This window comes from Diabrotica undecimpunctata, chromosome 7, assembly GCF_040954645.1.
Source record: "Diabrotica undecimpunctata isolate CICGRU chromosome 7, icDiaUnde3, whole genome shotgun sequence".
Taxonomy (NCBI): domain Eukaryota; kingdom Metazoa; phylum Arthropoda; class Insecta; order Coleoptera; family Chrysomelidae; genus Diabrotica; species Diabrotica undecimpunctata.
Genome location: NC_092809.1, coordinates 81157702 through 81301880, shown reverse-complemented (window position 1 = coordinate 81301880; position 144179 = coordinate 81157702). Strand labels below are relative to the sequence as shown.

Below are 144179 nucleotides of genomic sequence, written 5' to 3'. Positions count from 1 at the left end.
AACCATATTTTAAGTCGAGGGTAGTCATAAATCGGGTTTCCTTTGCTGCATGCAAAATATCTTCAATACGTGGCAGAGGGTACTTATCTGCACGTGTTATTGCGTTTAAGCGTCGATAGTCTACTGTTAATCTGATACCTCCATCTCTCTTAGGCACAAGTACCACGGGTGAAGCATATGGGGACTCACACTCTTCGATTATGCCTTGAGCCAAAAGTTTATCTAGTTCCTGACGCAGTAATTGCCTTTTGGGCTCTGACATACGGTAAGGTGGAACAGATATTGGTACATCATCAACCAATACAATGGAGTGTTCAGCATATGGAGTAGGGTCTATATTATATACGAATAAATCAGAATTTTCCTTAACAATGTTGTTAAGATTGGATCTTTCTTCTAAGGATAGAGAAATTCCTTCATCTACTCGTAGTTCTAAATGAGCAAGAGTAACGCTATTGACCTGGCAAGGAGAGCTGACCTGAGCTGGATCTGGAGCAAATGAGTAGGGGATATTAGGGACATCACCATAAAACCATGAGTCATTAGGAATGTCTAGAATGATGTTAGCTTTTCTTAAGAAGTCTGCCCCCAGTAAGGTACGACTATTTGTGTGTGTGGGCACAGAAATTAAGGAAATGCTATGAGAGCGGTTTTGTAAGATAACAACTAAATCAAAGACCAAAACAGTAGTAGAAGTAGTCCTACCATCCGCTAGGGTCATGTCTACACTTTTTGTGGAAAAGGGTACCTCATCCTTCAAGAGGATATCTCTTAGCTGAGAGCCAGCAATACTGCACTGTGCTCCCGAATCAAGATAACAATGACCTACATGACCTTCAATAGTGACCTGAACAATGGGTTTAGTTGATAGGTTTGTGGCAAACTGTTGGTCGACATTAACTGTTTCAGCAAGCATAAATTCAGATACTGCTGAGGATTTACTGGATGATTTGCATTTTGGACAATTACTCTTAATGAATCCAGGAGTCTTACATCCATAACACGAAATCTGATTCGAAGTGGAAAAGGTTGGTTTAGGGCTAGTACCAGAAGTTACTAGAGGAGGATTAGGTTTGGGCTCAACCGAAGATTTTCGAGAATCTGCTTCCCTGGTTCTGACTGCGGCCAATTTTCGACATTCATCCTTCACGTGACCTGGATTTTTGCAAAAGCTACACCGTACCCGTTTTGATTCGTTTTCGTTTTTAATGTTTATTTCCGGATTTTCATACGATTCTTCAATTTGCCTCGCTTCTTTTAAGAGTTCGCTAAATGTATTGATCTTATCACGTGCTACTTTTTCACGTATTTTCCTATGCAACAAACCGTATACCATATCTAATTGAGTGGCTTCGGTTAATGTATCTGCCGGTAACTGAGCTATTATCGCGCGCGCTTTGCATACAAAAATGTCACACGGAGTTCACAAATGTCACAAAAAATTATTAAATTAATGGCGCTGGCCCACGTGTTTACCGTATTTTTAACACCTTGAAACCACGTGGCGGCGAAACCGTCTAGCAGCATGGGTATACCCTTTAATGCGTTCGCGTCAGATACGTGGGTGCACTCTTTATAGATCTCGACCGCATCTATAAAAGCTTTTACATCAGCCCCCTTTGATCCATCGAAGCGAGAAGCGCATTTTGCTAAACTACCTGAGTCCGAAATAGGCCTTGCTATTGTATTTAATAAGGCTTGAAACTGTTCGCTTGTTAAATTTACCGAAGACATTTCTGCTGATGTTGATTCGCTTGAACTAAAAACCGTCGTCGACCTAAGCGAATAACTGTGTTTATCGTTTGTTGCCGTGATTGCAAGTTTAACACAAAAATAGTAATAAAATTAAAGGCTTACAGTTTCTGTTGCTTATTTCTTGTAAATACCCTTGAATGGAAGCTTGATATTCCCACAGGATGTTTCTGAATGGCCTAGTGGAAGATTGATATTCCCACAGGATGTTTTGAATGGTCTGTAGTGGAAGATTGATATTCCCACACGATGTTTTTGGATGGTCTGTGCGGAGTTTCCACAGCAGTCACATACACAGTAGATTTATTGTTGTGAAGCACTAAACTAAGTGAAAATGTCCACTAATCACCTTACAATGGCGGGAGCAAAAACACTTTTTTTCTGTTCACAATGAAACTTTACGATTTTCACAGTACGAACTACACTTTAAACTATTTTGCCCAAGTTGGGTGCCAGTTGTGATGTGGGTATTAGTTAAAATAGTTAGGTAATGACTGTGAATATTGATTTACACGATTTTATTAAAAGGAAAACCATGTATTACAATTTAACCTACATCTTACAACAACAAAACATATATATGTCTCTTGTCACCGTTCACTCTCGGTGGACACTGTTATGTTAACTTCGGTGGTATTCAGCCATGGAACGGTGTGGCTGTTACAATATATATATATATATATATATATATATATATATATATATATATATATATATATATATATATATATATATATTATGTATATTACGGTATACCACAAGGTTACTACACCCGTCTCGATTTTTCGAGTCACGCTAAACAGGATTTCGGGTCCGTGCAAAACATTATACCGAGCAATAAGAAATATACACTTAAAAACTTGTATGTCGAGACCGTCAGGCAAATAAGTTGACCGTTAACCTCTATATTGATTTAAGTATACTTACTGATTTACAAAAATATAAACCAAAATCAAGTTCTGCCGAATGCTGATTGTACACTACTTCACTACTTGAAGTAGAAGCTACTGCTTTACTTTCAGTATGGGGTTTTGGCTCTTGCTCCTGCCACTATTAAAACACAAGAAATATAATTGATAAGTATCCCTGGTTGGTGAAAATGGCACAATATCCAAAAATATAAGTATAAAGTATAAGTAATTAGAAAGTAAAACGCCATAAATTTAATATTTACTAAAAATATCATTTTGTAAAGTATTTTTATTATCAAAATCAATTTTAATAATAATACTGCCATAAGGAGATATTTTTCGCAGTGTAAAAGCGTTCAGAAAGTTAAATAAAACAATAATTACATATATATATATATATATATATATATATATATATAATAATTACAGGATATATGAGTTGCCGACTAAACTTACCTTGCTTGCTAATTCAGGATTTAATCTTGGCTTTTTTATAACAAATTTATCCATGATTAATAGTAAACCACACAAAGTTTCACTAACTAATGTAAAGTCACCAATGTCACAAATTTTGAAAACACACAAGTTCAATTAAGTCTACTATAACGTATAACTATATTACACTTCTGCACCTGCACTAATATTTTTTTAGGCAAATGTAAAGAACATAAAATTAAATGAGAATTACGTGATTCCCCGAAGTTTTTCATTCAATAAACAAAGGCATGCGTTACACTTCTTTATTGATGTGTAATTATTCGGCTAGCAATGTTGCCAAAACTTATAATTTAAGCGTACTTTATGAAAATAATATAAAAGTACACAATAATAATTATTACATATTTAAGGTGATAATTTAATTATTAAATTAGCGTTTTGGATTTTTTGTATTGTGTGTTGAATACAAGTTATATTTTCCTACTATTCTTTATATATTTTTTACTTTATATGCCCTGGGGGGGGGGGGGTTTAACCCCCAAAACCCCCCCCCCTTGGTGCGCCACAGGTTGGTTGTAAAGAGGTATACCTTTTATGGTTTGTAGAACAGTAATGTTTCCATTGCTCTTTCCATCTAAGTTGCTGATTTTTTTTTGAAAATCGTAGTAACATCTGATGTATTAAGCATATATTTCAACGTAGAGCCAGTTGTTACACTCATTTTAGCCAAATGATATACATATTCATTATATTTGAGACCAATATGTGCTTTGACCCAAATAAATTTTATGTTGACTCCAGTCGATGATAAATGATACAATCGATCTTTTATTTCAAATATGTAGGGGTTGCTAAATTTTGAGGGCAATTCAATGTTTTTTATGCTCTGCAAAACTGAAAGGCAATCTGACAGAATTGAAATATGTCTATTGCAGGTGTTTTTAACATATTTTCGAGCTTCAAGTATAGCTATTGATTCCGCTGAAAAGATTGAAAAATCATATGGTAGTTTATACTTGAATTCTACGTTTGTAGCAGGTAAAAAGTATGCGCATCCAGTCCCTTCTGTTGTTTTTGATGCGTCCGTGTATATTTCTGTGGCTTCCCTATAATCCCGCAGTAGAGATCTTAGAAGATCGCTACTCATAACGGTGTTCTCACTATAAGTGGGTATCATAACCTGAGTTCTGCGGAATAAAGAAAAGTAGTCTAAGCTTCTGTCAACCGTGTCCAATTTCTTGAAAAAATAGGATTATTCTGTAATGCCATGCATAAAGGCGGAGAAGGTTTTTTCTCCCAATATTTGTTTGTAAGATCTGACTCGTTAAGTTGACGGACGCTTGAAAATAACTGGGAGTTAGTTAATAGAATTTTAAGAAGGCTTTTTTTACTTAAAAAGTTTCTTCTATTTTCCAGGAGTAGCTCAGCGGCTTCAACATATAAGGGTTGTATAGGGGTTGATCTCATAGCACCCAAACATACCCTCATAATAGAATATTGTTCTGAAACTATTTTCTTGTGGCATTTTAAAGTAATTACTATTTAAATGGGAATAAGCCACAATTAAAGGTTAAAGTACGTTTATTGACGTTTCAATTTCCACTTCGGAAATCGTTCTCAAAATACAAACATTATTACTCATAATAGAATGAGAATTTTGAAACGTGTCGATTTTTCTTAAATGGTTCTTGGAGGCGGAACCATAAAGAGTAGCACCGTAATCTAGAATAGATCGTATTTAAGCGCGATAAAACAATAAGGATGTTTCTACATCGCAACCCCATCACGTTTTAGTTGCCATTCTGAGGAAATTGCTGCGTTTGTTACATCTATCAAGCATGTACTCTATGTGTCTCCAAGTTAACTTCTTATCCAAAATAAGGCCGAGATAGGCACTCCCAGAATCACGAAATTTCGTTTATAATTTTTCTACCGACAAATTTAATGACTGGCTATTTCTATACACTAATTTAGATCCACTTTCCGCTAAGTTTGACGAATTTGTATGCACAGTGCAACTTCTTAAACCTGACATTATTTGTATTGCCGAATCCTGGCTTAAACCCACAATTCCTGACTCCTCTGTTAATATAAATGGATATACAATATATCGTAAAGACAGAGAAAATCGTGTGGGTGGCGGTGTATGCATTTACTTATCTAATACTATTACCACAACTTTCAAAATTAACATTAAGCTAATAGATATTACTGGAATAGATGCAATTCACTTATCTATTACTAAAAATTCTTTTTGCCTCAATTTAGTATGTATATATCGTCCACCTACTACACTACTTGCACACGATAATGTTTTCTTCACAAAACTTGAAGAACTATCATCTCTTGATAATCTTATCATTACTGGAGATTTTAACTTCCCAGAGATTACCTGGCCAATAACTTCATTATCTGACGCCGAAAACGCTCATAATTTATTTAAAAGCTTTGTAGTAGATTCAAACCTGATACAACTAATTACAGAACCCACTAGATTTAGAAATAATAACCAACCTTCTACTTTAGATCTAGTGCTTATTAATGACGAACAGCTGATTTCATCTCTCGACGTCAGTTCTCCTATAGGAAAGTCAGATCATGCAGTTATAACGGCTCACATTCAGTTCAATCAAATATTACCCCGCAAAAATAATATTGTAACATATGCTACTACCAACTTTTCTGAAGTGGACATTGAACTCTCTCAAATCGACTGGCATTTATTTTTTGCAAACTTAAACGACTCCTCATTAATGTGGACTGCATTTCTCGATAAAGTCCACAATATAATTTCTACAAATACCACTTTCCGTAAGAGTTATAAAAACAACCTTAAACCCTGGATAAATCGAACAACAATTAAACAAATTAACCACAAACGACATCTATGGCGAAAATTTAAACACCGGGCTTCTTAGTGATTTCCAAAGCCACCGCAGATTTTCAAATAACTTAAAAACATCTCTAAAAACCCTAAGACAAAATTTTGAAGCAAATGTTATCGAATGCGGCAACATTAAAAAAGTCTACAAATACATATGTTCCTCTATGACATCTAAAGTTTCCATTCCTCTACTTCAAAAATCCAACCAGACTTTATGCTCTTCTGACAAAGAATCTTCTGAAACTCTCTCTTTAGCATTTTCACAGGTTTTTACTAAAGAATCGAATGATGGTTATCTACCTGCTATTAACTGTAATCGTGTCGGCGCATCCTTACAGCAAGTTGAATTCACAGTGGATCATGTCAAACAACACTTAATTAAACTTCGCACAGCCGCTTCACCCGGTTTAGATGGTTTAACACCAAAACTGTTAAAAAGGTGCGCAGACACGCTTGCAATACCCTTAACGTTAATTATGCAAACTTCTTTCATCTAGAACTCCTTACCCCCTAGTTGGAAATTAGCTTCCGTTACTCCTATTTTTAAAAAAGGCAACAAACTCGATCCCAACAATTATCGTCCTATTAGCTTGCTGCCAGTAGTTGCCAAAGTTATGGAAGCCATTATCTCCGAGGAGATGACCAAATTCCTTCTCCAGGAACATGTTATTCCAACACAACAACATGGATTTGTCTCTGGTCGCTCTACTCTAACCAATCTCTTACATTGTGTTAACGACTGGACGTCATCCCTTAACACTTCGCAGCCGGTCGACGTTGTTTATCTAGATTTCTCTAAAGCCTTTGACCGTGTACCTAAGCGCAGACTTCTACATAAGCTAGAACATTTCGGAGTTCGCGGTACTTTACTTCGTTGGATAGATGATTTTCTGACAGATCGATATTACAAAGTTAGAGTTGGCGAATCTTTCTCACAGGACAGGTTAGTGGAAAGTGGAGTGCCTCAGGGTTCCGTCCTTGGACCTCTGCTGTTTACGGTTTACACCAGCGATGTTCCTTATTATGTCTCAAGTAAAACATCGTTCTACGCTGATGGGTTCCATGGGCTGCAAAGAACAACTTATCATCGACTCTGTCATTCTAATCAAGCATATAGCAAAAAACGGAATCTCTTTACTGCTTTCATCGACTACAAGAAAGCGTTTGATTCAGTGCCACATGAATGGCTTATAGATATATTAAAAATATATAAAGTCGATGACAACATAGTGACCTTTTTAAAACATATAATGTCAGATTGGAAGACAAAAATTCACCTCAAAATACCTGGTGAAAACAATATCGAAACTGAAAATATTGCAATCAACCGGGGCCTATTTCAAGGAGATTCGTTGAGCCCACTGTGGTTTTGTCTAGCGATGAACCCCCTATCCCAGATACTGAACTCAACTGACACAGGTTTTAGCATCAAAAATAACACCACTGTTGTTGCAAAGCTTAATCATCTATTGTATATGGATGATTTAAAACTACTAGCTTCCACTCGAAGCCACCTGGATCAGATGCTAAAAACAGTAGAAAATTTCTCTAATGATATTAGTATGAACTTCGGTCTTGACAAGTGCCGTGTCTTAAATATAACCAAAGGAAAGGTTCAGCCCGGCGGATTCGATATGCAAAACGGGCAGAACATCGAGGCCATGGGTGAAAATGATATGTATAGATACCTCGGAATAAAGCAAGCGCGGACTTTTGACCATAAGCAAATGAAAACTGAGATAACTACTGAGTTTATACGAAGGGTAAAACAGCTGCTTCGTTCACACCTTAACAGTAAAAATTTGTTTAAAGCACTAAACACCTACGCATGTTCCGCGCTTTGCTACTCATTTGGTATTGTTAAGTGGACAAAAACCGATATAGAAAATCTTCAGCGAAAAGTACGAACACACCTCACAAAGGCACAAAAACACCATCCTCGAAGTGCAGTAGAAAGAACGACATTACCGCGGTATTTAGGAGAACGAAGACTTATGGATATAAGTGAGCAACTAGAAAAACAAATTACTAATTTAAGAACTTATTTTCAGGTGCAGGCTGAGACATCTACTCTACATCGCGCGATTTGCGCAGTAGATGATACAACACCGATCAAACTGAGGGAACCAGAAATGCGAATAAACCATCTTACTAAGGACGAAAAAATGCGCACCTGGATGGGTAAACCTTTGCACGGGCGACATCCCAATGAGGTCAGTCAAGACCATGTCGACAATATAGCGTCGAACTATTGGCTGACATCAGGAAAGATGTTCCCTGAAACAAAAGGTTCACTACTGGCCATTCAGGATCAGGTTATACCAACCAAAAATTACCTAAAATATATCGTCAAAGACCCTCAGGTCAAAAATGACAAATGCCGATATGGGTGTCAAGCTCAGGAAACCATCCAACATCTTACCGGGGGCTGTCAGGCATTTGCTGCAACTGAATATAAGGAACGGCACGACTCAGTAGGAAAGATCATTCATCAAGAGATAGCTATCAAACTGGGACTTCTTCAAACAAACCATCTTCCATATTATCAATACGTTCCTGAGAGTATACTTGAGAATGACAACTACAAGCTATACTGGGACCGCACTGTGCTCACAGATCAAACAGTGGCACATAATAGACCGGATCTCATACTTGTTAATAAACTAAAGAGACAAACAACATTAATTGATGTGGCGATACCCAACAACAATAATCTTCGTGTTAAACAGAACGAAAAAATCGCCAAATACAGGGATCTGGAAATTCAAATACGAAGACAGTGGAGAATGGAAAGTACCCAGACAATACCTATTATTCTCTCTACTACTGGAGTCATTCCAAAGAACCTCCTAGAAAACATAAAAAAGCTAGGTCTGAATGAACATCTCTACAAGACCATCCAGAAAGCTGTACTACTCTCAACGTCCAGATGTGTACGAAAATTTCTGGGAGATACTCCAGCATACCAAGTCACCTAGGGCTCGATAACACGGAAAGAGTCCCACCAGAGCTCAATCCTTTTGATACCGTAGGTATCTGGGATGAGTGAATTTTCCCCTTAGAGGGAGTGTGAGCAGTATGGCTAAATCTGAAAATAAAAATAATAACCTGTGGGAGTTTTTTGTCAGTTCTTCTATCAGGCGCGGCCCTCTGCGAATGGGGGATGCTCTCTGGGTATTCTTAGAACCGATACCCAGAGGGTAGCAGGGATACCTGCCGTGGAATAAAAACTGACACCTGGCAGTAGGTATAAAATGCACACCCATGAAAATGGAGTTTAATAATTTATGTTTAGGGTCGCTGCCTGGGGATCGCCAGGGCACGTCTGGAGCCGGCGCTGGACGTGACAGCATGCGGGACGTCGGTGGCAGGGTGTTGAGGAGGCGGGCCCCTGTCATACAATCAGCTACAGCCCAACAACAAGAAGAACCACAAATGAGCCAAACAACAACACGAGCTCCACCCGCTGAAGGTGCTGCGCTGGAACATCAGCCGGCGCTCACTCAAGCGGGACGACCGAGGCAGCGCATGAAATGGACTGTGTCTATTAATGAAAACATTTTGCGTTTCTATTACAAGGTGACGAACCTCGGTCGAGAAACGATCGGCAATCGACAACAACTGTATGCCGAATTTTGCAGGGAGTACCCAGAGATTCAAGTATCTGAACAGCGAATAGCAGATCAATACCGGGTAATTATAAGAAATAATCTTATCCCAGAGGCTAGACGCGATACCATCAGAAGCGAAGTCGAACGGGAGATTCATAACCAAGAGCTAGTTGTGGATCAAGTCCATAATCAAATCCCTAATGAGCAGATTTCTGAGCCCATCATACAAGAAACTCAACCTGTTAATACGCAGCAGGACAACAACGAGTTGCACGATAGCCTGGTAAGAGAAATGGCACGTGCCGTACAAGAGTTTAATGGTACAAACCCACTTAGCAGACCACCGCTACCAAAAATAAACTCTTGTAAGAAACTAGGTGCGCTGTTACAAATTATGAACACCAAAGTCCTATCCAATTATATCGTGGAAGCCCATACATTAGAATATTTGCATATGCTGATTTATTGTGCAGCAACAGCAATTGCTAATGTTATGGGCATTAAGATCAGAACACGACGGGGAACTAATATCGGAAGGACTGAAAACAGAATTGCACCCTGGGAAAAAAGACTGCTGAGTAAAATTGAATTATTGCGCAGAGATATTGGACAAATTACAGAATACATCCGAGGAGTAAGAAGTCGAAAAGTAATTAAAAGAACTGAAGAAATAATTCTGAACACTCCAAGACACTCACAACATGATCCAGAAAACAACACAGCTCAACACTGCCTGGACACATTAAAACAAAAACTCTCCGTTTATTCAGGTCGCCTAAGGAGATACAAAGTTAGTAACAACCGTAAATGCGACAATATACTTTTTGAGAATGCAGACAAGGCTTTCTATAGAAAACTAAATTCCACCGTAGAAAATGTAAATAAATCCTACCCAAGCCAAGAAGAAATTCATGAGTTTTGGGGAAACCAACTTTCGACGCCAGCTACTCATAACAACAATGCTGGATGGATTGAACAAACGACGAACAACTGTCAACACTACAGTAATATTCCTTATGAACCTTTCTCCACTGAAGAAGTCTCGAACATTATCAAAGAGCTTCATAACTGGAAATCTCCTGGACCAGACGGAGTTCAAAACTTCTGGCTAAAGAAGTTTTGGAGTGTTCATGAGCTTTTAACAGCATTTATTAATAATATTATTTCTAATTCACAGGAAATGCCAGAATTTCTTACTCAGGGAACCACTTATCTAATACCGAAGGATCAAAGTAACACCCAAGATCCAGCAAAGTACCGCCCAATTACTTGTCTTCCAACTTTGTACAAATTGGTCACATCCTGTGTGGCCCGGCGTATCTACCAACATTGTGCTCTGAACAATATCATAGAGCCTCAACAGAAAGGATGCGCTAAGGGGTCCATGGGCTGCAAGGAACAACTTATTATCGACTCAGTCATTTCTAACCAGGCATACACCAAAAAAAGAAACCTTTTTACTGCCTTCATTGACTACAAGAAGGCTTTTGATTCAGTGCCGCATGAATGGCTTATAGATATATTGAAAATATATAAAGTCGATGATAATCTCGTGACCTTTTTGAAGCATATAATGGCAGAGTGGAAGACTAAAATTCACCTTCAAATACCGGGTGAAATTAATATCGAAACTGAAGATATCCCTATTAACCGGGGGCTTTTCCAGGGGGACTCGTTGAGTCCACTTTGGTTTTGCCTAGCAATGAACCCACTATCTCAGCTGCTGAACTCTACTGACTCAGGTTTTAGCATCAAAAATAACAACACTGTTGTAGCGAAGCTTAATCATCTGTTGTATATGGATGATTTAAAATTAATGGCTTCCACTCGAAACCACCTAGATGAGATGCTAAAAACTGTAGAAAATTTCTCAAATGATATCAGTATGAATTTTGGACTAAACAAGTGCCGTATACTAAACATAGTCAGAGGAAAGGTTCAGCCCGGAGGTTTCGATATGCAAGATGGCCAAAACATCGAGGCAATGGGTGAAAATGATATGTACAAATATCTCGGAGTAAAACAAGCGCGGAAAATTGACCATAAACAAATGAAAACTGAACTAACTTCGGAGTTCGTGCGAAGAGTAAGACAACTAAATCGGTCATACCTTAACAGTAAAAATTTGTTTAAGGCATTAAATACGTACGCCTGTTCCGCGCTGAGCTACTCATTTGGTATTATAAAGTGGTCAAAAACGGATATAGAGGGTCTTCAGCGGAAAGTAAGAACACTTCTCACAAAGGCGCAAAAACATCATCCACGTAGTGCAGTAGAGAGAACAACATTACCGCGGTATCAAGGGGGAAGAGGACTTATGGATATAGGTGAGCAATTGGATAAACAAATTGCTAATTTAAGAACTTATTTTCAGGTACAGGCTGAGACATCTACTTTACATCGAGCAATTTGCGCAGTAGATGATACGACACCGCTTAAACTGGGGGAACAAGAAATGCGCATAAACCACCTGTCTAAGCAAGACAAAATGCGCGCCTGGATGAGTAAACCTCTGCATGGGCGACATCTTAATGAGATCAGCCAAGAATATGTCGACAATACAGCGTCGAACTATTGGTTGACATCAGGAAGGATGTTTCCCGAGACTGAGGGTTTCCTACTTGCCATTCAGGATCAGGTTATTCCAACTAAAAATTATCTGAAATATATTATTAAAGATCCTCAAGTCCAAAATGACAAATGCCGATATGGATGCCAAGCCCAAGAAACCATCCAACATCTTACCGGTGGCTGCCAGGCATTTGTCGGTACTGATTATAAAGAACGTCATGACACAGTAGGAAAGATTATCCACCAAGAACTAGCTGACAAACTGGGACTTATCCAAACCGACCATCTTCCTTATTATCAATACGTCCCTGATAGAATGCTTGAAAATGACAACTACAAGCTGTACTGGGACCGCACTGTGCTTACAGACCAACCAGTGGCCCATAATAGACCCGATCTCATACTAGTTAATAAAATTACTAGGCAAACAACACTTATTGATGTGGCGATACCCAACACCAATAATTTACGTGTTAAATACAACGAAAAGATCGCCAAGTACAGAGATCTAGAAATACAAATCAGGAGACAATGGAGAATGGAAAGTACCCAGACGATACCTATTATTCTTTCTACCACTGGAGTCATCCCGAAGAGCCTCCTAGAAAACATAAAAAAGCTGGGTCTAAATGAACATTATTATGCACAAATGAACAAGATTATGAAGAAAGCTGTGTTACTTTCGACGTCCAGATGCGTACGAAAATTTTTGAGAGATACACCGACATACCAAGTCACCTAGGACTCGATAACATGGAAAGAGTCCCACCAGAGTGTGAGCCGTATGGCTAAATCTGGATAATAATAATAATAATAACCTGTGGGAGTTTTTTTGTCAGTTCTTCTATCAGGCGCGGCCCCCTGCGAATGGGAGATGCTCTCTGGGTATTCTTAGAACCGATACCTAGAGGGTAGCAGGGATACCTGCCGTGGAACAAAAACTGGCACCTGGCAGTAGGTATAAAATGCACACCCATGAAAATGGAGTTAAATAGTTTGAGTTTAGGGTCGCTGCCTGGGGATCGCCAGGGCACGTCTGGAGCCGGCGCTGGACGTGACAGCATGCGGGACGTCGGTGGCAGGGTGCTGAGGAGGCGGGCCCCTGTCATACAATCAGCTACAGCCCAACAACAACAAGAACAACCACAAGCGAGCCAAACAATATTAAGAGCTCGACTCGCTGAAGGTGCTGCGCTGGAACATCAGCCGGCGCTCACCCAAGCGGGACGACCGAGGCAGCGCATGAAATGGACTGCGTCCATAAATGAAAATATTTTGCGCTTCTATTATCAGGTGACAAAATCTTTATGCCGAATTTTGCAGGGAGTACCCAGAAATTCAAGTAACTGAACAACGAGTTGCTGATCAATACCGTGTAATTATAAGAAACAATCTTATCCCAGAGACTAGACGCAATACCATCAGAAGCGAAGTCGAACGGGAGATTAATCACCAAGAGGTAAATGTGAATCAAGTCCCTAATGAAATACATGAGCAGATTCCTGAGCTTGCCATACAAGAAACTCAACCTGATAATACACTACAGGACAACAACGAGTTACGCGATACTCTGGTAAGCGAAATGGCACGTGCTGTACAAGAGTTTAATGGAACAAATCCACTTAGCAGACCACCGCTACCAAAAATAAACTCTTCTAAAAAACTAGGTGCTCTGTTACAAATTATGAATAGCGAAGTCCTACCCAATTACGTCGTAGAAGCTCATACACTGGAATATTTGCACATGCTTATTTACTGTGCAGCAACAGCAACAGCTAGTGTAATGGGAATTAAGATCAGAACACGAAGGGGTACCAATGCCGGAAGGACAGATAACAGAGTTGCACCGTGGGAGAAACGACTTTTAAACAAGATTGAATTATTGCGTAGGGACATTGGTCAAATGACAGAATACATACGGGGAACAACAAGTAGAAAAGTCATTAAAAAAGTTGATAAAATAATGCTAAGCACTGCAAGACACTCGCAATATGATCCAGAAAACAACATAGCCCAACAGTGCCTGGATACATTAAAACAAAAACTCTCCGTTTATTCAGGACGACTAAGGAGGTACAAAGTTAGTAACAGCCGGAAATGTGACAATGCGCTTTTTGAGCATGCCGAGAAGGCGTTCTATCGGAAACTCAATTCCACTGTCGAAAGTGCCAATAAAGCATATCCAAGTCAAGAAGAAATTCAGGAGTTTTGGGGAAATCAACTTTCCACACCAGCTGCTCTTAACACCAATGCTGGATAGAAGATACGGCGCACAGCTGTCAACACTACCGTACAACTGTCTATGAACCCTTTACCACAGAAGAAGTCTCAAATATCATCAAAGAGCTTCATAACTGGAAATCTCCTGGACCAGACGGAGTTCAAAACTTCTGGCTTAAGAAGTTCTGGAGTGCTCATGAGTGCTTGTCAACACTAATTAATCGTGTTATTTCTAATCCGCAGGAAATACCATCATTTCTAACTCAGGGAACAACTTATTTAATACCGAAGGATCAAAATAATACCCAAGATCCAGCCAAGTACCGGCCAATTACGTGTCTTCCAACTCTGTACAAATTGGTCACATCCTGTGTAGCCCAGCGTATCTACCAACACTGTGCACTAAACAATATCATAGAACCTCAACAGAAAGGATGCGCTAAGGGTTCCATGGGTTGCAAAGAACAACTTATTATCGACTCAGTCATTTCTAACCAGGCATACACCAAAAAAAGGAACCTCTTCACTGCCTTTATTGACTATAAGAAAGCCTTTGACTCAGTGCCGCATGTATGGCTGGTAGATATATTAAGAATATATAAAGTCGATGATAATATAGTGGCCTTTTTAAGACATATACTGACAGATTGGAAGACTAAAATTCACCTCCAAATACCTGGTGAAAGCAATATCGAAACGGAAAATATCGCAATTAACCGAGGCTTATTTCAAGGAGACTCGCTGAGTCCATTGTGGTTCTGTCTAGCGATGAACCCATTATCCCAGCTATTGAACTCCACTGACTCAGGTTTTAGTATTAAAAACAACAATACTGTAGTGGCGAAGCTTAATCATCTGTTGTATATGGATGATTTGAAACTAATGGCTTCCACTCGAAATCACTTAGATCAAATGCTAAAAACTGTAGAAACTTTTTCAAATGATATCAGTATGCACTTTGGGTTAGACAAATGTCGTGTACTAAATATAGTCAAGGGTAAGGTTCAGCCCGGAGGATTCGATATGCAAAATGGCCAAAACATCGAGGCTATGGGCGAAAATGACATGTATAAATATCTAGAAGTAAAGCAAGCGCGGAAAATTGACCATAAACAAATGAAAATCGAATTAACATCAGAGTTCATACGGAGAGTAAAACAGCTACTCCGCTCACATCTTAATGGTAAAAATTTGTTTAAGGCATTAAACACCTACGCATTTTCCGCGCTTAGCTACTCATTTGGGATTATTAGGTGGACTAAAACGGATATAGAAACCCTTCAGCGAAAAGTACGAACACACCTCACAAAGGCACAAAAACACCATCCTCGAAGTGCAGTAGAAAGAACGACATTACCGCGGTATTTGGGAGGACGAGGACTTATTGATATAAGCGAGCAATTAGAAAAACAGATTACTAATTTACGAACTTATTTTCAGGTGCAGGCGGAGACATCTACTCTTCATCGCGCGATTTGTGCAGTAGATGACACAACACCGATTAAACTGAGGGAACAAGAAATGCGCATAAACCATCTTACTAAGAACGAAAAAATGCGCGTCTGGATGGGTAAACCTCTCCACCGGCGACATCCGAATGAAGTCAGTCAAGACTATGTCGACAATCTAGCGTCGAACTATTGGCTGACATCAGGAAAGATGTTCCCTGAAACAGAAGGTTCATTACTCGCCATTCAGGGCGCCTGTGTACTCTTGCAATGTACACATGATTTATTAGATTCAGAACAGTTGTGTTCTTCGGTTTTTACAGATCCACATAAAATACAATGTTCTTGGCTGCTTTTGAACTGTTTTGATATGTGTCCGAATTTCAAACATCTATAGCATTGTGTGACCCTGCCTATAAACTTTTCCACATTAAAATAAACAAAATTAACGAATATATGGCTGGGTAATATGTTACCTTCAAAGCTGACTACAATGGTCTTCTTAGGTACATACTCAGCTTTACCATCTTTTTCAATTTTCCTGTGCATTCGTCTGATGTCTACAACCCTTGAGTTTGAATTTATGTTTTGTTTTAAATAATCAGCGTCGTAACTTGTGTCAACGTCTCGAATCAGATCCTTGACTTCTAAAAGGTGATTAGGTATGAAAGCTTTTGACGTGACAACGTCTTAAATTAGGTTGTGGCTCGGAGTCATTCAAGAAAAAGTGTAACGCCCGCTCAAGTCTGTTACAGTGAGTCACCGAACGAGAGAGAAGCCCGCCGGACCGGCGAATGCCTTGCGTCTCTCTCCCACTCAAACATGATCGGTCCGCTGCGCGCGGCACTAGAGAATTAGGCGCGTTGAATCGGTGCGTACTTGGCGTTGGAAAACCGAGAAAGCGTCATAATACAAGTTCACACGTGTGGTTAAAGTATCGTCAGCTGTGTCTGTAGTGAAAATGTGGAGTGCTTAGATTCGTCATTTACAACAACTACAACAATAAAGGTAAATAATTGTACACTAATATTTCATTATCGTAAACTATGATTGATTGATTAATTGTTAGATTGACACAAAAGTTGAGAAACTGAGTTTATAGGTTATGCCATACTATTGACAAATGTTGATAGTGTTAAGTAAATTATTAGTTTAAATCACTCTGCAATCAATCGTAATTCAGTCGATTGAGAAGAAACAGCGCGTATTGCTAGTCAAACATTTAAAATAACAAATTATAGCTTCTAACCTGTGAAAACAGGGCGACCAAACAAACGAACTAAACCGACCAATCACCACGCGCGGAGTTAGAATTTAACTGTGTTTAGCAAGAATTTCAAATTCCAATTTTAGTAAATGTTTTAATTTTCAACTTTACCATTTACAATTACAAATTTTAATTAATTTCAAATTTATTTAGCAAAAATTTGAACCTTCGATCTGAATAAGTGTTTTGATTTTCAAATTGATTCTTTAAAATTAAAAATATTAAAATATATATAATCAGAAGTGAACGTCACATAACATTATCTGTACTTATTATTATTTAATATGTAGGCAAATACATGTGACCATACTTGGTAGACACAATTGGAAATAGTAATTTTTTATAACTGAAAAAAATAAATATATAAAATACTGGTAGCAAACAATAACTTCAATGATCGATATCTCCGCAACTAATTGATATATCGAAAAAATTTTCAAATAAATTATAGTTCAAATTTGTGCAATTCTTATTTTCATTCAATTTCTTGTTCCTATTGTGCAATTTAATAATATTCATATCAATAAATATTCTACCGAGAAAAAGACGTTGTCACGTAAAATCTTCGCCCGTAAAACCGACTTTACAGGCAACCGATTTTTTTTTTAAATTATTTAGAAGTTTAATTCTTTTAAATTTTTATTTGTGACCAACTTATTAGCTTCTGCTATTGAATTTAATATTACTTTAACGCGATTTCTACCTATTCCCTTAATTTCCTGAATGTTTTGTACGTTTAGATTTTTGTGTAAAATATGTCACATCCTACAAACATAGGATGCAAACGACCCAGACTTTGCTGATTAGTTTTTTTAACATATACGCAATAATTATTTAACGAGTACTTATCTGGATTTATTGAGTCAAATAGTTTTGGTTCGTCCTCCTTAGCACCTATTGTTTCCATTTCCATGACGGCAGCAGTACTTTCTATATTGGAAAAACTATCACTTTCACAAATAATTCCACTTTCACCATCTGGCGTCTTATTTTTTACGCTCCCCATGGGGGAGCGGAGTTTTTAAAATCTAACTTATTTAAATTGTTTTGATAAATTTAGTAACACGAAAAAGCAAAAACTTGAACAGTAATTAATACCAAATCGATAAGCCGGTTATTGTTGTTTGACTTCTCTCTTCGAAGGTTCAAACGAAACTGATGGCAAGTTTTATACTTATTTAAAATTTGTAGCTTCTCATAACACAAATTATTATTTCGTAAAAGTAACTTTATATTTGTAACAATTATATACATATTTTACTAAAATAAGTACGGCAACACTGTGACGCAGTGCCTTGAGGAAAATATATTTGGTTAGGTTTAGAGTTGGGCGGATGGCATAACTAACTGGATGGCATAATCGCATGATTTTAAAAATCGGATTCTCTGTATCCGAATGATATACATAATCGGATTAACATTCGAATGATGATCATTCGTATTATACCGAGAGTGAAGGAGAACCTTAGACAAGGAAAGAGAGGAGATTAGGAGATAATCAGTCACAGGTTCCGAGCTGGCGATTGTGGTGACAAGCATGCGAATGCTCATTTGAACCCGAATGTCCATTTAGTTTTATTGTAAAGAAAACGATTTAGAGATTTGTTAGGTTAGGCGCTGTGGTTACGTTGTTAGATTTGAACCGAATACCATACCCCCAAAGTTATAGATTATACCGAAAACCGATTATCATTCGAATTCCGATTCAATAACCGAATGATCAGGTTATTTCAAATAATCGGATTACCGATTATTTTTCATTCGAATGCGCCCATCGGCCATCACTATATAGGTTAGAGCCATGGTACAATGAATACACAAGGTATGATACATAATGTTCCAAAATCGGTTCGCTTTCGCGCATGACGTAGTCAAGATCGCTTATTCCCGCAACATTTGAATGTAGTTGTATAGGAAAGACTTTTAATTTTAAGTTTTTTTATATAATTTGGCTAATTTAATTATAGTAATTATAAAGAGATGATAAAATTATGTTATTATAATATTTATCCTTTATAAAACATAGATATCCTTTATAAGACAAGTTTTAATTATCTTTTATTACACGTAGGTACAGGTTAATTAACTTATAGGTACTCCAGAGTTCGATATTTCAGATGTTTAAAAAGATACAGAAAAGTGGTAATGGAGGTATACAAAATTTGTACGTATATATACCTACTGAACTAAACACAAAATCAAAATAAATAATAACAAAGTCAACTTTATTTGTTTATTTATATCGAATGAGCTAGCTGGCCATCGAATATGAGTGTAATGAGGGCACACAATATTGCACAACATTTAAAATGACATTTTTGTAATATTTACACATAAAATTATCTTGGTATTTTTTATAATAATGATAACATTGTATATTTTAACAATGATAACATGATTTAACAAAGAAAAATATGTTATTTTGGAAGATGCTAAATTGATTTCCTCCGAAACAGTTCTTATTGCAAATTGCATAGCAGGCTGAGGCTAGTTTCTTACTTAACAAATCGATATGAAAAAACCATTTAAGGTTTCATGACTAATAATTAATAAAAATAAAGATTTAGACTTACGTCGTTGACCTAGAAGTAGTAAGAAGCTGCTCAACATACTTTTTGGACTCTCTGTGTTCGCCTTCTTGTACGCGTTTCTTTTGGTTGGTTAAAAGGGTAGCCGATGTTGATTTAGGCAAATAAAGACTAGGTACTGCCTCAGGTTTGAGTTTTAGACCCTTTTTAGAAACGTAATTTAAAAGTTCCTGTTGTAGATTTCTTTGGTAATCTTCAGTTTTAAAATGTGTATAACAAATTCTTGCAGTATTACAATTAAAATTATCCTATCTACAACAAGATATAATCCACAGTTTTCTGGTCACGCTATCTTTAGGAAATGTATGAAACTTAAAGATTTTATCTTCATTGTCACTATTGCAACAAGCAATTGCACAGCGTACTTTGAAAAAGGTACAAAACCAGATATACAATGGCAAATAAAAACTTTCAGTTTTACAAAAAAATACTATACAGTATAAATAAATAGTAACTAAACACCATTTGTATAAAGACACATATATAAGCATATATCTAAATTATTTTTCTATTATAAAATAGATGACTCAGTCAGTATTGAGATACTTTAAAATATATTTATTATCTTATACCTTACAATTTGCAATAGTCACCATTAATAACCGATAATATTGTTGAACTTTTGTTTTTGTACAAGCTTTCTGTCTTGCCGGTGTAAAGTCGTCTGAAGTCGATATTTATTGTGTTTTGCGTTTGAACTAATTTGTGTCTTATTTTCATATTATTATATTGTTTGATAAGTAAATTTTGCATATAATAATCGGTAGGTTATAGTAATGTTGTGATGTGGGTATTAGTTAAAATAGTTAGGTAATGACTGTGAATATTGATTTACACGATTTTATTAAAAGGAAAACCATGTATTACAATTTAACCTACATCTTACAACAACAAAACATATATATCTCTTGTCACCGTTCACTCTCGGTGGACACTGTCATGGTAACTTCGGTGGTATTTAGCCACGGAGCGGTGTGGCTGTTACATCCTCCCCCTTTGCACCACCCTGGCGACTCGCGGGTGGGGCAACAGAGTCTAAGCAGGAATAGAGCTCTACAGGACAGCAATGACAACGTTTTGGTCGGGGTTGTCTACGTCTGGCAATAGGGTCAGGTTCAGGTTCAGCTTCAATTTGAGCAAGGTCATCTCCAACAGGGGGGCCCATTTCGCTATCGTCTAACCCAAGGGTCAAAGACTCTGGGCAGGAGACCAGTGGAGCAGGAGGGTCGGCTTCTGAGGATTTCACTGGACGACCTCTTCTACGGAGAGGTTGAACTGGAGCAGGGCACGGATCTTCTGGATCGGCATGGAAAGGCGTCAAGGCTGAGACATGATATTTTCCAGCAGGAACATCCGGAGTGTCGATGTGTGAAACTTCATAGGTTGTAGGGGACAGCATTTTGGTCACCTTGTAGGGTCCGTCACGACGCGGCGCGAACTTCGAAGTTATGGACTTAGACGCGTCACTTAGTGTATGCGAATCGACTAGCACAATATCACCTACTTCGAACGAAACCGAGCGGCGGTGGCAGTCTTTATACTTCTTACGTCTATCTTGGGATTGTTCATGTGTCTCGCGGGCTTCACTAAGAGCTTTACTCAAAGTTATTAGATAGGGCGTGATTTGTGGCACGAAGTTGTCCTTGGCTATGATGCTTCGAAAATCACGATTTGCATCATCAGGAGTTCGTAACTCGCGACCAAACGTGAGGTACGCGGGAGTGAAACCGGTTGAGTCGCACTTCACAGTGTTCATCGCGAACCGTATAGCGGGTAACTTTTCAGACCAAGACGAATGGTCATTATTTGTTAGAATAGCTAACTGAGTTTTAATGTCTCTATTTTTTCGTTCGACGGGGTTAGCTTCCGGGTGGTATACAGGTATAAGGTTCTGTTGGTACCCAAAACAATGCGCCACTTGTTGCATTACCGCACTCACGAACTGAGTACCGTTGTCACTGACGACTCGACGAGGGATTCCGTATCGTAATATTATGTTGTCTATGAAACACTTGGCGCAGGCAGCGGCAGTAGCAGATTCTAACGGGAATAATTCTACCCAACGACTAGCAGTGTCTTCCACTACCAGAATCCATGTATAACCTTGAGGAGAGAGGGGCAAAGGCCCAAATAAATCAATAGATAGCACTTCAAACCTCTGGGACTGAACAGGGGTTTGTAGGAGACCAGCGGGTTTGAGGTTAGAGACTTTATAGCGTTGGCAGTCAAGACATTTACTTACATGGTCAGAGATAATTTTCTTCATTCCAGACCAATAGTAGCGTTTTATTATTCTTTGATAAGTCTTCTCCACTCCATAATGACCAGCAGTAGCGGAATCATGGTACTCATGCAGTATGTGAGGAATACGTGTACTAGCCGCTACCAATTGGGGCTCTTCTTCATCTACTTCAGGAGTATAACGGTATAATATCCCATTGTTCATGATATATCCTCTTTCTGCCCACCTCTTGAAATCTACGCTTGTGTCAGAAGAGGGATCTTCTAAACATCTAATAATCTTGGCAACATCTGGATCATTAAGCTGCTCTTCTCGAACATCAGCAACACTAAGAGTTGGAAAATCTACTCTTACTAGATGAACTTCAGCTATGATGGGAACTTCTGTCATGGGAGGCCTTGATAGAGTATCTGCGATTACATTTTTTCTTCCTGTGATATATTCTATTTTTAGGTCATATGGCATGAGCTCTAAAGCCCATCGAGCTAACCGTCCAGTAGGGGACTTTAAGGTCATTAGCCATTTTAAGGCTTGGTGATCACTTTGCACTATTGTAGTAGCGCCTTCTAAGTATCCTCGAAATTTCTTCACTGCCCAAACCACAGCGAGAGCTTCTCGTTCTGTAGTGCTATAGTTTTGTTCAGCAGGAGTCAGAAGTCTCGAAGCATACTCTACAGGTCGTTCGTTCTCTTTCTCCCCCTGGAGAAGACATGCCCCCAAAGCATAATTGCTAGCATCTGTACGAAGTATATAAGGTAAATTGCAGTCAGCTTGTCGTAGGATTGGGGCGGAACACAATAATTGTTTCAGACATTCAAAGGCCTCTTGTTGTTCTGCTCCCCAGGTCCATTTCACATTTTTCTTGGTTAAATTCGACAAAGGTTTAGCAACATGGGAGAAATTTTCGATGAATCTACGGAACCATGAGCATGTTTGCAGGAATTTTAGCAGTTGAGTAACATTTAGGGGTGGTGTCATGTTTAATATGGCAGATAATTTATTTTCACTTGGCCGGATACCCAAAGGTGAAAGGATGTGTCCGAGATATAGGACTTCCTCACAGGCGAATGAACATTTCGCTCTATTTAGACATAATTTAAATAGGCGCATCCGGTTGAATACTTGTTTCAAATCGTCTATGTGATCAGAGAAGGATGGGGATAATATTATCAGATCATCTAAATAAGCTAGGATATTCAGATTTTGAAGACCAGCACGAAATTTATCAATCATCCTTTGGAAACTAGCGGGAACGTTACACATACCAAAGGGCATGCGTGTGTAACGAAAGGTGCCAAATGGACACACGAAGGCTGTTTTGTCACGATCAGCTGTTCGTACAGAGATTTGATGATAACCATTTTTTAAGTCGAGGGTAGTCATAAATCGGGTTTCCTTTGCTGCATGCAAAATATCTTTAATACGTGGCAGAGGATACTTATCTGCACGTGTTATTGCGTTTAAGCGTCGATAGTCTACTGTTAATCTGATACCTCCATCTCTCTTAGGTACAAGTACCACGGGTGAAGCATATGGGGACTCACACTCTTCGATTATGCCTTGAGCCAAAAGTTTATCTAACTCCTGACGCAGTAATTGCCTTTTGGGCTCTGACATACGGTAAGGTGGAACAGATATTGGTACATCATCAACCAATACAATGGAGTGTTCAGCATATGGAGTAGGGTCTATATTATATACGAATAAATCAGAATTTTCCTTAACAATGTTGTTAAGATTGGATCTTTCTTCTAAGGATAGAGAAATTCCTTCATCTACTCGTAGTTCTAAATGAGCAAGAGTAACGCTATTGACCTGGCAAGGAGAGCTGACCTGAGCTGGATCTGGAGCAAATGAGTAGGGGATATTAGGGACATCACCATAAAACCATGAGTCATTAGGAATGTCTAGAATGATGTTAGCTTTTCTTAAGAAGTCTGCCCCCAGTAAGGTACGACTATTTGTGTGTGTGGGCACAGAAATTAAGGAAATGCTATGAGAGCGGTTTTGTAAGATAACAACTAAATCAAAGACCAAAACAGTACTAGAAGTAGTCCTACCATCCGCTAGGGTCATGTCTACACTTTTTGTGGAAAAGGGTACCTCATCCTTCAAGAGGATATCTCTTAGCTGAGAGCCAGCAATACTGCACTGTGCTCCCGAATCAAGATAACAATGACCTACATGACCTTCAATAGTGACCTGAACAATGGGTTTAGTTGATAGGTTTGTGGCAAAATGTTGGTCGACATTAACTGTTTCAGCAAGCATAAATTCAGATACTGCTGAGGATTTACTGGATGATTTGCATTTTGGACAATTACTCTTAATGAATCCAGGAGTCTTACATCCATAACACGAAATCTGATTCGAAGTGGAAAAGGTTGGTTTAGTGCTAGTACGAGAAGTTTCTAAAGGTGGATTAGGTTTGGGCTCAACCGAAGATTTTCGAGAATCTGCTTCCCTGGTTCTGACTGCGGCCAATTTTCGACATTCATCCTTCACGTGACCTGGATTTTTGCAAAAGCTACACCGTACCCGTTTTGATTCGTTTTCGTTTTTAATGTTTATTTCCGGATTTTCATACGATTCTTCAGTTTGCCTCGATTCTTTTAAGAGTTCGCTAAATGTATTGATCTTATCACGTGCTACTTTTTCACGTATTCTCCTATGCAACAAACCGTATACCATATCTAATTGAGTGGCTTCGGTTAATGTATCTGCCGGTAACTGAGCTATTATCGCGCGCGCTTTGCATACAAAAATGTCACACGGAGTTTTAGCATCTTGTTCCGTCGAAAACAGTTCCAGATATACTCTGTAGGCTGGTTTTTGAGGTCCAAAAGTTGATCGTAATAAATTAATGGCGCTGGCCCACGTGTTTACCGTATTTTTAACACCTTGAAACCACATGGCGGCGAAACCGTCTAGAAGCATGGGTATACCCTTTAATGCGTTCGCGTCAGATACGTGGGTGCACTCTTTATAGATCTCGACCGCATCTATAAAAGCTTTTACATCAGCCCCCTTTGATCCATCGAAGCGAGAAGCGCATTTTGCTAAACTACCTGAGTCCGAAATAGGCCTTGCTATTGTATTTAATAAGGCTTGAAACTGTTCGCTTGTTAAATTTACCGAAGACATTTCTGCTGATGTTGATTCGCTTGAACTAAAAACCGTCGTCGACCTAAGCGAATAACTGTGTTTATCGTTTGTTGCCGTGATTGCAAGTTTAACACAAAAATAGTAATAAAATTAAAGGCTTACAGTTTCTGTTGCTTATTTCTTGTAAATACCCTTGAATGGAAGCTTGATATTCCCACAGGATGTTTCTGAATGGCCTAGTGGAAGATTGATATTCCCACAGGATGTTTTGAATGGTCTGTAGTGGAAGATTGATATTCCCACACGATGTTTTTGGATGGTCTGTGCGGAGTTTCCACAGCAGTCACATACACAGTAGATTTATTGTTGTGAAGCACTAAACTAAGTGAAAATGTCTACTAATCACCTTACAATGGCGGGAGCAAAAACACTTTTTCCTGTTCACAATGAAACTTTACGATTTTCACAGTACGAACTACACTTTAAACTATTTTGCCCAAGTTGGGTGCCAGTTGTGATGTGGGTATTAGTTAAAATAGTTAGGTAATGACTGTGAATATTGATTTACACGATTTTATTAAAAGGAAAACCATGTATTACAATTTAACCTACATCTTACAACAACAAAACATATATATCTCTTGTCACCGTTCACTCTCGGTGGACACTGTCATGGTAACTTCGGTGGTATTTAGCCACGGAGCGGTGTGGCTGTTACAATGTGTATATTTTTTATTTTACTAAATTTCATTATAACTCATCTAAAATACCATATTGAATTGTAAAACAGATTTTTCTCTATTGTACTATATTTTGTTTTTATTTCAGTAAAACTGCTTGGAAGTGAGTGACAGTGAATCAGAATAAGCAAATCTACTACTATTTACCTATTCACAGTATTTCCTCTGCAGAAAATTTTTAAATTTCAAGGGATTTGCATACAAAAAGAGTACTTATATTATTAGTATATGTATGAAAACAAAAATAAATATTTCGCCTGAATCTCTAGGAGAAGTAAAGGTTTTACGCTACTTTTTTTATTCAATTATAACCAAAACATTTAAAAAAAAATTAGATCACTTTTTAACCATAATTTCAAAATTAATGTGTACGTTAAGCTGCAATAATGGGTTCGAGGTGGTTCAGGCGATCTTAGCTACGTCACACTCCTGGACCAGCTGTCAAATGTCATGCGCAATATCATACCTTGTGTATTCATTGTACCATGGGTTAGAGCCATGGCACGATAAATAAAGATGTTTATTTATACGTCCATGTCCATGGTTAGAGCACGTTAGAGTGTACTAAATTGCGTATTGCCCTTGTACTATGTAATTAAAAAATCAGATAATTAACAAGATGTCTGTTGTAATTGAAACAACTTTAGGAGATATTACAGTTGATCTGTACCTGAATGATAGACCCAGAGCTTGCCTGAATTTTCTGAAGCTATGCAAGTTAAAGTATTACAATTATAATTTATTCCATACAATAAGTCGAGGATTTATAGCTCAATCTGGTGATCCCACTGGGTCTAGAACTGGTGGATCCTCTTTGTATGGATTACTTGATGGCCCAAATAAAAGGTAAACAATATAAACTTTGTCATTATTCCATTCTTTTATATCAAGTACAGGCATGTTTCTTTTGGGGGTTATAGCCTGTGGTCTGGTATGCTTTCTTTATGTTGCTTCATCTCCAACTGTAGTAGACATCATCAAAGGTGATGCCCAAAGGTTGTAACCTGTTGTGTCTTACTCATGTGAGCATGAAGATACAGAAGATTACCAATGTTGCTGCCTAGGTAAGGTAAGCTACAGTTGCAGATGAATCATTTCAGGAGGAGAGATACAATTCCATACCACAACATATAAATGTCAAGAACAATGTACAATTTATAGTTATTTTCATAATAGTACTTCATACCTTTTTATTCTATTTTAAAGTGAAGTGCTTATTTAAATGAGACTACAAACTGAGGTACTTGATGAATTAATTATTACTCAAGGGTTATGACAATACATATTCTCATTTAAAGGAAAAGTTGTGTTAGTGCTCAATTTCAATCAATATATTAGTCTATGACATAAACAAATAACTAATTATAATTAGATTAGTAGTTTTTAGCACCAGAATACTGCCTCACTATTCTTCATTCAGAATACTGACTCTATCATTTGTAGAAGATTTAGAGTATGAAAATTGTTCATATTTTTCAACTTTAATAGATGAAAAACTTGTAAAAGATCAGACAGTAAAGGAATCACTTGGAAGATAGTAATTATAGGAAAAAAATTCCTTAACATAGACTGTTATCAGAACATTCTGTGGTTAACTGGACTTAATCTTTGGCAGAATAACACTGAAGGACATTGTATACTTTTTATACAATAAACAAATGCCATTAGATATCATTAAAACCATCAAAGATATATACAAGGACTATACAGAGGAAATAGGCACAGCCTTTTTTTTTTAAGTGAGAATCTTCTTAGGAGATCTGGAAAGAAGACCCAGATATTTTTGGATTCTTCCGAACTACAATTTTGGAATGTTGCTAAGGTTAGTTCAATCGCCTACCGAAGAAACTCACTCCCTCTTCAAACAGCACACCTGGAACTTTCCTCGGCGAATGTAACTTTGGTGCACTACTGCATTCCCAGATTACACAGTGATGAATTATAGTCTTCAGTATAGAGACAATGCCATACTAACAGGAGGAAATAAGGACGACTCAAAAATTGGTCCAATAAGTTAAACATAATAGCAAAGAAGATATGGTCTTTTCCGTACATAAAACAAAAGAAATAATCAACATTGAACAGATTATAGAAATCAACTATTTAGGCATCTCACTATTCAGTTACAATGATCTAGGAGCAGAGGTAAAAAAACAAATGCAGAAAGCCAACATATCAGTAAAAGAGAAATTTAAAAACCTGATCCTATTATTTTAACAAAAAACAACAATTTTGTATGTTATACCTAATACTTCTTATTTATTTAAACCCTTTAATTTTAAATTTTGGTACAACAAAAAAAATCTACAATCACAGTAGGTGTTATTACTACTGTTTACTATTTATTCCCACAAAATTATGTAGAAACTTATATACATAATTGAGTGTAAAATACAAAATATTATGGTTGTTAACTTATATGCAGATCTTTGTTTTTACGTTTTACCTTTGTTTTCTCTCCTTTATATGTTTAATCCTATTTACCATGGCCAAGTTCTCCTGTGTATGTTATATATTATAATGTCCTGATGGGCCCCTGGACATGAAGCGAGTGACCCATATTAATTGTATGTGTTTATGGATATATATGTGTATGTATATATATTTTTTCCCTTCTTTTTATTAATTGTTTTACTGATTTTCCAACTTTTAAATATATCTATTTTAGTCTATTCGATTGCAAATAATTCAAAAGCTTTTTACTGCGCCTAATGAGATTAAAAGATCATGTAACTGGCTGTATGGGAAACTGCCAAAGCCATATAAAAAACTTATATGCAGTGCTCTAGAATAACATTTAAGAATGATTAGCTAAAATCTGTTTTTATTTCTGGCACCATATGGACCCATTATGATGCCAGACTGCAATCACACTAAGAAAAAGATATATGTATACATATAGTTAATTGATCTATGAGAATGTCACAGCATTTCGAGATGCTTTTTTGGCAACTAAAAAGAAAAGTGATCAAGATAGCTTTATTATAACACACACATACATATACATACATAATTCCACACAGTAGTCACCCAAAATGATCAGCTGGAAACAGAAAAGAAAAAAAAATTACAAGAAGATTATTCGTAAGGAAATTGTGTGAGGGTGAAGATGTTCAGATATGTGCGCGGTCTTTTTTGACTTTTCGACAAGCTTTCTGAAGTGTTTAGAATCGCATTATTGTAGTAGCAATGTTTGTCGAAGTTACCTTTCGTCTGATTTGAATATAGAAAAGTTAGCAAATATGTACAACGTTCAAGCCAATGAGAACTTAAAAGTAACAAATTCTTACTCTTACCACATTTTTGTACATAAGTTTAATTTGGGCTTTGGTTCACCTGATGTATGAAGAAAAATAAAGCAAACAAGCAATCCTCAGCAAACTGCATCTTTAAAAGCTACCCAAGCTACTCACAAAAAAGAGCTAAAGTTTTTTTTTGCATTACTAAAAGTAGAAGAAAAGTAAACTCCTACACTATCATTTGATGGCGAGAAACATTTGCCCAGTCCCAAAATTCCAGATCAGGACACTTACCATCAACGCCAACTTTACCTCTTAAATTTTTCTATTGTTTTTGGTAGTTATCAGTGCAAAATGACTCCAAATAATTGCTTTAGCTTTGTATGGACTGAAAGTACCTAACCAAAAGGTTCAAATAAGGTAGCGTTATGTGTATTTCATTATCTGCAAAACTAGTAGAAGAAGTTTATTGATTCAAAAATAGGGAAAGCCCTAATACATACAAAATTAATCAATTTATAACATTCATATATGATAAAAATAACAATTACACTTAAAATATAGTATCTACGCTTATTAAAAAATATAAAACAATAATATATAACATAAAACATGACAACAAAACAACTACCTAACTATTGGTGCTTTTAATATGGTCCATTAATTTGCTTTTAAACATTTGTATAGATGAATGTATAGATGATTAACTGTTTGAGGAAGCTTATTAAAAAGATCAAAACCCTTAAACAACAAAGAGTTTCTTGAAGCCATCCTTTTTGTTTTCACAATGTGTAAATTGCACTTACCTCGAGTAGGGTAATTGTGAATATCACAATTCCGTGTAATAAACTCACAACAGTAAGCAGGGGCCAAATTATTTAAAATTTTATAAATGAACAACATTGTAAGGTAAAAGACCCTTTTGTTGAACTAAAACCCACTGCAGCATGCTAAGCATTGTTGCTATAGGTGTATATCTGTTTCCACCAATAATGATTCTCATTCCACGATTTTGTAATTTTTGCAACTGGGCCGATTGATTTAAATTGAAGAGAAAAATAACTGACGAGCAAAAATCGAAGTGAGGTTGAATAATCGCATTAAAAACTGTAATTTTAGTTGCAGTTGACAAATTTTTAGATATTCTTGAAAAAAAAGTATAATTTTTTAGAAATCTTTTTTAATAGGTAATTAAAATGGTCATTAAAAGGCAATAAATTATCCAATTGAAAACCAAGGTACTTAATTGTTGTAATGATTTCTATTTTGTCATTGTCAATTTGAAGATTAATAGTATTAATATCGATATTTGAGTATTTGTATTTAGTTGTTATTATCATAGCCTTTGTCTTTAACACATTTAACTTTAGTTTGTTGATCTTTAAATATTTATTAACAGACTGCAATGCTGAGTTCATTTTAGATACAGCATTTTCTAAGTTTGAATCAAAACATGCAAGTAGGGTGTCATCTGCATACAAATTAAAGAAATCACATTTAACAAACAAGTTTATATCATTTAAATACAATATAAACAAAAGGGGTCCTAAGACACTACCTTGAGGTACTCCAATATTAACACTAATTGCAGAAGAAGTAATATCATCAATCCTCACTTGTTGCTTTCTATTCAATAATTAATCTTTAAACCATTCAAGAACATTTCCTCCAATACCATAGCCTGCTAATTTAGTGAGAAGTATATTACGATCAATAGTTTCAAACACTCTTTTTAAATCAAGGAATACTCCTACATAATTATTATTGTCCAATTCAGACCTGAATTTACAAAGTGAAAGTTGCAGTGCAGTTTCACTTGAATACTTTTTACGAAAACCTGACTGAGTATTCATTAAGATTTCATTTTTATCAATGTGATCCATGACTTGATCATATACTACCAATTCTAAAAATTTCTCAATGGGCGGAAGTATATTTATAGGTCTAAATTCATCCGCCTTAATAGTATTATTAACTTTTGGTATTGGAACAACTGTACTGATTTTTAATAAATCTGCAATTTTTGATGATCTAAGAGAAGTATTTATAAAATTTAAGATAACGTGATCACAAGTTACAAAAAACTCTTTTAATATTTTGGAGTTTAGTATTTCATTAATGTTACTTCTATTATCTAACGACTTAACCATGACTGCCAAGTCGCTCAGTGACAGTAACCGAAATTCATGTATACTAGGATACAAATTCTGATTATCATAACTCCATAATTCTTCAGAATCGATAGTTTCAACAATTTGCTGAATACTAGAGACGAAATACTCACCAAACTGACGCACCATTCCAACTTTGTCACTCAAAATGCATAACTGATTCTGAACCTTAAATTCAATGCGATAAGGGAATTTTTGACAATTATTGTTAATTAGTGTTTTTAGCGTTTTCCACATAAGTCTAGAGTTATTTTTATACCTATCGATTTTATCAAAATAATATTGTTCTTTTTTTGCTTTTAACATATTAACTACTACATTTCTTGCTCTTTTAAAATCCTCCCATTTGGCATTTCTATCATTTATGTTAGCAGTTTTAAAAGCTTTGTATAATTTGTCCCTAATTTTAATTTTACTATTAGCTTCGTTATCAAACCATGGTATGTTACTTTTAATCTGAAATGTTTGAATAGGTGCTATTTTATTTATGACAGACTGACTGTTTGATAAAATTTCATTGTAAATAGTATTGACATCAGTACAATCTAAATCCCAATCACAAGAAAGTAAATTCATTTGGATTTGATATATTTTTTCCTCGTTCAGACATCTGTAACGTTTACTAGATACATTAAAATTTTGAAAGCTATTACTAAAACTGACCGATATTATTGAATGATCACTCAACTTGGGAGTTGAATGAACAAAACAACTAACCAGATCATTATTAACAAGAACATAATCAATTAAGGTTTCAGTAGAAGCTAGTACTTAAAAAATCCAAATTAAAATCACCAATTAAAATACAATTGACATTACTTTTAAATAATTCATCAAAAATATGTTCTAAGTTATCTAAAAATACTGCATCAGAACTAGAAGGTAATTGATACATGCCACTCAAAACAATCTTGTAAGAACCAATATCTACTTTAATAAATTTACACCAAAAATTATCTTCCTTAACAAAAGTTTTAGCGGCAGTACACTTAAGGTTATCCTGAACATATAGTACAACACCCCCTGTAGATCGTTTAGATGAATTGCAGCATATCACCTTATACCCACACAAAGCAATTTCAGAATCTTCAATTTCACTTGTAACTCGAGCTTCGCTAACCACTATTATTTTAGGACGATAACACAGCAGACTTAACTTGATTTGATCCATTTTGTTTAACAAGCTCTGTGCATTTAAATATAAAACATCAATATTAAATAATATACTAGGGCTACTTACTAGTTTTTTTGAGATAACATTACGTCTTTTTTCACTATTGTAGGCTTATTATTAATGAATTTGATTGTTTTAGAATTATCACCTTTCTTAACCATATCATCTAATTGTAATTTGATTTTCTTGAAATACTCTTGCTGGGCTTTTGTTTGATCAAGGGAAATTCTGACATCGGGCACTTTAATTAATCTTTTATTTTTGACAACAGTTTTAGCATCTTCAGCTGTATTGAATACTACTTTAATGGGTCTCGTTCTGTTAGCAAATTTTGCCAATCTAAATAGTTTAATATTATTTTTGTTAATATTAAAATCAGTCAAAATATTTAGTACCGCTTGTTTGTCCTCTGCATTACGATCCAATTGATTATTTTTAACAGATTCATTAACATTAAATATAATTATATTGGAAGCCCTATTCTGCCTCTCCAGCATTTCGGAAATAATATCCTCCATATCTGATGCAACAGATGCGACATTTTCCTTATGTAGAATTTTATTTATACTTTCCTTAAGCACACTGACTTCTTTTAACAGAGCTGGTACCTTCTGAAATCCCACTTCACACTGTTCACAGAAAAACTTTAGTTTACGTTTCGTTTTCAACTGCATGCATTTAACTTCAGATGCTGTTAGATTACCACATTCCATACAAAGCACAGTTCTGCATCCATCACAAGCAAAAACTTGATTTAAATCAAGTTGGTTTTTACACTCGGCGCATGTATCCATTTTATTTATTAAAATATAGAACAAATATAGAAAACTTCCTGGACTATAATCACAATCTCGGAACCACGTAGCCTTATCAGCACATTAAGTTTTTATTGTCACTATTTAATTTTATTCATCAACTTTTTGTAGTAAAGAAAGGATTCAACATCAAAGTTATTCAATTATACAGCTAGTTACACTTAAAATTTTCTAGAAATTTACTTATACACAATTTCAATTTTAACTTGCCAAAAAATTAGAAATTGTTGACCAGTTTAAACCATAAAACAACACACATTTATGGAGCACATCAATTTACCATACAATTAGAATACAGTTTTTTTGAACAACTCGCAAACTTGGATACATCGCAAGTTAAGAAGGTTACTTGTTGCAGATGGGTGCGGCGGCCAAAATAAAAATAAAACTATGATTGCTTTACTACGCAGATGGCTGCTATTCGCTCCTAAGAATGTTGAAGACAGAATTAGATATTTCTAGTACGGAGGCCATTCTTTTATACCATTAGACCGTTTATTCAGTCTTTGATATTCTTAGATATTTTGATTGGAAACAAGAGGCAGTAGATAATTTTAAACCTGTTTCTCAATGGCACTTTAAATTTTAGGCCTCAGCACATGAGGCCGAAATTTAAAGTCCAAGCAGAACAGTTTTATTACCACTCCATTGGTAATTTCAAATCCATTATGAAAGGGAAAGAAAATGTTTTAAGTATTAATCCTTCGAAAGTGGCCAGGGACAGTACCCTAGTAAACAACAAAAAGTTGGCAATCTAATCCATGCTTAAAGTTTTACTTCAATTTTTTTTGCTTCTCGTGAAGGATGTAGGGAAGTTGGTGCAAACATGGAAGAAGATTTATGTGGCATAACTGAAGAAGCGCCAGAATTATATGTCTAAAATGTTTTTAATTATTATTATTATTTAGAATGTAGTGAAACCATCATACAATATATTGTTTTACTCACTTCTTAACTACTTATTTGTTATTACTGCCAAATTAAAGCAAAGTGAATAAAATCCATAAACTGAGATGCAAAATGTAAAAATCCAACTTTTGGAAGCAAAACAAATAAAATCCATTTTTAAAATAATAATTGAGCCCCTTAGAACTTTTTTGAGAACTCAAGATTTCTGCACAATAATTTACTTAAACACATAACATATTTGATATATTTTAAAAATAAAATATCTAAATATGAATCGACCACTGTTTTTTGTCCTTTTATCAAAAGTTACATCTTGGACTTAACGTGTTTTGCTTTTAAGCACCTCATATACTATATTTTTGTTTGTTTTTATACTTAAAACCTCTACTAATAAGTCATCTAAATAATAATCAACTTGATATAGCAACCACTTAACTCATTCCTTAATTAATTCCTTATGGTTTTCAATATATTGAAATCTCTACCTAATGACCACTCCACATAACTATGACTATTACCTGTTGTTTTATAATGTTAATGTTATCCTCTAATTAGTGACCACCTCTTAACGGCAACCAATTCTAGCATTCCCTCTAAGTGGTAATTAGTGAAGGTTCAACTAAAATTCTTACAATAGTTATAATTTTTATAACTATTTGATAGCTAGGGTCAGTTTTACACTTAGTATTTAATAAGTTCACCAATTTTTTATGTACAAAAAATGATTCATAATTTTTTCCAGTATAAAAATATTCTATGTGTGTGCTAAATATTTTTAGCGCCTTTCATTTGATTCTTTTTTACAGATATTTTGAAGCTGAAAATGAACCAAGAATTAAACATACTAAGATAGGACTTATTTCTTTTGTTGGAAATGAAGAGCACATGATTGGATCGCAGTTTTTTTTCACTCTAGGTGAAGACTTAATATATCTTGATCAGAAACATTGTGTATTTGGAGAAGTAGTTGACGGAATGAGTGTTTTAGAAGAAATCAATGAAGTTATTTGTGATAATGATGATTGCCCTTATCAAGATGTAAGGATTACTCACACAGTTATTTTAAGTGATCCTTTCCCAGACCCAAAGAGACTTATAGTACCATCCAGATCACCATCACCTACTACTGAACTTCTTCAAGGTGGTAGAATAGCTCCTGATGAAAAGATTGATGAAACAGAAGGCAAGACAGCTCAAGAAATTGCTGAAGAGCAAGCAGAAAGAGAGGCTAAATCTAGAGCTACAATCTTAGAAATGGTAGGTGATTTACCAGATGCAGACATGGCTCCTCCAGAAAATGTATTATTTGTGTGTAAACTAAATCCTGTAACTACTGATGATGATCTAGAAATAATATTTAATAGATTTGGTAAAATTGTTTCTTGTGAAGTTATCAGAGATAGAAAAACTGGAGATTCTTTGCAGTATGCATTTATCGAATTTGCAGAAAGGAAATCATGTGAAGATGCATATTTTAAAATGGATAATATCCTTATTGATGATAGAAGGATACATGTAGATTTTAGCCAGAGTGTATCGAAAATTAAGTGGCTTGGTAAAGGAAGAGGGGTAGCTCATTTTGATGACAACGGAAGGACTACAAACCAATCTCATAATGATATAGGAAGAGGTAATAAAGTTTTTTTCAGCTAAAGTTTCTTTAGAACATTATTATGCTACAATTGTTATAAAATCATCCGAACAGCAATATACAAATAGTAAAGTATATTTGGCACAAAATTACGCTAGAAAATCTCTGTCCCCTAGAGTAAGATACTAAAATAATGGCAACAATATTAGAAGCGAAAGTTGAATTATTACGGTGAATACTGACATATGTACTATATGTACCTATTTAAAAAATTAAATTTCAATTAATATTAAGCAGAGCCGTTCCTAGGATATCTGCCGCCCGGGTTCGAGAATAATTTGGCAGCCCTCCCCAAACCCAACCTTCCCCGAAGTGTTATAAGTATTTGTAAATCAAAAAGTTAAAATAATTTTACGTTAAAAAAACAAAATTAGTACAAGTGTGCAGAGTTTATTTAATATAATATAATTTTACAACTTATTTTTAATGTTCTATATTAAAGGAATTAATACATAAATATAAATACAGGCCAGAATGTGAATATATCTAATAATAATGTATACGGTAAACTTTGCTTTTTTAAACTTTCTTTAATGCAAATGTTTTAAACATGTCAGACACATCTATTTTTTGTGAAATGTCCTTTTCAATAGTAATGGTGGATAAGTCTGAAAGCCTTTTTTGCCCCATTATGAATCATAGATAATTTTTTATTTTAAGTTTTGAAAAGCTTCTGTCCCCACTAGCTAATGTCACAGGTAATCTTTAGGAAATTATATGGCAATTACTAATTCAAAGGGTATTAAGTACAAAATTGTCAATTTCATCATATTAATCCTCACCTACAAAGTCTTTTTTATTTTTTACTAAGAGCTTTACATTTTGCAGGCCAATTGATTTATCCATTAGAGTAGAGTAGAGTAAATTTTTATTTGCATAAATTTTTAAACAACATTGAGCAAATAATGTCACATTATTAATCACAGATTAAAAAAATATATTAATATAGGCCAGGCACTCCGCCACAGTGTAGGGCTCAATGTTAACTAGGTGTTAAACAACCTTTCTTTTAAAATCACTATAGTGTGTTTCGTGTTGAATGTTAGATGGTAGACTATTGTAAAATTTTACACACACATACAAAGGACTTCTCTCTGTTAGAGACAATCTGTGAAGTGGGAAATTCAAATTAGGGCTTCTTGTATTATATTGGGAAGCAGGTGATAAAACAAAATAAAATTTTTAAAAAGATTTTAAAATTTCCAATCTTTTGGAATATTATTAATAATTATATATATATATATATATATATATATATATATATATATATATATATATATATATATATATACATATGTCCAAAAGTTTGGAATATTGGAATATTTCATCTTTTTATTGATTTTTATATATAAAATCTTCTGAATAGTTAAACATCATTTTGTTTCAATTCTCAACAATACTAAATAAATCTCAAAATCAGATAAACGATATGCGAAAAAAATATTTATTTTCTTGGAGTGAAAAACTTACAATGTAAAACTTACATTTAAAAATAAATTAGTACCTATAGAAAACAATAATTTTTAATAAAATTAATAATAATAGATATTTCCTCCATTGGCCTGTATGCAAGCCTGTAGGCGATTTGGCATACTGCCGATTAACTGGTCGAGCTGGGCTTGCGGAATTCTATCCCATTCTTCACGAGCAGTATCTTTAAGTTCTCGAAGTGTAATAGAGGGATTGTTTCGCTTCTTGATGCGTGTTTTGAGAATGTCCCAAGCATATTCAATAATGTTCATGTCGGGGGAATTCGAGGGCCACTGTAATGTAGATATTCCTTCTTCTTCAAGAAAATTTTGTACTGCTGATGTTCGATGAGGAGGTGCGTTGCCATGCATAAACACAAATTCATCACCTACTGCTCCTCGGAATAGACGTACGACAGGATTTAAAACTTCCTTGATGTATACAGCACCAGTGACTCTTCTCTTCAGAACCAGCAGTGACGTCCGTGTACCACTCATAATACCACCCCAAACCATAATACTGCCACCTTCAAATGGGACACGCGGTTTAGCTGTTTCTAGTGGGGCTTGTCGTCCTGGGGCCCTCCAAACCAGTGTTCTTCGCGAATCGGATACCAAGTCAATTTTTGACTCATCAGAGAACATCACGTTATTCCAGTTAGGATCATGATGCACCATTTCTCTAGCCCATTGCAACCTTACTATTTTGTGTTGGTAGGTTAGTTGAGGAACACGTAGCGGTCTTATACGATATAAATTTACCACATTTAGTCTGCGTCGACTACAGAGACATTCGAACAATAGCGAGTCTCTATTGGGGCCAAACAGCTAAAGTAAAAGTAGGATCTACATTGACCAATAAAATTGAGATCAAGAAAGGTGTACGACAGGGCTGTATCTTGTCTCCCATTATCTTTAATATATACTCAGAAGAAGTATTTAAGACAGCGCTGGAGGAAAGCACAGAAGGCATAAAGATAAATGGAGAAATAATTAATAACATAAGGTATGCTGATGACACTGTGATTCTAGCAAGTAGCATGAAGGAACTGAGTTGCCTAATGAGTAAGATACAAAAAACAAGTGCACAATACGGACTCAGACTAAATATCACAAAAACCAAATGGATGTTAGTAAGCAAAACCCAACAACCACCACAGCAACTGATATTAGACAATGAAAGAATTGAACACGTGGATTCGTACATCTACTTGGGAACAACAGTTAACTCAAATTGGGATCAAGCAAAGGAAATACGTATAAGAGTAGAAAAGGCAAGAGCATCGTTCACTAGCATGAAGCAAATTTTCACCTCTAAAAGCCTCACCCTACCTCTCAAAATTCGACTTCTGAAATGTTATGTATTCCCGGTTTTGTTATATGGAATGGAGGCGTGGACAATGACCGCAACAATGATGAAAAAAGTAGAGGCCTTCGAAATGTGGGCTTACCGACGTATATTACGTATATCCTGGACTGAGCACGTGACCAACGAAGAGGTACTACGCCGGATAGGTAAAGAGAGAGAGGTAGGAATAAGTATAAAGAAAAGAAAGTTGGAATACTTGGGTCACGTTATGAGACATAATAAATATAGAGTACTACAACTGATCATTCAAGGGAAAATAGACAGCAGAAGGGGTCCAGGGAGGAGAAGACACTCGTGGCTCCAAAACTTGCGGCAATGGTTCGGATTGTCATCTGCTGAACTATTCAGATCTGCCGTAAACAAAGTCAGAATAGCCATGTTGATTGCCAACGTTCGGAACGGACAAGGCACATGAAGAAGAAGAAGTCTGCGTGTTATTGTTTGCCGTGAAATATTCAGTCCTTGAAGCCTAGAAATTTCTCTGGATATACCACTTGTAGATTCCAGACGATTTCTACGAGCTATAAGTGTTATTTGCCGGTCTTGTGCTGCTGTTGTACATCGATTTCTACCACTTCTGGGACGATCCTTGACGTCATTTGTATCTTGGAATTTTTTTTTAATTTTCGATACAGCACTCTGAGTAACATCAGCAATATTCACGATATAGCTTTGACTAAAGTCCTGTTGTAACAAAGCAATTACTCTGGATCTGTCAAAATGAGGTATCACGTTTTTAAGCATTTTTAAAAGGCTCAATTCAAATTTAAACAAAGACTGAAATAATGTGTAAATACGCTAATCAGTTGAATGTGACCAAAATCATACAAAAACGATTCAAATTTTTTATCATTTTCATTTAAAAAACCCTCTAGAATGAATATCAACAACAGTTTTAAAACCACCATAGGCGTAGATATATTATTTGTACATATTCCAAACTTTTGGACATGTGTGTATATATGTATATATATATATATATATATATATATATATATATATATATATATATATATATATATATATATATATATGTATATATATACAGATTGAACGAATTTAAAACGGAACATACGAAATCAATGTATTTCGGCTCAACTCCGCTCTAGGTGGTTGGCCAACAAAAGGTTGTCAAATAATTATATTATAAAAATCTAATACTTCAGCGGGCTGCTGGTTTCTGAATTCATTCAAGAACAAGTCAAAACTCCACCCAAATAGGTTGCCTAGAATCACTGTGAAAACTAGACTAAACAAGTAGTTATTATGCTGTCAAACCACCTATGGCTTCCTTATAGTCCAAGAGATAGAGCCGAAATTTTGAACTGATCAGTAATATGACATTTCTCTATTGGAATATATTCATTGTAACTGGGTTAAGACTTTGCCTTACAGGCGGACGCCCCTCGTGGTACAGGGGGTGGCTATACAGTGATGAAGTAATTTTTTTTCGGAAAAATTAACGATCGATAATATGGCTGAAAATTTGCCCAGAGTATAACCAAGAGAGACCAAGAGAGATCTTGGTATAACTAGACGAAATCCTAAAGGCGCGAGAGTGGAAGTTGCAATTTTTTGGGGAAAAATTAACGATAAGTAATATGTCCGCCATTTTCATGGCTCATTATTTAGCCCCTAAAAACTCTAAATCCAAAAGGGCGGACAGCTGGGTTGGTACAGAGAGCCATAAAACGGGGTCAAATGTACCACTTGACTGCGCATTTTAGGTCTCGGTAACAATTTTCAAACTGATTTTATTATGATATTTTTATACCGATTGATTTGAAAATTTGTATGCTCACTTCTGTTACTATTCTGAAAAGCGTCAAGTAGAGTTTTCCTCAAAATTTTCCAAAAAAATTTCCGTAAATGAAAATTTTCGTAATTTTTTGAGGTAAAATCTAATTTGTAGAATCCTTTCGATTTTCTGTAAGTTATACCATGATTTTTTTCCAAAAATTTTCAAACGATTTTTCCAATAAGAAAAAAAATTTAGAAAAACTTTAAAAATTTGGTCATTTTTCTCACTCTCATTGATGTCATCACATTCATCATCTTCATCACTTTCACTTTCAATAATATCACATTCATTATCTGCTTCATTTTCAATCACTACTTCTCGAACTGATTCTGGTATCTGAGGTCCACTAAACCATTTGAATTTATATGTTTCATCTTCAAGCTCCCAACCATGTTCTTCAACAATCAATTCTGTTGGTACTTTTTTATGAGCATTTGTCCAAATATTTGAAATATAATGAGCTCGCAGTAGATGTTGGTGTAATTCATCTTGACATAGTGGTAAGCTTGAAGCATCGAAATTTTTTAGTTTATTTTTAAAGGCTCGTTCACATCATGCAACTTATACTGCCGGTTAAATAGTGAAAATCTTACATCGTTTACTTTTCTTTTTGGAATTGTTCTCGTCAATCCTGTTCCATATAAGTGACATATGAACGTTTCTAAGGTTTCAAAAACTTCATTACAATGTCAGTTTCACCAAGTTGGATAAAAGCATCTTGATACTTATTACATTTAGCGCATGCGTCTAGAATTACTGATCTAAATGAAACGCGCATCATTATTATTTTAATATTTTAAAATAATAATGCAAAATTAATGTCCAATCAGAATTTCTAAAATTATAATTAACTAATGAAAAAAAAATTCAATCAATTTGAAAGTTAAAAAAAATATTGAAAATATCTACAAAGTAAATTTCAAAACTTAAAAAATTGACTTAAATGTTAAAGGAATTCTACAAATTGAATTTTACCTATTGATAAATAGAAATAATATATTTTGTATTTGATTATTAATGTAATAATAAATCCAATTTTTCTTATATCTGAACAACCATTATTTATGCAATATAAATTTAAAACCTTTTTATTGTAATAAAAAATAAGTAAAAATACTATTTGTTATACCGAAAATATTCAATAGTTAACATTATAAAATAACTTTAATTTAATAAAATTACTTAACCGGTTTCATAATTAATTTTTATCAATCATTAGATAATTTCAATTGATTATTATATTGAAAATATTTTTTTTTCCTTCTAATATCAAACATTTATTAAATTAAAAATTAATTCGTAAAATATTTATATTTAAGAAAAAAATGTGATTTGTAAAGTAAATATGACTTTAGTTTGAAAAAAAAAAACATTATAATATCATTTTAAAACTACAAAATATTCTATAAAAGATTCAGACGATGACGTAGAGTTTTATCAAATGTTTTAGAAACATTGTTTTATTACTGATCATGTAACAAAAATTGTGTTAGGGGAGTCTGGGTGACTCTATCCAGTGTAGCAAAAGGGTGGACTCTAAAATGCACCTTGATACACCAATGAACTAATATGTGGAATAACGGAAGATAGAAGGGATTAGATAGAAATAAATTATGTAAAAGAAATAAAGGAAAAAGGTAAATATGAATTTTAAAATATAACAGAATGAAGTGTTGGCTAGCGACTATGCAGGAGAATGACCACTTGACACTCAAAGTAGGATTCGGCCAATTTGCATGCCCTACAGAGACCGTAAGATATAAGAACTAATGACAAGAAAACCACCAAGAAATAAACAGATGAAAAGAAAAGTTGCTCTAATGAATGCTTGGGCGCCAGGAAGTTAAATGTTTTCTTCCGAGATATCTTGGATTGCTAAAATATGAAAGATAGGTACTAATTGAAATATTAAATTTTAACCACAACTTTAATAATTACCAAACTTAGGTACAAACTATTTTAAATGCTTATATACTAAACCACCACCTCTTATGTACAGTTAACTATAGCTATATTTACAGTAAAATCCCTGAATATAATTATAAAACAATTTACCCCTGATATACCCCTTAAAATTTCAAATTGTGACAAAGGTTATATCCAATAATAATGTATAAATAATAAATATAAATATATACTACTCACTAATAGTTTAGTTTTCGTTCAAAAATTGCTTAGGTTTTTAAGTAAAAATTCTCCGGATATGTGTGCACACGATAACCTAACAAAGAGAAATTCAAGGGAGAGTTACAACCTCATCCCTTGGTAGACAATAAATAATTAAATTAAGTTACAATGATTAATGTTTTTAAAAAAAATTGAAGATATTTATTATTAAGGATAGTTTTTTTTTATTAAAAGTAGAACCAAAAGTTAAAACCTTGAAGAGGACATAGCAAAAGTTATTTAAAGTAATTGAATGATAAACAAAAATAAAAGTAAGTTCTTCATGCCGGTTTCCGTAGGTTTCCCTCGAAGATGATCCGGTGGAGAACTAGACTCAGGTGGTAAAAGGTACACCAAACCTGGATTCCCTGTATCAGGTACTCTTAGACAAATAAGTCACTTAAAATCCTTCTTAAATTTCCCATAAATTAACTTGGAACTTCTTCCCCTTATCCTTATTAAGTACAACCCCAAAACTAAAAAAAAATTTCTTCCCTTGACTTGTTACTGGATTCTTGGAGTAGGCGGCTAGGGTGATCCAACTGAAAATATCCTCGTACAAAACAACAAAATAACTCAAATGGTTTCTTCTAAAATAAACAGCTCTTCACAATAAAAATAAACTTAAACTAAATTCGGGAAAAAGTGGCACTCTCCCAGCCGCAACTACTCTGATCGAATCGATCCTCTTTCGATCACCTCCAGTTAACAAGTCATTCTACAAGTTGTCGGTTGGATGTACTTTCAGAATTTTACCACTGGGGGCGCAGTTTAATGCCAACCTCAGAAAATAAAATTTACTGGGAGTTATTTAAATATTTAGTTTAAGAATATTTCAATATGAATTTAATTTAGAATTAAATTAAAAGATTCCAGTCACAAAAAGAAGGTAAACGATTATTTAAGTAACGGACTCGTTACAATCAGTTCAAAATTTCGGCTCTATCTCTCCGACTATTAGGCAAGCTCCTCTTTCGTTTATCTAAGACTAAGCAGTCAGATGAATATTTTGAGCGGTGTTGCCAATCTCATTCCTCTAGATGTTTTTCAAATAAGGTATTAACCATAAAATATTTACAGGAAAGAAAGGAAATAACTACAAACCATTAAGTTTATTTTTGTTATTAGTCTGTTGTAGTAGATTGGTAAATACAATGAAAAATATAGGCAAATATCCGATTTATTTAAAGATACGAAGAAGATATAACCAAATAACTCTCAAAAAGATCCGCAAATCGGATTAATACACGGCGATTGGCAACATTGACTTTGGGCGGTGCTATAGAATATGGTGCGTCCTAAAAGGAGACAGATAGTTGAACGATATTTTATACAATGTCTATCACCGGGTATGGATTTATTTTTGTCCAAGTTTTATATTGGTCCACTATTTCAAATGCAGTTCAAACAGACATATATTAAATTGCATGTTCCGTTTTAAATTCGTTCAATCTGTATATATATATATATATATACATATATATATATATATATATATATATATATATATATATATATATATATATATATATATATATATATATATATATATATTGTAAAGACTACGACAGTCAATTTATATTTCTAAAGTATTCAACTAGTGAATTCAGAGGTTTAATCGGTCATTCAGGTTGGCAAATAAAAAAAGAAGTCAACTACTTCATAAGTTTATCGAAGACGTTTCACTTTATATTTCTAAAGCTTCATCAGTTCTCTAAAATATAACAGATGACATAGAGTTTATAAGAAATACAGATGTTAATAGTTCATAACTTACAACTCAATATGTAGTGTATTATCGATGTTATTATATATCTACTGTAAACTTTACTCATTATTTAAAACTAACTTAACAAAAAAAAAAAAAACACAAAATCTGCAAAAAATAATAACACAATCATCCCATATTTCCAAGTTTCATTAAAACATAAATTAAAAATAATATATCAAATATTTCCGCCATCCAAATCCACCCGTCCAACTAATCATGCAATGACCCCTGTAGAAGTTCATAATCGTCTCAAAACTTGGAATTTGGTGACATGGCCCTTAAAAAAATTTTCGGTATCGCGTCACGCTAATTATGAATGTTTTGGGAAAAACACTTTTTTAAAAACTGAACTTCACAATTAAAACTTTTATTTCGACTTACAAAGATTTTAGTAACAACAATAATAATTTAAATCAGACTATATTTTAAATCAGACTTTTAATTAATCAGACTGAAAAATATTGATTTTAACATGGTGTTTTTATAATTTATTAATTGCTGATCTTGCTGTTCAATACGTCGCAATTTAGTCCAGAATGTTCAAGCGGTAGCCCCGTGTTGGAATCCACGTGGTGGAACTTACTGGATGGTAGCGGTCATTGTACTGTAACTACTCCATCCCCTGAAGAAGTTTTGTGAGGGACGAACAGAACTGTTGAGTTGGCCTCTTCTGGAGTTTCGTCGCTAGAGTTGGGTTTTTTGTTGTTTGTTTTATACCTGTAACATATATAGAGGCAGATTATTGTAATAAAGATATATAAAGGAGTCATCCAAAAATGGTTATGGCTATGGTTCCATAATTTCGGGTTAATTGTCTCTAGATGTTCCTCTTCCTTAGAGAGTTCATGCAGTTTGTCTAAGGGGATGTGATCTATCCTTAATGGTTTGAATTTAATCGCTGGTTGAATATCTATGGTCCTTATTTTGGGAAGCATTAGCGGTTGCTCTGGGATGGTTGTCCTTGAATTTATATAACTCTGGATTGGGGTTTTGAATTCGCATCTGGGCGGAAGATTGATGAGATAAGTTCCTTTTAGGCCCAAAATTTTTGTTGTAGAACATCGAGTTGTAATTTTGGTTGATTCGGGGAATATTCCTATATAGTGGGCGTCTGATAATCTTTGAATGATGACATCTCGAGTTTGGACGGGGGTGTATTGGCAAGAAGCTTCTTGGGTGCTCAACTGCAGGATTTGTTTGATACAGTCATCAGTTTTCGTTGCTTCTAGCATTGTTTCCTCTTGGCAAAGATATCTTGTGTCGATTCGGGCACATGGTTCTTCCAAATATTGAAAGGATTTTTCGTTTATGAGGAGATATGGTTCCGGAGGAATGATTGTAGTAGAATTTGCGGTAGGTATAGGAAATAAATGATAATAAGTAAAGGAATCAGGGTGTAGGACAGGAAAATGAAGGATAAATATAATAGTACGGTTTGAATAATAGGCATCTACTTTGATGATGTCGTAGTACTTTAGGATGTCCTCTTCTTCGATGTACACAAGTTGGTCTGCCTTGTGGTGTTCTAGCATTTTATTGATGATCCATTTTATTTCGTCTTTCTTGATCACACTGTTATGGAGAGTGTTTACACGAGAAAAGGTAATGGCTTCTTCTAAGTCATTAAGTAACTGAAGTATAATTTGAAGGGTCAAATTTAATTGGTCCAGAACATTCCTTGCTTGCAAATAATGATTGAAGTCAAAAATGAATGTATTGAGATTCGTGCTGATATTATTTACTTCTTCTGCTATTATTTCTTGGTTATGTGTTAGTAATGTGATAGTTTCGTTGAACTCTTTTATAATCTTCTTGTTCAAGCTAATGTGACGATTAAGATGATTTATAAGATTTTCCTGATTCGTCTGTAAGGTTTCTATAGCATTGTTGTATTTTTCTGCGTCATCTTGATCTAGATTTCCAGAAATTGCTTTGATAATGCTTCCTATTCCATTAATTAACCCTCTTTCTGTTCTGCTATAGGGGTAAATTGTTGAGAATTTTTCTTGAGCTGATTTTAATTGATATCTAAGAGCTTGGTCGAAATTTTGTAAACTGCTAAAATACGAATGGCTAAGTCCATTTTGAATTGCTGTGGTCACTGCAACGTACTGGGTTTTAATTCTGTCTAATTCTTCCTTTATTGGTAGTAGTTTGAAAAGGTGTATAAAATCGTGTGTACTAGTATGAATCTTTGCTTGTCCCAGGTTGAGGGGAATTATTCCTGGGTTGTCTTTCAGGTCCTTGATCTTCACTTCCTCTCCCGTCGTCAGGGTGATCCTGTGGGGAAGGTTCAGAATTAGTTTTTGATTTAGGTTGGTGTTTTATGTTTTTCTTGTGAACTGTAGTTTTTGATGTTTTTACAGTCACTTCGTTATTTCTTTTTATATGTTTTGCGGAATATCGCGGAAGTAATTTATTTCTGGTAACTGTTTTCCGTGTGTAGATTTTTGTACTTGGTTTATACGTAATAGGGTCTTGTCTCGATTTATTTCTATTTTCAATGACTTTATTTTTATTTTCTTGTATTTGCTGGTTTACTTCCTTGTATAATTCCTTTGTTATCTCTCTATGATTTTGGATATAATTGTTCAGTATTACTTTCTGTATGTCAACGTCAAAGGGATCTTTTGCGTCGATATGTCCGTTTAATATGTCGATGGGTCTTAACTTCGTTGCTGAATGTATGGAATTATTGTACCCAATTATAGCGTATAGCATTTGTTCTTTAATCGAGAGCTTTGCTTTGGTGTTCCTTAGGATTCGAAGATGTTCGATTAACGTAGAATGAAATCTCTCAATCATCCCGTTGGATTGCGGATTCTCTGGTGTTGTATAATGGATTGAGATTTTATGAGAGTCTACAAATTCTTGTATTACTCCATTTTTAAATTCCGTACCATTATCGGCTACTATCATTGTTGGGAGTCCATGATGTGTTATAAAAATCAATAGGGCGTTGAGTACATTGATTGCATTTCCTCCATTTATTGGGTAGGCTTGCCCATACTTCGAAAATGCGTCTATTATGGTTAGAAACTTCTGTCCATCAGCCTGGAATAAATCAATGTGAACTAATTCCAGTGGTTTAGTGGGAGTTGGTGTAACCATAAATTTTGGTTTGGGAGGAAGTCTGTCGTATTTATTTTCTTGACATATATCGCAAAAGTTTATGATATCTTCTATGTCCTTCTTCATATTAGGCCAGTAATATCGTTTCCTTATTTGACTTTCTGTTTCAGCTATTCCTCTATGGTTCGTTTTTCCTTCATGATAGTTTTTTATAATCTCTTTTTGTTCTTCTAGGTTAACATCTTCCAATAAAAGATTGCACTTTACTAAGTCATATGCGTTGTTTTTAAAAGTTTTCCTGATAATTTCGCAAATTTCTGCAAAAATTTCTTCTTTTGCTTCAAATAAAATTGCATATTTCTTTTTCGGGTTGAGGTGTTCCTTAAAAATTTTTATGGTATCAGCTTTTAACTGATCTTTCGACAGCTGGATATGATAACGTCTTTTATTCGGAAAGGTTTGTGTAGTTGCTGGAGGTCGTGGATTGTAGTTGACGATTTTGACTATAATTTGGTTATTGTAGAAGTTAAGTAGTTTTTCCGAAATAGGTATACCAAGAATTGGGTTTTCTACTGCTGTATGTATTGTTTCATTTCCGTCTTCGTCCATGTTTTGATCTTCGTTTTCAACAGTATCTTCTGGGATGTTTTCTGGAATTAATTCTGTTGCTTTTTCTTCTACAATCTCGTCGATTATTCGATCTGCATCTGGATTATTAGTCGTTGACCATCCATCGTCTTCCATGTCTACTAAATCATCAAAGACTTCCTTAATTTGTGAATCGATGTCCTTAGTTTCCTTTGTGTGTATTTCGATTCGAGAGAGTGCGTCCGCATTTGTATTAGCTTTGCCTTTTTTGTAAATTACTTCGTAGTCAAATTCTTCTAATTTTAATCTCCAACGTACTAGTTTGGAGTTGGGTTCCTTTAGGGAGAATAGATATTGCAAAGGACGGTGGTCTGAAAGTATTTTAAATTTTCTTCCAAATAGGTACGGTCGAAGATACTTAGTTGCCCACACCATTGCTAACATTTCCTTTTCTATTGTGGAGTACTTGGTTTCGGTTTCATTTAGTGTCCTGGAAGCAAAGGCAATTGGTTTATCACTGCCAACTGGTCCTTGAGAAAGTACTGCACCGACAGCGAAGTTACTGGCATCTGTTGTGAGGTTAAACGGTTTGGAAAAATCTGGATATTGCAATAACGGCTCATTCATTAATAATTTCCTGCATGTTTCAAAGCATTCTACGAATTCGGGTGTATGTTCGATCTTTGCATCTTTTTTCAGGCATCTTGTTAGAGGTTTCGTGATTTTTGCGAAGTCTCGAATAAACTTTCTGTAATATCCCAGTAGTCCAAGAAATGCTCTTATTTCTTTCGCTGTTTTCGGTATTGGATATTTTTCTATTGCTTCAATTTTCGCTGGATTCGGTTTTATGCCTTCTTGTGTGACTACGTGTCCTAGAAAATTAACTTGCTTTTTTAAGAATTCGCATTTGTCGACTTGGATTTTTAGTCGGGCTTCTCTTAGTCGTTGAAATACTTTTGTGAGATTTACTATGTGTTTTCTGTAGTGATGTTGAATATACTATTACGTCGTCCATATAGACGAGGCATATTTCTCCTTGAAGTCCCTTCAATACGTTCTCTCTTCAGCCATCTCGATTTGGTGAAATCCGCTTGCTAAGTCGAGGGTCGTAAAATATTGACATCTTCCCAATTTGTCCAAAATATCGCTAATGTGAGGAATTCTGTATCGGTCGTCAATTGTCTTCTCGTTGACCTTTCTATAATCTACCACTATTCTCCACTTTATTTTACCGGATGAATCTGGTTTCTTGGCCACAACCCAAATAGGCGAGGACCATGGCGATTGACTTGGTCGAATAATCCCTTGCTCTAACATTGAAGAGATTTGTTTCTTTACTTCTTCCTTGTGCACATACGGATACCGGTATGATTTCGTATATACAGGCTCTTCATCCTTGGTTCTGATGTGGTGTTTAACTTCGTTAGTAAAGCTGAGAGGAGTGTCTGGTTGGTGAAATATATCGGAGAATTTTCGGCATAGGTGGCGAACTTGTTCCTCTTCTTCCTCGTTAAGATGTTCGGTTTTAATTAAGTCGTCGATATCTTGTCTGTAGTCTGGTCCGGGGGTTCTGACGTGAAGTTGGCAATTTCGGTCCAGGCGAGGTGGTTCTCGGCGTTAGTAAGGGCTTCTCGTACTACGACGCCTTGTACTTTTTGGGTAGGAATAATGATGGTTCCTTTTTCTTCTTTGACAGGAATTTTCACTTGGCTAATAGAATTTGCTTCCAAATGAATGGAATAAAATTGTGTTTTATTTGTTTCGTAATATTTAATGGGGATTGTAGAATCTTTTGTAACTAGAAGCGATTTAGGGAAGTTTAATTGGGCTTCGAAGAGTTTTAGATTGTCGAGGCCAATAAGACCATCGAAAGTTTTGTGAAACTTAAAGAGGTAGAATTTCATTTTGCTGTCAGAATTAAATTCTGAAAATGAAGGAATTTCGGCACAATATTTTTGGGAATATGTTTGAAAAATTGATGTGACGACAAAGGGTTCATGTTTTATGTAACTTGGAAAATATGAAGAAGCTATTTCTGGATTAAGAAATGACTTTGTAGATCCTGTATCGATTAAAAGTCGTAAAGAAGGCTTAGAAATTTCGATGTAGGGTAGCTCCTTCTTGTCGGGAAATGAATGAAGTTCAATTACGTTCCGATTGCTTCTGGTGGGTCCTCTCGAAAATTTACGTTTTCTTCGTATTCGGTTGGTTGATTTTCGTATGTATCTTGTAGAAAATTGTCGTATTCAGGTTCGTAGTAATCATTGTAGTTGGCATTCTCTTCTTGCTCATCTCCGTGGCATTGTATATTGTAAAGTTCTTCTACGGTGAATTTTGGCTGTGCCCGGTAATTTGGTGTAAAATTTTGACGGCCTCTGGTTGTGGTTTCTGATATTCCACTCATAGGTGTTGGTCTAGACTGCTTTGACTGTCCTGGTTTGGGTGCCCATACATTTGACTGGTTTTGGGTCCTGAATGCTGGAGGGTTTGAATTTTGTCTAAATTGATCGAAGTTTTGTTGCCGATGTGGTTGCTGAAACTGATTCTGCGGATAGAATTGTCTCATTGGTTGCTGCCATCGTGGAGGTGCAAAATTTGTCTGTTGGTACAATGGTTTCTGGATTTGTGCAGGTATCTGCTGTCTCTGAGGTCGGCGTTCTTGATAATTTTCGCTTCTTCCTGATGTTGAAGGTTGACTTATTTGATTTTTTTGAAGATATCGAACATTATTTTCTTCCTGTACGTATTGTATTGCCGTGGCTAAACTTCCTGGTCTCATTGCTCTGATAACAGAGCCCATTGGTTCTCGTAGGCCTGCTAAGAATGTTGTAAGAGCTTGTTGACGGAAAAATTCTTGTTTGCTCCTTTTAATATCGGCATTTATGGTATGTAATTCTAGGTAATTATTAATACAGCTTAAAAGTCCCATGATTTTTTCATAAAAATGCATAATAGATTCTGTTGAGCCTTGTCTTAAATTTACTAGATCCCTTGTAAGCGAATTTTCGTCTCTCTGGTCTCCAAAATTTTGAATTAATGCGTTTTTTATTTCGTCCCAACTTTCGCATCCATATACAGATATAACTTCTTTGGCTCTACCTGTTAATTTACTGATAATACCATGAAGCAAAAATTTGTTTTGTATATTAGCTGCATTAAGTCTGTCATAATAATGGTTTAGAAGTATTGTAGAAACTTTAATAAATTCATGTAATTCATTTGGATTTCCGTCAAAATTTGGAAGAATGCATAAATTTTTAACGTCAAATTGTGGAACTGCCATATTCTAAAAATTTTCAATATAATATATAGTCAATAGTCAAATTGGTATAGTAATTTTCAATAATCAATATATAAATATATAAATCTTAATCTACTTTATTTTCTATCTATTAATCTCTATGTTTATTAATATATAGTATTTATTAAGCTATTCAATTTTGTCTAAATCTGACTCTAAAGTCAATCGAAGGACTTAGAGGAGATATTTTTAAATTACTTTAATCTTTGTTAATCTATTCAAATCTTTGTTTTATTTATCTTCTAATTTAGCTCTGATTCAATCTAAGGACTCAGAGGAGTCTGATTTATTAAGAATTCTTTCAAAATCTAATCTTCTTAATTCTAAGTAATAATAAAATCGCTTACAGGATAAAGACGATGCCGATGTGCATTCCTTTGCTCCTGAAGGCTTCTTCTAAATTCTAATTCTCTAATTCCCTCGGGTGAACTCTGCAGACGGTTTCCCTGGGGCTGGTTCTTGGAACAGTGGGCAAACACTTAAAAGTGACGAGGATCTATAAAGACTCTTCCACTTCCGTACTGACTCTGCGCCAATTATGAATGTTCTTGGGAAAAACACTTTTTTAAAAACTGAACTTCACAATTAAAACTTTTATTTCGACTTACAAAGATTTTAGTAACAACAATAATAATTTAAATCAGACTATATTTTAAATCAGACTTTTAATTAATCAGACTGAAAAATATTGATTTTAACATGGTGTTTTTATAATTTATTAATTGCTGATCTTGCTGTTCAATACGTCGCAATTTAGTCCAGAATGTTCAAGCGGTAGCCCCGTGTTGGAATCCACGTGGTGGAACTTACTGGATGGTAGCGGTCATTGTACTGTAACTCGCTGTTTGCATAGATTGCAATAAATCAGTACTTTGTTTGTCTTCAGTGGAGAACCATCTCTAAATGAAGCCAAATTCTCGTTTAAAAATTTTTAAATCTTCGTATCTACGAATATGAACATTATTTTCTGCAGATTTTGTGTGTTTTTTGTTTTTTTTTTGTTAAGATTGTTTTAAATAATGAGTAAATTTTACAGTAGATATATAACAACATCGATAATACACTACATATTGAGTTGTAAGTTATGAACTATTAACATCTGTATTTCTTATAAACTCTATGTCATCTGTTATATTTTAGAGAACTGATGAAGCTTTAGAAATATAAAGCGAAACGTCTTCGATAAACGTATGAAGTAGTTGACTTCTTTTTTTATTTGCCAACATGAATGACCAATTAAACCTCTGAAATCACTAGTTGAATACTTTAGAAATATAAATTGACGGTCGTAGTCTTTACAATATATATATATATATATATATATATATATATATATATATATATATATATATATATATATATATATATATATATATATATATATATAATTTTATTCCATCGGAATAAAATTTTAAGATATCATGATAAACAAAAATGTATATAGTAATTTAAGATATGATTTAGTGTAGATAAGAATAGAAATTTGTTTGGCGACCTTTTTCCGTTTCAAACCAAATTATCAGAAAACCTTTGTTTAGAATTAGAAGCCATTTTACCTGTAAGTTAATCTTTTCATTGTTTGTATAGTCGAGTATTAAATGACCATATTCTAATCTTTTGAAATATGTATAAATTATGTATTGACATCAAGTTGACAAAAGGAGGTCCTGGTGTCATAAATAAGTAGCTGAGTTTGGAGAAGTGAATCAGGTGTTTTTTGTGTAGTCTGCAGGAGGTTTGCAGAGACGTTAAGAAGGAGCCGAGGTGCCAAAGAGGAGAGATCACATCGTTGAGAAGACTGGACTTTTCTGGGTATGTTCCAACATACAACTCAAGAAGAAAATAAGCTGTAAGTGTTTGTACAATTGAATTTTATATCTGTGAAGGATCGGTTTGACATCATGGTCATTAGCATTCAAATTTAAGAACTGAGGTTTTGTTAGGCTAATCAAAAGTTTAAAGTTTTGTTGTTTCTTGTTTCAAGTAAAGAAAATTTTAAGTAAAATTGGTTTTCACGTAATATAAATGTATGTAGCTTTATAATCTTATTATTATCTATATCTGATTTATTTTCTTGTATGCTGATTGGTAAGATAACGACAGAATTTAATAATTGTTTTATACGTTCATATAAAATAAAGAAACGTAAATCTTTGTAATATAATATATTTGTATTCTTATCCTTTCTTCTCTATCCCGATAAAAGACAACTAGAAAATCCTGCATACAAAACATGTTGCATACTATCAAGACAGGTTTAATATACTACTTCCATTAATATAACAGCAAGAACTCCTAATTACCTTTTAATCACACTATTTTTGTTTTTTTTTCTGTTCTCTATGGATCAGTCAAAACACACCATTAAAAGATGTCACGAATAAAATTTTAACTTTCCAACTAAATTTTAAAATGTATTTTGTCCATTATTTTACATGTTATATTTTATGTGTGTTTTTAATGTTGAGTGTCGTAGCTTTACACAAATAATCTCAACGACTAGTAAGTTGTAATGACAATTATCTTTTGTTGTAATGACTTTCTTCTAATTACAGTGTCTTGAAGAAGGAATAAAAGAATTCCGAAAGCTCGACCAAAAGTCAAAAGAGCGTTTCTATAACATCCCGGCCAAACCTACTGACTGCAGCCCTAATAAACTGTGTTGTTTGTTTATATCGACAGTCAATAATATCCAGTATTTCTTGTATATATATATATATATATATATATATATATATATATATATATATATATATATATATATATATATATATATATATATATATATATTGTTATGATTCATTTTTATCAGCCAAAGATAAAATTAAAAATTACTAAATAGACCATGTAAATAAATTTTCAAGATATCCTGTAAAGTTGTTAAGCTATGTAAAATTGAAAATAATATTGGTTTGCTTTTAAAATATTTCAAAGTACAAAATATAAGTCAAATAATTCACCTAATAAACTATAAAAGATATTTCGAAGAAATGAAAATCGATTATCCTGGATGACCTGTAGTAAACAAATTTAAGATATGCATAAATTATTTTCTTTGTAAAATATATTCGAGTGACGTGAGTGAGCTTAAGTGAAGCCATAAACAATGCGACCGAATAAGACAATAGAATAAAATATTTAGGAATTATATTTCTCCGTTAGTTCTTAAGAATTTGTAGAAAACGATTAGCATGTTAATAGTTTTTAGAAAATTTATAATTGTAGGTAAAATTGTTGTTTGTTATCTAAATGGTAGATGGGGATAAGTGTGACGAACTCTGATTGGAGGAGATTAAAAAAAAGTGGGATAGGTATGTAGGAATGAGAGTTTAGCTAGTTTTTTGAGGGAGAAAAGATAATCAGTTGTTTTCCAAGGGTTCAAGGCCAACAGTCGTTTTTCTCTGGCGGTTCCCAAGTGATAGTAAGCATTCGAAGTGAATGTTTGTGAGTTTTTGTGGAGTAAGTGTATCTGACGGAAGCTGATCCAGTAAAATATTGTAAGTCATACTTTTCTACTTATATATTTCAAGAGTCACTGTTCAGGCCGGAACGAGAGATTCAGTTTATCGAGAGGAAAAGAGGCTAGCATCTTTTTGAACGATACGTGCATCTGAAGGAGATCATTGAAGACGAGAGGCTCGCAATAATTTGTTGTAAGATTGCTGATTACCTAGAGAACTGCTAAGAATAGATAGTGTAGGCTACAAGGAACAAGGATTTGGACAACTCATCATCAGAGAAATAGTTTTTTACCATTCGTCAGTTTTTCTTTATTAACAAAGTTTTTTTTAATTGCTTCAGAAAAGATAGAAATATTTTAATCAGGAGATATAGATCAACAATTTTAATTTGAAATTTTAATTTATATAGTATATAACATTAATTTTTGAAGGTTCACGTACGTAGAACAAAATTTTGATTAATCATTATATGAGATAATTTTTGTTTAAGATATTTGGGTGTGAATTTTATTTCAATATATAATTTTGTATCATATATGTTTTTATTATTCCGGTATTCCTTAGACCTTACCTATCATATGTAAAGCATAGATATTGAAGCACGAATATAACCCTAAGATAAGAGAATTAAATAGTGTGATAAAATCATATTTGCATCATTTAAATAAGTTTAATTAATTAATTAATTAGCTAATTAATTGCTTGGCGCACCTCTGACTTTTAATATCACATTCCCTCGGGTGAACTCTGCAGACGGTTTCCCTGGGGCTGGTTCTTGGAACAGTGGACAAACACTTAAAAGTGACGAGGATCTATAAAGACTCTTCCACTTCCGTACTGACTCTGCGCCAATTATGAATGTTCTTGGGAAAAACACTTTTTTAAAAACTGAACTTCACAATTAAAACTTTTATTTCGACTTACAAAGATTTTAGTAACAACAATAATAATTTAAATCAGACTATATTTTAAATCAGACTTTTAATTAATCAGACTGAAAAATATTGATTTTAACATGGTGTTTTTATAATTTATTAATTGCTGATCTTGCTGTTCAATACGTCGCAATTTAGTCCAGAATGTTCAAGCGGTAGCCCCGTGTTGGAATCCACGTGGTGGAACTTACTGGATGGTAGCGGTCATTGTACTGTAACTCGCTGTTTGCATAGATTGCAATAAATCAGTACTTTGTTTGTCTTCAGTGGAGAACCATCTCTAAATGAAGCCAAATTCTCGTTTAAAAATTTTTAAATCTTCGTATCTACGAATATGAACATTATTTTCTGCAGATTTTGTGTGTTTTTTGTTTTTTTTTGTTAAGTTAGTTTTAAATAATGAGTAAATTTTACAGTAGATATATAACAACATCGATAATACACTACATATTGAGTTGTAAGTTATGAACTATTAACATCTGTATTTCTTATAAACTCTATCTCATCTGTTATATTTTAGAGAACTGATGAAGCTTTAGAAATATAAAGCGAAACGTCTTCGATAAACGTATGAAGTAGTTGACTTCTTTTTTTATTTGCCAACATGAATGACCGATTAAACCTCTGAAATCACTAGTTGAATACTTTAGAAATATAAATTGACGGTCGTAATCTTTACAATATATATATATATATATATATATATATATATATATATATATATATATATATATATATATATATATATATATTGTCATACTTTTTCTTTCCCAACCAAAGAAAAATAAATAAAAATATCCATCGGAATAAAATTTTAAGATATCATGATAAACAAAAATGTATATAGTAATTTAAGATAAGATTTAGTGTAGATAAGAATAGAAATTTGTTTGGCGACCTTTTTCCGTTTCAAACCAAATTATCAGAAAACCTTTGTTTAGAATTAGAAGCCATTTTACCTGTAAGTTAATCTTTTCATTGTTTGTATAGTCGAGTATTAAATGACCATATTCTAATCTTTTGAAATATGTATAAATTATGTATTGACATCAAGTTGACAAAAGGAGGTCCTGGTGTCATAAATAAGTAGCTGAGTTTGGAGAAGTGAATCAGGTGTTTTTTGTGTAGTCTGCAGGAGGTTTGCAGAGACGTTAAGAAGGAGCCGAGGTGCCAAAGAGGAGAGATCACATCGTTGAGAAGACTGGACTTTTCTGGGTATGTTCCAACATACAACTCAAGAAGAAAATAAGCTGTAAGTGTTTGTACAATTGAGTTTTATATCTGTGAAGGATCGGTTTGACATCATGGTCATTAGCATTCAAATTTAAGAACTGAGGTTTTGTTAGGCTAATCAAAAGTTTAAAGTTTTGTTGTTTCTTGTTTCAAGTAAAGAAAATTTTAAGTAAAATTGGTTTTCACGTAATATAAATGTATGTAGCTTTATAATCTTATTATTATCTATATCTGATTTATTTTCTTGTATGCTGATTGATAAGATAACGACAGAATTTAATAATTGTTTTATTCGTTCATATAAAATAAAGAAACGTAAATCTTTGTAATATAATATATTTGTATTCTTATCCTTTCTTCTCTATCCCGATAAAAGACAACTAGAAAATCTTTTGAATCCATCGAACACAGGTAATATAAGGATTATTTTACTTTTGATAACAAATAAGTTATAATTCTTTTTTATTGGCTCAATAAACTAAGATTAAAGTCAAAATAAACAATCATAACAATATATATATATATATATATATATATATATATATATATATATATATATATATATATATATACAAGAACACTGGATATTATTGACTGTCGATATAAACAAACAACACAGTTTATTAGGGCTGCAGTCAGTAGGTTTGGCCGGGATGTTATAGAAACGCTCTTTTGACTTTTGGTCGAGCTTTCGGAATTCTTTTATTCCTTCTTCAAGACACTGTAATTAGAAGAAAGTCATTACAACAAAAGATAATTGTCATTACAACTTACTAGTCGTTGAGATTATTTGTGTAAAGCTACGACACTCAACATTAAAAACACACATAAAATATAACATGTAAAATAATGGACAAAATACATTTTAAAATTTAGTTGGAAAGTTAAAATTTTATTCGTGACATCTTTTAATGGTGTGTTTTGACTGATCCATAGAGAACAGAAAAAAAAAACAAAAATAGTGTGATTAAAAGGTAATTAGGAGTTCTTGCTGTTATATTAATGGAAGTAGTATATTAAACCTGTCTTGATAGTATGCAACATGTTTTGTATGCAGGTGTATTATGGTGTGTATATGTAAAAGTAAATCTTTATTTTATTTTTGATGTTTTGTCAGTAAGTAACAATAAATGTTGCTCAATTTATCTATGTCTGACTTTTTATTTATACAAGACGTATTAGATTTTATGAAACACATTTCCAAGTAAACACGTTTTGAATGGTTTTTTTCCTTTGCCAAAATACAGGAATCTTCGAAATTAAATTCATGTTTTAAAGTTAATGTATGTTCTGTGAGCGCGCATGCGTTTATCTTTTTGGTTTTTATGTCGCTGCGATGTGAAATTACTCTATTGTGAAAATTACGAGATGATTCTCCGATATACACGTTTTTACAACTGGCACACGGTATAGAATAAACAACATTCGATGACTCCTGTATTGTGAAAGGATCCTTTGTCTTTGTGTACAACTTCGATACCGTTTTCACATTCTTAGTTGCAATTTTTAAGCCACTAACATTTTTGAAAATGTTCAATAGCTTAGGTGTGAGAACTGGAATATAGGGTAGACAACCATACGTTATTTTAGATTGTGGTAGCTCTGATGTGTTCTGTGTCAATGTCTGTGTCAGTTGTCGGACCTCATTCACCTCATTATTATGAAAATTTTGGTTGTCAGAAAATTGCAAAGGAAAAGGAGAACCAAAAATGAGTTTATTCAAAAGCCCTGTAGGATAGGAGTTCTCTTGTAGTATAGATCTCAACTTTTTTAGTCCCTTGTCCCTGAACTCGATGTGTGATAAGTTGATAACCCTAGTTTTAAGGGCCAAAACCAAATTTGTTTTCATCTTAGATGGATGTTGAGAATAAAAGTTTATGAAACGGTTACTAAAACAAGGTTTACGATACCACTCCGTCCTTAGCATACCATCACTGCCACGATGTATAAGCATGTCTAAAAACGGAATCATATTATCAGCTTCTCTCTCAACCGTAAACTTTTAAGTGTTCACACTGGGCGTTAAAAGTGTTTAGAACATCAGTTACTTTATTTTCAGGGACCGATAAGATCAAATCATCTACATATCGTTTGATAAACGGTATGTGAAAAGGTATCTTTTCCTTACAGGTTCTTATAAGTTCATCCAATACAAAGTTACATAGTATGGGGGATATTTTGCTGCCCATTGGAATGCCAAAAATTTGTTTAAAAAAAATTACCATTAAACAAAAAGATGTTAGAGTCAAAAATGAATGTTAAAATTCTTATGAAATCATCTAAACTGATCTTGGTATGCAGAGAGATGCTGTTCCAGTTATTTTTGATGCTGTTGAGAATAGCATCTAGTGGTAGGTTTGTAAATAGTGACACAACATCTAAACTAATTAGTATATAATTATTCGGAACTTTAACATTATTAATGAAGTTACTAAATGTGAAAGAATCTCTAATATAGAATTCATTGGATTCGTTGTAGGAAATTGTGAGGATATCTGTAAGGTGTTTAGCAAGTTTACTATTAGGAGCATCAATGGAAGGGACAATAGGCCTCATTGAAAGAGTGGGTTTGTGAACTTCAGGAAGTGTATAAAACCTGGGTGCAACTGCATTGTAAATTTTCAAAGATTTTGCAACTTCTGTTGTTATGGATTTGGAAGAAGCTAAATCCGAAACCAACTTGTTCGCCTTTTGTTGGAGGGTGCACACTGGACTGTTCTTAAGTTTGATGTAACTTTTTGTGTCATTTAGTAAATTATCTCATTATTTGAGATATGTTGTAAATATTTACACTTTCTTCTAATTACAGTGTCTTGAAGAAGGAATAAAAGAATTCCGAAAGCTCGACCAAAAGTCAAAAGAGTGTTTCTATAACATCCCGGCCAAACCTACTGACTGCAGCCCTAATAAACTGTGTTGTTTGTTTATATCGACAGTCAATAATATCCAGTATTTCTTGTATATATATATATATATATATATATATTCTTGTATATATATATATATATATATATATATATATATATATATATATTGTTATGATTGTTTATTTTGACTTTAATCTTAGTTTATTGAGCCAATAAAAAAGAATTATAACTTATTTGTTATCAAAAGTAAAATAATCCTTATATTACCTGTGTTCGATGGATTCAAAAGATTTTCTAGTTGTCTTTTATCGGGATAGAGAAGAAAGGATAAGAATACAAATATATTATATTACAAAGATTTACGTTTCTTTATTTTATATGAACGTATAAAACAATTATTAAATTCTGTCGTTATCTTACCAATCAGCATACAAGAAAATAAATCAGATATAGATAATAATAAGATTATAAAGCTACATACATTTATATTACGTGAAAACCAATTTTACTTAAAATTTTCTTTACTTGAAACAAGAAACAACAAAACTTTAAACTTTTGATTAGCCTAACAAAACCTCAGTTCTTAAATTTGAATGCTAATGACCATGATGTCAAACCGATCCTTCACAGATATAAAATTCAATTGTACAAACACTTACAGCTTATTTTCTTCTTGAGTTGTATGTTGGAACATACCCAGAAAAGTCCAGTCTTCTCAACGATGTGATCTCTCCTCTTTGGCACCTCGGCTCCTTCTTAACGTCTCTGCAAACCTCCTGCAGACTACACAAAAAACACCTGATTCACTTCTCCAAACTCAGCTACTTATTTATGACACCAGGACCTCCTTTTGTCAACTTGATGTCAATACATAATTTATACATATTTCAAAAGATTAGAATATGGTCATTTAATACTCGACTATACAAACAATGAAAAGATTAACTTACAGGTAAAATGGCTTCTAATTCTAAACAAAGGTTTTCTGATAATTTGGTTTGAAACGGAAAAAGGTCGCCAAACAAATTTCTATTCTTATCTACACTAAATCTTATCTTAAATTACTATATACATTTTTGTTTATCATGATATCTTAAAATTTTATTCCGATGGATATTTTTATTTATTTTTCTTTGGTCGGGAAAGAAAAAGTATGACAATATATATATATATATATATATATATATATATATATATATATATATATATATATATATATATATATAATTAGTAATTGGTCAAATTTTTCGGAAGTGCATACACTGAAACCAAATCTGGCTTTGCCGTTATCTGGCAAAAATTGCTTCTCATGTTTCAAAGGCGGCAAGCATATAATAAACACAATAACAGTGTCGTCGTGATAAACTTATAATTATTTTATTTTTATAATAAAATTAATAAGCACATTACATTTCATTTGCATTATGTATGTATATACGTTTAATCATCAATTTTAAATTTCAGTAAAAGTTAAGGAATTTTTCGGGTCCAGTCCCGAATAATTCAGAAATATAAACATTATTTGTAATTGATCACTAACGATATTGTCCACATTGCAGCTGTGGCTTATTACTTTCTACGTATCTTATCCGCACTACTGAAGTGTAATTAGTCAAATTCTTCGGAAGTTATTACGCTCAAACTTTATCGTTATCTGGTCACAAATGCCTTCTCAGGTTTCTCATACTAAATAAACGATATATTCAGTCGTGGATATATCGTCGTGTACGACAGCAAGTTCACGTATATTTTTAATATTTTTGTGCAAACAGTAGTGTTGTGTTTTAGTTAAGTTTGAGTTAAGACAGTAGAAATAAGTTGTAAATACATTAGAGATGGCTTTTTGGCGACCATTTGAATGTGATACCAACGAGAATACTAGCGACAATCCAACGAACGATTTAGGTATGTAAATTCTTATTTAAAACAAGTTTAATAATTAGTTGTATAGGGATGCTCGGTCATAATATTCACCTTAATCTACTTTTTTTAACAATTAAAAGTAAAAATATTTCTTTTAGATCCAACACCAATAAATTGGGAATTTGTAAATAAGGACTTACATATTCAAGCGCAAAGGATTATTCTAAATATATATTCCTGTTTAAGAGGCGAAAATAGTACACTTTCGGAAAATAATATTGTGTTAAGGATATGTGAACTTACCAAACTTGCGCGTACGACAGTTTTACGTGTTATTGCAGCTGGGGATGTAAGTGATCATTCTGTTAAACGTCAAAGAGTTGGACAAAACCTTAAAAAGATTGATAAGGCCACTAAAGACGTTATTTGTCGCTATGTATACGAATTTTATCAGGACAACAAAGTTCCAACGTTGGAAATGCTTCAGGACAAGTTGAAAATATATCCTGATTATGCATATAAATCCCTTGATACATTGAGGCGTGTTTTAATAGAATGCGGATTTAGTTATAAAAAATTAGACAAGAGAATGGTAATTATGGAATCTACAAGGATTGTGATACTGAGGCAACATTATTTACATAAAATAAAGGAATATCGAAATGACAATAGAGACATTGTGTATCTTGATGAAACGTGGTTTGACACCCATGATGTAGTTCAATATGGCTGGATGGATGATAGCAAAAAGTGCTGCTTGAGTACTCCTTGTTCGAGAGGAAAAAGAATTATAATTCTACATGCTGGAACTAAGAGCGGGTTTGTACCTAATGCCTTGTTATTATCGGCCAAAAACATTAAACAGTCATCAGCTGATTATCATGAGGATATGACGGCTGAACTTTTCGAAAAATGGGCAACGGAACAGCTTTTACCGAATATTAAAACAAATTCCGTGATAGTAATGGACAATGCGTCATACCATTCTAGACTCTACACCAAAATTCCAAATACTAGCTCCAAGAAGGGAGATATCATAGAATTTATGGAGAACAAAGGCATGGCAACACCTAGTAAATGTACCAAAAAGGAATTGTTGCAATTAATTAAGCAACAAAATTTTCAAAAAGAATATGTAATAGATAAACTCTGAACGCCACGGGCATACGGTTTTACGGCTCCCTCCATATCATTGTGTTTTCAACCCAATTGAAATGATATGGGGCGATGTAAAAAAGGAATTGCGGAATATGAATCAATCTCCCCAATTAAGTGACGTTGTTGTCCAAAATATAAGAACAGTGATCGAAGAACTTAACAAAACTGACATTTGGAAAAATTGTGTAGCTCATGTTCAAGTAAAAGAAAAAGAATATCCTACTTTACCACCAATTGAACCGGTAGTTATAAACACAAACGACGACTCAAGTTCTGGACACACGGATAGTGATAGTGTTTAATTGTGTGAATATTTCCACAAAGACTTCCACAACTTGTCAAAAATATGTTCTGTGTACCATAGTAAATGTGATCTCTCCATTAATCTATAACCTAAGAGACAATTCGACTGGAAGACGAATTGGCCGATTTCATGTAAGTATCTTTCAAAAATAAGCTCTTTAAACCGATGAAACTTACAGATCATATTCATGATTATTCTTTAGCAAAAAAGGGATCAACTTTGTTTTGAGCGTAACTTGCTTACATTTGATGCTAGAAACTTTTTTAAAAATCAAAAACAAAGATTCCTTTAAACAATTAAAAAAAAAGGAAAAAAACATTTTTTGATTATTTCACGTTGAATTATTCGATATGGAATTTGACGAATAGGTAAGAATCTATTTTTCATTAGCTATAACTCTGCTTCTGCTGGGTATACAGACTTCATACATATACCATTGTTTCCACTTTTTTATAAACTGTATTTTTGCTTCACATTTTTTCCATAAAATATTTACCTTTTGAGTTGTTTGCGAGAAACCGTCCAAAAACGTGGTGTTTTTGATGAAAAATGAATATATCCACTCGCAAATAACTCGAAAAGTATTAATTTAGTAAAAACTTCTATAGAACAAAAGTTACCTAGAATTAGTCAGTTTATCCACTTCCGGACTTATTTTGGATGCATATGTTTTCACCCCCGAGAAGGGGCGGTACCCACCCCCAGGGCAAAAATACACATCGGCACAATATCACTTTTTTTCTTTGACACGTTAGCTATATGTGTATGCCAAATTTCATGTCAATCCCAGTGGTTCTTTAAAATTTAGAGGTTTTTGCAATATTTTACCGTTCGTGAATAGACTATGTATTAACTTTTAATCATCTTTGGTGTCAAGTTCATAAAGAAATGTGAATAATTAACAATATTATTACTGTTTAACAAAATATTAGACCTTAATTTAAAAATAAAAGTTTATTATTTAATTTCTATTGCGCCGCCTATGTTTTACAGAAGGCGCCGACACTTGAGTGTCGAATTTTGTTTTTATACTTGTCCAACTGACATCGTAAGTACTATACTATGTTCGAGAATATTCTGGCGTTGTCCCACCTCTAATTCGTCTCATCGAAAGAACCATCGAAGACGGGCGGTATTGAAATGCCAATTCTTGTGTTCTCTAGATCTTTCCTTCTAAGAATTATGACGTATCGGAGATGGGCTATTTCGTTACAATATAAACAAAGTGACTATTTCAATACTTACAACTATAAGATTAAAAATTTTATTTTTTTAACATATGTAAATACATGACATTTTAGTTTGATTTTTATTTAGGAGTTATGGTAACCGCAATATTTTATAGAGTGAATTCCAATTGTACAATTTTTAGTGAATAAGGTAAAATCAACAATTATTATCACAGTATTATACATATTATAAAGTGGAAAGATGGAATTAATAGCCCCTTAACGTACGTGCCCGTCTCAGACACGGGCGCGCCTTACTGGTAATTTTGTACGCGCTCGTCTGGGACACGGGCGCCGGTTAAATTTTATCCATAAAATTTTTCAAGCCTTGCAAAGCGGATATTTGTATAAAGAGACATATGTAAGCATATTTCTAAATTATTTTTCTATTATAAAAAAAATGACTCAGTCGGTATTGAGTTACTTTAAAATATATTTATTATCTCATAACTTGCAATTTGCAATCATCATCATTTATAACCGATATTATTGTCGAACTTTTGTTTTGATACAAGCCTTCTGTCTTGCCGGTGTAAAGTCGTCTGAAGTCGATATTTATTGTTTTTTGCATTTGAACTAATTTGTGCCTTATTTTCAACATATTATTATATTGTTTGGTAAGTAAATTTTGCATATAATATTCGGTAGGTTAGAGTAATGTGTATATTTTTTGTTTTACTAAATTTCATTATAATTCATCTAAAATACAATATTGTGTGTGTGTGTGTGTGTGTGTGTGTGTGTCAATAAAATATATTTGTATTGTTCATATAAATCATACTACTATTTACCTATTCAAAGTATTTCGTCTGAACAAAATTTTTAAATTTCAACGGATTTGCATACCCGACCCCCCCCCCCCCTCACCACCACGAGAAAAGTAAAGGTTTTACGCCACTGAAAGTATTTTTTTTATTCAATTATAAACAAAACAAAACATTTTTACTAAAAAAAAAATTCGATCATTTTTTGACCATAACTTCAAAATTAATGTGTATGTTAAGGGGATAGTAGAGAATTGGCACAAGAGTTTTTTCGTATGTTACAGTCACTTTTGTGTGTTACAGCAATTTATTCTGTAAATTATATTACTCATTAATGAATTTGGAGTTTTAAATTCAAGGTTATTTTCAAAAATAAAAGTAAAAACTCCAAATTCTTTAATGAGTAATATAATTTACAGAATAAATTGCAATCAATGTCAAAGTTGTTATATTGGTCAAAGTCAACAGTGGCTTAAACAACGTGTCACTCAACACAAAAGTGACTGTAACATACGAAAAAACTCTTGTGCCTTAGTGGACCACCACTTGAAGACAGGACATAACTTTGACTTTAATAATGTAAAAATCTTGGAACAAGTTGATAATTATAAAAATCGACTTTTTCTTGAAATGGTACACATTAATAAAACTCATGAATCTATCAATTATAAGACAGACACCAACCATTTAAGTAATATCTACTGCAACATACTAAACAATATATGATAGATCTTACCCTTTAAAAACAAACTCAGTAATTCTCTAGTAACTCTACCTATAATTTTATCCCATTCCTAAATATCAGTATTACAATAACTGACTACATACCATCAATTACATTTTATAGATCAATTTACCATGTTCCTGATTCTTTCTCAATTCTCTACTATTAATTCCATCTTTCCACTTTATAATATGTATAATACTGTCATAATAAATGTTTATTTTACCTTATTCATTAAAAATTGTACAATGGGAATTGATTCTATAAAATATTGCGGTTACCATAACTCCTAAATAAAAATCAAACTAAAATGTCATGTATTTACTAAAAAAATTTAAATTTAATCTTATAGTTGTAAGTATTGAAATATTCACTTTGTTTATATATTATAATTAATTATTCTAATAAATTTACAATTTTGGTCCTGAAGAAGTCACAAAATCGTGACGAAATATTGAGACAGAACAAATAGAGTTTCATTTTCTACAGACCGATTGCTGATACTATAAATCAATATATATATATATATATATATATATATATATATATATATATATATATATATATATATATATATATATATATATATATTGTTATGATGTGTTGTTTGTTTGAATGATGAGCAATGAGTATTTTTAATAATATAATATATAGGGTTTTTATCGCGGTTCTCAAAGAATTAGCTTGTAAGTACTTTTTTAAATTATCTTTATTATAACTATTATGAAACACACATATATATCTAACCTAGCCAATGTAAATTTAAAATAAACTATCTTTAAATTGATATTCTTATAAAACTAATTAAATTCTATAGACAATGTAAAATTTAAACAAACTATCTTCAAAATTGAAATTGTTATGACACTAACTAAATTATATTAACAAATTTTGTACCTTTCTTTCACTGAATGCCTAAATGAACTGTTTTCCACTATATAGACTATAATCATCACTAAATGTCTTCGTACTTCGGTTATCCTTGTTTTTGTGAAATTACTTTTTCCAATTATCAGCTTCTACCAATTTAAGATATAGTTTTCTTCACCAGCATTTATACACCACCAACCAAACCAGCAAACAGCATTTATATTTATTCTTCTTTTCAATATACCAATATCCAATTATTATAAGTTGATTTATACTAATCTCCAACCATAATATAATTTAATTCCATCCAATATTCTTCTAATATACTTTTATAATCTTCAATAATTATTTGTGTATAATTATAAATGTGCATTAAATATATGCATAATTTTTAATCTTCATTTAACTCACTATATTAAACAATTGGACTATCTCCAACTAACTTTCATATTTCTTATTAAACTGCTTGACTGACTTACTAAAACTGTGAACAATTGACTTCACTAACTAATCTACTAACTTTCATAATAAACTGCTTGACTTCTGACTAAAAACTGCCATCTTGAATCCAAATCACGGGTATTTATATCCTTTTGGATCCTCTAGAATCATCTGGTAAGAGATCATGTTCCATTCGTTCTATTAACTTCTATATAGATGTTCTCGAAAAAAATATCTGTTCTATCCACCGACATAATCATTATTCCAGAATGTTCGACCGTAAACAATGGTCACACTCTGCACTCTGGAGAATTCGTTAATGTTCCATTGATAATTTTGTTGACATTTAGGCTTTTCAGATCAGAATAAACATTCAAATTAGTAACTAAAACTCTAATTTAATAAAATACACATTTCAAACAATATATTATTATAACCCCACTTTATATTCGTATTATGATTAATTTCTATCTGTCAATTACTTACTGTATAGTTGGTTGCCTAGGCACATGGCTCACTTAAAATACAACTTTTTACACTTATTATATGCTAATTTATTAAAAATGCCCTCACATAAATATATTTTTGTTAATTTCTCTAGTATATAACTTATTTAAAATAATCAAATACTTTTTTATATCTAATATTATGTAGTATATAACTTATAAATTATTTTCTATAAACCCCAATTGTCACAATACCCCAAAATAATATTTAAAATAAATAATTTACTTATTATTTTTTTAAATATTAATTTTCTCATACCTTATTACATTTAATAAATCAAATTTTTTTTTATTTAAAATGTGTTAAATACATCCCTGTTCGCTGTCTATGTCAAAACAGAGAACAACGGAGCACAGTTCGGCTATTCTATGGTCAAACTGTCATGTCAAATGGAGCAATGGATGCGATATCAGAGAATAAAATATAACCTTAATTAAAAATATAATCGATATGGTGTTCTGTTTATTTATAGACAAAATCTAGGAATTATTTCCATTCAAAATAACTTCATCAATATAAATTGGTAAGTTTTTCCACTTTATCATATTAGAAAGACATTTTTATAGCAATTATAGTATCAATTTTGTGTCTAACCCCAAATTATGATTTTTAGGGTACAAATTAATTTCCATATATACAAAATTCAACAAGTATGATGTCAAATTGATTCAAAATAATGAAATCTACCATCTACCATTTAACAAATCAAGTCTATTGAATAAAATGGATATATCAGTAAGTTATTAGTGTTATTATATTTGTGTTAAAGGTATAGAAAATATTATTCAATCTTTTCATGATATTGAAAAATGTCGTTGATATGAAATATGCCTCTTAGTCTGTTCTCTGCATCTATTAACACATAACTATTTAGTCCATTCTGATTTTCAATTGTATATGGACCTTCAAACATTGGTTGTAATTTCTTACAACGGTTTTCTTTAACATTACTTTTTCTAAGTGAACGAATTAACACTAGGTCTCCTTTTTTAAATGTGATTGGTTTTTTTATATTTCGATTTTGTCTTCTGATATATTTTTCAGCTTTCCTCCTAATTCGGTTATTCACTTTCTGCATTACTTGTTCTAACATATCCTGATTATATTCACTAATCCACTTTCTGTTTCCTATATGGCCAAACATTAAATATTCTGGTACTTCCTCTGTATTCAAATTATGTGTATTATTTAAAAAATACTCTACTTGTGGTATATGTTGCTGCCAAGTTTCATGTTGGTTTTGGCACAGTATCCTTAAATATTTTATAACTTCTTTAATATATCTTTCTGCAGGATTTGCCTGAGGATGTCTGATACTTGTAAAATGAATGTTGATTCCCTTTTTCTCACAAAATGTCCGAAATTTTTGGTTGTTAAAATATGTAGCATTATCTATTATGCAATTTCTAAATGGTCCTATTTCTTCGAAAAATTGATTAATATATAATTTTAATGTTTTAACATTTGTTCTAGAGCAGGGATACAGTTTAATAAATTTTGTATATAAATCAACTATCACTAGTATATGCTTTTTTTCTGTTGGACTGAGAACTAAATTTGAAATAAAGTCCATGGAAACTGTATTTAGTTTTTCATACACAACATTAGATTTATATGTGTTCTGGTTTTTGAAATTCTTTTCTTTGTTTAGTTGACATATTGGGCATTGGGTAGTAATTTCTTTTGCTATACTTATGTCATTCTTTGCAAAATAATTGTCCCTAAATAGCATCCATAGCTTTCTTGAACCAATATGCATATAATTGTTATGTAAATTTTTCAATATTTTCTTTGCTAAAGTTCTAGTTATTACATATACTTCTATGCCATTTATTATTTTATAATAAACTCCATCTTTCTTAAGGACTTTTTGTTTTTCACTCAAATTGATCTGATCTCTTATAATTTCTTCTCTAGAATATAATCCAGTACTGTCTACTAATTGATTTAATCCAATTTTTATTGTTCGCTGCCCTTTTTGTGATGTATTTTCTAACCTTGATAAAGCATCTGCCACTATATTGGATTTTCCAGAAATGTATTTGATTTCAAAGCAGTATTCACTAAGTATTAGACTCCACCGATGTATTCTACTGTTTCCATATTTGTTATTTAATATAGACGTTAAAGCTTGGTGATCTGTTTCTATAGTAAATTCATTACCCAACAAATAAAATCTTAATTTTGTGACACAGTGTATTATACTTGCTAGTTCTAATTCTGAAACTGAGTAACCCTTTTCATGTGGCTTTGTAATTCTTGAAATGAATTGTATTGGGTATTCGACCCCATCATGTATTTGTAATAATACCCCTGATAATCTCTCTATTGATGCATCTGTTCTTAATATGAATGGCTGTGTGTAGTCAGGATAGTATATTTTCAAATTTGACAGAAAAATGTTTTTAATCTCTTGGAATGCTAGTTCTCTTCTCTGATCCCATCTCCATTTTACACCTTTTCTCAGTAGTTCAAGTAATGGAATTTCTTTTATACTTAGATCTGGTATCATCCTTTTATAATAATTAATTATTCCAATAAATCCTCTTAAAGTTCTTAAATTGTGTGGTGTTTTATATTCCTGAATGACTTGTGTCCGTTCTGGATCCATTTCGATTCCCTTAGTGTTAAGTTTATAACCTAGATATATGACTTCTTTTTGAAAAAATGTACATTTTTCTCGATTTATTTTTAGTCCAACTTTGTCTAATCTATTTATTATAATTTTTAGGTGTTTCTCATGATCTTCAGCCGTTTTAGAAAAAATTAATATATCATCAATGTAGTGAATTACAAAATGTTCATATTGATCCAAAATATCATGAAGACATCTACATAGAGCACTGCAAGATGATTGAAGTCCAAATGGTACTACTTTGAATTGATATACTACTCCATCTATCTGAAATCCTGTATACTGTCTACTTTTTCTTTCTAGAGGTATTAACCAGAAACTATGCTGTAAATCGATTTTAGTGAAAAATGACATTCCTGTAATTCTTCCTAATATTCCATCTATACTCATTGGTGCTTCAAATTGCTTTTCAGTAATCTTGTTAATATTCCTTGCATCCAAACATAACCTGATTTCACCTGATCTTTTTCGTACTACTACTATGGGGTTAATAAAACGTGTGTCTGCCTTCTCAATGATCCCATCTTCTAACATATTATTAATTGTTTTGTTTACTTCTTCTCTGTATTTATATGGTATTGGGTATGATTTTGTTTTAAAATCTTTTTCTTCTTTAACTTTTATACTATGGATATAATTTTGTGCAATTCTATTTTCTTTATTGACAAGTCCCTTGTGTTGCTGCAATATGGAAATGACTATCGATTTATATTCTTCAGGGCAATTTAAAACTTTTATCATATCTTCTTTACAAATAAAATTATTCTTCATTATGTACTCATTATTCCTTGCTTCCAATTTTACGCACTCCGCCTCGTAGGCATCCATTTGCTTAAATTTTCCATTCCTTAAATATTCACTACAATAATTATTCTTTACATTCTTCTGGGACATTTCCCTATCATCAAAATACATTTCTTCTTCATAAACATCATTATTTTCTTTTAATAATATCCTATCAACTCTTATTCCTTCTTCCACCTCATCTTTCTGCATAAATTTAATTATTTGCCCTTCCAAAGTTACCATTTTTTCTTCAAAATCTATCTTTACTTTCTTCTTTTCCAATTCGTCATTTCCCGTTAATATATCAACACATAAATCCTTGACAATAAATCCTTGCATATTAATTTCTTTATTAAGAATATTAATTTTAAAATTGGCTAGTTTATCAATTTCACCCAATTTCTTATTATTTGCACCAATAATTTTAATTTTTGGAATCTTTATTATATCTGATAGTTTTAATGTATTAAAAATAAAATTCTCCGAGACTAAAGTACTTTCTGAACCAGTATCTATCATAATCTTAATCATTTTATTTTTGGCCAAAGCATTTATATAAATTAAATTAATAGATTCAATAATTTTCTCTTCATCTAAAGAAATAAATTCAGAAGGTTTTTCATAATAGCAATGGCCTAACTTGTAATTCAGAAAGTTTACTGCACAAAATTTTGATTATTAGAATTGTCAGATTGTATCTGACCACTTGGATCTGATGTCCTATTTCTTTTCCTACTATGACTTCTACTCACATTTTCTTGCCTTGTATGATTTCGTTCCCTGTCTTCGCAGCTCCTATTCCTTCGAACACAATTTACCTGTCTGTTATAGTTAGGTCGCTCTGTATTTCTTCTATTGTTAAAATCTTGTCTATTATTATTAGTATTGTTATTAAAATGTTGTCTATTATAATTAGTATTATTATTAAAATTTTGTCTATTATAACTAGTATTATTATTAAAGTTCTGTCTATTTGGATTACTGTTATTATTATTAAAATTTTGTAAACTATCACCATACCTAGTATTATTGTTATATGATTGTCTATATTGTTGATTATCATTTTTATTATATTGAAAGTTATTATTGTTTTTTCTGTTGTTATTATTACTTGTCATATTGCCTCTTTGTATTCTTTGAATAAAATTAATAAAACTATCTATTGTTTGAATATTTTGTACAGTTACGGTTTGCACAACATCAGCATCAAAATGTCTAGATACATTTAAGACTGTTTCATCCTCTCTAAGTGGTGGTTCTAAATATTTTGCAACTGTTATCAATTTCAATGCATAATCTACCATATTTGATTTTAAATTTTGATTATACTTTCCAAAATATAGAATTTCTCTAAACTTGGCTTGCTCTAATTCACCCCAATAATAATTTAAAAATTTATTTTCAAATGTTTGAAAATTATCTAAATCATTCTCAATACTAGCAAACCAAGTTGCTGCATTGTCATTTAATGTCACTCTAATATAATCTTTAATATCATTAATATTATTCACAAATCTTAATTTATGTTTTAAACTATTTATGTATACTCTAGGATGCAAATTTTTTATATTACCAGAGAATTTAATCCCAGTCTCATTTGTTAAATTTAAGTAAGGTCTCCCTATGTCTCTCATTTGTGAAATATCATCTATTCTCTGTTCCACATTTCTTATTTGATTACAATTTATTTGGATATTTTGTTGTATATCGTCTAATTTTTCTTCTGTGTTTCTCCTGTCTTCGTTAATTTTTACTTCTAAGTTACATTTCTGTAACTCTATTTTCTGTTCTATATCTATCTTATTATCTTGAATAATCCTCTTTACTTCTGTCCTCTCATTGTCTATCCGTTTCTTGTAGTCATTCCGTATACTTTTTATTTCATTTGCTACTTTTTTCTCTGCAGCTTCAAGTTTTTTATCCATTTGTTTTACAATTTTATTATTATTATCTTCTATTTTCTTTTCTAATTTTCTATAATTCTCTTCCAATTTCTGTTCCATTTTTTTCATGTCTTCTTTGACTTCTTTTGAATTCTCTTCCAATTTTTTTATGTCTTCTTTGATTTCTTTTGAATTCTCTTCCATTTTCTGTTCCATTTTTTTCATGTCTTCTTTGATTTCTTTTGAATTCTCTTCCATTGTCTTGTTCATCTGCATCATTAATGACATCAAAGCTGCCATATTGACATTTTCCTCTCTTTCTGGATTCATTTCTGCAGTATCTTGTGGAACTTGAACTAAACTCTCCTCTTGTATAGGTTGTGTTTCTACTTCCACATCTTCTTCATTATTTTTGCTTCTTGTACCTTTCTTTCCTTGAGACATTTTGAGACTTTACTTGTTCAAATATAATTAAAAATAAAATCTATAATTTTTCCTTTCTACTGATAATTAATTTAATTATATGAGAGCACTTATCTTCCCAAACTAATTCTTTTAAATAGAGAGCCACCGCGTTGGGTGCCAAATTGTTATGATGTGTTGTTTGTTTGAATGATGAGCAATGAGTATTTTTAATAATATAATATATAGGGTTTTTATCGCGGTTCTCAAAGAATTAGCTTATAAGTACTTTTTTAAATTATCTTTATTATAACTATTATGAAACACACATATATATCTAACCTAGCCAATGTAAATATAAAATAAACTATCTTTAAATTGATATTCTTATAAAACTAATTAAATTCTATAGACAATGTAAAATTTAAACAAACTATCTTCAAAATTGAAATTGTTATGACACTAACTAAATTATATTAACAAATTTTGTACCTTTCTTTCACTGAATGCCTAAATGAACTGTTTTCCACTATATAGACTATAATCATCACTAAATGTCTTCGTACTTCGGTTATCCTTGTTTTTGTGAAATTACTTTTTCCAATTATCAGCTTCTACCAATTTAAGATATAGTTTTCTTCACCAGCATTTATACACCACCAACCAAACCAGCAAAAAGCATTTATATTTATTCTTCTTTTCAATATACCAATATCCAATTATTATAAGTTGATTTATACTAATCTCCAACCATAATATAATTTAATTTCTTCCAATGTCCATCCAATATTCTTCTAATATACTTTTATAATCTTCAATAATTATTTGTGTATAATTATAAATGTGCATTAAATATATGCATAATTTTTAATCTTCATTTAACTCACTATATTAAACAATTGGACTATCTCCAACTAACTTTCATATTTCTTATTAAACTGCTTGACTGACTTACTAAAACTGTGAACAATTGACTTCACTAACTAATCTACTAACTTTCATAATAAACTGCTTGACTTCTGACTAAAAACTGCCATCTTGAATCCAAATCACGGGTATTTATATCCTTTTGGATCCTCTAGAATCATCTGGTAAGAGATCATGTTCCATTCGTTCTATTAACTTCTATATAGATGTTCTCGAAAAAAATATCTGTTCTATCCACCGACATAATCATTATTCCAGAATGTTCGACCGTAAACAATGGTCACACTCTGCACTCTGGAGAATTCGTTAATGTTCCATTGATAATTTTGTTGACATTTAGGCTTTTCAGATCAGAATAAACATTCAAATTAGTAACTAACACTCTAATTTAATAAAATACACATTTCAAACAATATATTATTATAACCCCACTTTATATTCGTATTATGATTAATTTCTATCTGTCAATTACTTACTGTATAGTTGGTTGCCTAGGCACATGGCTCACTTAAAATACAACTTTTTACACTTATTATATGCTAATTTATTAAAAATGCCCTCACATAAATATATTTTTGTTAATTTCTCTAGTATATAACTTATTTAAAATAATCAAATACTTTTTTATATCTAATATTATGTAGTATATAACTTATAAATTATTTTCTATAAACCCCAATTGTCACAATATATATATATATATATATATATATATATATATATATATATATATATATATATATATATATATATATATATATATATATATTGTTATATTCCTATTTAACATGAGAAATAAAAAACTATATTCCTATTTAAAATTTCAATTAAAATAAAAAATTTAATGTTTCTCAACCACGAGCATATAATTTTTTAACGCCCTGTGTATGACAAATTTGTAAAAACAATTATAGCTAGTTTTAAGAGAGTGTTTCGCAGAATTGTTTACTAGCCCCATGAGCAATGTATTTCAAGTAAACAATTAAAGACAATTAAGTTTTCGAGAGATGCGGGTAGGAAACACATTAGCCCGTACGGTGGTTTAAATCTGCCTTTGTATTAAGATTCTTAAAAATAGATAAGAATTTGATTATTTGTATAAAATAGAATAAGGTTACGGAATTTTATTTCTTTCTTGGAACTCCATAAAGACAAAAAGATACGTAATTTTTAAAATTTGTTTAGATTAAGGAGAGAGGTAGTTTTGGGTAAATAATGCAACATGATTGAAAGTTGGTTTTGATTGGATGGAAAATTAATCGTGGGGGAACGATTTGGAAGTCGAAGAATGAATGGGGAGAGTGTGGCAGTGTGTTTTGTTCGATCGAAAGGAGAAGTCCAGTTTGGAGTGCAGTGTACTAAAAAAGGAAAAGGCCGGTTTGTGTTTGAAAAGTTACAAGCATCATCAAACAAATCGTGGAACGAGTAATAGGTCAAGTCAAGAGATGATATAAATCCTTGAGTCTTAAGTATCCAGTATTGTTTTAAGTGATTCAAAAAAAGTTGAATGCATCAGGAGTGCCGGAACGTGTACGGTACGAAGCAGTAAAAGGAAAAGAGAACAAAATTTAGCAGAGGAGCAGAGACATTCTGGGAAAACGTGGACGAGTTTTCCTTTTTGATCGCAACACCAGCAAGTAAGGAAACGTGTTAGTGGTAAAGATATGGTAGAATAATCAGCAAAGGTCAGTCGTTTTCTGTTATGATATGAATGTATTGTTGTTCGTGTTAAATACCACATTTTATATATCAAGAAAATTGAACATCGCGAACATTCTGTAAAGCAGAAGTAGAGAGATTCACAGTTATTGATTTAAAAAAATTTTGGAGACAAAGAGAAATAGGATTCTTTTTTTTTGTAAATGTTTATATGAAATAATTAAGATAGGAGAATAAATAAAATTTGTAATATTGAATATCGATTGCCGTTTTGATAAAATAAACGATTTTTATAATTTCTAATTGAAATCCATATGTATATAAGTTTGATTCTCTTTTATCTATCCCTATAAGGAAACCACTGAGAAATATTTGAAGCCACAAAAGTAAGTAGTGTGTTAGGAGCATTCATCCCTGAGATTTATACATATTTTGTTTATGTTTTGATTTAATTAATTAATGAAATAATTAATTGATTAATTAATTGAAGTAGATTACATCTATAAACATCAATAGAGTCAAAGTAGATCGTAATAATATATATGTATATACATATATATATATATATATATATATATATATATATATATATATATATATATATATATATATATATATATATATATATATAGTAAACTCTTAAATATTGGGGAAATCTGCAAGAAAGACTCTAATGTGTATCAATTGTTTCGCCGAACGTTTTCGCCAAAGAGAATTAATTTGGCTTCTTCAGGGCTGAAAGAGAATAAATTATAATTAGCTACCATATATTATCTATTAAAACATTATTGATCTTACCGTAACTTAGAATTGTAGAGTTAGAATATTAAAAAACTTTGCTAGTAACATAGTGGTGTTTTTTGTTACTATGTGCAAAAAAAGTTTTTTTTAAGGTTTGAAATGTATGGTAGCTTTGAACTTGACACGTAAAGGCTTACCCAAGGTTAATCGAAAAACCCAATGTAACTACATTTAAAAGGAGGTAATTCTTTGAATTGTCGGCAATAACTAAATTTTTGATTTTTAGATAGTTAAAAGTGAGGTTCTGTTTTAGCCAGAACGCAAGCGCTGACAACTTCATTAGTTCGTATGCATCTTTATGTCGTTAAGGTTCATTGGTAAAAAACGAATGAATTTAAATCCCAGTAAAGGGAAATATTATTTTGATTTTCTTTATTTAATTATATTATATTGTTCATGTATTATTGCATCTTATTGAGATGTATCTAAGAAAAGCAAGGGAATGTTATATATTTTTTGTTAATGAAAATTAATTATAAAGGTATGTTAGTTGTTAATGGATATATCAGTCAAGTTAGTTATCTGTGATATAGTATTGTTCTTGGTATCTGATTTAAGTAACAGGTGGTATATATCGCTTAGATTCTTGAAGTCACTCTTAACATTAATGGAGAAGTCGTTAAGGAATATATAAGACATTTCAATGAACTCTCTTTTAGATTTATTGTTCTCACGGTGGAGAATTGTGGTGTTAGTATAGTCCATGAGATGACCAGTGGAATGGACATGTTTGGCTAATGCACAACGGTCAGGGTGAAGTCGAGAATCACTTTTGTGTAGTGTAATACGTGATTTCAATAATTGAGATGTTTGACCGATGTAGGAATTGTTGCAAGAGAGACATGGAATGTTGTAGACAATATTACTAAGCCTATTTATGGGAGTCTTATCTTTTATCTTAGAATAAAGATTATTAATTGTTAGGGCTGATCTACAAGCCACATTAAGTTTAATGTTGTTATTATTATTGCCATAGCTATTTTCAACACTTTTCAGAATCCTTGTTAACCCCGGAGTGATATCTCTGAAATATGGTAATGAAAAATATTTGTTTATAGGAGTATCCGAGACTGGGTTCCCACTTAAGACATCAGGATCAGCATTGTTAGTCGCGAAGGAAGGTGAAATATCTTCGTCATGGATAGTATTAAACAAAATCTTATTAACTAATGGTGTTGGATAAGCGTTTGAAATAAAAAGTTTCTGTAGGATTTGTAGGTTTTTTGTATGAAATGAAGGATCTGATAGTTTTGTTACTCTATTTTTCATCTGTATGATTAAGTTGACTTTGGTAGAATTATTATGGTATGAGTTGTAGTTAAGGTATCTACCAGAATGGGTCGGTTTTTGATACCAATCTATTTTGATGTTGTAGGTTTCCCTGATCATCCTTATGTCGAGAAAGGGGACGGACCAATTACCATCTTCCCTCTCTATAGTGAACTGGATGTAGGGGTCATAACCATTAAAAGTATCTAATAGTTCATCTACCTTGTCATTGGGTATAGCCAAAATGATATCATCAACATATTTTTTAATAAATGGAATATTAAAGGATAGTAAAGGAATGACTGAGTCTAATACATAATCCATAACGTAAGTTGCAATGATAGGAGAAATCTTAGCTCCCATAGGGGTACCGAAAGTTTGTTGATAGAATTTATCATTAAATGAGAAGTAAGTGTTGTTAAAGAGAAATTCGACGATGCTGATGAATCTGTTGTAAGACATGGAACAACAACCTCTAATACGGTCCCAGTTGATCTCTATTGATGTCAAACATATTCCTAGATGAACATTGCTGAATAAGGATACAACGTGAAGGCTAACGAGGACATAATTTGATGGTAGTATGTAGCCATTATATTTAATTACCATCTCAAAAGAATCTTTAATGTAATTATATATATATATATATATATATATATATATATATATATATATATATATATATTTCTAAAGTATTCAGCTAGTGAATTCAGAGGTTTAATCGGTCATTCAGGTTGACAAATAAAAAAAAGAAGTTAACTACTTCATAAGTTTATCGAAGACGTTTCGCTTTATATTTCTAAAGCTTCATCAGTTCTAACTCAATATGTAGTATATTATCGATGTTATTATATCTATATATATATATATATATATATATATATATATATATATATATATATATATATATATAATATATATATATATATATATATATATATATATCTATATATATATATATATATATATATATATATATATATATATATATATTATTTATTATTACGTTTTAATTTTAGTATTTATTCTAGGAAACTACAAAACCCGAGGACACATGCTTAAAAAATCACCAAAAAGAAATAATCAAAATCAATCATTTTCAAACTTAATTTATAATCGGGATAGAAATACAAGAGATAAATCAAGAACACCATCTAGTTATACAAATAAGAAAAATAGTCCCCATAAGAATTCGAACTCTAATCTACTTTCAGTAAGAGGCGAAGATAAAAATATAGCCAAACAAAGTAGTAGAGACAAATGGCGTAGGTCGCGATCCAGATCAGTTTCAAGAACGGTAAGTGAAACTAGAAAGCAAAATAGAGGCAGTGAAATGAATAAATATGAATATTATGACAGGGATAGATCACGAAAGGGCGAGGATGGAAGAAAAGAACACCCTCAATCTGAAAAAAATTATAGCGATCTGAAAAAGCATCGAGGGTGTTACAGGTATGGGATATCTATTTTTTTTTTTTTTAATTTCATCTTGTTTTATACCATTTATTTTCGCATACAAGGTATGGAAATATGCGAGTATAGTCTAGTAGATATCGCGTTGCAAATTATAAGGTATAGAAGTAGGGAGAATACAAATAGGTATCTTGACAATGTTTTCAACCTTACCAATAATATGTGATGGATATTTGTCATAAATCATCTTTTCTCAAATCTTCCACTTCTATCAAATCAATGAATCGCTTGTCTTCGACATTACTTTGTAAGTGCTTTATATTATGTGCAGATTCCTCCTAAAGATTTTTACAACAAGCTTTGACCGTCTTTGGTTTCAGTCCATTTGATCTCGTTGTAATATCAGTTATGAGATCATCAATGTTAAACAGTATCTAGCAATACATGAAGTCAATATCAGTACCTAAATTTGGTCTGTCGTAATCATTTAAAACAGCTAACGAGTGTAAGTAGTCGTATTACATCTATTAATATTCTAATTGAATGGATGAAGTATCGTAGTTGTATTAGATAGTATAAAGAGCACCTGAACATTGTCAGGGTAGATGCAGAAAGCTTGAGGATAGCCACCTACATTGTCTATTAATAATAAGACTGTAAATGGCAATCCTTCATACTTCAAATACTTCTAACTTGAAGATGAGACATCCGAAACCCAATCGATAAAAAATAATGCCGTCATCTACACCTTGCATTATGTTGCCAGAAAACAGAAAGAATTACTTTTTTAATTTTCGATCATATATCCAGTTATATTGCTTCCTAGTAACAGTCCGTTTTAGAGTATGCAGCTCCTATTAGGCCTTTTCTTTCAAAACAGCCTTCCTCCTCCTAGTTTCACTTAAAAACTAGGTTCGTATTTCCTCTCATCAATAATGTTCTTAAACTTATTCGAAAAGAAGCTTGCAGCTTTCTCATCTATAGATACGACGTGCGCTTCAATGCACTACGAACTTATACACTTTCACCAATGTTTTGTTTGTGAATGATGTTTTAATGAGCAATGAGTGTAATAATTTAATTAGTTTCATAAGAATTTCAATTTAAAGATAGTTTGTTTTAAATTTACATTGGCTATGTTAGATATATATGTGTGTTTCATAATAGATATAATAAAGATAATTTCAAAAAGTGCTTACAAACTAATTCTTTGAGAACCGCGATAAAAATCCTATATATATATATATATATAGGGTTTTTATCGCGGTTCTCAAAGAATTAGGTTGTAAGCACTTTTTGAAATTATCTTTATTATAGGTTCGTTCCAAGTGACATGAAAACCGTCCTTCGCACTGCCCTCGGCATGCGCATTATAAAAAATGCGTTCCAAGCAAACATGGACGATGATTCGTATCGTACACCATGTTGTTCCAAGCGATCCATGTACCGTTTCGGAATCGGTAACTGAACAGTCCTTTTGATACATGCCTACAAGCAGAAACTATTTGTACTGACTTGCGCAGTTAAGATTGTTTTCATTTTTATATATCAATTGTCACTGGTCACTGCTATCAGCTGTATATAATAGAAAATCATTCACGCTATTTTTTTTCTGGGAATCTTGATTTTTGTTCAAGTAATTATTCATTCTTTTTTTTCAAACTAATCTTAAAAATATAGACAATTTAGAAGACAGCGATTTTATGTCAGATATCGATTCCGAGGAAGATTTTGAAGGTGAAGTGATGTTTGAGCATGTTAGAAATGAAAATTATTTGGGTAAGTAAATATAATTTACTAATACAGAAAACGATATTGTTTAATAATTAATTAGATATTAATAGATTATATAATATTAATAGATAACAATTCATTTTAGAAGACACTGTACCAAGTTATTCTGACCAAGAATTTTTTGAACATTTTCGTCTGTCTAGGAATGTGGCCAATGACATTTCAGACAGATTCGAAAGGAGCCCCTACTACCATAATAACAGTGGACCCTTTGGAAAAATACCAGCATCACATCAAGTAAGCTATAATTGTGTAAAACTTATAAAACAAAAGATAATAAGTTGGGAGTATAACTTTCATGTAACAAGCTTAATTGTAAGTCATATTGGTTTAAATTACTTATTAAAAATAATTAAATTTTAGGTACTTATATTTTTATGGTATGTGGGGCATCAAACATCAAGCTTTCGGGATGTAGGAGATCGTTTTGATGTAACAGTTAGTTCTGTTAATAGAATTTTATATAGATTGACCATGTTCTTGAGTAATTTATCTCCAGAGATTATAAAATGGCCAACAGCAGCTGAAAAACATGTCAGCCAACAACATTTTGCAAATAGAGGATTTCCCAATGTTATAGGAGCAATTGATGGCTGTCATATAAAAATTGATAGACCTGAAAATGATCCTGATTCTTATATCAACCGTAAAGGATTTTATTCTGTTCAGGTATGTATTTAGTTATATGTAGTATACATGTGTATATATATATATATATATATATATATATATATATATATATATATATATAAAAGATCACTCAAAAAGTGGTGGGTTTTTCGGTCAAAAGGTGGAGAAAAAAGACATAGAAGGTGGCTACTTCATCTATTTATTGAGGATGTTTTGCTTTCTAATCAGAAAGCATCATCAGTTCATCTAAAAGACCTTTGTCTTTTTTCTCCACCTTTTGACCAAAAAACCCACCACTCCCAGTGATCCTTAATTTATATTGGATTGACTGTTGTACTCCTTTTCTCTCGCTCTCTCTCTCTCTCTCTCTTTATATATATATATTATATATATATATATATATATATATATATATATATATATATATATATATATATATATATATATAATGTATATAAACTAGAATGCATGCGTTGACATATCAAAAAGAAACTTTTCTGATTATATTAGATTATTGATACATCTATGATTTGTAACAACACTAACCTATATTATAACAATCAAAAATTAATTCTTTGTTGTTATTTCAGATGCAAGCTGTATGCGACCACAAAAAAAAATAATAGATTTATTTTTGGGTTATCCTGGATCTGTCCATGATAGTCGTGTTTTCAGAAATTCACCTCTAAATGCCAATTTAGAAAGAATATGTCAGCAATATTTTCTTTTAGGGGATAGCGGATATCCATTAAGGAATAATTTGCTTACTCCTTATAAAAATAGAGGTAACCTTACAAGGCAGCAACAGAACTATAATGTAAAATTGTCCAAAAACCGTTACGTTATAGAACACTGTTTTGGTATTATAAAACAAAAGTTTCGTCAACTTTACCATGTAAAGTTGAGAAACATACGTTTTATAGTACATTTTATTCGAGCTGCATGTGTTCTACACAATATTGCACTGGAGGATAATTTTGAAGCAGATGGAGACAATGAACAACTTAACATGCAAAATTTCAATAATATTCAACAAGATAGTGATGAGGAAGAAGAAAATGTGGAAGCTGCTGTAGTTAGAAATAGAGTTGCACATTGTTGAATTGATATTATTTAATAAACAAATTATTATAACAATATTTTGGTTTTTATTTGTATTTTAGATTTGAATTGTTCAACAAAACTATATGTATTGTTACGTAAAAATATGAGTCATAGTTTTAACCTGTAAACATGTTTTTATTCACATGCTTATGTTTTAGATTTTACGAGAGGCTTCTATTTACCTGAACTGACCTTCCAGAAAAAGGTCGCACCGATGCGAGAATACCCGTTTGCCTTTGCCGTTATAATTTCGCCGCTAGTCGAGAAGGCTGTCGATGGTTCTAACGTAACGGCAATGGCATATATTAACAGGACATTTTATTTGGAAGGGACAGTTAGTTCTTAAGACGCGCTCGCGAATTTAATTGTTACGTACGGATATATATATATATATATATATATATATATATATATATATATATATATATATATATATATATATATATATATATATATATATAAATTATTGTCAGATAAGTTAATATAAATAAAAAAATAAATTAAATCCGTAAGTGTTATAAATATTGAACCTTTTAATAAATTCACAACAAATGGTGTCAGAACAGTGGAATACTTAAGATAAATTGCGAAAATAAATTACAAGTGAATATAAAATAAATTGTGAAAATGGCTACGATTTATGAGCTGACAGTGACTAATTTAAGAAGACATCTTGAAGACAGAGAATTAGCTTCTACCGGAAAAAAGGCTAAGTTAGTCCAACGACTAAAGAACGCTTTGCTAGAAGAAGGACTAGATCCAGAGACTTATATATTTGAAGATGCTGTCCTCTAGTCGATTTCGAAAGTTTCTGGTGATGTAGCCAAAGTTTCTGGTGACATCGCATCATTAGAGAACAAAGTTTCCGGTGATATCGCATCATTAGAGAACAAAGTTTCTGGCGATATTTCGAAAGTTTCCGGCGACATCGCTTCTTTAGAAAGCAAAGTTTCTAACGAGATTTCTTCTCTGGAAAGCAAAGTTTCTGCTAACATCTCTAAAGTCACTTCTGAGATGTCTGCTCTTGACGATAGAGTGTCTTCGTTAAAAAACCAAGTTGCTGCCGATATGTTGGCCTTCGAAGAAAAGATATGGAAGGAGATGGAAAAGAAGCTGGAGGAAACGGGGACAGCAGAGAGAGGAAACAATCCAATTAGAGTAGAGATAAAAGAAGACGTGACGAAATCTAAGTTGGAAACACGGCCGAAATTTGAAGGAAGTGGAGGTTCTATTCATGTTAAAGTCCCAACTTTCGACGGAAAATCATCATGGAACAACTACATGAAACAGTTCGAATCAGCCGCAAGAGCGAATGGATGGTCTGAAAAAGAAAAGGCTGTAAACCTGACTATCGCTCTTCGAGGAGATGCCTTAGATGTGCTTCAGACCATAGCCGTAGAGGAGACCGATGATTTCGAACAACTGAAGAAGAGGTTAAATATGCGATATGGCCACGAACATTTGGAGCATGTATATCAGTCGCAGCTTAAAAATCGTAGACAGAAGAAAGAGGAGGCTCTTCAAGAATATGAGGTAGATATTGCCAGATTAGTACGATATGCTTATCCAACAGCTCCCGAAGACATGATGGAAAAATTGGCCGTTCAAACGTTTATTGATGGTCTTCGTGATCATGAAATGCAGAGAACACTGCGATTAGCTCGTCACAAGACGCTGGTTGATGTCCTCTCCGCCGCCCTCGAATACGAGTCAGCTACGCAGGCCTCTGGCGGGTACAGTAAAGTTAGGACTGTAAAATAGGAAGAAGATGAAGATAAACTTGACCAGCTCGTTAATATGATGAAAAGCATGACATACAAGAAAACGAAGACCATCAGATGCTGGAATTGTGGCGAAATAGGACACGTACGAAGCTCCTGTAAGCACCCTAGGTACGACGCAAATCAAGAAACTCACCATCAGGAAAACTAGAACGGGTCGGCCTTAGGGGGGCAGCTTCGACCCGGAACTTTTCCAAAGACCCTCTCATACTAATAGCTTCTTTGAAATGTCGTGAAGATAGTGTATATGTAGATGGAGAAATAAATGGTAAAAGGCATACGTTGTTGGTGTATACCGGAGCGACCAGAACCATTATACGCCCGACAGTTATAAACAGCCGTAAGAAACTGTTACCAACGAGGTTGCGACTTCGGACCGCTACAGGTGAAAATGCCAACATTCATGGAGAAATCCAGATACAATTAGGAATTGGAGCAGAAAAGTTCGTCCATACTGTTATAGTTGCTGACATCGAAGAGGATGTTATATTAGGAATGGACGTAATGAATACACATGGATTCCAATTTAATTTTAAGAATAAGGTAATCAAAGTTGGTAACGAGGAGGTATTTCTTCATCCACATGATGACAACACTATGCAAGCAGCCGTTAAAGAAGAAACAGTCGTGCCTGCGAGAAGTGAAACAATCATAGTAGCGCGGCTACAGGGAATTGTAGACGAAGGGACACCTGTTATGATGGAGCCTTGGAACCACGACGATGAGGTTGGCCGTGGAATCATAATTGGAAAGGAATTGGTGACTTCGGCTAAAGAAATTCCTGTGAGACTTATCAATGTCAACGACTACCCAGTGACCATAAAGAAAGAGACAAAAGTAGGAACTTGTGTACCTGTGACATCCATAATCCGTCAGGCGACAACATCTGATAATTCCAACGACAAATTCCACCAAATGGTTGCAGTTGCAGGACAGTCTCTAAATCAAATGGAGAAAAGGAAATTAAGGGAATTTCTTCGACAGTACCGTGATATTTTCGTACCGAAAGGAGGAAAGACGGGAAGAACTACCGTTGTTAAGCATAAAATTGATACTGGTAATGCCAAGCCAATTCGTCAAACAGCTCGACGATTACCACAGGCGAAAAGAAAGGAAGCTGAAACGATTGTTCAGGAAATGAAGAAAGACGGGGTGATAGAACCTTCTACGAGCCCACGGGTCTCTCCGGTGGTCCTGGTTAAGAAGAAAGACGGAACGATGAGGTTCTGTGTGGATTACCGTTTGCTGAACAACGTTACCAAGAAAGATAGTTATCCTCTGCCTCGGATCGATGACACATTGGACACATTGGCTGGAAGTAAATTGTTTTCTACTTTGGATTTGAAGTCTGGATACTGGCAGGTAGAAATGGACCCAGTAGATAAAGAGAAGACAGCCTTCACCACAGGATCTGGATTGTGGCAATTCAACGTTATGCCATTTGGACTCTGTAATGCTCCTGCGACATTTGAGAGGCTTATGGAAAATGTGTTGAGAGGGTTATCTTGGAAAACATGCCTGGTTTATTTAGATGAAATAATCGTCTTGGGGGAGACATTCGAAGATCATTTGAGGAATTTAGAAAACGTTTTTAATCGACTTAAAGCTGCCCAATTGATGCTAAACCCCAAGAAGTGCCAGCTATTTCAAGGTAGAGTCAATTATCTGGGTCATATAGTCAGTAAAGAAGGAGTGGCCGTGGATAAGGGAAAAATCGATTCCATTAAGGAATGGCCAAAACCAACTGACAAACATCAAGGGAGAAGTTTTCTTGGACTATGTACTTACTACCGGAGGTTTATTAAGAAGTTTGCAGATATCGCTAAGCCATTAACGCGACTTACAGAGGAAGCAAGAGATTACCGCTGGGATACAGACTGCCAAAATGCCTTTGAGACCTTGAAAAAGCATTTAATAACAGCACCAATTTTAGGGTATCCACTGCCAGAAGGAGAGTTCATCTTAGATACAGATGCAAGTAATGTGGGAATTGGAGGAGTGCTGTCTCAGATTCAAGGAGGACAGGAACGAGTCCTCGGATATTTTAGTAAAGTTCTTTCAAAACCTGAGCGGAATTATTGTGTCACGAGAAGAGAACTTCTAGCAGTAGTAAAATCAGTAGAGCACTTCTATCAATACCTTTATGGTAGGAAGTTTCTAATCCGAACCGACCATGCCGCCCTTAAATGGTTGATGCAGTTTAAGAATCCAGAGGGTCAGATAGCCAGGTGGATCGAACGACTCCAAGAATACGATTTTGAGATTGAGCACCGGGCCGGAGTTAGCCACAGAAACGCTGATTCTCTTTCCAGAAGGCCATGCCCAGCAGAGTGTTCCCACTGCAACAAAACGGAATCTAATGAAGCAGCAGTGCTAAGAACAACGATGGTCAACGACGACTGGACGCCTACTAAGATCAGAGAAGAACAAGAAAGAGATCCAGTTATACAGAAAATTCGAAAATGGAAAGAGGAAAATCGTCGACCACCTTGGCAAGAAATATCAAACCTATGCTCAGTAGTTAAGACGTATTGGGCCCAGTGGGACTCATTTATCATGGAAGATGGCTTGCTCAAACGAGTCCTGGAAAATGATGACGGTTCGGAGAAGAGAAGACAGTTGGTGATCCCAAAGAGCAGAATAGCCGAAGTACTTCGTCAGCTACACGACAGTCCATCGGGAGGGCATTTTGGTGTAAAGAAAACCCTTCAGCGAATTCGGGAACGGTTTTATTGGATGAACAGTTCCGACGACGTAAAAGACTTGTGTAAGAAATGTACTATTTGTGCCACGAGTAACGGGCCCTACCGAAAAAGGAGAGCTCCTATGAGACAATATAATGTTGGAAGCCCGTTTGAAAGAATAGCTTTGGATATCGCTGGGCCATTTCCAGAAAGTGAAAATGGAGGCAAGTATATGTTGGTAGTAATGGATTACTTTACTAAGTGGGTCGAGATTTACGCACTTCCAGACCAGAAGGCCGCCACCGTTGCAGATAAGTTGATCCAAGAATATATCAGCCGATTTGGAGTGCCTTTGGAGATACATATTGACGAAGGCAGGAACTTCGAAAGCGATCTATTCCAAGGAATATGTGATAGACTAGGCATGAAGAAAACAAGAACTACAGCATATCATCCGCAATCTGATGGTATGGTAAAGCGGATGAATAGGACAGTCGGCAAGTATTTGACAAAGATGGTGTCCGATCATCAGCGAGACTGGGACCAATACCTTCCGTTCTTCACCATGGCCTACAGATCTGCTGTTAACGAATCAACAGGCCAGACACCAGCCAGAGTCCTATTCGGACGCGAAATGCGACTACCTTGTGATCTAGAATTTGGGTGTCGACCTGGAGAAGATGTAGCAGGTGAAGATTATGTGATCGAATTACGAAGAAGAATGGACGATGTACATGAGTTGGTCCGTTCTCACCTTCAGATCGCTAGCGACCGAATGAAGAAACGGTACGATACACAAGCCGAAAAGGGTTGCTTTAAGAAGAACGACAAGGTCTGGCTCTATAATCCCAAGAAGCGAAAAGGTTGTTCTCCCAAATTGCAGCAGTTTTGGGAAGGCCCATACCTAATTATGGAGAAGATCAACGATGTCATCTACCGAATAAGCAAGATTCCGAGGGGAAAGCCGATGATAGTACACCATAACCGGTTGGCGTCTTTCGAAGGTGACCACGACGTAGATGAAGAAGTGGAAGTAAACCAAGTCCACGATGTGTCTGACCTCACGTTTGAGGAATTCATGGGTGCCTATGGAGGTACCGGTAAAGCGAGACATGGTGTTACCACTGAAGAAAAGCAAGATCTACTCGCGCTCCCCGATGACTACTCGCTGGCCCTTACCATCCCGGCCAGTATCAAAGACGCACCAGGGTTGGCATCCGTCTTTCGAAGGAAGTTTGGTCGAGTTGCAGAACTTCAATGCCAGGTGCCAGCTCCCGGTAAAACCTTGAAACTCCAAGATGCATCACGTTACCTTTTCTACCTGGTAACAAAAGACACTGCCCGTGACCAACCTACCTACCGAGATGTATGGGAAGCCTTACTTCAATTGAGAGAGCACGTACTAGAGTCCGACGTGCAAAAGTTAGCCATGTCAAAGTTGGAGTGCCGCCAATTAGATTGGAGGGTTATCCGAAATATGGTGGAGGAGATCTTTAAAGACACCGAAGTCCAGGTGTTAGTCTGTTGCAATCCGCATAGCTACTGGTGCGGAGAGAAAACCGTCCCTTGTCATTTTTATAGTTTTAGCTTATGTTTTAGATTTTACGAGAGGCTTCTATTTACCTGAACATACAACCTTCCAGAAAAAGTTCGAACCGATGCGAGAATACCCGTTTGCCTTTGCCGTTATAATTTCGCCGCTAGTCGAGAAGGCTGTCGATGGTTCTAGCGTAACGGCAATGGCATATATTAACAGGACATTTTATTTGGAAGGGACAGTTAATTCTGAAGACGCGCTCGCGAATTTAATTGTTACGTATGGATATATATATATATATATATATATATATATATATATATATATATATATATATATATATATATATATATATATATGTTAAGATTGTGATTCATTCACTTAAAAACTAAGCCGGTCCTGTGTGTGGCTGAACTCCACTGACGGCAGTGGCGCATTAAAAGAAGTGTGAAAACAACCGCATGCGCAAGAAAAAAGACAGAGGACTTTTAGAACATTACAATTTTTGGTTACATTAAAATAAGACATACATATTTCGTTTTAATTATATTAGTTTATGAGTACATTCAGTAGTGTTAATAAAATCTCAAATATAGTGCAATCACCAGTTTTTTATTACTACAGTCCATCTATATTGAAGTCAGAATTATCATTTGATCCTTCAGCCCGATAAAATTGGATTGCAGCTTGAGATTTTGCACGTGGTTTATGGAATGGCGCCGGTAATACAAGTAGGTCAAATCCATTTTACCTAAATTCCTGTCGTTGTAGAGTTAATGCTGTTTCAATTTGCAGTCATTTAACAATTGTCTATACATATAATACAATATCAATTATCAATACAAAATCAAATATATAATACAATATCAATTCTACTTGTAAAGCTATTTTCAATGTTTTTTTCCATTTAAATGTGTATGTTTTATTTCCATTTTTATTATTCTTTGAGTTTAATATTTCTATATTAAATACACATAGCTATTATAAGGGTATCTCACTATTATGTTCATGTATGATATCGAGAATTAAACCATTAAACACAGTTAAACGCAATTATAGTCATCTCAAATTCCTAAGGCAAAACAACAATAAAAAGTGATTATAAACAATTACAATTTTAATATTAACATTAACAGCTACTTCTTATTTGCTGTAATAAATATATTGGTTATAATTATAAAAGTTATCGATTTATTCATTGAGCTCTAATAAAGTTGGATCTATTACTATTATATACTAAATAATTATTCTGCATAAAAGAATACAGGATGGCCGCTAATTTAAATGCAAAGATACGGAAGCGTGGAGGTATTAAACATAAGCTAACTAAATTTCAAAACTATTTTGAACCATTATATAATCGATTTCTAACAAATCAAGAATTTGATAATAAAGAGATAATAGAATTAAAAATCAGATTAGGCAAAGTAGAATCATTAGAAACGGAATTTGAAGAGATTCAAGCCGTGATTGAGGACATTTGTCCAGACGATGAACTTGAGGCACAACGTGAAGAGGCAGACATATTTTTAAACACTCTAATAGATTGTGTAGCTAGGACACAAGAGGTTGTTAAAAAGATTGAAAGTAATTCAATTCCCCAAACCTTAGGGTCAGTAAATAATAATAGTCAATCTTTTAACGAAAATGCAATTAAATTACCACCCATTAAATGCCCTTCTTTTAATTGTGAATTTAGTAAATGGCTAGAATTCAAAGATACATTTGAAGCACTTTTTCATAACAACCTTACGCTTTCAGAAATTCAAAAATATCACTATTTAAGGTCATGCTTAGGTGAAGAAGCCTTGAAAATTATCCAAAGTTTAGAATTTGCAGCACATAATTACCAGGATGCCTGGCAGTTATTGTGTGACCGATTTGACAATAAAAGATTGTTAGTTAATAATCATTTAAAACATTTATTTGAAATTGAGTCCTTACCCAAAGAATCAGCAGTAGGGTTAAGAGGGCTTATTGATTATGTAAACAAGCATATTAGAGCGTTAAAAACATTGCAACTTCCTACTGAGCATTGGGATGCTATGATTGTTCATATGATTTCTTTAAAGCTAGATAAAAATACAAATCGGGAATGGGAGCAATCACGTACAGATAAGATGTTGCCGAGTTTAGCTAGTTTTTTTGAGTTTTTGAAAAATAGAGCAGATTTTTTGGAAACAATAGAAACAAATAGCACTAGAGAAAATAAAGACACGCGACTAAGTGGTCATAAAAGTAAAACACGTCATCATTCATTTTTAGCTAGCAGTTCAGAAAATACTTGGGAACTAAAATGTAATTATTGCAAACAAAAACATTCTATTTATACTTGTGACCAATTTTTAAAATTGTCAGTAGCTGAAAGATGGCACAAAATAAAACAATTGAAACTGTGTACTAATTGTTTATGTCATGGCCATTTTAATACACACTGCCAGAAAGGAAACTGTAAGTTTTGTAAGGGTAAGCACAATTCATTATTACATCATAAGAAATCTAACTCCTTTAATAACAATTCTGCTGATAATCAAAACAATTCTGAGGATTTTGTTAACTCAGAATCTAAACAAAGTGATCAGTTCAATGGGTCATCCATTATTTGTGGTAATACTGTATTTAATGACAATTATGTTATTTTACCTACTGCAATTGTTGATGTTCAAGATAAGACAGGTAAATTTCACAAAGTCCAAGCCATCTTGGATGTGGGTAGTCAGTGTTCATTTATATCTGACAATTTGTGTAAAAAATTAAATTTGAAAACCAATCGCATTGATGTATCAGTATCTGGTATCGCTGGTATTAATTCTAATTTACGGTACAAATGTGAGGTACTAATAAAATCTAATATTCATAACTTTCAAACTGTCCTAAACTGTATCATTGTTGAAAGAATCTCAAGTAATTTACCATCTTGTAACTTCGATATTTCTAATTGGCACATTCCTGAAGGCATTGCACTTGCTAATCCTATGTTTAATTGTCCTAGAAATGTTGATCTATTAATTGGAGCGGATTTGTTTTGGGAGATTGTACTAAATGAAAGAATAAACCTCGGTCGAAATCTACCTCATCTAGTTAATACTGTCTTTGGCTATGTAGTATCAGGTCCGATAAATATTCCTATGAAAAAAGAGGTTAATTGCAATTTTTTAATAAATGACGATCTTCAAAAGTTCTGGTTTGTCGAGGAGATTCATCATGAACAGAAACAGATGTCACAGGAAGATTTGTTTTGTGAGGACTATTTCAATAAAACAGTTTCTCGAGATCCTTCTGGAAAATTTATTGTTCGTTTTCCACTAAAATTAGAAGCCACTCAATTAGGGGAATCAAAAAACTTAGCTGTTAAAAGACTGCTGTTTCAAGAGAAAAAATTGGAAAAGAATGATGTTTTAAAAAGCAAATACTCTAAATTTATGGATGAGTATTTAAACTTGCAACATATGAGGCAATTAACACAAAAGGAATCCAGTCAATTTCGATGTTTTTTACCCCATTTTGCTGTTTTCCGTGAAGACAGTCTTACTACTGACGTTAGGATTGTATTTGATGGTTCGGCTAAAACCGATTCTGGGATATCATTAAATGATATCCAATATACTGGGCCAGCCATTCAGAATGATATATTTAAAATTATGTTGAGGTTTAGACAGCACAAGTTTGTTGTAATTGCTGATGTGGAAAAAATGTACCGTCAAATTTTGATACACCCTGAAGAAAGATATTTACAAAACATTCTTTGGCGACAAAATCCTAATGAGGACCTCGCACCATTTGAGTTGCAAACAGTTACTTATGGTACGACTAGTGCTCCCTATTTGGCCATAAAATGCATAAAACAATTAGCTTCTGACTATAAACATGATTACCCAATTGCTAGTGAATTGATTGACCGTGACATGTATGTAGATGATTTAATAACTGGCTTCACCAGTGAAGAACATGGAATAGAAATTTGTAATCAAATTTCGATGATATTAAAATCAGCTTCATTTAAATTAAGAAAATGGGCTTCTAATAGCCAAGATATTTTAAAGGGTTTACAAGATACATCTGATGAGTTTAGTATATTGGAACTAGGAGAGAGTGATAGGCTTAAAACTTTAGGAATTCAATGGATTAGTAATACTGATGTCTTAACATACAATGTTTCAACATCCAGTAATAAACAACCTATTACTAAAAGAAGTTTACTTAGTAATATTGCTAAGATATATGACCCTTTAGGTTTAATAAGTCCATGTATTATTCTAGTTAAGATATTAATTCAACAATTATGGTTGCTTGATTTAGATTGGGATGATGAACTACCACGAGACCTGCTCAATAAATGGGTAACATTTAAATCAAAATTGTCTGTTCTTAATAAAATAAATATTCCCAGGTATATTATGTGTGATAAAATAGTTCACATGGAGCTGCATGCCTTCAGTGATGCTAGCAAAGATGCTTATAGTGCAGTTTTATATGTTCGAACGGTTGATGAAAATGGAACAGTGTATGTCAGATTGCTATGTTCCAAAACCAGAGTGTCACCTATAAAAGTATTAACGGTTCCTAGATTAGAGTTATGTGGTGCTTTAGCACTAGCTCGCTTAGTCAATCAAGTGTCAAACGCACTTACATGTCAATGTAATGTTTTTTATTGGTGCGATTCTCAGATAGTATTGTGGTGGTTGAATACAGAGGCCAATAAACTACAAGTTTTTGTAAGCAATAGGGTCTCAGAAATTCAAACGCTGAGCAATATATCGAATTGGAGCTATGTCAATACTAAAGAAAATCCTGCTGATGTAGCATCTCGTGGCATGTATCCAGATGAACTATCCAATTGCAAGGTATGGTGGAATGGACCCTCATTTTTATATGAAAAACCATTCTGGCCACGATTATTTCAAGCTGGAGATAACAAGGAGCTTCCAGAAATCCGTAAAATTTGTCACACGCTTGTTGTTACCGAACAATTATTATTGTTTCAACGGTTCTCCTCTCTTAATAGATTAAAACGAGTTTTTGCATATTGCTTACGCTTCATTACAAACCTAAAGGAACGTACAAGGACAAAAGGTCCTCTTAGCGTTCTAGAGATGGAAAACAGTATGTTATGTTTAACTAAATTAGCACAAAAGGAAAGTTTTAAAAATGAAATTTCTATTATTAGTCAACAAAAAAATTTGCCTCATAAACATAGGTTACTTTCTCTAAGTCCATTTTTAGATTCAAACAGTTTTCTGAGAGTAGGGGGTAGACTTAAAAATTCCTCTTTGTCATTTGATGAAAAGCATCCATATCTCCTAGATGGTAAACATTTATTCACTAAATTAATATTTCACGCCGAACATTTACGATTACAACATGCAGGTCCACAACTTTTATTGTTTTCAGTACGTGAGAAGTTCTGGGCGACTGCTGGCATGTGTCTTGCCAAGAAGGTGGTACGAAATTGCATACAATGTTTTAAAAATAAACCTAGACAAACCGCCTCAATCATGGCTGACCTCCCTAAACATAGGGTTCAAATTTCAAAACCTTTTGCAAATACTGGAATTGATTACGCTGGTCCAGTACTGTTGCGTGATAGAAAGGGCCGACCTTATAAAACTTATAAGGCATATATTTGTTTATTTATATGTTTTGCCACTAAGGGTGTTCACATTGAGCTGGTCACTGAGTTAACGAGTGAAGCATTTCTTGCTACATTTAGAAGGTTTGCCGCTCGACGTGGTACTCCTAATCATTTATATTCCGATAATGGATCTAATTTTGTTGGAGCTTATAAAGAGCTGCAAAAGTTATATAAGTTTTTAGAAAATTCTCAATCTGAGTTTGTTACAATCTGTTCACAGCAAAAAATTTCGTGGCATTTTATTCCACCAAATACTCCACATTTTGGAGGTCTTTGGGAGTCAAATATCAAAAACATTAAACATCATCTCCACAGAGTAATAGGAGAATCTATTTTAACATTTGAGGAGTATTCAACACTATTAACGCAAATTGAGGCAACATTAAACTCTAGACCTTTGTATCCTATGTCCTCAGATCCCAACGATTTAAACCCAATTACCCCTTCTCACCTATTGATTGGACATGCTCTCACATCACCTCCTGACCCACTATATGAAAGTATTACAATTAACCGGCTGTCCAGATTTCAATTATTGCAGCAAATGAATCAAAGCTTTTGGAAAAGATGGTCCTGTTTTTATCTATCTGAACTGCAGAAACGACACAAATGGAAAACTGGGAAAATGGATGTCAATATTGGTGACCTGGTCGTCGTAAAGCATGATAACCTGCCTTCTATTAAATGGATTTTGGGAAGAATTGTTGATGTCCATCCAGGCGATGATGGTGTAGTGCGGGTAGTGACTATAAAAACTTCGCAAAATACTTTTAAACGGGGTGTTTCGAAAATTTGTCCACTCCCTTCTCCTAATGACGATGTGTTTTGATAAGAATTTTGAACATGCTGTTCAAAAGGGGGGAGTATGTTAAGATTGTGATTCATTCACTTAAAAACTAAGCCGGTCCTGTGTGTGGCTGAACTCCACTGACGGCAGTGGCGCATTAAAAGAAGTGTGAAAACAACCGCATGCGCAAGAAAAAAGACAGAGGACTTTTAGAACATTACAATTTTTGGTTACATTAAAATAAGACATACATATTTCGTTTTAATTATATTAGTTTATGAGTACATTCAGTAGTGTTAATAAAATCTCAAATATAGTGCAATCACCAGTTTTTTATTACTACAGTCCATCTATATTGAAGTCAGAATTAACAATATATATATATATAAATTATTGTCAGATAAGTTAATATAAATAAAAAAATAAATTAAATCCGTAAGTGTTATAAATATTGAACCTTTTAATAAATTCACAACAGTATTTTCTGGATTTGAGTCCATCTACAAAAAACAATCACTTGCAACTTTCTCGAGAAGTATAACCTGTCATTTGATTTTATCTCTTCTTCTGCATTTGATGATTTTTGTATTATGTTATTATATACACAATATATTTATATATACATTTAGATACCTACAGATTATATACTTATATTGTGTGTTGGTTTCACTGATAGAAGAATGTTATTTATTCTGGGATTTCATCTGTTTTTGTTGGTATTTCTTTTGATTTGTAGATGGTTTATCTCATATTTCATTATATGTTCAAACTTCAGAATAGAAACAGTTTCTATTTAGACTCTCAAGATTTTATAGGTAATGAAATGTGACATGATTTCAAATTATCTACAAACTACTGCAAATATCAACAAATAACACATTGAACTTTGTGAACCAAAAGTTATATATAAGAAAACTGTTTTGGATGGGTTAGAGTCAATAAAGATTTAATTGACTCCAACCCTTCCAAAACAGTTTATATATAATATATATATATATATATATATATATATATATATATATATATATATATATATATATATATATTGTCAACAAGAAGTATTTGCTGATAACATAAGGAAGTAAACTTTAAATATTGGGTTGCAAACCCAGTATTAAAATTATATATATATATATATATATATATATATATATATATATATATATATATATATATATATATATATATATATATATATGTATATATATATCTTTTTATCAATGAAAACAACCCATTACTGAAAGAATGTGAATTTAAGACAAAATAAAATATTTATTATTTTATTGAAAAACAAACCTTATTTACATAAATTTATTATACTATCCTACCTACTAGCTAATACAAACTATATTATATACCTAATATTTACAAAATACACATTATTTACAAAAATTTATATTCTATCCTACATACAACCTAACTTAAAAATTAATAGCAAAAAATTGAATACTAAAAAGTAAATAACTAAAACTACAACTGTTTATAATAAATTCTCATGGAATTCACTTCTCTTAACTATACAACACTTACAATTCTGGCACATATCTTTTAAAATTTGATTTCGCTCCTTGGCGATTTGATGAGACAAATTTGTTCTTCTCTTCATCTCCGCAATCTTTTCTCTCTCCAGGTTAATTCGTTCTTCATAAAATTTTTCACGAATCAGCCTCATCCTAGCAATACCTTTTCCCCTTCTACCGATAGGACTTTTTTTTTATTTAATTTTGGTGCTGTGGTCTGTGGCATCTGGCTGGTAGATGCTTCCTCTGGGATGAGGCTGGTAGACGCTTCCTGTACTTCATGATCTTCCACCAGATCATGGTCAGTCTCTTCGTTATGAAGAACAATTTCTGGGCGAATATTTACTCTGTCTGTAAAAACTCCATCCATTTCCTCCTTATACTCGAAGTATTTCCGCTTGCGGCCTGTTTGGTTTTGGTCATCGACAAACTTTTTATAATTTCTCTCCAAAACCCTCCATCTATTTATGCAATTGTTGGGAGTAACATGAACATTATGTTTTTTTAATTCTTGGGCTATTATCACCCAAAGCATTTTCACGCTTCTAATTTCCACAGTGCCTACTCGGTTTCTATACTTTTTATATAAATCTATGAGTAGTTTAGAGGCATTCTCACTCCATTTATATTCTACTGTCGCTGTAGGGGTCTGTAGAATGAGGTAGGACTGAAGTTCTGCAATAAAAATAAGCAAAACATTAAAATGTGTACAGTATTTTTATATAATTTTATAGAGAATGTTGTGAATAAGCCATCATACATTGATTTAAGATAGTAAACTCAAACCATGTGGGATGATGTCCCTGCATCGTTTCAATAAATTGATTCATTTCTCTGCTTGTGCGAATTTTCTGTATAACATCCAGATCAGACAGCATAATGTCTCACACTCCAAAATAATTTTAAATATAAAATATTTCTGTTATAATTTTGAAAAATTATTTGGATATAAAGATGAGTTTACTGTGAGTTTAATAAAACACGCGAATAAATTAATTGCATCTAATGTACATTGCAACAAAGTTTAATTTATTAGTTGAAAATAACTAAGATAAGTTGCAGTTTGTTTTGTAATATGATGACCCAATTAGTAAAATTACCTTATATGATATTCACTTACCATTATTTAAATCCATTAAGTATTCTTTTTATTTTGTTTAAAAATTTAAATTTCAATTTTAATAAAGCACAGCTGTAAATCAATATCAACAGATCCTCGTGGCACTCCTAGTAAAAATGGCTCCGGCGCAACTCGAACTTGAAATGATACACAAACACGTTCCAAGAGGGTTAAGTTCCGGTAATCGATTCTGGATCGAAATAAAACCGTTTAAGTTCGATTCTGCGCATTAAAACAGTCCAATCGATTTCGTAATGGTTCATGGGATCGTACAAATGTGGTGTCTTGGAACGAACCTTATATCTATTATGATCATCCAGCAAACTATAAAGGATGTGCTATATATAAAGACCTAGTAAATTCGAAAAACAAAAATATAACAAGCAGCATTCCTAGAGTTGCAAGCCTAAATAATAATAACACTAATGCTCACCACATACGCCAATCACATGTAACATATGCTCAAGTTGCAGCAACTAATACTTCTTCACAAGACAACAACAATAATTCAGACCTTTCAAATAAACTTACAGAATTCCTCAACGAATTTAAAAATATGTTTGCACAATTGATAAACCAAAACAGCATGATACTAAGCATGCTTACAACAGTGATAAATAGAACGTCGTAATGGCTAATTCACTTAGAATAGCAGAGTGGAACGCAAATGGTCTAACAAACCATGTGCAAGAAATTATACTATTTCTAAAATTAAACAAAATAAACATCCTACTTATATCTGAGAGTCACACAACTGAGAGGTCTTTTATAAAAATTCCACACTACTCTGTCTATTACGCAAACCATCCAGATGGAACAGCCCATGCTGGTTCAGTTGTAATAATCCGTACAGCTATAAAACACTATGAACTTGCTCCGTATATCACCAACAAAATTCAGAGTAGTATCATAAAAGTACAAGCGCTCACCTTCCCATTAACAATAGCTTCTATCTACAGCCCACCACGCCATACCATCAATCTGGAGGAATACAGAGAGTTTTTTGAACAACTTGGTTCACATTTCCTAGTGGCAGGGGACTGGAATGCAAAACATACAACCTGGGGAGCAAGACTGATATCTCCAAAAGGCAGAAATCTATTAAAGATCATACAAGATAATAACCTGAAATACCTAACAACTGGTACCCCCACATACTGGCCCACTGATAACAACAAAATTCCTGATCTGCTAGACTTTGCTATAACTAAGGGAATACCTGAAATACACAGCGACATCACCCCCAGTTTTGATCTACATTCGGACCACAGTCCCATCTTGATTACTTTAAGTACCAATATAATTTGGAAAACTCTTGCACCAAGGCTATGTTCCAGTAGCACGAATTGGATTCAATTCAAAGAAGAAATCAATGAAAAAATATCTCTTGACATTCGACTCAAACACAAAAACGATATTGAAGAAGCTGTAAAATATCTAACGGAACAAATACAACAAGCCGCTTGGAAAGCTACTCCTGAAAAGGAAAAAACCATTGATGAAAGGTATAGTATACCCCTCCATACTAGAACACTAGTAGAAGAAAGAAGAGCCCGTCGCAAATGGCAAAGAACAAGAAACGCGATTGATAAAACAAATCTAAACAGGCTCACACACAGACTTCATTCCGCTATCCAAACAGCCAAAAACGAATCTTTTGAAAGATATGTCACAAACCTTTCTCTTGACGACAACTCTTTTTGGAAAGCCACAAAGAAATTCAAAAGGCCGGTAGTAATGAAATCACCAATTCGGAAAAATGATGGAACCTGGGCTCGATCAGATATAGAAAAATCCAACAGATGTGCAGAACATCTATCAACCGTCTTCTCCACCCCACAGGCCAACGATATTAACGACGGGAAAATTAGAGACTTCCTTAATGCACCCTGTCAGCTATCATTACCACTAAAATACTTCTCACCAAACGAAGTCCTTAACGAAATCAACCTGCTTAACCCTCATAAAGCTCCAGGATTTGACCTTATAACTGGCGAAATCTTAAAAAAACTCCCAAGAAAAGGTGTCGTCTTAATAACCATTATTTTTAATAGCCTCCTGAGACTATGCTATTTTCCAGTGCAATGGAAGTATGCACAAATTATAATGATACCTAAACCTGGTAAACCTCTAACTGAAGCCAGTTCGTACAGACCAATAAGTCTCCTTCCGACTTTATCAAAAGTCTTCGAAAGGTTAATCCTTAACAGAATAGAAACAATAATACCTATAGAAAACCTTATCCCAGATCATCAGTTTGGTTTTCGGTCAAATCACTCAACCATACAACAGTGCCATAGATTAGTCAACAAAATAAAAGAGAGCCTAGAAGGGAAACAAATCTGTCTATCAGCATTCCTCGATATACAGCAAGCATTTGATAGAGTGTGGCATGAGGGTCTTCTCTTTAAAATAAAAGCTCAGCTAACTGACCAAATCTACCTCCTCCTTAAATCATACTTGTCTGACAGATACTTCTAAGTTAAATTCGAAGGTGCTCTATCCAACTACCACCAAATAAAATCCGGAGTACCTCAAGGCAGTGTACTTGGCCCATTCCTTTATCAAATCTTCACTGCTGATATTCCTATTACCGAAAATACACTAATGGCAACATTTGCGGATGACACTGGTATACTAGCATCAGACATCAACGAAATAGCATTTAACAAATTGCAAAATCATCTCAATGAACTAGAAGACTGGCTTAAATGCTGGAAAATAAACGTCAACACAAACAAGTCTTGTCAAGTAAATTTCACAAATCGAAGAATTAGATATCCACAACTACAACTAAATAATTCACCTATACCTATAAAAACAGAAGTAAAGTACCTGGGTCTTCATCTAGATGAAAAACTTACTTGGAAATCACATATTGCAGCCAAACGACGACACCTCGACCTAAAAGTTAAAAATATGAGCTGGCTAATCAACAGAAGATCGCAACTTTCATTAGAAAACAAACTGACCATCTATAAAACAATACTCAAACCAGTGTGGACATACGGAATTGAGCTGTGGGGCTGTAGCAAACCATCCAACACCAAGATACTACAGACATTCCAGTCAAAAACTATTCGTATGTTAGCTAAAGGTTACCCCATGGTATGTGTCAAACCAAACCCTTCATGCAGACCTCAATATCCCCTTCATCAATGATGTGATTGCCGACCACTCCAGAAGATACATGAATCGCAGCGCAGACCATCCAAACCATCTCATAGACGAATTATTCAACCCCCCACTGGTTGACAGACGTCTAAAAAGACTTTGGCCAGAAGATCTAGCTGCTAGGTAAATTCCAGAGAGTCGTCAATGGACGACACCTGCCACAAGCCAAGAACATACAACATATTTACTTATTACTGTATTGAAGTAGATTGTAAATTAGCAATAAATAAATAAATAAAAAAAAAAAATATCTATTATGAAACACACATATATATCTAACATAGCCAATGTAAATTTAAAACAAACTATCTTTAAATTGAAATTCTTATGAAACTAATTAAATTATATAGACAATGTAAATTTTAAACAAACTATCTTTAAAATTGAAATTCTTATGACACTAATTAAATTATATTAACAAAATTTTGTACCTTTCTGTCACTGAATGCCTAAATGAAACTGTTATCCAAAATAAAGATTTTAATCACAACTCAATGTCTTCGTTCTCAGCCTCGGTTATCTTTCTTTTGTAAACTTGCCTTGCCAAATACTCCAGAATGTTTTAATTATCAGCTTCCACCATTTTAGAATATTTTTCTTCTTAATAGTATTTAAAAATCAGTAAAATATTGTTCTTTCCTCTTTTCTATTTATTCTTCTTTCTAATAATCTTTTTTTTTTCTTCCAATCACCAATCACCATATATTAACTCCAATCCAACATACATTAACTCCAATAAATATATCTCCAATCACAATATATATAACATAATTTTTAATCTTCAATAATATTCTCTTTATTCTGTTTCTTAATCTTCATCTAATATACTGAATCACTGATAACTGTGTATCTTGACTGAACTATTCTGACTTACTGAACTTACTATCTTACTATATTGAACATCTCACCAACTGACTGACTATATTGAAAATCTGACTAACTGACCTTATACTGACTTTACTATCTTGAAAATCTCCCCAACTGACTTTTTTAAATCCAAATCACATCATATTTATATCATTTTTTCTGTTCACGAATGTTCTCGTAAAAATATATGTTCGAATATTTCCATTTCACAGACAAGACCATGTTCGCGAAGACTCTACTTCTTCTTCTTCTTCTTTTTGGCTTTTATTCTTCTGAATAATCAGCCAGTACATTTGTTTTGTTAATTTTTGGGCCACTGTCGTGAGTCTGAGAATATCTCATGTCCTATTATCAATTATCATTGACATATAGACATTTTTTCTACATATCTACATTTTATTTATGTTTTCTATTTTCTTATAGTTGGTTTAAATGTTAATATTGGATAGGTTATTATTAAGGTTATAATTTTATATGGTTGATCTGTAGGAATGTGATAAGAATTTTGATAATTTTAGGGTTAATCTCGCATAGAAGCATTGGTATGTTAATTGGGGTTTTAATATTAATTTTGATCAGCTCCTGATAGACATCATAATCTTTTATTTTGTTTATTGGGCATTCCCAAAATATGTGTTCTAGTGTATCCATTTCCCACATTCACAGTATGGGTTATCGCGAATGTTGATTTTATATAAATGTACTCCTGTCAGGCAATGACCACTCCTCATTCTAATAATGGTAGTAATATGCCGCCTATCTATGTATGGGATTGTGTCAAACCATGGTTTATTAGGAAAAAAATTTTGTATGTTGTTATACCACTTGCCTTTATATTGAAAAGAATTTAACCAATTATTTTGATGCATAGAACATATTTTATTTTTTAATAATGGCATCATATCCAAGTTACTTAATTTTAGCAGGAATATTTAATTCAGCCCCAATTTTTGCCAGTTTGTCAGCTATTTCATTTCCCTTGATATCATTATGTCCAGGAATCCAACATAATCTAATATCTTTCCCATATTTATTTAAATAGTGTAGTTTCTTCTTAACTTGCAAGACTCTGTAATCTTTTGTTGCAGTTATCATATTGTTATTAATGTTGTCTATAGCGCTCTTTGAGTCCGTAAATATTATAGCTTTATCAAAACTTTTTTCCTCACAAATCATTAGACCCTTTTGAATAGCTATTATTTCTGCTGCACAGATATTAATAAGTGAAGGAATTTTTTCAGAAAAGGAATAATTTATACTAGGTATGTGTATTCCTATGCCCGTTTTGGCTTCCTCAAGGTTTTGATTTTTTTGTATTTTTGAAGCATCTGTAAATATTTGTATGTAATTATAGTAATACGAATTTACAAAATTGTAATATTCCGAAAGGTTATGGGAACTATTTTTTTTTAATAATGTTTTTATAATTGGTACATTATAAGTGTAGATATCATATTCATTTGAGTAGCACAACAAAGGTTAAATTCTGTCTATTGACGTCTTTCTAGATAATTCTTTTTATGCTATCTAGAAGATTACTATTCTAACTAAAATTCTATCGAGAATTTTATGGAAATTTAGGTTTTTCAGATCAGAATACAAATTTATATATAAATTACACATTTTAAATTATTAAATGACACTATTTTAAATCCATAGTCAAATATACTTTAGTGTATACTTGGTTGCCTACAAAGATGGTGCACACAAATATATTTACAATATCATAATTATGAAAATAAACAAATACATTGTAACTTAAACACTTTTTAAACTTATTATAATGTTAATTCCTTAAGAATGTCCTCACATAAATATTTTTTATAACTAATATTATCTAGTATATAACATAAATTATTTTTTTAAACACTATCTTTGTTTCTCCTATATTTAATATCATCTCAATACCCCAAAATTAATTTTAAAAGAAATAATTCACATATTTTTTTAAATATTAATTTTCTTATCCACATACCTTAGTAAATATAATAAATTAAATAATTCAATTTTTTATTGAAAATTGTTCTATTAAATACATCCCTGTTCCCTGTCTATGTCAAGCTGTCATGTCAAATGGAGCAATGGAGGCTATATCAGAGAATAAAAATATAACCTAATGGTCTATATTGTGTTTGTTTATTTCTAGACAGGTCTGTTTATTTAGACAAAAACTAGGTAAACATTTCCGTTCAAAAGGCTTTCATCAATATGAATGGTAAGTTTTACACTTTTCATTTTATTTTTAGAAAGACATTTATAGAATCAATTTAGTGTCTAACCCCAAATTATGATTTTTAGGGCACAAACAATTTCCATATGGACAAGATCAACAAGTATGATGTCAAATTGATTCACAACAATGAAATCTACCATCTATCAATCTCACCAAATTAATTCTATCTAACGAAATGGATATATCAGTGAACTGTTAGTGTTTTTATTATTTACTGCTATCAGTGTTAAAAATATAGTAGACATTATTCAATCTCTTCATGATATTTGAACATATCATTGATATGAAATATTCCTCTAAGTCTATTATCTGCATCTATCAACACATAACTATTTAGTACATTCTGATTTTCGATTCTATATGGACCTTCAAACATTGGTTGTAATTTCTTACAACGGTTTTCTCTAACATTACTCTTTCTAAGTGAACGAATTAACACTTTGTCTCCTTTTTGAAATGTGATTGATTTTTTTATTTTTCGATTTTGTCTTCTGATATATTTTTCAGCTTTCCTCCTAATTTGGTTATTCACTTTCTGTATTACTTGTTCTAACATATCCTGATTATATTCACTAATCCATTTTCTGTTTCCTATATGGCCAAACATTAAATATTCTGGTACTTTCTCTGTATTTAAATTATGTGTATTATTTAAAAAATATTCTACTTGTGGTATATGTTGCTGCCATGTCTCATGTTGATCCTGGCATACTATCCTTAAATATTTTTTACAACTTCTTTAATATATCTTTCTGCAGGATTTGCCTGAGGATGTCTGATACTTGTAAAATGAATGTTGATTCCCTTTTTCTCACAAAATGCCCGAAATTTTTGGTTGTTAAAATATGTAGCGTTATCTATTATGCAATTTCTAAATGGTCCTATTTCTTCGAAAAATTGATTAATATATAATTTCAATGTTTTAATATTTGTTCTTGAGCAGGGATATAGTTTAATAAATTTTGTTGGACTGGGAACTAAATTTGAAATGAAATCCATGGAAACTGTATTTAGTTTTTCATATACAACATTAGATCTATATGTGTTCTGGTTTTTGTAATTCTTTTCTTTGTTTATTTGACATATTTGACATTGGGTAGCAATTTCTTTTGCTATACTTATATCATTCTTTGCAAAATAATTGTCCCTAAATGGCATCCATAGCTTTCTTGAACCAATATGCATGTAATTTTTATGTAAATTTTTCAATATTTTCCTTGCCAAAGTTCTACTTATTACATATACAGTAGACTCCCTCTATAACGAGAACTGAAATGGCAGACTAATTACCTCGTTATAAGCGGATCTCGTTATATCCAACAACAATAATATTGTGCATACATATCAATATGTAGTTTTCTAAAACATTAACTTTCTATAGTAAAGCCATTCGGAGCAATATAAGATGCTGATAAATATTGTTTGAATGGCGTTTTTAAAACAAAGTTGTTTACTTTTATTATCAATGAAATGCATTAAAACAAAAAAGAGTTGTTTACTTTTACTGTCAATGGTATATGTATAAAGTTATTTTGTCATTTTTGACCGCTTTAAATTGTCCAGTATTCTATCTATCATATTTTCTAAAGATGTGAAACAGTTTTATGCTTCTTCATTTGCGTTTTGTCCTTGGATAAAGTTTCTGACAACCTTTAAAACACTTTCCACATCTTGTCTATTAGGACCCATATTATTAGGTGTGAATGGTCAACCTAATACAATGACACTTGTGAATCATAAATTTTACATTTCCGACTAAGAATCATAAATTGTAAGAAGTTTATTGCGGGCGGCCCGCAGTTAAAAAGGGTATTTATTTATAGCTACGGCCGGGCCAAAACGTAAAAAACACGTTTTGCAATCTTATTTTCTCTCGTTATAAGCAAATTTACCTCGCTATAAAGGGTTATAGTTCAATAGAAATTTCACGGGACATCTAATGTACCTCGTTATAAGCGAAACCTCGTAATAACCGTGTTCGTTATAAAGGGAGTATACTGTACTTCTATGCCATTTATTATTTTATAATACACCCCATCTTTCCTAAGGACTTTTTGTTTTTCACTCAAATTGATCTGATCTCTTATGATTTCTTCTTTAGAATATAATCCAGTGCTTTCTACTCACTGATTTAATCCAATTTTTATTGTTCGCTGCCCTTTTTGTGATGTATTTTCTAACCTTGACAAAGCATCTGCCACTATGTTGGATTTTGCAGAAATGTATTTGATTTCAAAGCAGTATTCACTCAGTATTAGACTCCACCGATGTACTCTACTGTTTCCATATTTGTTATTTAATGTAGATGTTAAAGCTTGGTGATCTGTTTCTATAGTAAATTCATTACCCAACAAATAAAATCTTAATTTTGTGACACAGTGTATGATACTTGCTAGTTCTAATTCTAAAACTGAGTAACCCTTTTCATGTGGCTTTGTAATTCTTGAAATGAATTGTATTGGGTATTCGACCCCATCATGTATTTGTAATAATACCCCTGAAAATCTCTCTATTGATGCATCTGTTCTTAATATAAATGGCTTTGTGTAGTCAGGGTGGTATTTTTTAAATTTGACATAAAAATGTTTTTGATTTCTTGGAATGCAGTTCTCTTCTCTGATCCCATCTCCATTTTACACCTTTCCTCAGCAGTTCAAGTAATGGAATTTCTTTTATACTTAGATCTGGTATCATCCTTTTATAATAATTAATTATTCCAATGAATCCTCTTAAAGTTCTTAGATTGTGTGGTGTTTTATATTCCTGAATGACCTGTGTCTGTTCTGGATCCATTTCGATTCCCTTAGTGTTAAGTTTATAACCTAGATATATTACTTCTTTTTGAAACATGTACATTTTTCTTGATTTATTTTTAGTCCAACTTTGTCTAATCTGTTAATTATAATTTTTAGGTGTTTCTCATGATCTTCAGCCGTTTTAGAAAAAATTAATATATCATCAATGTAGTGAATAACAAGATGTTCATATTGATCCAGAATATCATGAAGACATCTACATAGAGCACTGCAAGATGATTGAAGTCCAAATGGTACTACTTTGAATTGATATACTACTCCATCTATCTGAAATCCCGTATATTGTCTACTTTTTCTTTCTAGAGGTATTAACCAGAAACTATGCTGTACATCGATTTTAGTGAAAAATGACATTCCTGTAATTCTTCCTAGTATTCCATCTATACTCATTGGTGCTTCGAATTGCTTTTCAGTGATCTTGTTAATATTCCTTGCATCCAAACATAAACTGATTTCACCTGATCTTTTACGTGCTACTACTATAGGGTTTATGAAGCGTGTATCTGCCTTCTCAAGGATTCCATCTTTTAACATATTATTAATCGTTCTGTTTACTTCTCTGTATTTATATGGTATTGGGTATGATTTTGTTTTAAAATCTTTTTCTTCTTTAACTTTTATACTATGGATATAATTTTGTGCAATTCTATTTTCTTTATTGACAAGTCCCTTGTGTTGCTGTAATATGGAAACGACTATTGATTTATATTCTTCAGGGCAATTAACTTTTATCACATCTTCTTCTTTACAAATAAAATTATTTTTCCAATTGCTACCTTGCTTCCAATTTTACGCACTCCACCTCGTAGGCATCCATCTGTTTAAAATTTCCATTCCTTAAATATTCACTACAATTATTCTTTACATTCTTTTGGGGCATTTCCCTATCATCAAAATACATTTCTTCTTCATAAACATCATTATTTTCTTTTAATAATATCCTATCAACTCTTATTCCTTCTTCCACCTCATCTTTCTGCATAAACTTAATTATTTGCCCTTCCAAAGTTACTATTTTTTGTTCAAAATCTATCTTTACTTTCTTCTTTTCCAATTCGTCATTTCCCGTTAATATATCAACACATAAATCCTTGACAACAAATCCTTGCATATTAATTTCTTTATTAAGAATTTTAATTTTAAAATTGGCTAGTTTATTAATTTCACCCAACTTCTTATTATTTGCACCAAAAATTTTAATTTTTGGAATCTTTATTATATCTGATAGTTTTAATGTATTAAAAATAAAATTCTCCGAGACTAAAGTACTTTCTGAACCAGTATCTATCATAATTTTAATCATTTTATTTTTGGCCATAGCATTAATATAAATTAAATTAATAGATTCAATAATTTTATCTTCATCTAAAGAAATAAATTCAGAAGGTTTTTCATAATGGCAATGGCCCAACTTGTAATTCAGAAAGTTTACTGAACAAAATTTTGATTGTTAGAATTGTCAGATTGTGTCTGACCACTTGTATCTAATGTCCTATGTCTTTCCCTACTATGACTTCTACTCATATTTTCTTGCCTTGTACTATTTCGTTCACTATTTTCGCAGCTTCTATGCTTCGTACATAATTTACCTGTCTGTTGTAATTAGGTCGTTCTGTATTTCTTCTATTGTTAAAATCTTGTCTATTATTATTAGTATTGTTATTAAAATGTTGTCTATTATAACTAGTATTGTTATCAAAATTCTGTCTATTTTGATTATTGTTATTATTATTAAAATTTTGTAAATTATTACCATATCTAGTATTATTGTATGATTGTCTATATTGTTGATAATTATTCTTATTATATTGTAAGTTATTATTGTTTTTTCTGTTATTATTATCATTGTTATCATTATTACTTGCCATATTACCTCTTTGTATTCTTTGAATAAAATTAATAAAACTCTCTATTGTTTGAATATTTTGTACAGTTACTGTTTGCACAACATCAGCATCAAAATGTCTAGATACATTTAAGACTGTTTCATCCTCTCTAAGTGGTGGTTCTAAATATTTTGCAACCGTTATCAGTTTTAATGCATAATCTACCATATTTGATCTTAAATTGTTATTATACTTTCCAAAATATAGAATTTCTCTAAATTTAGCTTGCTCTAATTCACCCCAATAATAATTTAAAAATTTATTTTCAAATGTTTGAAAATTATCCAAATCATTTTCAATACTGGCAAACCAAGTTGCCGCATTGTCACTTAGTGTCATTCTAATATAATCTTTAATATCATTAATATTATTCACTAATCTTAATTTATGTCTTAAACTATTTATGTATACTCTAGGATGCAGATTTTTTATATTACCAGAGAATTTAATCCCAGTCTCATTTGTTAAATTTAAGTAAGGTCTCCCTATGTCTCTCATTTGTGAAATATCATCTATTCTCTGTTCCACAGTTCTTATTTGATTACTATTTATTTGGATATTTTGTTGCATATCTTCTAATTTTTCTTCTGCCTTTCTCCTGTCTTCGTTAATTTTTACTTCTAAGTTACATTTCTGCAACTCTATTTTCTGTTCTATATCATCTTGAATAATCCTATTTACTTCTGTCCTCTCATTTTCTATCCTTTTCTTGTAGTCATGCCGTATATTTTTTATTTCATTTGCTACTTTTTTCTCTGCAGCTTCAAGTTTTTTATCTATTTGTTTTTCTATTTGTTTTACAATTTTATTATTATTATTTTCTATTTTCTTTTCTAATTTTGTATAATTCTCTTCCATTTTTTTCGTGTTCTCTTCCATTTTTTTCGTATTCTCTTCCATTTTCTGTTCCAATTTTTTCATGTCTTCTTTGACTTCTTTTGAATTCTCTTCCATTTTTTTGTATTCTCTTCTATTGTCTTGTTCATCTGCATCATTAATGACATCAAAGCTGCCATATTGACATTTTCCTCTTTTTCTGGATTAATTTCTGGAGTATCTTGTGGAACTTGAACTAAAATCTCCTCTTGTAGAGGTTGTATTTCTACTTCCACATCTTCTACATTCTTTTAGCTTCTCGTACCTTTCTTTCCTTGAGACATTTTGAGACTTTAATTGTTCAAATATAATTAAGAATAAAATCTATAATTTTTTCTTTCTCGTGATAATTAATTTAATTATATGAGAGCACTTATCTTCCCAAACTAATTCTTTTACATAGAGAGCCACCGCGGTGGACGCCAAATTGTGATGATATTTTGTTTGTCAATGATGTTTTAATGAGCAATGAGTGTTTTTTAATAATATATATATATATATATATATATATATATATATATATATATATATATAAATATATATATATATATATATATATATATATATATATATATATATATATATATATATACACTTCTCCAAGAAATTAACGCACCACTTTGAAATATTAAAATATTTTATTAGCGTTAATAAAAATTTCCATTGTAATGTTATATTTTGCAAGCCCCTTGTATATACTATTCGTACACTCTATATTTATTGACTGTGTTTTATCGCTATAGTTTTTTTTGCAAAAAACAAAAAGAAGCAAAACATGTACTAATTCTATAAATATACTAATTTCCAAGTGTTCATGAATTTTATTCGGCTACTGTTTAATTGTTGTTAATTGTTAATTGTGTTTATTATGGAGCGTCAATCACGTAATTTAAGCCGAGATGAATGTTCCCAAGCAGTGATACTGTCGGAAGAAGGTTGGAGTTACCAAAGAATTGGTCGTCGGTTTAATGTGTTCCACACATCCTTCTCACAGGTGTTACAAAGATTCCTCGAAACAGGGGATCATACTCGCAGACCAGAGCAAGTACGAAACCGGGTAACTACCTCTATTCAAGATCGATTTTTAAGAATTTCTGCTCTTCGACAACGTTTTGTAACACATCGAAGTCTACAAATTCGGCTTCGAGACGTGCATGCTATACGAATTAGTACTGAAACTGTTAGCCAGCGACTTAGGGAATACAACTTAGCACCTAGGATTGCCGCCCGAGGTCCTCTATTATCTGTAGAGCATCGAAGGGGGAGCCTATATTTTGCCAGAGAACACGTTAATTGGTTAGAGGCTGACTGGGAACGAGTGCTATTTACTGATAAATGCCGATTTTGTTTCTACAATAACGACAGACGTGTTCATGTGTTGCGACGACCCAACAAACGATATGCTCAGTGTAACTTTTCATACACCACCTTTTTTGGTGGAGGATCCGTTATGGTGTGGTATTTCTTTGACCGCACGTACGGACCTAGTGGTCATACAAAATGGAACTGTTACAGCTAAAAGGTGCATATTGGGGATCCTGGAGCAACATGTAGTACCATTCGCTCCTTATATCGGTGAAAATTTCTTACTAATGCAAGATAATGCCAGTCCTCACGCTGCACAGATCGTCAGAAATTATCTAGAAGAGATAGAAATTAACACTATGGAATGGCCAGCACTTAGTCCGGATTTAAGTCCGATTGAAAATCTCTGGGATATCCTTGGTAGGCGATTAAGTGCGACACCGATCCAACCAAACAACTTACAGGAAGTGGGAGAGAGGCTGATCCAGATTTAGGGAGAACTAGACCAAAATGAAATACGGCAATTAATTTTAAGTATGGGCCAACGATGTGAGGCTGTTATACGTAGTAGAGGTGAAAACACTCGTTATTAAGACTTTTTCCATATTTTAGTTTACTTTTCTTATCATTATTTTTTTAGAATTTTTCTCCTGTACTTCAACATTTTCTGATTAGACAAATTGTTATAATTACTAATAAAATATAGAATAAATCTGGTGAAGTTTTATTGTTTATTCTTTGTCTGTTTACAAATAAAATTGATTTATTGAAGTGGTGCGTTAATTTCTTGGAGAAGTGTATATATATATATATATATATATATATATATATATATATATATATATATATATATATATATATATATTTATATATATATATATATATATATATATATATATATATATATATATATATATATATATATATATATATATATATATATATATATATATATATATATATATATATATATATATATAGGGTTTTTATCGCGGTTCTCAAAGAATTAGTTTGTAAGCACTTTTTGAAATTATCTTTATTATATCTATTATGAAACACACATATATATCTAACATAGCCAATGTAAATTTAAAATAAACTATCTTTAAATTGAAATTCTTATGAAACTAATTACATTATATAGACAATGTAAATTTTAAACAAACTATCTTTAAAATTGAAATTCTTATGACACTAATTAAATTATATTAACAAAATTTTGTACCTTTCTGTCACTGTACCAAAATAAAGATTTTAATCACCACTGAATGTCTTCGTTCTCAGCCTCGGTTATCTTTCTTTTGTAAACTTGCCTTGCCAAATACTACACAATGTTTTAATTATCAGCTTCCACCATTTTAGAATATTTTTCTTCTTAATAGTATTTAAAAATCAGTAAAATATTGTTCTTTCCTCTTTTCTATTTATTCTTCTTTCTAATAATCTTTTTTTTTCTTCCAATCACCAATCACCATATATTAACTCCAATCCAACATACATTAACTCCAATAAATATATCTCCAATCACAATATATATATAACATAATTTTTAATCTTCAATAATATTCTCTTTATTCTGTTTCTTAATCTTCATCTAATATACTGAATCACTGATAACTGTGTATCTTGACTGAACTATTCTGACTTACTGAACTTACTATCTTACTATATTGAACATCTCACCAACTGACTGACTATATTGAAAATCTGACTAACTGACCTTATACTGACTTTACTATCTTGAAAATATCCCCAACTGACTTTTTTGAATGCAAATCACATCATATTTATATATCATTTTTTCTGTTCACGAATGTTCTCGTAAAAATATATGTTCGAATATTTCCATTTCACAGACATAACCATGTTCGCGAAGACTCTACTTCTTCTTCTTCTTCTTTTTGGCTTTTATTCTTCTGAATAATCAGCCAGTACATTTGTTTTGTTAATTTTTGGGCCACTGTCGTGAGTCTGAGAATATCTCATGTCCTATTATCAATTATCATTGACATATAGACATTTTTTCTACATATCTACATTTTATTTATGTTTTCTATTTTCTTATAGTTGGTTTAAATGTTAATATTGGATAGGTTATTATTAAGGTTATAATTTTATATGGTTGATCTGTAGGAATGTGATAAGAATTTTGATAATTTTAGGGTTAATCTCGCATAGAAGCATTGGTATGTTAATTGGGGTTTTAATATTAATTTTGATCAGCTCCTGATAGACATCAAAATCTTTTATTTTGTTTATTGGGCATTCCCAAAATATGTGTTCTAGTGTATCCATTTGCCCACATTCACAGTATGGGTTATCGCGAATGTTGATTTTATATAAATGTACTCCTGTCAGGCAATGACCACTCCTCATTCTAATAATGGTAGTAATATGCCGCCTATCTATGTATGGGATTGTGTCAAACCATGGTTTATTAGGAAAAAAAATTTGTATGTTGTTATACCACTTGCCTTTATATTGAAAAGAATTTAACCAATTATTTTGATGCATAGAACATATTTTATTTTTTAATAATGGCATCATATCCAAGTTACTTAATTTTAGCAGGAATATTTAATTCAGCCCCAATTTTTGCCAGTTTGTCAGCTATTTCATTTCCCTTGATATCATTATGTCCAGGAATCCAACATAATCTAATATCTTTCCCATATTTATTTAAATAGTGTAGTTTCTTCTTAACTTGCAAGACTCTGTAATCTTTTGTTGCAGTTATCATATTGTTATTAATGTTGTCTATAGCGCTCTTTGAGTCCGTAAATATTATAGCTTTATCAAAACTTTTTTCCTCACAAATCATTAGACCCTTTTGAATAGCTATTATTTCTGCTGTACAGATATTAATAAGTGAAGGAATTTTTTCAGAAAAGGAATAATTTATACTAGGTATGTGTATTCCTATGCCCGTTTTGGCTTCCTCAAGGTTTTGATTTTTTTGTATTTTTGAAGCATCTGTAAATATTTGTATGTAATTATAGTAATACGAATTTACAAAATTGTAATATTCCGAAAGGTTATGGGAACTATTTTTTTTTAATAATGTTTTTATAATTGGTACATTATAAGTGTAGATATCATATTCATTTGAGTAGCAGGCTGGTATGTCACTTGTGTTCATTGATGGTAAAAACTTTTTAACTTCTGTTAGAGCGTCAATTAAATATGTTGGATTTTTTCCCTTCCAATATCCTTGTTGATAACCATGATATTTTTTTAAGTCTAGAAGCATATTTAATAATGGGTGATTTGGAGTTGTGCTAATCTTTACTATGTATTTCGTGGCAATCCATTTAAATCTATGGTGTAGATCGATAGTTGCACTTTCTGCTAAAATGACATTAGTGGGAGTAGATTTCATCATCCCATGTGTTGTTCTCAAAGCTTGGAATTGTTCTTCTTCTTCCTATGCCGTCCCCATTAACGGAGGTTGGCGACCACACTTCTAAAGCTTCTCTGTCTTTTGCAACGTGGAATAATTCGTCTGCAGTCATGTTTGTCCAGTCTCGAATATTTCGCAGCCATGACTTCCTCTTTCTACCTATTCCCTTTTTGCCATCGACTCTACCCTGCATGATGACCTGCAGAAGACTATATTTATTATTTCTTAGTATGTGTCCAAGGTATGCAGTCTTGCGTACTTTTATCGTTCTCAACAATTTTTTGTCTCGACCCATTCTTCTCAGCACTTCCTCATTGGTGACCCTGGCAGTCCATGGGATTCTCAACATTCTCCGGTATATCCAAAGTTCAAAGGCTTCAATCTTTTTAACTATTTGCGCTTTTAGTGTCCATGTTTCTACCCCGTACAATAGTTGCGACCAGACGTAACATTCAACAAACCTCAGTCTCAGCGCAATATTCAGATTTTTGTCACAGAACAATTGTTTGAATTTTAAGAACGCTGCCCTTGCCATTTCTATTCGTACCCGGATCTCTTGGTCTGGATCTAATTCTGTGTTGATGTAAGCTCCCAGATATTTATATTTTGTCACTCTCTCTATTTGCTGTCCACCAAGAGTTAGTTGTTCATTATTTATTGGACTCCTTGATACTATCATAAATTTGGTCTTATCTATGTTGATGTCAAGTCCCATTTGAATGCATTCACAATTTATTGCATCTAGTAAAGTTTGTAGATCTTCTATACTCTCAGCCATAATTACCGTGTCATCTGCAAATCTCATGGTGTTTATGATTTCTCCACCAATTCTTATTCCCTCTTTTCTTTCCCATAAGGCTTTTCTGAATATGACCTGTGAGTACACGTTGAAAAGCGTCGGAGACAAGACGCATCCTTGCCTAACCCCTCTCGCAATCGGTATATTATTTGTTTCTATATCGTTCACCTTTACCTTGGAATTGTATTCGGTTTAATTTCATAAAATTTTGTTGAGAGAAGTTATTAATTATACTAGCGCCATAATCTAATTGTGATTGTATCAAGCCATTATATATTAATTTTAGTGTTCTTGGGTCTGATCCCCACCATACTCTACAAAGAGCACGTATTATATTAATGCCCTTTTGGGCTTTATTAATCATGTTATCTATTTGGTCTGACCAATTTAGATTGTGCTTAAATATTATACCTAAATATTTTTTCGACAGAACATTAGGGATTATATAGTCATTAATTTTTATATCTGGTGGATTACTAATAGGACGGTTCATTTTAAACCACAAAGTCTCGCATTTTGATGAGGATAGTTTAAGATTATGTGTATCAAACCATTTGGATAATTCATATAGGATAAAGTTTACCTGATTTGCTATATGGTTAAAATTACTACCTTTTGTTAAGATAATTAGATCATCTGCATATGACAGAAGTACACAATTTTCAGTTATTGTGTATATATTTTTAAGATAAATATTGAATAATATTGGGCTTAAAGGTGAGCCTTGTATTAGACCTTGTGTAGTATGCGATGGTCCAACCATTTCGTGATAATGATTTTTAACATATAGAGTCCTATTGTTTAAGAATTGAAATATAAGGTTATTGATGTCTACTGGAATATGAAGATTATTAAGAAGTCTGTATAGTATGTAAATATTCACATGATCGAAAGCTGCTTTAATATCTAAGAAAGTAGCATTTACATATTGGTTTTGTGAGAAAGCCAATTGAACATAAGTATTTAAATAATTTAAATTATCGTTAACTCCCATACCTTTTCTAAATCCTACTTGAAATTGGCTAAATGTTTTTTGATTTTCCACGATCCAATCCAGCCTAGTTTTAATCATTGATTCCAGTAGTTTTACTACACATGATGAAAGTCCCAGAGCTCTATAATTTTCTGCTCTTAAATTATAATTTTGAATTTTGTTGTTCTTAGGAATACTTATAATAATCTGAGTTTTCCACTCATTGGGAATCAGTTCACCTTCTTTAGCCTTGTTGTATAAATTTAGTAGCCATATTAGCCCTATTTCAGGTAAATGTTTTAACATATTAAAGTTAATATTATCAAGGCCTGGTGATGTGTTTTTCTTTAAAAATAGACTATTTTTTAATTCCGTGAGATTGAATTCACTAGACAAGTGATCAATGGTCTGTAATTCAAAATCCGGTTCAATATTAGTTACTGAAAGGTTAGTTAATATTTCATAACTTATTTTTTCATTGGGAAGTTTATTGTTTGAAGGTTGAGAGAATGCATTTTTAAATTTTCTTATAGTTTGCCAAATAGAGCTGATGTCTACGTTTCTATTAATACTCCCACAAAATTCCATAAACTTTTGCTTCTTTATTGTTTTTAGAAGTCGTTTTGATTTAGCAAGTATGTGTTTTGCATTGATATAATTATTAAGATTAAAATTATTTTTAAATTCCTTTAACGCTTCTTTTCTTTTATTTATTATTTCAGTGCATTCCCGGTCCCACCAAGGTACTCTTTTTTGATATTGCAGTTTTCTTATGCCTCTGCCTTGTTTATTTGGGATAGCAATTTCTACTGCTTGGTTAATTATACTTGTGAAGTGGTCATAGGATTGATTTTCTATATTTAAAGGTTCTTCTATGTATTTACTATACTTGTTCCAATCAATTTCTCTAATGTTGTTTCTAAAATTTAAGTTTTTATTGGTTGTAATGCTTTTTCCTTCACTATAGTTAATTTTCATTAGAATAATTGTACGAAAATGATCGCTACTACCACAATCTTTCAAGACATTCCATGTACATTGTATTGCTAGAGAGTCAGATACAAATGATAGATCTACAGGGCTGGATCCCTCTAGTGGGGTATGAATTCTAGTGCTTCTTCCATCATTTAAGTATATATAATTAAACTCGTCAAAGATTTTTAATAAAAGGTTACCATTTCTATTACTTACTTGACTACCCCAACATGGGTGATGTGCATTCAAGTCTCCCATAATGAGCGCATTGTTCCAATTATTATATATATATATATATATATATATATATATATATATATATATATATATATATATATATATATATATTCAAAAAAATTATATGATAATTTATTTTTTGGGTTTGAGTAAATGTTTATAATTGTATATTTATCTATTTTGATAGCTATATATCTAAAGTTAGGGCTTTGCCATTTGGAGTCTAAATTAACCCTACTGTAAATTAGATTATTTTTAATGAGTGTGGCAATACCTCCTGCTCCATTTTCTATATCTTCCCTAATTACATCATAACCTTTGATTCTACATATTTGATGAGGTTTAAGTTTGGTTTCATTTGGTTTCAAAGATATTCAGGTTGTAATTATTGGATTGAAAGCCATTCATGTTACATTGCATCAAACTAATGTTTTTAAGTGAGTTGTTGGTATAACTCATAATTTGTTTTATTTTTTTAATAATATTTGTCCTGATCGTCTAGATCAGGAACTGATTTGTTGAGTTCTGAATATGTTAATATTAATTCTCTAATTTTAATTTGTTCTTCTTTATTCATATTTGTAAATTTTCTGTATAAATCATCTATTGTATTACAGTAATTTTGCGATGCACCAACAGGCGTTGATTTATTAAAATTATGTTTTAAATTGTTATTAATACCAGATATAGATGGAGTGTCATTAATTTGAACTGTACTATTTAGTTGAGATAATCTACCATTTTGATTTATTAATTGCGATTCATGTATAGTTTTATCATATGAAATATTTCTTTTCTTTATTGTTCCCGTTGATTTGGCTGCAGAAACGTAACTCCTTTTAGAATTTATGCACTGGCTTGCAGTAGTTCTTCTTTGATTAATATTAATACTGTTGTTTTCTGTATTTTGTTTTGGTTTTATACTTGGGAAGTTAGCCGGATGGTATTGACTATCTTCTTTTCTATAGTCTTTACTTAAATAATTTTTTGGTGCTAGTTGTGCAGCTTCATAAAATGATAAGTTTTCATATGCCATCAACTTTTTAATTTCTGTTTGTCTGGTATATTCAGGACACTTTTTATTAACTGAGTTATGCTCAGGACTCTTACAATATATACACATCGTTAGGCATTTTGCCTCTAGATGTGACTCTAATTCACCCTCTTCCACCTGTTGTCCACAATTATGACATTTTGGTTTAGTTCTGCAAAGAGTCCTGGTATGACCATATATCAAACATTTATAACATTGTGTGACTCTCGACACATATGGAATAATGTTGAATTTAAGATAACTAATTTTTATTTCTCTTGGCAATATCTTACCATCAAAAGTTATAAGTATTGTGCCTGTAGGAGCATATTCAACCGAGTTATCATCTTTAATAATTTTCCTGTTTAGTCTTTTGATGTCTATAACATCGAAGGGTAAGATTAATGATTTTTTGATTTGATCTTCGGTTAGTGACGGGTTAACATCTCTGATGATGCCCTTACATGTTATTTGATTATATGGAATATATATTTTATATTTATCTTTAAGATTGATAGGGTTATTAATAAAATTGTTAGCCGCTTCGCTGTTTGCGAAAGAAACACCAATTTTATTTATACCTTTGACTTTAACCTCCAAGAAATCTTTTAAATTTAAATTGAAGAGGTCATTTGCTATTTGTAAATGATTATACTTGCCTATTTTGAATTTTTTCTCGATTCCTTCTACTACAACTAAGTATGGCCCTACAGCATTATTCTTGTATCTGTTGTCGCTTTGATTAAATTTATTTTTTTTCTCATTATCAGACTTATCATTTATTATTGTATTATTTTCATTATTCGAAATATCCATATTATCGTTTTCATTATTGATCGCTTGGAGATCAGGTGGCTTTTTCTTGCCGCCATGCGGTGACATATCAGTAGCTGATCAAAATTTTACTAATATAGAAAAAAATATGTAATGGAAAAGACTTACCAATGCTCTAGAAGTTATTCTATATATATAAAGAGTTATATAAAAGTAGATTAATTATCTCTATCTCTTAAGACTCTTGTCTGAAATTTCTTTAACCCAGCCAGTAAAAATTGTAGTATATTACGTTGTATATCGAAACTGTTGTTTCTACGCTGTAATTGTGAATTATTATATATTTAATTTTGCGATATACTCTCGTAAGTATAAAGACAACCAATATTTAAATTTACCGCTAGAAAGATTCAAACTTTTGACGTTTCGGTAAATTTGACAATCCTTTTTTTTTTCTATGAATCGCGAAGACTCTAGTGGAAACAAAGGTTAAATTCTGTCTATTGACGTCTTTCTAGATAATTCTTTTTATGCTATCTAGAAGATTACTATTCTAACTAAAATTCTATCGAGAATTTTATGGAAATTTAGGCTTTTCAGATCAGAATACAAATTTATATATAAATTACACATTTTAAATTATTAAATGACACCATTTTAAATCCATAGTCAAATATACTTTAGTGTATACTTGGTTGCCTACAAAGATGGTGCACACAAATATATTTACAATAATTATGAAAATAAACAAATACGTTGTAACTTAAACACTTTTTAAACTTATTATAATGTTAATTCCTTAAGAATGCCCTCACATAAATATTTTTTTATAACTAATATTATCTAGTATATAACTTATAAATTATTTTTTTAAACACTATCTTTGTTTCTCCTATATTTAATATCATCTCAATATATATATATATATATATATATATATATATATATATATATATATATATATATTGTTATGATGTGTTTTTTGTTTGAATGATGAGCAATGAGTATTTTTAATAATATAGGGTTTTTATCGCGGTTCTCAAAGAATTAGTTTGTAAGTACTTTTTTAAATTATCTTTATTATAACTATTATGAAACACACATATATATCTAACCTAGCCAATATAAATTTAAAATAAACTATCTTTAAATTGATGTTCTTATAAAACTAATTAAATTCTATAGACAATGTTAAATTTAAACAAACTATATTCAAAATTGAAATTGTTATGACACTAACTAAAATATATTAACAAAATTTTGTACCTTTCTTTCACTGAATGCCTAAATGAACTGTTTTCCACTATATAGATTCTAATCCCCACTGAATGTCTTCGTACTTCAGTTATCCTTGTTTTTTGTGAAATTACTTTTTCCAATTATCAGCTTCTACCAATTTAAGATATAGTTTTCTTCACCAGCATTTATACACCACCAACCAAACCAGCAAACAGCATTTATATTTATTCTTCTTTTCAATATACCAATATCCAATTATTATAAGTTGATTTATACTAATCTCCAATCATAATATAATTTTAATTCCTTCCAATGTCCATCCAATATTCTTCTAATATACTTTTATAATCTTCAATAATTATTTGTGTATAATTATAAATGTGCATTAAATATATGCATAATTTTTAATCTTCATTTAACTCACTATATTAAACAATTGGACTATTTGTACTTGATTCACTGACTCCAACTAACTTTTATATTTCTTCGTAAACTTTTCTGACTGACTTCTTGAAAATTCTGAACAATTTACTTCACTAAATGTGTCTAGGTACTAACTTTCATAATGAACTGGCCTGACTTCTGACTAAAAACTCCTAAAACTGCCATCTTGAATCCAAATCACGGGTATTTATATCCTTTTGGATATTCCAGAACCATCTGGTAAGAGATCATGTTCCAATTTGTTCCATTACTTCCATATAGATGTTCTCGAAAAAAATATCTGTTCGATCCACCGCCATAATCATTATTTCGAGAATGTTCGACTGTAAACAATGGTCACACTCTGCACTCTGGAGAATTCGTTAATGTTCCATTACTAATTTTGTTGACATTTAGGCTTTTCAGATCAGAATAAACATTCAAATTAGTAACTAACACTCTAATTTAATAAAATACACAATTCAAACAATATATTATTATAACCCCACTTTATATTCCCAATTATGATTAATTTCTATCTGTCAATCACTTCGAGAGTATTTTTGGTTGCCTATGAACATGGCTCACTTAAATCTATTTACAACATCCAAAATACAACTTTTCACAATTATTATATGCTAATTTCTTAAAATGCCCTCACATAAATATATTTTTATAAAATTCTCTAGTATATAACTTCTTAAAATAATCAATACTTTTTTATATCTAATATTATGTAGTATATAACTTATAAATTATTTTCTATAAACCCCAATCGTCACAATACCCCAAAATAATATTTAAAATAAATAATTTACTTATTATTTTTTTAAATATTAATTTTCTCATACCTTATTAAATTTAATAAATCAAAATTTTTTTTTTTTTATTTAAAATGTGTTAAATACATCCCTGTTCGCTGTCTATGTCAAAACAGAGAACAACGGAGCACAGTTCGGCTATTCTATGGTCAAACTGTCATGTCAAATGGAGCAATGGATGCGATATCAGAGAATAAAATATAACCTTAATTAAAAATATAATCGATATGGTGTTCTGTTTGTTTATAGACAAAATCTAGGAATTATTTCCATTCAAAATAACTTTCATCAATATAAATTGGTAAGTTTTTTTTTTTTACTTTATTATATTAGAAAGACATTTTTATAGCAATTATAGTATCAATTTTGTGTCTAACCCCAAATTATGATTTTTAGGGTACAAATTAATTTCCATATATACAAAATTCAACAAGTATGATGTCAAATCGATTCAAAATAATGAAATCTACCATCTACCATTTAACAAATCAAGTCTATTGAATAAAATGGATATATCAGTAAGTTATTAGTGTTATTATATTTGTGTTAAAGGTATAGAAATCATTATTCAATCTCTTCATGATATTAAAAAATGTCGTTGATATGAAATATGCCTCTTAGTCTGTTCTCTGCATCTATTAACACATAACTATTTAGTCCATTCTGATTTTCAATTGTATATGGACCTTCAAACATTGGTTGTAATTTCTTACAACGGTTTTCTTTAACATTACTTTTTCTACGAATTAACACTAGGTCTCCTTTTTGAAATGTGATTGGTTTTTTTATATTTCGATTTTGTCTTCTGATATATTTTTCAGCTTTCCTCCTAATTCGGTTATTCACTTTCTGCATTACTTGTTCTAACATATCCTGATTATATTCACTAATCCACTTTCTGTTTCCTATATGGCCAAACATTAAATATTCTGGTACTTCCTCTGTATTCAAATTATGTGTATTATTTAAAAAATACTCTACTTGTGGTATATGTTGCTGCCAAGTTTCGTGTTGACTTTGGCACAGTATCCTTAAATATTTTATAACTTCTTTAATATATCTTTCTGCAGGATTTGCCTGAGGATGTCTGATACTTGTAAAATGAATGTTGATTCCCTTTTTCTCACAAAATGTCCGAAATTTTTGGTTGTTAAAATATGTAGCATTATCTATTATGCAATTTCTAAATGGTCCTATTTCTTCGAAAAATTGATTAATATATAATTTTAATGTTTTAACATTTGTTCTAGAGCAGGGATATAGTTTAATAAATTTTGTATATAAATCAACTATCACTAGTATATGCTTTTTTCCTGTTGGACTGAGAACTAAATTTGAAATAAAATCCATGGAAACTGTATTTAGTTTTTCATATACAACATTAGATTTATATGTGTTCTGGTTTTTGAAATTCTTTTCTTTGTTTAGTTGACATATTGGGCATTGGTTAGTAATTTCTTTTGCTATACTTATGTCATTCTTTGCAAAATAATTATCCCTAAATAGCATCCATAGCTTTCTTGAACCAATATGCATATAATTGTTATGTAAATTTTTCAATATTTTCTTTGCTAAAGTTCTAGTTATTACATATACTTCTATGCCATTTATTATTTTATAATATACCCCATCTTTCCTAAGGACTTTTTGTTTTTCACTCAAATTGATCTGATCTCTTATAATTTCTTCTTTAGAATATAATCCAGTACTTTCTACTAATTGATTTAATCCAATTTTTATTGTTCGCTGCCCTTTTTGTGGTGTATTTTCTAACCTTGATAAAGCATCTGCCACTATATTGGATTTTCCAGAAATGTATTTGATTTCAAAGCAGTATTCACTAAGTATTAGACTCCACCGATGTATTCTACTGTTTCCATATTTGTTATTTAATATAGACGTTAAAGCTTGGTGATCTGTTTCTATTGTAAATTCATTACCCAACAAATAAAATCTTAGTTTTGTGACACAGTGTATTATACTTGCTAGTTCTAATTCTGAAACTGAGTAACCCTTTTCATGTGGCTTTGTGATTCTTGAAATGAATTGTATTGGGTATTCGACCCCATCATGTATTTGTAATAATACCCCTGATAATCTCTCTATTGATGCATCTGTTCTTAATATGAATGGCTGTGTGTAGTCAGGATAGTATATTTTCAAATTTGACAGAAAAATGTTTTTAATTTCTTGGAATGCTAGTTCTCTTCTCTGATCCCATCTCCATTTTACACCTTTTCTCAGTAGTTCAAGTAATGGAATTTCTTTTATACTTAGATCTGGTATCATCCTTTTATAATAATTAATTATTCCAATAAATCCTCTTAAAGTTCTTAAATTGTGTGGTGTTTTATATTCCTGAATGACTTGTGTCCGTTCTGGATCCATTTCGATTCCCTTAGTGTTAAGTTTATAACCTAGATATATGACTTCTTTTTGAAAAAATGTACATTTTTCTTGATTTATTTTTAGTCCAACTTTGTCTAATCTATTTATTATAATTTTTAGGTGTTTCTCATGATCTTCAGCCGTTTTAGAAAAAATTAATATATCATCAATGTAGTGAATTACAAAATGTTCATATTGATCCAAAATATCATGAAGACATCTACATAGAGCACTGCAAGATGATTGATGTCCAAATGGTACTACTTTGAATTGATATACTACTCCATCTATCTGAAATCCTGTATACTGTCTACTTTTTCTTTCTAGAGGTATTAACCAGAAACTATGCTGTAAATCGATTTTAGTGAAAAATGACATTCCTGTAATTCTTCCTAGTATTCCATCTATACTCATTGGTGCTTCAAATTGCTTTTCAGTAATCTTGTTAATATTCCTTGCATCTAAACATAACCTGATTTCACCTGATCTTTTTCGTACTACTACTATGGGGTTAATAAAACGTGTGTCTGCCTTCTCAATGATCCCATCTTCTAACATATTATTAATTGTTTTGTTTACTTCTTCTCTGTATTTATATGGTATTGGGTATGATTTTGTTTTAAAATCTTTTTCTTCTTTAACTTTTATACTATGGATATAATTTTGTGCAATTCTATTTTCTTTATTGACAAGTCCCTTGTGTTGCTGCAATATGGAAATGACTATTGATTTATATTCTTCAGGGCAATTTAAAACTTTTATCATATCTTCTTCTTTACAAATAAAATTATTCTTCATTATGTACTCATTATTCCTTGCTTCCAATTTTACGCACTCCGCCTCGTAGGCATCCATCTGCTTAAAATTTCCATTCCTTAAATATTCACTACAATAATTATTCTTTACATTCTTTTGGGACATTTCCCTATCATCAAAATACATTTCTTCTTCATAAACATCATTATTTTCTTTTAATAATATCCTATCAACTCTTATTCCTTCTTCTACCTCATCTTTCTGCATAAATTTAATTATTTGCCCTTCCAAAGCTTACCATTTTTTCTTCAAAATCTATCTTTACTTTCTTCTTTTCCAATTCATCATTTCCCATTAATATATCAACACATAAATCCTTGACAATAAATCCTTGCATATTAATTTCTTTATTAAGAATATTAATTTTAAAATTGGCTAGTTTATCAATTTCACCCAACTTCTTATTATTTGCACCAATAATTTTAATTTTTGGAATCTTTATTATATCTGATAGTTTTAATGTATTAAAAATAAAATTCTCCGAGACTAATGTACTTTCTGAACCAGTATCTATCATAATTTTAATCATTTTATTTTTGGCCAAAGCATTTATATAAATTAAATTAATAGATTCAATAATTTTCTCTTCATCTAAAGAAATAAATTCAGAAGGTTTTTCATAATAGCAATGGCCTAACTTGTAATTCAGAAAGTTTACTGCACAAAATTTTGATTATTAGAATTGTCAGATTGTATCTGACCACTTGAATCTGATGTCCTATGTCCTTCCCTACTATGACTTCTACTCACATTTTCCTGCCTTGTAGTACTTCGTTCCCTGTCTTCGCAGCTTCTATTCCTTCGAACACAATTTACCTGTCTGTTATAGTTAGGTCGCTCTGTATTTCTTCTATTGTTAAAATCTTGTCTATTATTATTAGTACTGTTATTAAAATGTTGTTTATTATAATTACTGTTATTATTATTAAAATTTTGTAAATTATTACCATATCTATAATTATTATATGATTGTCTATATTGTTGATTATCATTTTTATTATATTGAAAGTTATTATTGTTTTTTCTGTTGTTATTATTACTTGTCATATTGCCTCTTTGTATTCTTTGAATAAAATTAATAAAACTATCTATTGTTTGAATATTTTGTACAGTTACGGTTTGCACAACATCAGCATCAAAATGTCTAGATACATTTAAGACTGTTTCATCCTCTCTAAGTGGTGGTTCTAAATATTTTGCAACTGTTATCAATTTCAATGCATAATCTACCATATTTGATTTTAAATTTTGATTATACTTTCCAAAATATAGAATTTCTCTAAACTTGGCTTGCTCTAATTCACCCCAATAATAATTTAAAAATTTATTTTCAAATGTTTGAAAATTATCTAAATCATTCTCAATACTAGCAAACCAAGTTGCTGCATTGTCATTTAATGTCATTCTAATATAATCTTTAATATCATTAATATTATTCACAAATCTTAATTTATGTTTTAAACTATTTATGTATACTCTAGGATGCAAATTTTTTATATTACCAGAGAATTTAATCCCAGTCTCATTTGTTAAATTTAAGTAAGGTCTCCCTATGTCTCTCATTTGTGAAATATCATCTATTCTCTGTTCCACATTTCTTATTTGATTACAATTTATTTGGATATTTTGTTGTATATCGTCTAATTTTTCTTCTGTGTTTCTCCTGTCTTCGTTAATTTTTACTTCTAAGTTACATTTTTGCAACTCTATTTTCTGTTCTATATCTATCTTATTATCTTGAATAATCCTCTTTACTTCTGTCCTCTCATTGTCTATCCTTTTCTTGTAGTCATTCCGTATACTTTTTATTTCATTTGCTACTTTTTTCTCTGCAGCTTCAAGTTTTTTATCCATTTGTTTTACAATTTTATTATTATTATCTTCTATTTTCTTTTCTAATTTTCTATAATTCTCTTCCAATTTCTGTTCCATTTTTTTCATGTCTTCTTTGACTTCTTTTGAATTCTCTTTCAATTTTTTTATGTCTTCTTTGATTTCTTTTGAATTATCTTCCATTTTTTTCGTATTCTCTTCCATTTTCTGTTCCATTTTTTTCATGTCTTCTTTGATTTCTTTTGAATTCTCTGCCATTGTCTTGTTCATCTGCATCATTAATGACATCAAAGCTGCCATATTGACATTTTCCTCTCTTTCTGGATTTATTTCTGCAGTATCTTGTGGAACTTGAACTAAACTCTCCTCTTGTATAGGTTGTGTTTCTACTTCCACATCTTCTTCATTCTTTTTGCTTCTTGTACCTTTCTTTCCTTGAGACATTTTGAGACTTTACTTGTTCAAATATAATTAAAATTAAAATCTATACTTTTTTCTTTCTACTGATAATTAATTTAATTATATGAGAGCACTTATCTTCCCAAACTAATTCTTTTAAATAGAGAGCCACCGCGTTGGGTGCCAAATTGTTATGATGTGTTTTTTGTTTGAATGATGAGCAATGAGTATTTTTAATAATATAGGGTTTTTATCGCGGTTCTCAAAGAATTAGTTTGTAAGTACTTTTTTAAATTATCTTTATTATAACTATTATGAAACACACATATATATCTAACCTAGCCAATATAAATTTAAAATAAACTATCTTTAAATTGATGTTCTTATAAAACTAATTAAATTCTATAGACAATGTTAAATTTAAACAAACTATATTCAAAATTGAAATTGTTATGACACTAACTAAAATATATTAACAAAATTTTGTACCTTTCTTTCACTGAATGCCTAAATGAACTGTTTTCCACTATATAGATTCTAATCCCCACTGAATGTCTTCGTACTTCAGTTATCCTTGTTTTTTGTGAAATTACTTTTTCCAATTATCAGCTTCTACCAATTTAAGATATAGTTTTCTTCACCAGCATTTATACACCACCAACCAAACCAGCAAACAGCATTTATATTTATTCTTCTTTTCAATATACCAATATCCAATTATTATAAGTTGATTTATACTAATCTCCAATCATAATATAATTTTAATTCCTTCCAATGTCCATCCAATATTCTTCTAATATACTTTTATAATCTTCAATAATTATTTGTGTATAATTATAAATGTGCATTAAATATATGCATAATTTTTAATCTTCATTTAACTCACTATATTAAACAATTGGACTATTTGTACTTGATTCACTGACTCCAACTAACTTTTATATTTCTTCCTAAACTTTTCTGACTGACTTCTTGAAAATTCTGAACAATTTACTTCACTAAATGTGTCTAGGTACTAACTTTCATAATGAACTGGCCTGACTTCTGACTAAAAACTCCTAAAACTGCCATCTTGAATCCAAATCACGGGTATTTATATCCTTTTGGATATTCCAGAACCATCTGGTAAGAGATCATGTTCCAATTTGTTCCATTACTTCCATATAGATGTTCTCGAAAAAAATATCTGTTCGATCCACCGCCATAATCATTATTTCGAGAATGTCCGACTGTAAACAATGGTCACACTCTGCACTCTGGAGAATTCGTTAATGTTCCATTACTAATTTTGTTGACATTTAGGCTTTTCAGATCAGAATAAACATTCAAATTAGTAACTAACACTCTAATTTAATAAAATACACAATTCAAACAATATATTATTATAACCCCACTTTATATTCCCAATTATGATTAATTTCTATCTGTCAATCACTTCGAGAGTATTTTTGGTTGCCTATGCACATGGCTCACTTAAATCTATTTACAACATCCAAAATACAACTTTTCACAATTATTATATGCTAATTTCTTAAAATGCCCTCACATAAATATATTTTTATAAAATTCTCTAGTATATAACTTCTTAAAATAATCAATACTTTTTTATATCTAATATTATGTAGTATATAACTTATAAATTATTTTCTATAAACCCCAATCGTCACAATATATATATATATATATATATATATATATATATATATATATATATATATATATATATATATATATATATATATATATATATATATATATATATGGGGAAGGCAACGAGAAACCACCCCATTATGGCCCCTAGTAAAATTAACATGGCTCAACATAATCGTAACGGAAGTATTACTGATCATGGATCACGGAAAACAAGATACGGCAGGGAAGGGCGCGCATCAGACTGTAGGGCCTCCCCGGTCGTCATCACACGAAATCCCTACAATTTTAGAAGTACGACAACTTTAAAAATGTCTAGCAGTACAATCAGATTAGGTACCTGGAACGTTTAAAAGCCTCTATGCAGCAGGTAAGCTCAGTAACTTAGTTCAAGAGGTTAAACGTTTAAAAATTGATATAATGGGCATCAGTGAGCTCCGGTGGCCTGGAACGGGAATATGTGAACAAGATGAAGGCACACTATACTATTCTGGAAGTGTAGAAGATGACACACATCATAGGAATGGAGTTGGCATATTTATAACGTCTAAATTTAAGAAATATGTGAAAATTTTTATACCAGTGAACGACAGACTAGCAATACTCCAATTAAATAGCAAACCATTTAATGTCAATGCTATCCAGATATATTCCCCTACTGCAGAAAAGAAATACGACAATGATGTCAAATCATTCTATAGCCAATTAAAACAGACACTTAAAAATCTAAAAAGTAACGAAGTCACATATATCATTGGACATTTTAACGCAAAAATTGGCCAAGGCCGAAGATCTGACCTGGTAGGTGAATATGGACTAGGGCAGAGCAATTAGTGTTGCCCAAAATCGGTCGTGGTCTTGCAGTCTTGGTCTTGTTCTTGCGTTTTCGCAAGACCAAGACCAAGACCGCCTAATTTTAGCAAGACCAAGACTGACCGTGCAAGATTTACGCAAGAACAAGACTAGGGCTGCGAGACTCTTGCGTCTTGCAGTTAGGACTGAGTGTGGTTTTAGCGAGTATAGTAGTTCGGGTATATGCTTAATGACTCTATGAGACGCAAAAATAAAAATATAATAAAAATTTGAAAACTGGACTTATGCGCATTACCAACAATACCATAAACATACATACCGAATCAAAATATTCATTAAAAAACACATTTGACACGTGCTCAGAGATCATAATTACAATGTAAAAATAAAATATTTTGTACATTCTTTTCCAGCATACGACTTCTTCGCTCTGAAATTAATTGTCCAGATTGTCCCTCTAATCATAAAATAATCTTGCATTGCTACGCCGACAGTAATATCGTATCGAATTTTTTTAAAAATATATCACCTTAGCTATAAAAAATATAACACTTATTATTACGGACACCCACTTAATAATTCAATTTTTTTCCCATTATAATATTTAGTTAGGAGGAATATAAATAAACAAATCTTATCGGCCTAAGACTAAACATTGTTTCTGCTGAGTGTGCGATGAGATCATTCGGTTAAACCAAATTTGCTGAAAGAGCGCGACTAATATTCAAAAGTTATTAATAACAGATAATGTCGCTTACCATGTAAACAAAATACCGAAATATTTAAATAACGAAGTAACGATATTATAATTCTCGGTTTGTTATTAGATACTTAGGGTATTGAATAATCTACCATATTTGATTTTAAATTTTGATTATACTTTCCAAAATATAGAATTTCTCTAAACTTGGCTTGCTCTAATTCACCCCAATAATAATTTAAAAATTTATTTTCAAATGTTTGAAAATTATCTAAATCATTCTCAATACTAGCAAACCAAGTTGCTGCATTGTCATTTAATGTCATTCTAATATAATCTTTAATATCATTAATATTATTCACAAATCTTAATTTATGTTTTAAACTATTTATGTATACTCTAGGATGCAAATTTTTTATATTACCAGAGAATTTAATCCCAGTCTCATTTGTTAAATTTAAGTAAGGTCTCCCTATGTCTCTCATTTGTGAAATATCATCTATTCTCTGTTCCACATTTCTTATTTGATTACAATTTATTTGGATATTTTGTTGTATATCGTCTAATTTTTCTTCTGTGTTTCTCCTGTCTTCGTTAATTTTTACTTCTAAGTTACATTTTTGCAACTCTATTTTCTGTTCTATATCTATCTTATTATCTTGAATAATCCTCTTTACTTCTGTCCTCTCATTGTCTATCCTTTTCTTGTAGTCATTCCGTATACTTTTTATTTCATTTGCTACTTTTTTCTCTGCAGCTTCAAGTTTTTTATCCATTTGTTTTACAATTTTATTATTATTATCTTCTATTTTCTTTTCTAATTTTCTATAATTCTCTTCCAATTTCTGTTCCATTTTTTTCATGTCTTCTTTGACTTCTTTTGAATTCTCTTTCAATTTTTTTATGTCTTCTTTGATTTCTTTTGAATTCTCTTCCATTTTTTTCGTATTCTCTTCCATTTTCTGTTCCATTTTTTTCATGTCTTCTTTGATTTCTTTTGAATTCTCTGCCATTGTCTTGTTCATCTGCATCATTAATGACATCAAAGCTGCCATATTGACATTTTCCTCTCTTTCTGGATTTATTTCTGCAGTATCTTGTGGAACTTGAACTAAACTCTCCTCTTGTATAGGTTGTGTTTCTACTTCCACATCTTCTTCATTCTTTTTGCTTCTTGTACCTTTCTTTCCTTGAGACATTTTGAGACTTTACTTGTTCAAATATAATTAAAATTAAAATCTATACTTTTTTCTTTCTACTGATAATTAATTTAATTATATGAGAGCACTTATCTTCCCAAACTAATTCTTTTAAATAGAGAGCCACCGCGTTGGGTGCCAAATTGTTATGATGTGTTTTTTGTTTGAATGATGAGCAATGAGTATTTTTAATAATATAGGGTTTTTATCGCGGTTCTCAAAGAATTAGTTTGTAAGTACTTTTTTAAATTATCTTTATTATAACTATTATGAAACACACATATATATCTAACCTAGCCAATATAAATTTAAAATAAACTATCTTTAAATTGATGTTCTTATAAAACTAATTAAATTCTATAGACAATGTTAAATTTAAACAAACTATATTCAAAATTGAAATTGTTATGACACTAACTAAAATATATTAACAAAATTTTGTACCTTTCTTTCACTGAATGCCTAAATGAACTGTTTTCCACTATATAGATTCTAATCCCCACTGAATGTCTTCGTACTTCAGTTATCCTTGTTTTTTGTGAAATTACTTTTTCCAATTATCAGCTTCTACCAATTTAAGATATAGTTTTCTTCACCAGCATTTATACACCACCAACCAAACCAGCAAACAGCATTTATATTTATTCTTCTTTTCAATATACCAATATCCAATTATTATAAGTTGATTTATACTAATCTCCAATCATAATATAATTTTAATTCCTTCCAATGTCCATCCAATATTCTTCTAATATACTTTTATAATCTTCAATAATTATTTGTGTATAATTATAAATGTGCATTAAATATATGCATAATTTTTAATCTTCATTTAACTCACTATATTAAACAATTGGACTATTTGTACTTGATTCACTGACTCCAACTAACTTTTATATTTCTTCCTAAACTTTTCTGACTGACTTCTTGAAAATTCTGAACAATTTACTTCACTAAATGTGTCTAGGTACTAACTTTCATAATGAACTGGCCTGACTTCTGACTAAAAACTCCTAAAACTGCCATCTTGAATCCAAATCACGGGTATTTATATCCTTTTGGATATTCCAGAACCATCTGGTAAGAGATCATGTTCCAATTTGTTCCATTACTTCCATATAGATGTTCTCGAAAAAAATATCTGTTCGATCCACCGCCATAATCATTATTTCGAGAATGTCCGACTGTAAACAATGGTCACACTCTGCACTCTGGAGAATTCGTTAATGTTCCATTACTAATTTTGTTGACATTTAGGCTTTTCAGATCAGAATAAACATTCAAATTAGTAACTAACACTCTAATTTAATAAAATACACAATTCAAACAATATATTATTATAACCCCACTTTATATTCCCAATTATGATTAATTTCTATCTGTCAATCACTTCGAGAGTATTTTTGGTTGCCTATGCACATGGCTCACTTAAATCTATTTACAACATCCAAAATACAACTTTTCACAATTATTATATGCTAATTTCTTAAAATGCCCTCACATAAATATATTTTTATAAAATTCTCTAGTATATAACTTCTTAAAATAATCAATACTTTTTTATATCTAATATTATGTAGTATATAACTTATAAATTATTTTCTATAAACCCCAATCGTCACAATATATATATATATATATATATATATATATATATATATATATATATATATATATATATATATATATATATATATGGGGAAGGCAACGAGAAACCACCCCATTATGGCCCCTAGTAAAATTAACATGGCTCAACATAATCGTAACGGAAGTATTACTGATCATGGATCACGGAAAACAAGATACGGCAGGGAAGGGCGCGCATCAGACTGTAGGGCCTCCCCGGTCGTCATCACACGAAATCCCTACAATTTTAGAAGTACGACAACTTTAAAAATGTCTAGCAGTACAATCAGATTAGGTACCTGGAACGTTTAAAAGCCTCTATGCAGCAGGTAAGCTCAGTAACTTAGTTCAAGAGGTTAAACGTTTAAAAATTGATATAATGGGCATCAGTGAGCTCCGGTGGCCTGGAACGGGAATATGTGAACAAGATGAAGGCACACTATACTATTCTGGAAGTGTAGAAGATGACACACATCATAGGAATGGAGTTGGCATATTTATAACGTCTAAATTTAAGAAATATGTGAAAATTTTTATACCAGTGAACGACAGACTAGCAATACTCCAATTAAATAGCAAACCATTTAATGTCAATGCTATCCAGATATATTCCCCTACTGCAGAAAAGAAATACGACAATGATGTCAAATCATTCTATAGCCAATTAAAACAGACACTTAAAAATCTAAAAAGTAACGAAGTCACATATATCATTGGACATTTTAACGCAAAAATTGGCCAAGGCCGAAGATCTGACCTGGTAGGTGAATATGGACTAGGGCAGAGCAATTAGTGTTGCCCAAAATCGGTCGTGGTCTTGCAGTCTTGGTCTTGTTCTTGCGTTTTCGCAAGACCAAGACCAAGACCGCCTAATTTTAGCAAGACCAAGACTGACCGTGCAAGATTTACGCAAGAACAAGACTAGGGCTGCGAGACTCTTGCGTCTTGCAGTTAGGACTGAGTGTGGTTTTAGCGAGTATAGTAGTTCGGGTATATGCTTAATGACTCTATGAGACGCAAAAATAAAAATATAATAAAAATTTGAAAACTGGACTTATGCGCATTACCAACAATACCATAAACATACATACCGAATCAAAATATTCATTAAAAAACACATTTGACACGTGCTCAGAGATCATAATTACAATGTAAAAATAAAATATTTTGTACATTCTTTTCCAGCATACGACTTCTTCGCTCTGAAATTAATTGTCCAGATTGTCCCTCTAATCATAAAATAATCTTGCATTGCTACGCCGACAGTAATATCGTATCGAATTTTTTTAAAAATATATCACCTTAGCTATAAAAAATATAACACTTATTATTACGGACACCCACTTAATAATTCAATTTTTTTCCCATTATAATATTTAGTTAGGAGGAATATAAATAAACAAATCTTATCGGCCTAAGACTAAACATTGTTTCTGCTGAGTGTGCGATGAGATCATTCGGTTAAACCAAATTTGCTGAAAGAGCGCGACTAATATTCAAAAGTTATTAATAACAGATAATGTCGCTTACCATGTAAACAAAATACCGAAATATTTAAATAACGAAGTAACGATATTATAATTCTCGGTTTGTTATTAGATACTTAGGGTATTGAATAGTAACGGACATTTATAGTAGTAGTTACTTTTTCGACATCACTAAACTTCATTTGACAAGTTTACAATTTGACATGGGGAACAAAGATTCAAATAGTTTTAGTCGGATTAGTGAGCGTTGGAATTATAGATATAAAAGACCTAAAAGCAAATTTGATGAGTTTTTCGAAATAATTCATGCATCTAATATCTTTTCACAAAAAAGAATTACAAATATTTCTTCCTAAAAAACCAAAATTCTGGTTCCTAAAAAAATATTCCTACTACTTTATTATGGTAAATTAATGTATTTATTAAGTAGATATCTCCTTAATTTAAAATAACTTCTTTTGATTATCATTGCTTTCTTACCTATTCTTTATTTTTTCAAGTTAGTTTTTCATATAAAAGTAGAGCTAAGATTGTTAATAACATTAATGTTGCTTTAATAAGTGGATTATAGTTTGTTATCTTATCACCTAAAGAATATGTACCCTTGTTACCTGTATGTGGATTTTTGCCACGTACCAATCTTTTTTAAGATTTCCATTTCATATATGGTGGAGGTTCATCAATACCTTTCTAGACAGAAAATGTTCTTTAAAATACAGTCAAGTTTATGTCATTAATTTGGTTTTTTTGTGTTTTAACCATGTTTGATTGACTTTCATGGGGCATGGTAGATAGATGGGTTAGTTAGAGCATAGACACGGATCGCTTAGATCGTGGCTTCAAACTTCCCTAGTAACGTTTAATAAATAGCAATAGGCTAATGGGCAACTGCAAGACCAAGACCGGAAGTGCAATACCAAGACCAAGACCAGGTGTATTGGCGCAAGACCAAGACCAGGTGTATTGGCGCAAGACCAAGACCAAGACTGTCTAAGTCTCGTCTTGTTCTTGCAATTGGGCAACACTAAGAGCAATGAAAGAGGCGATAGATTATACCAGTTCTGTCAAGAACATGACATGATAATCGCAAATACATGGTTCAAATTACACAAAAGAAGGTTATACACATGGAGGGGACCAGGAGATAATTCACTACATATGATTAGAAATCAGATGTAAACTATATTCTGGTAAACAAGAGATTTAAAAATGGCGTCACCAGAGTAACGACATATCCTGGTGCAGATATCGGTTCAGACCATAACCCTGTAATAACTGACATCAAAGTGAAGCTCAAAAAAGTCCAAGAAAGCTCCAAAACACCAAAATTAAATATCTCAATATCCAACAAAACGTTAATAGAAAATGACTTAAACAATGAGCTAAAGAAACCAATCAATGAAAACAACACAGAAATATGGAACACATTTAAAGATCTTATCTTGAAAGTAATAGAAAAATATTCAACAACGTTACACAGACACAAAAAACAACAATGGATGACTGATGAAATTCTGGAATTAATGGAGCAAAGAAGGAAACTGAAAGGCAACAAGACAGAATATAAGGAAAAACAGAAACTATTTAAACAAAAAATAAAGGTGGCTAAAGAAAAATGGATGGAGGATAAATGCAAGGAAGTAGAAAAGTTGAATGAAAAACATGATACGTTTAATATGTTTAAAAAAGTTAGAGAAGTAGCTGGTCTTTATCATAAGAAAATTCCACATACTATAACCGATTCGGAAAAATGATAATAGACGAACATGAAATTCGAACAACCTGGTGTAATTATATAAGTGAACTGTATAATGATGATAGACCCGAAGAACTGGAGACTTTACTTGAAGGTGAAGGACCAGAAATACTAAAATCAGAAATACTGCATGCTATACAGTTAGCAAAGAACAAGAAAGCCGTTGGCCCTGATAACATACCGACAGAGATGTTAAAGTTTATAAATGAGGAAAACATTGGAATACTGGTCAAGCTTTTCAATGATGTTTATTCGACTGGTGATATCCCTGAAGATTGGTTAAAGTCCGAATTCATAACACTACCAAAAAAACAACGTCCGAAAAACTGTAGCGATTATAGAATGATAAGCCTTATGAGCCACACTTTGAAAATATTTCTACGCATCATCCACAGTAGAATCAGAGATAAATGTGAAGAAGACCAGGATGAAACACAATTTGGCTTCAGAAATGGACTGGGAACTCGGGACGCCCTCTTTGCACTAAATGTATTACTGCAGAAATGTCAAGATCAAAGGAAAGACGTCTTTGCTGTATTTATTGACTATGAAAAGGCCTTTGATCGAGTACAGCATCACAAATTAATTGCAATATTAAAAGATAAAGGAGTTGATAGTCAAGACATACGATTCCTAGAAAAGTTATACTGGCGTCAAACAGCGACAGCTCGCATAAACGGAAAATCAACAGAAATATGTAAAATACAAAGAGGTGTCAGACAGGGTTGTATACTATCCCCACTGTTATTTAATTTATATTCAGGTAGAATATTTAAAGAAGCGCTGCATAATTTGGAATGGGGCGTGAAAGTTAATGGAATTCTGATAAATACAACCAGATATGCAGACGATACAGTTATTTTAAGTGATGACATGAATGGATTACAATGCCTTTTAAATGCCATTGATACAGTGGGAAGAGAGTTTGGCCTAAACATAAACTGTTCAAAAACAAAACACATGGTGTTTAGCCGTTTAGCACATCAAGATGCACGATTATATGTTGATGGTCATACAATTCAAAGAGTATCCAGTTTTAATTATCTTGGTTGCCATATTACTGAACAACTAGATCCAGATCAAGAGATAAAACGTAGAATCTGTAATGATAACTTGCAACTTCAACTTCGAAAGCGCATGGTTAAATGCTACATTTGGTCAGTCCTCTTATACGGTGTCGAAGCATGGATATTAAAAATATCCACCATTAATCGTCTGGAGGCCTTTGAAATATGGCTGCACAGACGTATACTAAAAATTCCATGGACGGCTATGCTGACAAATGTGGCAGTCCTTGAGAGAGCAAATGCTGCTCGCGAGCTGCTTGATAACATCAAATGTAGAAAGATGGCCTATTTTGGACACGTAGTAAGGGGAGACCGATATAATATTCTTCAACTTATTATGATGGGTAAAATCGAAGGACGCAGAGGAATTGGTAGAAAGCAGACCTCTTGGTTGAAGAATATCAGGGAGTGGACAGGAATGAGGAAAGCTGAGCAACTCTTTAGAATAGCTCAAGACAGAGACAGTTTCGTCATGTTAATCGCCAACGTCAAGGGGACTTAATAGGGCAAGTTAAGAAGAAGATATATATATATATATATATATATATATATATATATATATATATATATATATCTATATATATATATATATATATATATATATATATATATATATATATATATATATATATATCTATATATATATATATATATATATATATATATATATATATATATATATATCCCTTGTTAATTTTGTGTACTTCAAATACTGTGCATCGGTTTTTGTGTTATAGTACATGGGTTGGTCTATTAGGCGTCACAGTTGCGCATATACTAATAATTAGCCACATCTAAACACCATTTCTCAACGCCCTAAGGGGGAGAAGTCATGTCATAAGTCAAGCTCTTTACCAATCCATAAATTATGTCAAAATCTAACCCAGGAGTAAATCTAACGCGAAAGAATAATCATTGGGGAAGGCAACAGGAAACCAGTCCAATTCAATTTTCTGAGTAAAATTAACATGTAGCAAGCCAACAAAGAAAGTAGTACTTACTAATCATGGCGTTTGTAAAAAGGTCCAACAGGGAAGGATATGTAATATCAGACTGTGAGTCCTCCCTAGTCGTCATCATACGAAGCCCTGCAACTTAAGACATAACAGTGTCCCTACAGATTTCTGAGAGTACAATTAGAATGGAACGTTAAAAGTCTCTATGCAGACTTAAGTGGCCGGAGATGGCCTGGATCAGGAACTAATGACCAGGATGAAGGAAAAACACACACCATAGGAATGAAGTTGGTGTATTTATAACATCGAAGTTCACAAAATAATATTAAAAATTTTATACCTGTCAGCAACAGAATGGTATTAATAAAATTAAACAGTAGACTGTTTAAATGTCAATATTATTCTGTCAGTATTATTATCCGTTGATGGATCATCATGCCCTACTTTGAACTGCGACCAAAAGGAAGCCAATCTTTCAAGCTTCCATTAAACTTAAACTCGATTGGAATTAATTTAAATTTGCGCTTACCTTTTACATTTGATGACTCTGAACTTACTGAACCGGGTCTGTCATCATATTTGTACTTTATACTAAGTTTACCGTACTTCTTACTATTGTACTAAGTTTATAGTACATTGCACTGTATTTATCTTTCGCTTCCATCTCACCGATTAACTCTTCTTCGGAAGCTCTTTCGAACATACTTTTAAGCACTTTCCAACGAAGTTAATTGTACTTTACTTGTAAAAGTTCCTACTGTACGCTAATTTGCTGCCAGCTTTAATTTCAAGTAAACATAAAAAGTGTTTATCGACACGACAATCTTAATAACATGAGATAAACCAGAAATTAAGAAAACCATCGTAGCCTACTCAAAAACTAGTGCCTCTCTTTTTACTTCCAAACTCTCGACCTGACCTCGAAACGATCTAAACTGAAGTAAAGTAAATTTTTTCTTCCCGCGATATTAATTCTCTTAAACGTGAATACTTAAGTTGGAAAAGCTCAATCGTCCCTCACTCTGGTGCGCAGAACTCACTTTCTAGAGGAATATCGCAGAGGTATATGCAACACTTGATTTTGCTAACGGAATTTGCCAATGCAAATAAACAATTGGGCCATGTTTATTCTCTTCGAAAGTTTTTAGAAGTCATTCGAAATGTTAATTAAAACACTAGAGGAAATTTTTATGATAGTACAGAGTGGAAAAAAAATGCTACTCCTTTTTTCTGTACTTTCTCATAACGCTCTTCTTGGATAAAATATTTATACTTTTTTCTGTAATATTTTCTGTCTTAATATTTTCTTATAAGATTTTTTTCTTAAAGGATTTGGTATGTTGTTACCACCGTTTAATTTAACTAATGAATAATACAATTTTTTTATTTTAGGTCAAAATATAATTATTCTTCTACAGATTCAGAAACGAATAGAAAAAAAAGGAATAAATCTATGGATGCCCATAGGGTAATAGAAAAAAATTCGAAAAAGTTAAGTAAGCAGAAAGATAAATTTAGATCGTCGGAAAGTACATTCAGCAGGTATTCAAATGAAAAGAGATTTAACAAAAGAACACAACGAAAGTATAGCAGAAACGATGACACTTCAGATGGTAATTCTTCAGATAGCGAACATATAAAAAAGACAAAGAACACAAATGTTAAAAGTAAGAGCACTAAAACATTTTCTTCTAGTGACATCGATGGCTCGTCAAGTACTGAAGATTATAGAAAAAAGGAAAAATATTCTAAGAAAAAGTATTACTAACGGTCAGTGAAGCAGTTTAGAACTCCGTTAGATCAAATACTATAAATAAATTTATAAATAAAAAATGTAACATTTAATTAATATAAGACTATTCTTCTTAAAGTGCTCTATCCTCAATGGATGTTGGCTACTACAATAATTGTTCTTATTATTTCAAAATTTTGCCCTAACTATTGTCGGATGTTTCTTAGCCACGATAGACTTTTCCTTCCTAGTCCACTCTTTCCCTCGATATTTCCTTTTACTATCAGTTGAGCATATTGGTACTTATTATTTCTTAGTATGTGATCTAGGTAAGTGTTTTCTAACTTACAATGTGTTTAAAAGTTCTCGTTCCTTGTATAAGATAAGGACATCATCATCATTCTGGCTTTACACCTCTGCGTGGGTCCTAGCCTCCTCAAGAATTTCTCTCCAATCATCCCTATCCATCGCCTTCTTCCGCCAAGCACGAAGCACGTATTCCCAGATTTCTCATGTCTTCATCGATGTTATCAAGGAACCTTGTTCTGGGCCTTTGACTTGGGACCTTGGGTCATTTTGTTCCATCCGCATTACATGCCCTATCCACCTCAGACGTCCTATCTTAATATGTTTTACGATATCTGGTTCCTAAGTTCGAAGTTGTATCGTCTTCTCCACACTCCATTGTCATTCACTGCTTTATAGATACGCCTTGGTACTTTTCTTTCGAAACATCCATGTTTTCATTCGACTCCAGGTCTCTGAAGCATATGTTAGGACTGGGCGTATTATTGTTTTGTAGAGTTTTATTTTTGTATTTCTTGATATAATTGTGGATTTAAGGAGGAGCTTGAGGCCAAAATAGCGTCTGTTAGCCGTGCAAATTCTGCGGTAGTAATATTTTCAGTGTTAAATAGTCGATTACGTTATTTTCTATAACAAGTGGTCGTTTTCTTGGTGTTTACTATAAAACCCATTTTTATAGGCGATTCTTTTAATGCTACATACACCTCTCGTACAGCGTTTTCCGTTTTTCCAACAATATTGATATCATCAGCATAGGCAAGGATTTGCACTGATTTATTATATATTGAACCAATGGTTGTGATTTGTGACATACGTATTACTTTTGCCAGAGCCACATTGAATGGTATACATGAGAGAGGGTCTCCCTGGCGCAGCCGGTTATTTGTTTTAAAGGGTTCAGATAGTTCCCCCTGAATTCATACTCTACATTCAACTTTTTCAAGAGTTAGTTTTGTTAAATTTACTAACTGATTTGGTATTCCTAGCTCTTTCATTGAATTGAACATTTCTATTCTATCAACAGAGTCGTAGGCTGCTTTGTAGTCTATAAATATGTGATAAGTATCTATGCCATGTTCCAGTGTTTTCTTCTAAATTTGTCTTAAGGTTGCAATCTGATGAATTTTCCATTTACTACTACTAAAACCAGCCTGGCATTTTCATACTATCCTTTCTGCATACGGTGGCATATTACCTCTCTGTTCAGGTTTTCCATATGTTTAAGATCCATATTTAAGTGGTTTCGTTTTTTTCTCTTCTCTTTGTCTGGTAATTCTCTACAGTTTCTAGTTCGTCGGGTAAGCATCTTTCTGTAGGCTCCATTTTTTTCTGTTGCATTCATCGTCAGACCAATGATTTTTACGAACGCAAATGTCTGTTCCTATTTCATCTTTCGCTGCTGCTTCAATGTGCTCCTTTATTGTGGTTCAGTAGGAGTCTATATCTGCCTGGCCTTTTTTTTTATATTTGGATTCCTTAGCCTGTGGGTGATGTTTTCCGAGTACCGTTCTGCCACTGTCACATCCCTCAGCTTTTACACAATCCGTTTTTTTTCTGTCCATTTGATTTTCTTTACTAGTGTTTGAAATAATTCTAACCCTCAATGTTGAGATCACTAGGCAATGATCTAAGTCTATGTTTAATAAGTGAAATATTTTATTTTAAATAAGTAAAAATAAAAGTATAAAGAGTATCAAACGTGTCAATAATACTTTATTATTTTATTTTTAACGTAATATTATAAACAATTGACAATAAGTTATGGCGATCTATTCTGTCAACCGCGTTTTCATGGAATTTCGTATGTAGGCTTCTAATATGTAAATTAATGCATTAAAATGTTCTTGTTGGCGGCTACTATTAATTTCAAGTATTAATTAAACCAAGATGTTCTGAGGTTTTAAGTCTTAACCCTTTCACTGCGGGAACCTTAAATATTGATGTCTGTCCCATGCGCGTTAAATCCACGAATGCGAGTATACTCGTTATGAGCAGTTGACCAGTTGACACTCCGGCGATTATACTCGTCTGGAGCAGCGCACCGTACAGGACCAATACACCAGCAAAACAGTTTTATTTTCAATTTCTAGTTCAGATTTTTTCGGATATCTGATTATGAAATAAGACTTAACAAAGTGACAGACAGTTTTTATTGATAGTACAGAACAAAATTCGAAAAGAAATAAGAAACCACTTCATCATTTTTACAAAGCTATAAAGATGATGTCAATTTTTGTAAAGCATTTGAATCAAAAGTCTTTTTTTCTGTGGTAAATACCAAAACAAGGCACAACACAAAGTGCTACATGACAGACGGAGCACATATATCTTGATTCTGCGCGTTTTTTTTTGTCACATACAACGCACCTCCTAATCGGATTTTTTTTATAGGTTGTCGGTGGAACTACATCAGGAAAATGTCTTTCTGTGAGCCTCAAGTCACATTCAGCTCCACATCTTCTGCCTCCTCCCATGCGGGAAGGTGGAACATGATATTTAGCTATAACTTCTTCTACTAATCTGAGTTGGAATTTGGCTACTGGAATATTTTCGCCAGTTTTAGCTTTATAAAGCTGATAAGAGTTTAATAAAACCAGTTCCAACAAATGGAAAAACACCTTCTTGTACCATTTAATAGTTTTCCTGACACTTTCTATCGATGAAAGTAGCAAGTCGTATTTGTCGACTGATCCCATATTATTATATTCAATGATACAATGTGGTTTTTTGATGTCTCCTGTAAGATAATTTCTACACATTCCGTATTTTTTAGTTGCGCAGTGTAAGAGCTAGTGAGCATGCAAACTTCACGCTTATCTTGCCATTTCAACATGAGAAGTTTATCTGTAGATCTGGGCACAACTTCACCACGTTTGACTTTACTGTTCCACAGGTATTCGTTTTTAGATCGTGAAGGTGTGAGAATAACATAGGCCTTGAGTACCAGTTATCTACAAATAGGCTATGCCCCTTGTTCAAGTAAGGCTTCAAAGGTGACATAACAATGTCCCCAGATTTTCCCAGCTTTTCAATTTCATATTCTTCAATATCAGATGTGACTCCCGTGTATATGATGATGTCGAGAACATAGCTGGTTTCACAATCACAAAGGAGAAAAAATTTAACTCCAACAAACCGATGTCTTTTTGAAGGAATGTACTTTTTGAAAAAAAGGCTGCTTTTATATAATAAAAGACTTTCATCTATGCAAAGATTTTGAAACGGACTAAAATTTTCTCTAAATTTGCATTTCAAATGATCGACTATAATCCTTATTTTACGTAGACTATCTCTTTTGATAGGCTCTTCATCATTATCAACAAAATGCAGCATCCGCAAAATTAGTAGAAAGCGATCTCTTTCATTCATAAAAGGTTTCATCATCATCATCAGTAGCTCGACAACCCTTTCTGGGTCCTGGCTTGTTCTAGGATTTTCCGCCATTCTGTTCTGTCCCTTGCTTTGTTTTTCCAGTTGGTAATCTTAAGTGTTTTCAGATCTTGTTCCACTTGTTCCATGTATCTAAGTTTGGGTCTTCCCTTTGACCTTCTTCCTACTGGTGTTTGTCTCATAATATGTTTTGGTGTTTCAGTCTCCAACATTCATTCAACATGGCCCATCCAGCGC

At 32.4% G+C, this 144179-nt stretch overlaps 1 protein-coding gene across 4 annotated transcripts; it reads left to right on the top strand.

Moving 5' to 3' along the window:
- Nucleotides 1-26248: 26248 nt before the first annotated feature.
- On the top strand, nt 26249-140421 carry LOC140445532 (peptidyl-prolyl cis-trans isomerase-like 4). Of its 4 annotated transcripts, none has more exons than XR_011951408.1 (4): nt 26249-26623; nt 34892-35715; nt 78098-78572; nt 79023-79162. XR_011951408.1 is itself a non-coding variant. In XM_072537623.1 (4 exons), the coding sequence occupies exons 1-4, from the start codon at nt 26397-26399 to the stop codon at nt 140280-140282; spliced, it is 1848 nt and encodes a 615-aa protein (XP_072393724.1). In that variant the 5' UTR covers nt 26249-26396; the 3' UTR covers nt 140283-140421. The 4 variants fall into 4 exon arrangements, 3 of the variants coding, with proteins under 3 accessions (XP_072393724.1, XP_072393725.1, XP_072393726.1); XM_072537623.1 differs by lacking the exon at nt 78098-78572 and adding an exon at nt 139907-140421 and having other exon boundaries at nt 79023-79443; XM_072537624.1 differs by lacking the exon at nt 78098-78572 and adding an exon at nt 139907-140054 and having other exon boundaries at nt 79023-79288.
- Nucleotides 140422-144179: the final 3758 nt, after the last annotated feature.

Bases quoted from the DNA above. Each gene is read 5' to 3' on its own strand.
- LOC140445532 (XM_072537623.1), top strand. From the start codon at position 26,397: ATGTCTGTTGTAATTGAAACAACTTTAGGAGATATTACAGTTGATCTG. The intron at 35,716-79,022 runs GTAATAAAGTTT...TATTTATTCTAG, and splicing joins TCATAATGATATAGGAAGAG to GAAACTACAAAACCCGAGGA. The intron at 79,444-139,906 runs GTATGGGATATC...TTTTTATTTTAG, and splicing joins AAGCATCGAGGGTGTTACAG to GTCAAAATATAATTATTCTT.